Source organism: Cryptomeria japonica, chromosome 9 (genome assembly GCF_030272615.1).
Source record: "Cryptomeria japonica chromosome 9, Sugi_1.0, whole genome shotgun sequence".
Lineage (NCBI taxonomy): Eukaryota > Viridiplantae > Streptophyta > Pinopsida > Cupressales > Cupressaceae > Cryptomeria > Cryptomeria japonica.
The window spans coordinates 73,759,394-73,903,572 of record NC_081413.1 but is presented as its reverse complement, the minus strand read 5'-3'; positions in this window follow the sequence as shown (position 1 = coordinate 73,903,572).

Here is a 144,179-nt window from a genome sequence, read left to right as displayed (position 1 = left end):
CCTAGAGGCGCACATGTCATATTTTCTCCCCTTATGACCCTCAAATGCATAAACAGAACTATGCAGCAAGGGTCACATGCACAAACCCTTGGGATCAATCTCATGATGAGAGCCTCTCACTCTAAGGTTGTCAAACTCCTTCCACCCCCAAGACCATATTTCCCTCCCAAGGGTAAGATGGCCTTGGATACTCCCAAAGCACAATAAAATGAATAACAAAGTAAAGGAAGAAAAACACATAAAAACTTTCACAAATACAATACAAGGAAAAATTACAATATTTTCATTCAAGCATGCTACAAATAGATTTTAACATATAAGCAAGATAATGCACCTACCTTGAATCTACCAAGGGTATTCTAGGGAAAGCTTGGAGAAGAGCAGCCCAATCTACAAAACATTTCTGTGACACTTAGCCAAATCCCTATTCCAAACTAGTTTTTCCTTCACATTATGTAAGATCTCCAAAAATGGAGAGTGGGTGATTAGCTCACTAAGCTTCAATCTCTAGCCTAAGAAGGCTTCTCTCACTCCTTCCAGCCTCTTAGATAGAGTGAGGGACTCCCACTCATTGGGCTTCCCTACGTCTTATAGACTTCCTAACCAAGGCACCTCAAGAAGAGGAATGAAATGGGGAAAAGGAGATACACAAAACATTTCTGTAACACTTAGCCAACTCCCTATTCCAAACTAATTTTTCCTTCACATTTTGTAAGATCTCCAAAAATGGAGAGTGGGTGATTAGCTCACTAAGCTTCAATCTCTAGCCTAAGAAGGCTTCTCTCACTCCTTCCAACCTCTTAGATAGAGTGAGGGACTCCCACTGGTTGGGCTTCCCTAGGTCTTATAGACTCCCTAACCAAGGCACCTCAAGAAGAGGAATCAAATGGGGAAAAGGAATTACACCTATCAAGAAGGTTATCTAACCAAGGATGACACTCCTATAGATGGAATTCGTCCATCTTGGGAAAACCACTTTTTTGGGTGGTTAAACAAGCCCTAGGGGAAAGACACATGGTCAAACTTGGCCTTCACCCATAGGTACCCCATGAGGCCTAATAAAAATTCTCTAAAACTAACTCTAGGAGTTGATTTAACCCTGAGAAAGTCCACCTAAAGTTAACCTACGGGTCAACTCTGAGTTGACCCTCCTTGTGGCTCACTATCCTAGATTTCTTGGTTCCTTCAAGGATAATAAGGTAATATAACAAATAAACAAAAAGAAATCTCTCCAAAAAGGTGACATGACAATTGCCAACACCTCATACAACATAGGTGTCAAGTGACACTACAAAATAATTCCACATCATAAATACACACATGGTAATTATCCCTTGAATGATTTAAACAATTCAATAAATACAATTTACACTCATGCAACATTTTACATTTACAAATAAAATACAATACATATGGGGTGTTGTCTCTCCAAATAGACAACCCCTGGTTTTACGAACGTACATAGGCATAGGCTTGATTCTCCATAATATTTCCATGGTCACATGGATAATTTCCTACGCAATTCAATTTAAACATTAGTACTTTCCAATAGCCTCATATAATATTAAACATGTAATCAAGAATACAATTGAATCACTCTGCATAGAATTGACATTATACAATATAATTTGCCACATATCAAAGCAATTCACGTAAGCAATTCATCATAATCCTCATAATTTAATCCATTCATAAGATATGCAAACATATTTCTATCATCATAATAAAGTCCTGTAAATCAAATAATGACATACATCATCTAAAGGTTATCCTATTCTAGAATCATATAAAATTCTATACCCATAATGCATAGAAATGAAGCATCAATATACCAATGTTATCCAATTCCTGGGATCATATAAAGTTTTATATCCGTAATGCATAAAAATAAAGCATCCATAATAGTTCCAATCATGAAAACACTAAAATGCTAGGATGGGTCGGGGTAGGGCCTCACAATGTGTGAATGTAACCTTTCATACAATGTTCTTGGTGCTTGCTTCAAACCATATAGTTCCGTTTGCAATTTACACAACATATCTTTTGCATCATTCAAAGCATAACCATCTGGCTGCTCAATGTATACTTCTTCTTCCAGTATTCCATTTAGAAATATTGACTTCACATCCATCTGATATACTTTGAATCCTTTATATGTTACAAATGCAAGTAGAGTCCTAACACCTTCAATCTAGCAACTGGTGCAAATATCTCACTATATTCTTCTCCTTCTTCATAACATTTGCATACTAATCTAGCTTTGTTTCAGACTACTACTCCATATTCATTCAGTTTATTCGTAAATACCCATGTAGTACCTAACTCACTTTTATTCACCGGTCTAGGTACTAGGGTCCATGTGTTGTTCTTCTCAATCTGGTCAAGCTCCTCCTCCATATATTTAATCTAGTGATCATCTCCAAATGCTTCCTTAGTAGTTATAGGCTCAATAGTGGAGATCATGCAATAATTCTCTTTTATTCTTCTTTTGGTTAACACTCCAACATCTTTATCTCCAATAATCTAGTCACGATTATGATTGTGTCTCACATACCTTGGAATGACATGATCATTATCATCCCATTCTTCTTCTTCATTATCATCATCTTCTTCTGGATCTACCTATTTTGGTTGAACTGGTATAACAAGATTCACTTCATCAACTTTTGGCTTCATTGGTTCTAGATCCAAAATCAGAATGCAAGGTTCTTCATCCTTTTGCTCCCTATAGGTTTCTCCTAATACTTCAAGAAACTCATCCACTCGAACATCAACACTCTCAATGATTCTTTGTGTCTGATTGTTGTAATAGTTGTAAGCCTTACTCTTGGTGGAGTAACCAAGAATTATGTCTTCATCACTTTTAGCCTCATACTTACTAACATAGTCACCTCTCTTAATAAAACATTTACTGCTAGAAATCTGAAAATAACTGACATTAGGTGATCTACTATACCAGTATTCATAAGGAGTTTTATCCTTACCTCTTTTTACCAATATCTTGTTCATAGTGTAGACAGTTGTGCTGACATCTTCTCTCTAGAAAGTGTTCGCTACTCCTCCTTGTATGAGCATCATTCTAGCAATTTCAACAACTGACTGGTTGTTCCCCTCTACAATATCCTTCTAATGTGGTTTTTGGCATTCTGATACAGTCTTGTATGACTAGTAAATGGTATGGTTATAATTGTTGGCAACATTATCTCCTTAATCTTCATAGTTTATCAGAAATGAGTAGACTAACAAACAGTAAGAAGATCAGGTAATGGTGAATAGATCGACATAGAAGAGGTTCACTGGCTAAGAAAAGAATAGACCAGTATACAAGAGGAAATCAGCTAGACAGGTATTGATTAGTACACCAGAAGAGACGGTAATTGACAGACTAGTAACGTTCAGTTACATCCAGCTAATTCAGGAGTCTTCTCCAGTTAACCAGTGAACTTATCAACATGTTCAACTATATTGATAGAGATTCTTGCATGATTTCAGAGGCATAATTCAAGGCATGAAAGTGGAATTTTGAAAGGTACGTCTTGGAGGGAAAGTTGGCGATAGACCAAAGGGTCTATAAATATCTTATATCATTCTTGCTTTGGTTTTTGTCAAGGTGAATGAAGATAATGTTAAAGTGGACACATGGGGGAGTTTAAGAGACTGTAGAGCTGAATCATAGAAGACTGATAGAGTTGAGTTTCATAGAGTGGTAACTCAAGTGACAGAGGACCGACGGTGTGATATTCAAGGATCAGCAAATCGATAGAAGGCAGAGTTGATCATGCATCAGGAAATCAGAGTTGTGTATAACAGAAATAACCGATGCAGATCTAGTGTGATTCTTCAGTTTGATCTGACCAGGATAATGAATAGGAGTTTTAGCAAATCATTTATCTATTTTTTTCTAACAACTGCAACGCAAATCCCTTAACTAGGTGGACTTTAACAGGTCCCATTGTAAAAATCCCTTAACTGGGTGATATCTTGGTTGATGTTCTAAGTCCTTTAACCAGGCTACCTTTAAAAGGGTAAAGGCACTAACCAACCTTGTTCAAAATCCCTTAACCAGGTGGCACCTAATAGTGCCTTTGTAATCTCCTAATAGGGATAGCTCTTAACTGAGCATACTCTAGAAGAGTACAAATTTTTTGAGTTTTGACTCACACTATGGCTTTCTCCCTATTGGTTTTCCACGAGAGAAATTTGTGTGCCTTTGTACATCTTTTCATTTATGCTTAATCCTCTGCAGTAAATGTTTACATTGGTGAAAGGTAAATTAGTTCAAACTTAAAGTAAAATTTTCAATTGGATAAAACTAGTAATGTATTGATTCACCCCTCCCCTCTCAGTACTGGTTGGGACTAACAATTGTTATCACAGAATAGTTACTCTGAAGTGAATATTGAAAATGTGAGGATAAAGTTCATGGGAGTACCGATATCAGAAGAAGATTGATGAAGCCAATGAAATCATTGCTCAGATGAAAGAGAAACTGAGAAAACCTCTTGCAAAAAGGAAGGAATTAGCTCAACAACTAAATGAGAATCAGGATATCATAGATCAACTCTCTGAACAGACTGGATCTAAAGAAGTTGAAGAAGCAGTCTTAGAACTCATGGAAAAGAAAAAGAAGCCGACCAAAGAAATTACGCATCTCAAAAGAGAAAAAGAAGGCTGACTGAGATATTGGAAGCCAACAGAAGTGTTGATGAAAGAAAAAGGGAGGTAGAAGAAGAACTGTCAAAAGATGAAAGAGCTACGAGGCTTGCTAAAGATGCTTTGAGAGAAAATGATGCAATCATGATTGAGAAAGATGAATAAATATGAGTTCTAACTTAGGAGAATGAATATATACACAAACTTCTGAATGACAATGCAAAAGAAAAGGAGAAGTTGATGAAAGAGGTTGAACAAATTAAGAGTGAGTTAAAAACTGAGAATGAGAGAAAAGAGAAGCTGAGAAAGTTTAATGAAAGCTCTGAGAAGGTAGATAAACAACTGAAAGCTCAAAGAAGAACAAAAGATACAACCGGCCTTGGTTACCCCAGTTCAGGTCCTATGGAAACTAGAGAATCATCTAAATCCAAAAAGATGAAGGATGATAAAAGAAACCATCCAGAAGCAAAAGGTACGAAGTCTTCCAAATTCTCTTGTAATCATTGTGGTAAGTTGGGTCATAAAACCAATGACTGTAAAAACAAACTGGTTAGTCAAAAGAAGACTTTCACCTTTGATGGTTACTGCCATAAATGTCATAAGTGTGGCCACACTGCTTATGAGTGCAAATTTCAATCCAATAGTATGTCAAATGGAAGAAGATTTACTGGACATTGCTTCACATGCAATAAGTTTGGTCACAGGCCTGAAGAATGTAGGTTGAAGACAAATGTATCAAGATCAACATTCAAACCGACTAGTCCTAACAAAAGGAGCAATCAATTGAATGCCACATGTTTCACATGTGGTAATCTTGGTCATTTTGTAGGAAGCTACAGAATGAGAATGGGTCAGAGAAACTATTCAAGACCATGGAGGACAAGTAGTATGGCATGCTTTAACTACCATAAGATTGACCACTTAGCCAGAGAATGCAAGAGCCAATCCTACAACTGGTATGTAGACAAGAACCGGTTTAGCAAGAAGAAAGAGCAAAATGACCTGAAAGGAAAGAAGACAAACGAAGAAATAAGAGATAAAATGAAAAGGACATGGATCAATAAGGATGAAGGAAAAGAAGGACAAGGATGTTCTAATACCAAGTCATCATCCATCAGTGATGACAGTTCCTCTTCTAACTAGGCATATTGATGACTAGGGGAGCACATATGGTAAGATTATTCTTGAATCCCCTCAACAAATAGATGGAAGTGTTTATCTGCATAGTTGTGATGCATAAAATCGGGTCTAAAATTTCTTAATTGAAGTTTGTCCTATGAGTTATTTATTTATGTATCAATATCGGCAACATATAATCGGTAAAGTCAAATCGATGTACATTAAGTTGTGAGTTTCAAATCTAGTCATTGGATCATAGTGTCAATAAATCTCCATGGATAAATAAGGAAATGTTAGCACATTTTCATTTACACTAACTTCTTGTGAACTTTCTTGATCTCCTGTGTGATCAAAGGCGATTTCAAATTTGCCAAGCTTTGTTTGTGCGGAAAATTCAAGCAAACCGATAGTGGTGTTTGGTATTCCCTAGGAAAGGGTTTTCAACTTTATTTGAGAAAAGATTGTTTGAAGGTCATCGTGGCAGCACCAATATATACTCCTATGTTGGTTGAAGCTATAAAGGAACCCTAACCCAAATTCAAGCTACACTCGATGAAAGCCAGTGAAATCGACAAGACCGGTGCTTTATCATCTATGCCCTCCACTGTATTGTTGGTAGAAGATATTCACTCCTACATTCATTGCAAGCTTAAAGAACCTGGAGATAATTTCATTCTAAATGATTTTGATGGGTTGTATGACAATGATAAATTGAAAGAAGAATTTATACCTCTAAAGACAAAGGGTTTGGCTAATGCTATTGACTTTCGTGATCAGTTTCATGGTGACTGGGTTAGATATGTACTGAGTAGGGTTCATGATCGATTTCTATGATTGGAAGGTCATGCACTAATCAATATCACAAGGGAGGTGATTCGAAGAGTGACAGGGTTCATTACAACTAGTGAATCACTAACCCTAAGAACGATTTCATCAACTAAAGTTACTCGGTTAACCAAATCCCTGTGTGGCAGTAGAGCAATGAAAATCATGCATATCAAGGATGCCGAAGTAAGATTTGCCTCTGCAGTGTTGGGATACAAGGTTTATCAATCAAGCCAGATGAATAGTGTGTTGAGTGGTGCCATCCATGTTGGTTACCAAATTATCAAAGAAGATGCAGCATATGATATATGTGAGATTATTCAAAGTCAATTCATGGTGAACATGGAAAGAATAAAAAAGGACAAGAAGCAGTCTTTCAAGTATGGCTCACTACTGGTATGTATATTTTTCTATGTTCAAAAATATTTTCCCGGCAAGGTGGTGTAGTATGGTCACAAGAGAAGCCTATCATGGTTCAGATAGGTGAAATGATTAGGGATCTTGGAAATAAATTTTGGGAAGCAATGTGGGGATATTTTAAGGAATTCCAAATTAGGATGCACAAGAGAGAAATAATTCCAACTGGAATAGTGCAGAAATAAACAGACAACATTTGTTTTCTTGTAGACATAGATTATTGTATTATTCAAGCAGTTCAACCCAGAACATTTTGAGTTCCACCTATTGGTTATGGGGTTGGAGTAGACCTTGTTAAAATTCATATCAATATGCTTCTATCAAAACCGGTAGACTCGAAGGCAAAGAGGTTTGGAACATATGAGGAGGCAAGCTCTAAAATTAAACAGGAACTTCAGGTGCCTATCAAAAAAAGAAAAGTAAGGAAAATGATTGATACCCTTGATAAGAAATATGGAGGTGAAGCATCCAGTGCCACTACCTCCACTGGTGTGAGTGTGCAAACAGGGGTCACACCTACTAAAGATGAAGAACCAACGGGTGGAAAGAGGAAAGTGACAAGGACAAAACCTAAGGGGATTGTAGCAACCAAGCCTACAACATACTCAAAGGAAAAGGATCTAAGTACTTTGGTATCTTCACCAAGAAAAGATAGACTAGTACGAGTGACTTACACCAAAAACAAAAAGAGTGATCCAAAGCTTAAAAAGGATGAGAAATAAAGTGATATCACTGACACCTTATCAGATGTGGAAATAAAGGAGGTTAGAAGAAATGGGAGGAACAAAGCTCCAAGAATTGATGAGTTCGTACATGGGATCAAAGAGTTTGGAGGTCTAGGCGGTGTTGGAAGGAGATATTTCATTAGTAACAAAGAAGACAAAAGGAAAATTGAGGATGCTCTGATCTGGAACTTGCACCATTTTTGTAAGACATCACTAGCTACTAAAAAGGAACTCAGAATAAAATCACTCATGGAAGTGCAACATGACTTAGACCTTGATCAAGCTTCACTGGTGGCTGAAGAATGCATTCAGCATGAGTGGTAATAGAAGAAGTGGGAGAAGTACATGCTAAAGATGTTACCTTGTGGAAGGAAATTATGAAAAAGCAAAAGAAAGGTGAAGAAGAAATTGAAAACGATACAAAACAAGACAAAGGTACAACTATCCTTGACACTTTCATAGCTGAGGACATAATAGGAAATGTTATGTCAGACATCCCCAATCTAACAAAGGGTATCGAACAACCGGTTCATACTTCATTGGTGAAGGATGCTGATAAAACTAAGATTTTTGGTCAAGATGAAGTGTTAGTTGAAGACATTCCTTATGAGGATACACCTCATAGAACCTTATTGACACCAAATCCTACTCTCTCTCAAGAAGGAAAATAGGAAGAAAAGAAGATAAAGGAAGAGAAGAGAACTGAGGAAGGAAAAGAGGAAGAGAAGAAAGCAGAAGAAGGAAAAGAGGAAGAGAAGATAGTAGAGGAAGGAAAAGAGGAAGAAAAGATAGTAGAGGAAGGAAAAAAGGAAGAGAAGAAAATAAAGGATAACACAGTAGTGATGAATACCCCTCCGACAAAGAGGAAGTTAGACTTAGACAATGAAAATGAAAAGAAAAAGTTAAGAATCATTACAATAACTAGCTTAGAAGTTGAGACTGGAGAAAAGGAAGAAGGAACATAGGTGGAAGAAGAAGGTGAATCAGTCATTGATATAAAGAAAATTAACCCCAAGTAGTTGATGAAAGTCTCAAAAAAACTGAGAATCCAAGATGGAAAGGTAAAATAGAGAGAAAAGAAAAGGAAGGCAAAAATCCTCACTTTTGCCAAAACAATTCTCTCTGATCTCATCTGGGACATTGCACTTGATGATACTGCACCCATTATTGATCAATCAGATACTCTAGTTAAAGAAATCAGTTTGGAGGTAACTGATCTATAGAAGGTTGCAGTAAGGCAATATGAAACAAAGCGAGGAGATAACCTAATAGAGCAGATAGCAGTTGGAAAAGTTGCGCTTTCAACTAGAACAAAAGAAGTTAAAACCCTACTACAGCAAGTTGGTCAACTACTAATGAAATCTTCAAATTTTCCTAGTTTAATCAAAGACTTAGAAGATAAAAGAGATCAGATTCAAAAAGATTGAAGATCTGGTAAGCTCATTTGATCCTCTTAGAAGTTCAACATCAACCTTTACTGGAAAAGTCAAAATGATCAATCATAAAATCAGAAGGTTGAAAGATGAAGAAGACAAAAGAAGTCTTAGTTTGTTAGAGCTCCAGTGCTATTTAGCACCAATTATTGAATTCATGCAAGTGACCATTAATGAAGCAGACTACTTAATACATGCACCTGACTGTAAGACAATTGATGATATGGAGATCTTCATTGCAGTCTTACATGGCCACTTCACCACCATGAAACAAATTCAATCTTCATGGGAATCTTCCTTGAAAGTGGCTCAAGAAAAATTTAAAGAGATTTTTTCTTTATTTTGACAAAACAATTTATTGGATAGTCTTTTCCATTGATGGCAAAAGGGAGAATTTTGGAATCTTCTTAGGAATAGGGGCCAAAGATGGCACAATTTTGTAGCGGTTTATAGTATTTGCCACCAATTGCAAAAGGGGGAGTTTGTTGGCATTCTATAATTATTTTGTATGACTGGTAAATGGTATGGTTGTCATTGTTGGCAACATCATCTCCTTAGTCTTCCTAGTTCATCGGTAGTGAGTAGACCGACAAATAGTAAGAAGATCGGGTAGCGGTGAATAGATCAACAAATAGTAAGAAGATCGAGTAGCGGTGAATAGATCAACAAATAGTAAGAAGATCGGGTAGCGGTGAATAGATCAACAAATAGTAAGAAGATCGGGTAGCGGTGAATAGATCAACACAGAAGAGGCTCACCGACTAAGCAAAGAATAGACCGTTATACAAGAGGAAATCAACTAGATAGGTATTGATTGATACATTGGAAGAGTCAGTAACTGATAGACTCGGTAACCGATAGACTAGTAATGTTTAGTTACATCCAACTAATTTGAGAGTCTTCTCCAGTCAACTGGCTGACTTATCAGCATGTTCGACTATATTGACAGAGATTCTCGCATGATTTCAGAGGCGTAATTCAAGTCCTAACAATGGAAGTTTGAAAGGTATGTTTTGGAGGCAAAGTTGGCGATAGATTAAAGGGTCTATAAATACACATATATCATTCTTGAGGTGGTTTTTGTCAATGTGAATGAAGATAATGTGAAAGTGGACATAGGGGGAGTTTAAGATACTGCAGAGCTAAATGATAGAAGACCAATAGAGTGGAGTTTCACAGAGTGGTGACTCAAGTGGTAGAGGACTGGCAATGTGATATTTAAGGATCAGAAAATGGACAAAAGGAAGAGTTGATAGTGCATTCAGGAAATCACAGTTGTGTAGAACAGACACAACTGATGTAGATCTAGTATGATTCTTCAGTGTGATGTGACCAGGATAATGAATAGGAGTTTTAGCAGATCATTTATCTATTTTTTTCTAACAACTGCAACATAAATCCCCTAACTAGGTGGACTTTAACAAGTCCCATTGTAAAAATCCCTTAACTGGGTGATATCTTGGTTGATGTTCTAAGTCCTTTAATCTCAAAGCTGACTACTCCCCCTGAGTAGTAGCACCACTCATCAGTGCCAGAATGAATAATGTCTCTGATATTAGATGTCGGATTGATGACAAACTGCATCTATTAAGTCTTTGTCGGAGGGGCAAAAACCCCTAGCCTATCTCTCAAATAGTCAAATGATTCCTTTGACAATGGTTTAGTGAATATGTCTGTAATCTATTCTTTAGTGTTCACATAAACCAATTTTACTTCCTTTGCTTCGAACTTGTCCTCAAGAAAGTTATCTTTATTGAAATATGCTTAATCTTAGAGTGAAATACTAGATTATTAGACATGTCCATAGTTGTAGAGTTGTCATAGTAGATAACTACTGGTTCACTACAATTTACTTTGATATCCTTCAACAGTTTCTTCATCCACAACACTTGAGTGCAATTAGTTGTTGCTGCAACATACTCAGCTTTTGCATTAGATAAACAAATGCATGACTATTTTTTGCTCATCCATGAAACCAGTTTCTTTCTAAGAAAGAAATATCCACCAGAAGTGCTCTTCCTATCATCAGTATCACCTACCCAATCTGAGTCAGTATATGCACATAAAGTGAAATCATCATCTCTGGAATACCATAAACCATATTCTGTTGTTCCTTGCAAATACCAAAATATCCTCTTTACTACACATTCATGATTTTCTTTAGGATTAATTTGATATCTTAAAACAATACTTACTACATTCATAATATCAGGTCTATTCTGAGTTAGATGTAATAGACCACCAATCATAGACTTATACCTTGTCAGATTTACCTATGTAGAAGTATCTTCGATAGATAATTTCTCACTTGTCACCATAGAAGTACTTACCGGTCTGGAATTATCCATACCAAAATTCTTCAATAATTCCCTCAGATACTTAGTTTGATAGAGAAAAATGCCTTTGTTAGTTTGATTAATCTACAAACCTAAGAAAAATTTCATCTCACCAATCATGGACATTTCAAATTCATTTTTTACGTTGTTAGCGAATTCCATGCATAGTTTATCTTCTCCTCCAAAAATGATATCATCAACAAAAACTTCAATAATTAGAATATGATTATTAATGATCTTATAGTATAGATTACTATCGGTACTTCCTTTAGTAAAACTAAGCTTCAAAAGATATTTATCCAACTTTGCATACCAAGTTCTAAGAGCCTGTTTCAAACCATATAAAGATTTCTTCAATCGACAAACCATATCTTTGTCATCTGTTAGTGAAAATACATTAGGTTTCTCAAAGTAAACTTCTTCCTCAAGCTCACCATTCAGAAATGCACATTTTATATCCATTTGGTAAACCATATAGTTCTTATAAGCTGCATAGGCAAGAAATGGTCTAACAGCTTCAATTCGAGATACAGGTGCAAATGTCTCACCATAATCAATTCCTTCCATTTGAGAATATCTTTTACAAACTAATCTAGCTTTGTTTCTTATAACTTGACCATCCTCATTTAGTTTATTTCTAAAAACCCATTTAGTTCTAATAACATTCTTATTTTTAGGTCGAGAAACTAAAGACCAAGTTTCAATCTTCTCTATCTAATCTAATTCATCTTCCATAGCCTTTAACCAATGTTTATCCTTACAAGCTTCAAAAACAGTTGTTGGTTCAACTTGAGAAATAAGACATACCTCTTCATTTGTCATTTTTCTACTTTTCATAACTCCCTTGTTTCTATCTCTAATAATTTGATCTTCAAAATGATTTAATCTTACATACCTTGGTGTTTTTTGAACATCAAGTTCACTACTCTAATCATCAGTCATAGTTGAATTTTCTGATTGCGCTAGTGTAACCTTCATTGATGATGAAAATATTTCTCCAGATCTCTTTCTAGATCTCCTTAGGTCTCTTCCAGAGTAATATACAAAATTTAGCAGTGACTTTTCCAACCCCTAAGGCTTATGCCTCAGTTACTGGTGGAATTTCCAGCCAATGGAGGAATACCCTGTTCTACTGGTGGATTTGTCAGTATAGATCCATCTCCACTTTGTTCTTCAGATTTTCTAATCCATCTCTTGGTGTGATCTTGTTGTATTTCATCTACCTTCTTCTTTCCTTTCTCATTATTAACCGGTTGAGTCTTGCTTCTCCAATACTTAGCAATGTGACCTATTTTGTTGCATGCATAGCATGTAACATTGTTCTTCTAAATTGATTTGACATATCCGGTATTATTATTTCTTGACCTGCAATGATTAGAAAAATGTCCAAATTTTCCACATGCATGACATTTAACATTCATTCTACAATCTTATGATCTATGACCATATTTCTTGCAGTTTGTGCATTGACTGGGAACAAAATTGTAGTTTTGATTTGCCTTAATTTTACATTGTTTAGCATATGCCCAAATTTATTTCAAACAAAACATCTACCATTGAATTTATAAGCATTAGATTTCCTTACTGATTTCCTTGGTTTGGATGAGTTTTGCATACCGGTTGTCTGATCTTCATTAGCAGTACCAGAGCTTTCACCTTCTACAAATCCAAGTCCTCTAGAATCATCAATCTGTCTTTGTCTTTTCAATAAGTTATCCAGCTTTGCAACACTATTCCTAAACTTATCTTTATACTCACTTGCAGTAGTTAGATCATTTATTAGAGTAGTTACTTGTCTTTCAAGTTCTTGTTCATTGTTCTAGGAGTGTGCCAAATCAGTTCTCAATAGATTATTCTCATGATTCAATCTTCCACATTCATCAAACTTTTTCTTCAGAGATTAAACATGATTATCTTCCTTTTTCTTTCTATCCTCAATATCTTTTGATAACCTCATGATCAGATCTTGCATTTCATTCTTCATGAGCATGTTTGCTTGACTTAGTTTCTGCCATTGTTCCTTAAGAGCATTCTTCTCCTCATCATCGGGTTGTTGCATAAGTTATTTTCTCTTGGCTTGAGTAGATGATAACCTTTCTTCTAGGATAAGAATGAATTCATGTGTAGAATTCAATTCTTCTTGCAATTTCAAGTTCTTCATCCTTTCAACATCATAATCCTCAAGAGCCATCTCTAGTTGCTTCTCCATAGCCATGTTCAAAGATTCTAGTTTCAGGATCTTCCTCAAGCTGTTAAACTTCTTCTGAGGTACCAGGCCTTAATACTAATTGTTAGGATAACCGATGATCAAATGAGAGGGGGGGTGAATCAATTGTTAACAGATTATAACTTTTAATCCACAATACAACCTTAAACAAATCAAGTATCAGTAAAGGATAGACATATGTCAGTAGGAACAGATACCAGTAAACAATAGAACTTAACTTTCAACCAGATAATCAATATAAAGAAACCATACCACATAACACCATGATTTTTTCGTGGAAAACCTAGAAAGGGAAAAACCACGGTGGAAAGTCTACCCACAGTTAGATGATACTTAGGCAAAAAGTATGTATTACAATGACGGGCCTGCACTTGCAAGAAGCCACACTGCCTAGAGCGTACTGCTTATTACAAAAGAGTCTCACTGACTATAGAGAGGCTACAACCTTCTCAAGATAAATGGACAATAATCCAATAGAGTGAACTGCTAGAAATAGCATCTACTGTGCCTAATTATAGTTCCAGTTAAGCTCAATGTCGGAGAACTAAATCCTATTCTGAATCCAATTCAATCACCAATGATAGATCAACTCCTCTGCCTAAATGATATTACAATATTCACATATTACATTCCTTGATCATGACCTTTCCAATAACCATGATACTTTACAAAGAGTTTCTACCTCTTATTTATACAAACCCTAAGGCCTAAACCAGTTAGGTTGGCCACCTAAAGATATTACAATAATATCATTACATAATTCTATTTATAATGATATGCCATGTCGTCTTAAGACCAAAACAATAATAACAAATCCATAAATCATCTCGATACCGGTCCATAACCTAGATAGGTATCGGACCTATTCTGGGTCCACCACGCCAAAGAAATGTCTTCAAGCATTTGAAGCATGATCAACGAACATCTTCAGCATCCTGAAATCCTCAAAGAAGTTGCACCAACACCAATTGTGCATCTTGTCATGATTCCTTAATGAACACTCTGTCGGTAAAGCCTTAAACCAGTGTTGGTAAGGGTTTACCAAAGTGTATGATAACATTCAATTACCAAGCCAATACCAGCTGACCAAAACATGCTCATGGATCATATAGCACATGAAATCTAATATACTTTACTTATCCGAACATGTCGGAAGTGTAAAATAGGTAGTCTCTTCTACTAGTAACCAAAACTTGTCCACCGTTAACCAACCATATCACCTAGTGTTGACATAAATGACAAAACATCAATGCAACACATAATCAATTCATCCACAATGCCAACACTTACCGGTACCTCTGGGCAACCCCTTGGCCAACAATGCTTCAAAGTCAATCAAACTATCTTCATCATCAAATTCTCTGTTGGATCTAGATTTATAACTGTGACTAACATCTCTGGTTTTACTCTTAGGAGGGTTAGAAACTAAAGCTCTAAATGCAGATTCAAATTTCTGAACACTACTATCATAAACATTTAATTCAAATGTAGTAAGCTTACCAATGATGGAGTCAAGGGTTACCTTAGTTTTATCAATAGATTTTAGCTCCTGAATGGCTGCAACTTGGATAGCATAGATTGGTAGAAAGGTTCTCAACACATTACTAGCCACTATGGCATCCTCCACTTTACCACCAACACTCTTGATATCACCAAATATCTCATTGATTCTCTGACCATATTGTTGTATATTCTCACCTTCAACCATCCGCATGTCATCAAATTTTCCTCTCAAACTCTCTTATTTCACAATCTTCGCATGCTCATCACCATAATATATTTCCTCAAGTTTCTTCCATAGCTCATAAGAAGTCTCCAGACCATGGACATCAACATAATCTAAATCAGACAAATAACTGATCATGGTCTCTAATGCTTGGTTGTTTTCTTGTTGCTCTTTCTTCAGATCATCAGTCATAGTCCCACTAGGTGCAACATATTGAGAACCAACATGTTCCCCGTATTGACTTCCTTATCTATTTGAAATAGATTTTGATTCTATCACTCTATATTTTGTATTTTTCCCTATTAAACTTCAGACCTTCTTTTTTCATCATGTTCTACAAGATCTTTACCTAAAGTTGTTAGGCTTAGGCCTTAGAGGACTTGAAATGTTGTGATACCAATTGATGGTATGATGAATCAATATAAATCTGGACAACTATTGAGAGGGGGCTGAGTGAATAAATAGATAGAAAACTAACATAAACTTTTCACCAAACAAAAACAACCTCTAAAGACAAACTCAGAACTGATTGGTTCAAACACTGAACTACAAATTGCAATATCACTGTCAAGTAAACCGGCTGACAATCATAATAGAATAACATTAAAACAACTCTAAAACTCACAAACCATTTAACCAAAACATTCAAATACTTTGCTAACAAAACTAAAAGCTCATTTCAAATTGTTGTCGGTCATGATATCATAACTAAGTGGATTTAGCAGTTAAGAAAATTAACCATATCAAACATAACCACAAAAACATTCACCACTTTACACAATGATTTTGATATGGAAACCCAAATGGGAAAAATCATGATAGGGATGAATACCAACAAGTATTTTGAACTCTTCTGATGTTCACCCTATTAGGAGCCAAGCCTATTAAAGTTTTACAATAAGTCATGTTAAGAACATATCCTCTTAGGGACCACTCAGTTAAGGGATTGACTATAATTCCCTATTAGAAGTAATACTCTGTTAAGAGTAACCTCGGTAGAGGATTTAAAATCCAAGCTAATGGACCACCTAGTTCAAGGATTTAGATAACACTAGGCTTGTTAGAGCTTACCTGGTTAAGTGATTTGACTATTGTAATTGTTAGAGAACAACAGGGGTTTGTTGATCTATTTGAATAGAACTACACTTTCTTGTTTAGATCATTTTCATGCTCCTATCTTCCTTTACACATACAATAGATACATCATTTGGTTTGACAGCCAATCACTTTTACATTCAACCAAAATTGCAAACACTACAAAAAAACAACTCATCAACTTTATAAGCAAAATAATAGGTCAGTAACACATCACAAACCTAAGATCTCATAGAGATTAAAAAAAAAGTGGTTCAAGTCCGACTATTGGATTACATAGTAATTACTGCATATCATTCAAGACAACCTCGACCGCTCCTTGATCACCACTTCATTGAACATTGTAACTCATCACACAGTTTCCATTACATGCAATGGGCTTGCTTATTCCAAAAATAAAACCGATATCTCTACGCGCCAAAACTATTTGAAACTCTTCTCATACAACATGCATACATGGCATAATCATTACCGTTCATCATTTCATCATAAGCCAATACAACTGATTCACCAAGATCCATCAATTGGGGTTTAGCATATCAATAGGTAGGGTTTATAGGTTGATCTCACTACTTCTCTAGTAATACCAATTTCCTTCACAAGCTCAATTACCGTTTGTAAAACAACATTATTACAACATCATTACCAATTATAATTGACATCAATGACAATATAAAAGTTCATCAATGCAATCTTCATGCAAATGAAAACATGCCTTATGGTTTTTATCTTCATTAGCAGTAGCAGAACTTTGTCCTCGCTCAAATGCAAGTCCACGGGAATCTCCAATCTACATTTGTCTCTTCAATAACTCATCAAGATATGCTGAGCTGATCTTGAATTTTTATTTGTACTCACTTGCAGCAGTTAAATCTTCTCTTAGTATAATTATTTGTCTCTCAAACTCTTACTCATTACTCTAGGATTGTACCAAATTAGTTCTCAACATATCATTTAGACAAACCAATTTACCACATTCTTAAAATTTGTTCTTCGGGGATACAACAAGATTTTCTTTCTTTATCTTTCTATCCTCAATTTCCTTAGACATCCTCATAGTTAGAACTTGTATTCCAGTCTTCATAACCATGTTCTCCTGACTCAATTTATGACATTGTTCCTTAAGTGCATTTTTCTCTTTATCATCCTGATTTTGCAAAAGTTCCTTCCTTCTAGCTTGAACAGATGATATCCTCTCTTGTAGGACAAGAATGAATTCCTTAGCAGAATTCAATTCATCTTGTAGCTTTAAGCTCTTCAACCTTTCAACATCATAATCTTCAAGTGCCCTTTCAAGCTGTTTCTCCAAAGCCATATTCAATGATTCTAGTTTCAAGATCTTCCTCAAGCTGTTAAAATTCCTCTAAGACATAAGGCTCTGATACAAATTGTTGGAAACCAATAAAATGAGGAGGGGGGGGGGGGGGGGGGGGGTGAATCAGTTTTATACTAGAATAGTAGATTTTAGCCTTAACAAGACATTCATACACCAACCTATATACCAGTATAAACAAAATTGAAAGAAGTAAAGCAACCAATAAGACAAACACATAAATGAGAATTATTACACACAAATTTATATGTGGAAAACCTCAAAGAGAAAAAACCATGGTGGGATTCGTGATCCACAATATCAATCTAGTGGCCATATGAAGAGATATTACAAAATATGAGGGGAATGCACTTGGAGGAAGGCTTACAACCTAGAACACACTACTCAATCACAATAGAAGGCTCACTGACTACGTAAAATTCTAGACAACAATCCAAATAAGTGTGAATTGGTAAGATAGCATCTTTTATGCCAGAATAGAGTTATGGTTTAAGCTTTGTCTGTTCCGGTTTAAAACCCTAAACCCCTTTATAGGAATAACCCTTATAATAAATTCCTCACATACATAATCTCTCTGAGTAATTTTGCATCATATTACATTCACATCATGATGCATTACATTTATTCATAATGATCTAATCAAACTGACCTATATACCCTATACAAATTTTATGCCTTATGTCGACTTACAAAGATATATACAATATCAGATTATATGTCAGCTAGATAACATAAATGTATAAACATTAAAATAAATTGCCGATGTTGGATCCAAGATATGTCGGCCTCCAATACCAATGACCTTCATTATACCATGTCGGCCTACATTGTCAATGACGAAAGAAATCCTTCTGTCCTGTCGGTGTCAGTGTCGGTGTAGAATCTATGAAGTGCCTGTCGGTACACCATGGAAGACGAAACACAAAATCATGTTGCCATCAATGACAACATAGTGAAACCAACCAATAGAGTGTCAATCACCAACAACAATGGTATTGCTCCTTGTGTTCTTATTCCATCACTTGTTTTCAACAACTAGACAATACTTTCATCAAACAATTTCAAAATAACATTGGTCCTAATATCACTTTAACTGATTTAATGCATTGTAAACAAGGTTTTAAAGAAAAACTGGTTGATTTCATTGGTAGATATCATAATTTGTATTCTCAATTTTCTTTTCATGTACCTAATAATGATATTCAACAAATTTTCATTTCTAATTTGCAAAAATATTTCAGGGAAAATATTCTTTTGTCTGAGTTTACTTCCTTTCCACAGTTGTGCGCAAAACTCCATAATTATCAACTGGCTGTGATTCAAATGGAGCAATCCACTCCTATGGCTCTGAGTGATATAGGGGAGAGTATTCAACAACCATTTGCAAAGTTCTAACCAACAAAAAGCTTCATCAAGTTTAATGATACAATCAACACCAACAATGTGAATGCTACAACAAGTGTGCCTTCTATTTCTAAATTTTTCAAAAGAGAAAGACAATTTACTCCTTTGAATGAATCTTTACATTGTATTATGTCTCAGATGTTGCACATAAATGTTATCAAACTTCCTCCTATAAAACAAGTTGATCCAGCTAAACTTGCATCCCCTTATTTTGAACAATTCCTTTTGTCAATTTCATCATCAGCTTGGTCATGATACTGAGAAATGTTTTGAATTGCAAAATAAGATTCAAGATTTGATTGATAACAATACTATATTTGTGGTAGGTGTGAATGATAAAGGGAATACATCAGTAGCTCCTCCTAATCAAAATCTTAAATTTTTTACTAATCCTTTTCCTTCTCATACCTCTAACGTGTTTGAGAGTGAGTATACTTCTTTCTCCTCTAAAGAATTCACTTCTATGGCTTTTAACTTAGTAAATATGGTAGAAAAACAAGACACACCTAAATATTCTTGTGTTACATTTGACCCTAGCGAGACCATTAGAGCAACCGATGGCCCTTTATACATAGTTGCAAAGGTTAAGGATATCCCTTGTCATGGTGCTCTTGTGATCCCTCTTGCATGGTTAACATCATCACTAAGGAGTATATTTTTACTTATGATTGCATAAACAACGATATGATGCTTCTAATGTAGTTGTGAATTTATTTGATTGCTTCTCTTGTCCTACTATTGTCTCTATCACCTTTCATGTTTAATTTCACACTAAATCCATGGATGTTGACTTTGTTATCATACCCTCTTTTGATAAATTCCATGTGAAATTGGACTATCCTTGGCTATCTTTCATGAAGGCTATTGCTTCTCCAATCCATAAGTGTTTGAAATTTCCTCATAGTGAAGAAATCATAATCATGAACCATAGCTTATTTCATCTATTCAAAACAAGCCATAGTGTTCCTATTGATCTCTTTTGTCCTAAATAATTTCAATCTCTTCCATCAAGAAGTGATACTCTTTTTCAATCTTATCAAAAATAGAAGAAAGATATGATCTTATCCTTAAGTCAACCTTGATCCCCAACAATTGGCATTCCTCTCATACTTGAAGATGAATTTCTTCCCCTCACAAATAGAACTAATCTTCGTCCTAAGGAAGATATTTAATCTATTCCTATGGATGTGACTATTCCTTCTCCTAAGAAGAACAACAATATTCTTCCTAAGGTTAGAATTGTACCTCCTCCTCATGATGGACCTCGTCTTCTTCCTATACCTAACATTCCTCCTTTATATGGCACAGTTCAACCTCCTTCCTCTTATAGCAAGAAGAGGTCTACTTCTCCTCTTGTCCAACCTACAAGACCTCAACCTAAACCTTGAACTATGAAAGAGAGAACCATTCCTACTTTTTCAAGTGTTCCTCCTCATTCTCAACATTCCACTAAGACTCGACAGAATCATTGTGTGATCAAACACCAATGAAGACATCGTGTTCAAGCACATGAATTTATCCATCAAAATACTCACTCTCCTAAGACTCCAATAGTTGACATAATTCCTTTTTCTCCTAAGAAATATGTTCAAACTACTTCTCCAAATCATAAGTTGCATAAAACATGTGATGGTTTTACTCCTATTAGTGTTCTTTCTCCTCTTTCTCTAAACTTTGATGAAGAAATAGATGAAAATTTATTCATGATGGCAATACAACTCATAATTATTCTGATAGTGATTATGAATATGTTGATGTGGAAAAACATTTATCAATTGAATTTTCACAAACCCTAATCTTAGCTCCTAGAATCGAACAAAGTGACTTACAACATGAGCATAGTCCTTGTTTGGATCTTGTGATAGCTCCATCTAATGTGCTTTATTTCACTCCTCTTGAATTTTACTCACCTTACCAAAATAGTGATCAACAAGATTGGGAGGTGGATGTTGTGCTAAATTAGCAATATTAGCACTGTAGATCTTGTCTCTCTCTCCTTTCTTGCTCTTTTTGTGACCATTCTTCTATGTGCATCCCTAATCTTCTATTTTTCCCTCAATGTCTACTTGGGGATGATCCAAAGCATTGAGATCCCTTTTTGTCTCTTTCATGTTGACTCGAAATACATCATCTCTTCCCTTTCTTCTAAGGTAGTGTCCTTTCTTTGGGGAATGGCGGTTATTATATGCACATATACATATATGATATACATGAGTTATCATACAATATAATGACCCTGAGGAAAGTGAAACTACCTCATTATTTATGTTTTGTGTTCATTGTTGGCATTTCTCATAACTGATGTAGATGAGATGATGTAGGTGATGTATTTGAATGTGGATGACTGAACTGGTAGAGGATAGAAGACTGAGATTTTGTGGTTAGATGGTATGATCAGTTATTTGTGTTGTCAATGCTTGAAACTGATGTAAACTAATGTTAGATGATTATTTTTTATGTTTCTCATGTTTTGGTTTATCATCTAGGTGATTTAGTTTACTGGAGATGGGGTTTACCAACAGAGAACTAAAGTTTGTGAATTGGGACTTTAATCGGTAAAGAGAAGATATTTTGATTGAATTGGGCAATCAGTAATGTTTGATATTTTGTGGTTTGGAATTTAAGATTGTAATATGAAAAGGAGTATATGACAGGAACCACATCTTGTGATGATTACCAAAAGGCATGTTCCAAATATCTAATGAAGGTTTGCTAAGGTTTTAGTGGGGTTTAAGGACCGGTGAAGAAATCATTAAACTGGTAATGATTTTGATATGATGGTGATTGACGACAAGTCTACATGAAGGTGGTAACACAACATAACCCACATGAATTATTTACATTGTGTTTTTGGTGTGCATGATAGAGGAATTTATTGGGAATGTGCAAAGTGCTTAGTGGAGTGAGCTAAGGGTTTACTTTGGTGCAGATCGGATTTCTGTGATGAGTTACAATCAACCAATGATTGATATTGTATTGTAACTTGATGAAATTATCTGTTTAGATGGCTATTTATGATGTAATTTAGGTTTTAAGGCCAATCTAATTGAGATGTCTATTTAGGATGACACAGTTGATGTTCATTGTGTTGGTGGTCTTAGAGAATGAGTTGAGATGTCCAAGTGAAGTGTAAGATCTTCTTGAGAGTTGTAGAGTGTTGTGCATAATTGTATCTGATCAAGCAGAGAAGTGCAAGTAACAAATCATTTTTCTTATTGTTGTTCCCTAATAGTTGTAGCAGGTTAAAACTCTTAATTGAGTAGGTCCTAACAAGCCTAAAACATTTAAGTCCCCTAACAAGGAACCTCTTCAAAAGAGTAGTAAATCCTCTCACGAGGTTGATCATAATAGGTCATCAAACTCCTAACTGGGCTTCTAGGAAAATCCCTTAACCAGGTGACTCCTAATAGGGTTTGCTCCTAATCGGGCATATTGTAAGCTCCTAATAGGGCGTACTTCAAAATAGAAAAAATTATTCTGAGTACCAACACCCACCGTGGATTTTCCTTTTTTTAGTTTCCACATCAACAACTATGGTGTTCATGCGTGGAGTGCTTTTCTTGTGATGTTCATGTTTTATTTTTGATTACCAGTTAAGAAAGTTTATGTTTGTTTATCAGAGATCTTAAATTGGCTATTGGTATTGATGGTTAAATGGTTGATGAAGCATTATGATTAGTTAATAAGTTAGTTATAGTGTTTGTTGATCTGATATTGAGTTGATGACTAATCAAATTAATAAGTTTGCATAAGAGGAAATGATTGTCTAGATCTGATAAGCAAAGTGAGATATTTGCTATTAAGAATTGGTTTAAGTGTTAAATGGTTTCAGATCTGATATAAGTTAGATTTTGAGTTGTTAGCTTCAGTTGGTGTTAATTTTTATTCACCCTCCTCTCAATATTAGCCAACCCCTCATATGATTAACAATTGATATCAGAGCTTCGGAAGCCGGTCCATAACCTAGATAGTACCAGATCCAATTTAGGTCCACAAATGCTAAAGCAATGATTCTAATAATTCAAGTCTCCAACCTAATCACCATCAGCATCCTGAATCCCTTCTAGAAGCTACACCAACACCACTTGTGCATAATATCAAGAGATCTTCAACAAAGCTCCGTCGGTGAAATCCTTACCAAATCAATAAAATAGGCTTACCAGGATATAAGATAGCATCCAATCACCAAATCAATACCAACTGACTGAACATATATCTGAATATCATGAATAGGAGATCTAATCCAATTCCATAAGCCAAAGAATATTGGAGTATACCACATCAATATGATCTTTTCAAATGGGAAACCAATCATTCGATCGGGACCAACAAGATACCAGTAAACAACCAAAGCAACTAGTTTTGACATCAATAACAAAATATCATTAACAATTCCAACAAATTGCCAACAATCTCCCCCTTTGGCATTGATGGCAATCCTATATGTAAAAAATATCCAAGTTCCAAGAAATGCCAAACAAATCTCCCACACAAGAATATAGAAGTGAAGTTGTGATTCATACTCTCCCTGTAGATGATATCTTAGTTAACTTCGGCAAACTTTTCCCCTAATTTATATAATCCTTTAAGTTTGTCACATGAATATCTCTCCCCCTATTGTTCTCAAAAATGAGCAAACCAAGTTCACCTACAATTGATCTATGAAATAGAAAATTTCAATCTATGAAACATTTCAGGACTTGGACAACATAACAAGGATCTAAATCCTTCTACTCTTCAGGCTCTACAAAACCTAGGTGGGTGTAGCTTTGATGCATAAAATTAGACCAATGACACACAAGACAACATCAAAAGAAGCAGATAGATCTCATTAAAGGTTCAAAAACAAGGAGGGTACTGTAGATAGGATAAATCTACATTGACAACTCAACAGGTTTGAACATGAGATAAGTCGAACCAATTCCATAAAACAGAAAAGAAAGATATTATGATTTGACTATTTTAAAACGTTGCAAGTAACCTCTAACTGTAATAGATCAGTGCCTCAATCTGAGCATAGAGTCAATACAAATAGCTACAAATGAAATCCAAGCTGCAAATCAGATCTACTGAAAAATATCCCTATATTAATGCCTGACATTAATACATTCTAAATTCAATCAGAGTATCATACGTATGCAAATATTAATTGACAATTCACAATTTCTACTCATTGAATTTAAATCCTTTATGTAAAGGATACCTAAGAACAAGAATTACACTCTCTCGTAGGAGGATAAATCCAAACTCCCTTGAAGACTGGATTTATTGAATTTGAAAAAATGCCTAAAGACAATCCAATGGAATTGTATATATGCCTTACATATAGGAGACCTACAACTAAGAATTTACAACTAAATGCATCTGTTCAATGACAGAAGAATGAGGACATTCAATAATTCCAACTCAGAAAATTAAATGCATAGGACTGGAACCCCTCTTGGAAATCTCGCTTCGAGAATTTCTCAAAAATTGGAACCCTTACAAATGAGAAGAATTCAGAATAAGAAGGAAGAGAAGAATTCTAGATTCCATCTATGAGTGACAAGTGTCCCACTCCTTCTGAAAATATTCTTTCCATCACTCCCATGGAAACCGTTCTCCAAATATTTGACAAGTTTAAAAACTGATAGCAAAAGAAAACTTCTCGTTTTGTGAGCTTTCTAAAAGTATATCACACTTGTATATTTGGGTAAAAATAACCCGTCCATTGAATTAATCTCGGATGCCTTTCTACACAACTAGCCATTTGAATTTTTTGAATTTTCACATGGTTGGAACTATATATTTAACCTTGATTTATTCCCTTTCTGTGCCCTACCACATGTCACCTCTGGATTGGCTCTGGAGTCCCTATCCTACCACCTTAGCATGACCTCACCAATCACCGGAATGAAGCTCTTCTTTATTGCTGGGTCGCGATGGGTATTCATCATGCAACTTCGGATTCCGGATCAGCAACCATCATCGATCTTCCTCAGACTTTCTTGCCCGTTATCTAACTTGCGCCACTCACCCCTTTTCTACATGAGCCTACCATGTGTCAGCCTCTGGTTCACCTTTGGATCCATTTGGGTGCCACCCTCTAACCGTCACGTGTTTTTGGTTTTGTTGGTTTGTTCGATATTATTCTTTTGGGCAAACTTCCTCCCTTGGAGAGTTGTACGCATGTCTCATCAATATTGTAGTTTCATCAATACTTTTTATTTTATCAGTAGGACCAATTCTGATTTCTTTGATGTACTTTATGTCGATGGAATTGATGCTTTTGGTGAATCCTTTTAGAGATCCATTGTGGCCAAGGTCTATTCGATAAGTCACTCTTTGGTTTGTCTATGCATCTAGCTAGCTACCTCGCCAGTCACTATGTCATGAGGGTATTCATTTTGAGCACTTCAAAACCACGGTACAACAACATCCGCTGATAGTCCCATAATTTTACTCCACCATTGATCTTCCTCGGATTTGTTGTTGGATCATATCGATTTACATGACCCTTATCTCAGCTGGGCTGCTCACCCCTTCTGTCGAGCCCACCATGTGTCACTTCTTGGTTTGCCTTTGGATCCACCTACTCACCACTTGGACCTGCCACTGGACTTGGGCCCGCTTCATTCTTCTTCTATGCTCTGCCATGTGTCACCATGCATCTTTCCACTTCATCCACCATTGGATGTCATCACATTAGTCACTGATTTGCGATGGGTAATAGGCAATCATCTTCGCATAGTGGATCAGTGACCACCATTGATCCATCTCAAATCTACATGCCCTTTAACCACCCATTTTTGGCACGTGCTTTGTCACCAAGTCACGATGAGTATTCGGCAGACATCTTTCTATCATGGTATCACGACCACCATCGATCATCTACGATCACCATTGATCTGCCCGAGTTGCTCACTAGTTAATTTGCCCTTCTGTTGTAAAATTTGGGCGCTTTGAGATGCACACGCACGCGGGGGCCCACCAACTCTAAGCTAGCCTTGTCAAAATCCTTTAAGCTTGGCAACTTGATATGCATGGGGATTTTTATTTAAATATTAAAACTCTCATCACCACCACCAATGGGGGATAAATGGTTCTTCATGCTTGGTGACTGAAATTGCTTGGAAAGTTTTAATTGTCTGCTCAAGCACCAAATTGGGGGGAAAATAGACTTTCTACCTGCCATTGCATTTGGTTGAAAATTTGAAATGCCTTTACTTTTCATAGGCATGCAAGGAGAAGATGTTGGCTTCATTTTACCCTTCTTTAAAATGGGCCTCTCAAATTGACTCAAATTTTTATGAGTCCCAATAGTGGCTCTGACTGGGGATGGTTGGATGCAAGACCAACACAAGAACTTAGAATGTTTGGTAAGTAGAACACCCAAAAAAAAAATCATTTTTCTTCTTAAATTCTTCAATGAGCTTCACTCTCCAAAATAGGGGTTCCTTATTCTAACTAAACAACAGGGCATTTTATTGAAAATAAACCTACAACTAATTATAACTTGCCCCAAACAATCTCAAGATTTACCCCTTTCAAAAATTTGATTCTCATCACCTGATATTGTGATCAAAACAAAGGCACCCTTTAACAACAACTGAGCATAATCCTTATGATTAACCCCTTCCATCATATTACTATAATAACTGGTGTGCATGCCTTTTGCCTGATTTGGAAGTTTATACCCACATACCATTTCAACAAAGGTAAAACCATGAGACCAATCACTACAGAGGTCTTCCCACAAGCAACCATACATTTCACTATCCCCATCAACTCTATCCTTTGCAAGGGTATCATCATGCTGAATTTAAAAAATAAAACATTCATTTTCAACATAGTAGTTCTCATCAGCATATGCCTTATTATCATTTATATTCATAGAATGAGGGACATTAATAACTAATTTATATAAACAAGGAACATAAACATTTTGGTCCAAATATGGCACTTCACTATGTTGACCACACTTTATATTATCCTTGTTTATCAAACTCAATACATCAACATTCTCAATATCCCAATCATGAAAAAGAATGCATACTTCTAGCTAAAGCAAATCCTCAGCTAAGTCTTTCTCATTCAGACTTACATCCACCTAAAAAACTTCCATTTGTAGTCTAAAATAATCATCACACAACCCATGCCTCTTATCTTCATCATGAAATAAATTTTCACAACACATGTTATTGCTATTGGCAACTTTATCAGCATCAAAAAAATTTTCAGCACAAGGGAAAACTTCAACATTTTCATTAATGACATCAGCATTATGAACATTTATATCAAAGGAAAAGAACTCCATATCCAATTCAAACATGCCATCAACATTCACATCCTCTTCATAGTATGTCCCACTTTGAAAACCTTCAAATGTAGGTTCATCCAGATCTGAAAATGAATTATAATCAATATTCTTATTTTCATTGGAATTATCTTTGCGAGGAATATCAACCTATATATCAGGGTAACAATGAACTTCCACAGTTTTATCATTGTTGCTAGCATATGAGTAATTATCCACATCTTCACAAGCAAGAAGCTCTTCATCAGCATATGCTGAAATATTTTCAAGATTATGTAAATCAATATTTATGTCAACAAAAGATTGACTGTTGTGTTTAGCTGTATCTTTATGACTATGGTTCTCACATTCTTTTGTTGATAATTCCTTGTCATAAGACTTCTCTTCAGCCTCTACTGAAACATGGTGAGTATTTGCAATTTACTTCATGCTATCATTAATTGATGCATTCGGTTGTTCAATCATTTCAAGAAGAGTTGCACGCTACCATTCAACACTTTCATGTTTACCATGATATACATTAGTAACATGTAAAGACCAATTCTCCTCACCATCATTGTTTTCATCATCATCATCCTTATGAGATGCATGATTCACTTCATCAGATGAATTCCCAGCATGTTCACTTAAATTTTCACATTGCAGAAGGTCTTCATTCATAACTCTCAGGCTCTCCAATATTTGAACTTTATTGTCCAGAACTTCAAGAGCTTCTCTAAGTTCTGCAGTCGTCTGCAATTTCCCTGCACTTTGTTGTTCAATGTGACATTGTTCATAAATCTATTCATCAATGTGGGTTATATTTTCATTGCAATCATGTGTACTATTAAAAAAATTTGAATTAATTTTGTGCTCAACTTTCATATCAGAAAGATCATCAACATGATTACAAGAAGTGAAATCTGAAAAATACTCTCATTTCATCTTTAGTAGAATTGGCATTATCAATATCTATATGAGGATCAACCATTTTTTGCACCAAACAACTTTGATTTTCATTTGGAATTAAATTATCAGTGTTGCCAACACAAGTATGAACACCAAAGGTCTGAACATTACTTCTCACTTAACACTTAATTGCTGCATTAAAAACATTATGACAGTGGACACCGACAGATAAAAATCCTTTAGGAATACCATATTTTAAGTTTTTCTTTATGTCCATGGCTATCACAAAAGCCTGATGTAATGTCTTTGGCTCTTTATCCCTCAACTTGTAACTCATCTTACTTCCAAAGGCATCCAAAAAAATCACTAAAGACACTTTGTCATTTAGTATATACCCTTGTGGGATCTTAGCCAGTGCTTTGGAAAATTTGATATTGAAGGTTGGCACTAATTCACCTTCCTCAACTCTAATCTCCATCAACTTCCTCAACATATCATTAAAGTTTGTTCTCTCAGCAAACTGCTTGAGAAAAGATGCAACTAATTCTTCCCATGAGGAAATAGAAGCTTCCTACAAAAACGTGAACCAAATCTTGGCATCCCCTTTCAATCTCTGCACAAACAACTTCATGCAAATATCCTCATGATAGATATCATAATCATTCATTAAATCAACAAATTTTTGCACATGCATTCTTGCTTATTGTTTTTGTTCCCCTTAAACAATAGTAAGTGCTTCCTAATGTCACTTATAATCTGATTTGGGTAACCGGGTATGCCTTCAAAATAGAATGACACATAACCTTTAATAGAAAATTTCTACAATAATCCATTACTAGCTGCAACCTTGCTTAAATTTACTCACTATTTTCAATCAATAAGAATTATTGTAGCTAGAGTCTACTTTCTCTATTATTCAGAATACTTCACCCATGCTTTTAAGCTAACAAGAGCATTCAACCTAGCTTATTCCTTTTCTTTCTTAGTGCTGAAACTCACTTGGTAAGGAACAAAATTTTGTACAATCTTTAATACCAATTTTGGCAAATACTTGGATATTGCAGTTGCTACTCTGATACTTGGTGAGATCTTTCTTAGATCTTCTAACATTGTACACTGATCTTCATATAGAGTCTCCACCTCCTTCATAGAGAAAAATATCTTAAATAAATTTCAGGGATCTTCAATCTTAAAACCCCAAGCATCTGCTAAATCTTTGTTGTAAGTTCACCAAATCTCTTAAAACTTTCACAATAATGCACACTAGAGAAAAGATCTTTCAGAGTCGCCACTCACTACTGTGAGAATTTTTAAAATCATTTATAGAACATGAATAGATCTAGACTTACACAAAGATAAGAGGATAACAAATTTTCTACACTTGGCACACAACATTTCTAGGAAAATAACTATAGATCTGAAAATACTTTAAGATTTACAACACTTTTATGACTCTTTCCTCAAATGGACATGGCTGGACTAACTAGCTTTAATTGTTGATAGAAAAAGAGTGTCTCAATTTGAATCCAATCAACACAAGTTGTAGCATATTCCCCAGCAGAGTCACCATTTTTGTTGTTCTCAAAAATGAGAAAACCAAGTTCATCTGCAATTGATCTATGAAATAGCCAATTTCAATCTATGAAACATTTCAGGACTTGGACAACATAACAAGGATCTAAATCCTTCTACTCTTCAAGCTCTGCAAAACCTAGGTGGGTGTATCTTTGATGCATATAATTAGACCAATGACACACAAGACAACATCAACAGAAGCAGATAGATCTCATTAAAGGTTCAAAAACAAGGAGGGTACTGTATATAGGCTAAATCTATATTGACAACTCGACAGGTTTGAACATGAGATAAGTGGAACCAATTCCACAAAATAGAAAAGCAAGATATTATTATTTGATTCTTTTAAAATGTTGCAAGCAACCTCTAACTGTAATAGATCAATGCCTCAATCTGGGCATAGAGTCAATACAAATAGCTACAAATGAAATCCAAGCTGCAAATCAGATCTACTGAAAAAATATCCCTGTATTAGTGCCTGACATTAATACATTCTAAACTCAAATAGAGGATCATACATATCCAAATATTAATTCAAAATTCACAATTTTTGCTCATCGAATTTAAACCCTTTCTGTAAAGGATACCTGAGAACAAGAATTACACTCTCTCATGGGAGGATAAATCCAAACTCCCTTGAAGAATGGATTTATTGAATTTGAAAAAATGCTTGAAGACAATCCAATGGAACTGCATATATGTCTTACATATAGGCGACCCACAACTAAGAATTTACAACTAAATGCATATGTTTAATGAGAGAAGACCGAGGATATTCAACAATTACAACACAAAAAATTAAATGCATAGGACTAGAAAACCTCTTGGAAATCTCGCTTTGAGAATTTCTCAAAAATTGGAACCCTTACAAATGAGAAGAATTTAGAATAAGAAGGAAGAGAATAATTCTAGATTCCATCTATCAATGACAAGTGTCCCACTCCTTCTGAAAATATTCTTTCCATCACTCCTGTTGAAACTGTTCTCCAAATATTTGACAAGCTTTAAAATTGATAGCAAAAATGAACTTCTCCTTTTGCGAGCCTTCTAACAGTATATCACACTTGTATATTCGGATAAAAATAACCCGTCTAGTGAATTAATCTTGGATGCCTTTATACACAACCAATCATTTGAATTTTTTGGAATTTTTGCATGGTTGGAAGTCTATATTTAACCTTGATTTATTCCCTTTCTCCACCCTGCCACATGTGACCTTTGGATTGGCTTTGGAGTCCCTATCCTGCCACCTTAGCACGACTTCAATAACCACCGGAATGAAGCTCTTCTTTGTCGCTAGTTTGCAATGGATATTCATCATGCAACTTTGAACTGCAGATCAAAGACCAGCATTGATCTTTCTTGGACTTGATCACCGGTTATCTCACCTAGGTTGCTCACCCCTTTTTTGCAAGGGCCCGCCATGTGTCAGTCTCTGGTTTGCCTTTGGATCCATTTTGGCCCCACCCTCTAACCACCACATGTCTTTGGTTCTGTTGGTTTGTTTGATATTATTCTTTCGGCCAAACTTCCTCCATCTATGAGTTGTACACATGTCTCATCGATACTATAGTTTCAACCATACATTTTATTTTATCGGCAGGACCAGTTTTGATTTCTTCGATGTACTTTATGTCGATGGAACTGATGCTTTTGGTGAATCCTTGTAAAGATCCATCATGACCAAGGTCTATTTGATAAGTCACTCTTTGGTTTATCTGTGCATCCAATTGGCCACCTTGCCAATCGCTATGTCATGAGGGTATTCATTTTGGGCACTTCACAACCATGGTACAGCGACAACTGCTGATAGTCCTAGAATTTTACTCCATTGTTGATCTTCCTAGGATCTACCATTGGATCATCTCGATTTGCACAACCCTTATCTCACCTAGGCTGCTCACCCCTTCTATCAGGCCCTCCACATGTCACTTCCTTGTTCGCCTTTGGATCCACCTACTCGCCACTTGGACCTGCCTCTAGACTTGCGCATGCCTTGGTTCTTCTTCTACGCTTTGCCACATGTCACCACATGTCTTACCACTTCATCTGTCACTAGATGCTATCACATCAGTCACTGATTCATGATGCGTAACAGGTTATCATCTTCACATAGCGAATTAGCAACCACCATTGATCCATCTCGAACCTGCATGCCCTTTAATGACCCCTTTTCGGCACGTTCTTTGTTGCCAAGTCACGGTGAGTATTCGGTGGGCATCTTTCTAACATGGTATACAGACCACCATTAGATCATCTGTGATCACCATTGATCTACTCGACTTGCTCGCTGGTTAAGTTACCCTTCTGCTATAAAATTTGGGCACTTTGAGATGCGCGTGCACGTGGGCGCCCACCAACGCTGAGCTAGCCTTGTCAAAAGCCTTTAAGATTTGACACTTGATATTCATGGGGCTTTGTATTTAAATATTAAAACTCTCATCCCCACCACCAATGTGGGATAAATGGTTCTTTGTTACCGCGTCATTTATTCTTCATGCCAAGAATGGGTCATAATTTCCTTTTTTTTTTATGTTGGAGTCCTAGTTCATACCATATTACCTTGGTTCAAGTCTTTAAATGTGGCCTCAAGTCCTTTCTCTAGTCAATCTCATTCAAGTTCGGACAATTCATTGTACTTCTTGAATGCGTCGAACCGTTCTGAACTAGGTTCAAGATGTTCATTTAGGTTCAATAGGTTCCGAAGTGTTCAGAAAAGGTTCTTCATACTAACTTTTTCTCTAAGTTTTTGCAGCAGCTCTTTAATAAAGTTTTTCTTGTTCGGTGATATAACATTTGTGTTGAACTTGTTGAACTAAGTTCAAAGGGTTCAAATATGTTCAACATGTTCAACACGGCAAAGTGGTCAATAGTTTGACACGGCGTACATCTTGAACTACATGAACACTCAAGAAGTTGGTTCAAGATGTTCACATGGGTTCAATGCTGCTGGGTCCCGCAGTTTCTAATGTTTCGAGAAGTGCATTTATTGCTAAATACAGAGAGGCAGAACCATATTGTAAAGTGATGTCATTCTTTGGTTTTTTCGAAGTAAGTGAACATTTCAAGAACTGGCAGTTTCTTAAAGTACGCTGCCATGCATTCAATGCATGTGTGCGGGGGTCTAATCTATCAATTTGCTGTGTTCGAAATGAAATTGTGAAATCGTTGCATTTAATGTGTCTATATTATTAGCTTTCTTTATAAGGTATGAAAATCATTTTTGTTCTGTGTTTGCTCTTGCTGTTGGATTTGTGTTTATATTGTCCCTGGATAGGAGTTTTTCTTAGTGCTAGCCGTCATCTGATTATACAGCTGTGAAGGTGAGTCTTTCCTTATGCTCTGCAGTGTTTTCCCTTGCATTTTCTCTCATACAGAGGTTCGGTTTCACTGCAATCAAGTTTGGGTTTCTTGTTTTGAAATCATGAAGTCCACCTTGCACTTGTTTGGAAACGTCTTTAGCATGGTGTCCACAGAAGCCATAGTTAGTGATACTGACCTGAAGGGTGAGAACCTTGAAGATTTGAAAGAAAGGGTGTTCAGGGGTGTTGATAAGTCTTTTTGTATAGAGATTTTGAGTAGTGGACTTTTAGAAGCTCCAGCCTTTCCTCCAGCAATTCCTTGTCCAGAGCTTGTTCGGGAGTGTATTGCCAGATATGACCCTGTATCTGAAACTATTAAAAGAGATAACGATGAAACCCTTCTCGCCATTAACCACGAAGTGATTGCTTCGGTGTTCAAAATACCAGATTATCAGTTTTCTAATTTCTCCCCTGCTCAGTCAGTTAGTGAGTTCAATGCAGATAGAGCTGGACACAGGAATAATATGGCGAAGTACTGGTTGAAAGTCCCTTAGAGAGTTGGTTCTAGACTGCCTAAAAATCCTAACAAGAACCACATGTTGCCACATGTCCACGATGTAATGCTTTTGTTGCATCAAGCCAGAGGTTCTATCGAAGCTTATGGCTTTGATGATTGGATATATTCTTATGTACAATTAGTTTTGGAAGGAAAACAATATCTAGATTGGGCGGAGTTAATTGTTGATTCGATGATAGAGCAGTTGAGTCTAGCCAAGCAATTTCAACAAAACTTCTTCATGTCCTCGTATCTTTTGTATTGTCTGGCCTGTGTTAAGGAGTTAACCGGCATACCCAAGTAGCCCACTGAGGAAGATGTTTCGGTGTATGAGTTTTATCCAATGCTACAAAAAGACAATGCCCTACAAGATTTTAGAAGGGTACATAATGCATTCCTAGGTGATATGTGTCATGAACTGAAAGGTACAAAAGCCAAATGGATTTCAGATGATGTACAGTCCTTGATTAAGAAGTTCGGAAGCTTTTACATCCAGTTCCCACGCTTTTGCTATATACGAGTGGGAGGCTTTGAAGAGGAACCTTCAAGCTTCCACATTTCTATTTTGATTTTTTTCTCCTAGCAAAAGTATGCAGACAACTGACTTCCATGGTCAAGAAGGCACAACCTAAGGACAAGTGGGAAGGTCATTTTCCAATACATTTGGGAATGTTATCCTATAATTCAATGTCTGATGGACTAAGTATAGGAGCAGACCCTAGAAATTTTAATTTCTCTCTATATGCTGAAAGAAAAGGGTCTGACAACAAGGGATTTTCTTAGAGCCTTGGTTTAATGCCTTATCTTCCCACGCCATAGTTAGAAGATTTCTAGGAAGACTGTTCAGATGAACTTGAAGTCTTCAAAAGAGAAAATATGAGACTGGTGCTGGAACAGGTTATTTCTTTGCAAATAAAGATAGATATTAAAGGGCTTGAAGAAGATTATCTTGAACTGTTTGAACTAGGGTATTTAGCCCATGCAGAGACTGAAATGCCACCAATTAATTGGGATAAAGAGGAAAATGATGACATTCAATCAAGAACCGAATGAGTTCTAGATAGAACAGTGGCATGGGTGGTCAAGAAGAAAGAAATGAAGCCAGACGCCACCCCCAAAGATGATTGAAGGAACTTCTCATTCTGCTGTGACTCCTAAATGGTTAACAACCTCAGTGAACAAGAAAAGGAGCTCTCTTCCTGTGACCATTCCAATTCAGGAGATGGTTGCCAAGTACTCTGAGAAGAATCCAAAGCCAAAGAGGTTCAAAACCACCGCGCACCTAAACAATGATGAAGAAACTGGTAAATGGATGGTGGAAATTGCTTCTTATAAACCAAAGGATGAGAACAAAGAGGCCGGTTCTAATGATTTCAAAATAAAAAAAGTAGAGTTGGGAAAGATGAGCAGGGATACAGATAACCATTTTTTTCAAGTGTCAGCGAAGAAGATGCTTACCCGGTCAGAGAAGGATGGATGGGAGAAAAGAGAACTTAAAAGACATATAAGTGTTCTGGCTTAGTTCATTGATAGCATCAGTTACCTTGGAGCAATGCCAATATCCCATGCCACTGAGAATTTTGACCCAACTTCTCCGGAAAACAAGAAGTTGTTGGATCAGGTTCAACGGGCTAAGAGCATTGCTGAAGCGGTTGAAAAATGGATTGAACAAGTAATCAAAGATGGTGAAAAATACATTATCGACTCCCGAAAGTTGTGTGATGAGGTACAGGGCTTGATTTCCAAAATCCAAAATCAGCTTGTACCATGGGAGAAAGAAGAGCACAGATGGCAAAATGTCCTGCCCCTGTTTACCAAAATCAAAGAGTACAGAACTACCAGATTTGTGACAGAACATTCAATTAAGCTGGTATCTGATGAATGCCAACTTTTTGTGCTTAAGAAAACTATCATGTGGTGGGTGCTCACCTTTCAGTCGGTAATTACGGATGCAAAAACCTCTGTCTATGAACTCCAGGATTTGTAGAGTAGTATTGTCAAAGATAATAAAGTGGTTAATCCCGATCATGACTGGGAACTAGGAATCTGCGGGGCAAGTACACAAGAAGTAGTCAAGTCATTCAGGTTGAACATGAAGAAGATCAGAGTTAGGAGTAGTTTCATGCTAGAGGATATAACCAAAGTGGCTAGGATCAAATCTATGGTTGTCACTGGAAATGATCAGCTACCGAAGCACTCAGAGAAAATGGTGCAACACAGGTGGAATAAAGAGGTGGCAAAGGCGAAGCTTAATGCAATGAAAGTCCCCAGCCAATCAATGATCCAAGAACTCACGGCTGCTCATGATGCTCATGAAGAGGGAGAAGAGGGTGATGATGAGATATAACATAATGCATCCGCTTTGAGCTTGTTTTCTTTATTTTTAAAAAAACAAATCATTTTTCATAGTTATGCAAAAACTTCGAGACAACTGTCCCAAAATAATTTCTATTGGTTTCGTAACTATTTTATCGGGGAGTGGTCAAGTTTTTAGGGAGACCCCCCCCGTTTAGACTATAAATTAAGTAGAACCGATGGTAGATGGGGGTGGATTTTTAGTAACTGATTTTTAAAAAAAACTGGAACGTGTGTTTTTTTTTTTTCTTATTCCTAATCAAAGGCGGAATCAGATGGTTGAAATCTATGGTGGAAAAAGATTAGCAGATGTATCATTATGTCTTTAATTACATAAAGATATATATATGAAATCTGGTGATATTGTTTTTGGGGAGAAGAAAGATCTGTGTATTTTGAATCTGAATAGATAACATGTCTTTGCATATGTTCATCCGATCAAGAAATAGTATTTGATTATTTCATTGCTGTTTTTCATTATTCCTTTGATGTTCTTTCCTTTGAATGTGTTGTTTACTCTGGAAAAGATTCATGTTTGTGGGTGCATTCATTTTCTCTGAATCTATTTGTCTTTATTTGGAAGAAGTATATTGAACTTTGTTTCAGTTACTGTAATTACATACTTTGAAAATTAAGAAGATAGTTTCTGTTATTTATGAGATATGAGGAAAATTATAGCCTTTCATCCAAGAATGATATAGGCGGCCTTATACACATTCTGGTTAAAAGCTTTCATTTGGATATAAATATAAAAAAACAAATACATACTTTATGAAAAATCTAGATAGGGAGCTGTACCTAGGCAAAAATTCGGAGGGAGGTGATTGAACAAACGCCGACCCAAGTGTTCAGTGAACCATTTGTTCTTAAAAGAAGGTAATAGAGTCCTAAAATTAATCATTTAAATGCAAAGAGCAATTCCAAGGGAACAAAATAGTAGGGAAAATTCATTGGCCATGTCTGCCTCACTTTTATTACCACTTGATGCCTTCTCGATTGAGGCAATTCCAAGGGAACAAAATAGTAGGGCAGATTCATTGGTCGTGTCTGCCTCACTTTTATTACCACATCTGGATTTTAAAGATAACTCATATAGGATCGAAATGATCATTGGCAGGTTTTTGATGCAAATGCACAGATCAAAGATTTCCTAGAATGTGCTCAATCATTTTCTTAGTCATATTTTGAAGGCTCTGAGAGTGTTTGCAAAGAGTTCAGTCCAGAACCAGAGGTAGATCCTACAAATAGCTTTATTCAGCTCAAAGGTAACAAAATTCCTAGGGAGTTACTGACTCTGGAGAGATTTTTCACCAGAGATGACGCATTCATAGGTAATAAAGTTCCCAAGGATGATGGGAAAGGAAAATGTGAGAAAATAAACTTGGGAGATGAAGCTAATCCAAAAGAAGTGACAATAGGCCGGTCTTGTTCTACAGAGGAAAAGAGAACACTTGGTACACTGCTTAAGGAGTATATTGATGTTTTTGCTTGGTCTTATGATGATTTGAAGGAGTTTAGAAATGGACATTTTCAACATCAAATTCCGCTGAAGCCAGGCGTCTCTCCTTTTAGGCAAAAATTAAGGAAGTTTAATCCCATCATGGCGGATGCAATTTCTAAGTTGAGAAAATGCTTAAGGCCCGAATCATATATCCAATTCACCATTCCACTTGGGTAGCTAACATTGTACCCGTAAGAAAGAAAAATGGGGAAATTTGTATTTGTGTTGATTTTTGAAATTTGAATCAAGAAAGCCTGAAGGACAACTACGCCTTACCAAATATGGATCACATATTACAGACAGTGTCTAGGTCAGAGATGATGTTGATGTTGGATGGTTTTTTTGGTTATAACCAGATATCTGTAGCAGAACATGAGTAGCACAAGACAACATTCATCACTCCATGGGGAACATTCGCATACAACTGCATGCTTTTTGGTTTAATAAATGCTGGAGCCACTTTTCAAAGGGCTATGGATTCCTCCTTCAAGGATTTTTGAGATAGAATAATTGTAGTTTATCTAGATGACCTCACGGTGTTTTCAAAAAAAAGGACAGATCATTTCTAGGATTTGAGTGCAGTATTACAGCATTGTCGTGAACACGAGATTTCTCTGAATCCTAAGAAATCAGTTTTTTGCATCACTAAGGGCAAATTGTTAGGACATATTGTCTCAAAAGAGGGAGTCAAGATTGATCTCGACAGGGTTAATGCAATTCAATGTCTCAGTTTACCCTCTAGCTAGCCTGGAGTAAGATCGTTCTTTGGTCAAGTGAATTTCCTGAGGAGATCTGTTCCAGAATTTGCTGAGACCACAAAACAAATTGTTGGTTTGCTAAGTGAGCAACATCCTTTCAAGTGGACCGAAGAAGCCAAAAATGCTTTCCAGAAAATTAAAGGATCAATTGCAAATGCACCCAATCTTGTTAACCCAGATTTCATGAAGGATTTTATTCTGTATTGTTATGCATCAGACCATACTATGTCTGGAATTCTGTTGCAGTTGGATGAACATGGGGCTGAAATGCCTATACCATTCATGAGTACTCCACTCAAGAAGCATGAGCTCAAATATTCACCAATGGAGAAATAGGTATATGCTGTTGTAAAAGCCGTGAAACAGTTTCGATATTATATCTTGCATTCTCACTCTGTGGTTTTTGTTCCAAATTCAGCCGTGAAAAGCATTTTGACTCAACAGGAGGTTGGACTAAATAAGCGAGCAACATGGGTGATGAAAATTCAAGAGTATGACTTAGATATTCGCCCTACGAAGACAATTAAAGGGCAGGGCTTATGTAAGTTGATAGTGGAAAATGAGGTGGAAACTGAAGCGGAGTTACCATTAACTCTTTTTGTTGGATTGTAGGATACTTGGTTCTCTGATGTGGCCTATTATTTAACTTATGGTAGTTGCCCAAATCATCTATCGGGTAAAGAACAGAGGAATTTAAAATTAAAAGCTGCAAAGTATGTAATTTGGCAAGATGTTCTATACAAAAAGGGGTTAGATGGAACATACCTAAGGTGTGTAGATAAACCTCAATAGCAAAAGCTCCTAGAAGCTTATCATGGAGAGGTTTGTGGTGGACACTTTTCATCATCTGTTACTGCATTCAAAATTCTAAGAAATTGTTTTTATTGGCCTGACATGTTTCGGGATGCCTATATTCACGTAAAAGAATGCGAAAAATGTCAATTGTTTTCTGGGAAGCCACATTTAGCAACACTGCCTCTAAGGCCTATAGTGATGGATGAACCTTTCACACAATGGGGCATTGATTTCATAGGCCCACTAAACCCTCATTCTAGTGCGGGTCACATGTATATTTTGACAGCTACTGACTACTTTACAAAGTGGGTAAAAGCCATTCCCACCAAAAAGGCCAACTCAGAGATTGTGTGTAGTTTTCTCATGGATTACATCCTAGCTCATTTTGGGGTACCCCAGAAAATTATGACAGATAATGCGTCATATTTCTCCTCTAAAGAGTTGACCGTGTTTTTCTATAATCATCAAATTTCACTCTCACATTCTTCTAATTATTTTCCACAGGGCAATGGTTTGGCCGAATCTAGCAACAAGAATTTGATAGTCATCATGAAGAAGCTAGTTGACGAGAATGCTAGGAATTGGCATAAGAAGTTATATGAGGCTTTATGGGCGGATAGGACCACACCCAAGAGGGCTATTGGGATGGCACCTTTTGAACTTGTGTATGGTGTAGGAGCGAAACTTTCTTTGCCACTGGAGTTATCAGCAACCAAGCTGCAAACAGTAGTGGATGATTCCTTCTTTCAAAATGCTTTGGAGAAAAGAATCATGTATCTGACAAAGTTAGAAGAAGAGAGAGAATTGCTGGTGGATAAGATATCAGAATATCAGAGCCGAGTAAAGAGGATTTTTGACATGCGAGCTCGACCAAGAGGTTTCCTAGTAGGAGATGAGGTGCTACTATGGAACAAAAGGAAAGAGTCCAAAGGTGCTCACAGCAAGTTTGATTCATTGTGGAAAGGTCCTTTCAGAATTTGTGAAGCAGTAGGACAAAATGCATTCAAACTCAGCTATGCTGATGGAATGATCATGCATTATACCTACAATGGGCAAGATCTCAAGCTCAATAAATTGTAAGTCCAGTGTTTGAGTTACTTGTACATAGTAGTCTAGGTATTTTTGGTTGTTCTCTTAACCCTTTCCCCGTTGTTTTATGTTTTGCGAAACCAGAGTCTGTGAGTTCTTTGCATTTTCCTTTGAAAAATACAATCCCCAGGTAGAGCCAATTTTACCGTGTCATTTATTCTTCATGCCGAGAATGGGTCATAATTTCCTTTTTTTTTATGTTGGAGTCCTAGTTCATACCATATTACCTTGGTTCAAGTCTTTAAATGCGGCCACAAGTCCTTTCTCTAGTCATTTTCGTTCAAGTTCAGACAATTCATTGTACTTCTTGAATGCGTCGAACCATTCTGAAATAGGTTCAAGATGTTCATTTAGGTTCAATAGGTTCCGAAGTGTTCAGAAAAGGTTCTTCGTACTAACTTTTTCTCTAAGTTTTTGCAGCAGCTCTTTAATAAAGTTTTTCTTGTTCGGTGATATAACATTTCTGTTGAACTTGTTGAACTAAGTTCAAAGGGTTCAAATATGTTCAACATGTTCAACATGGCAAAGTGGTCCATAGTTTGACATGGCGTACATCTTGAACTACTTGAACACTCAAGAAGTTGGTTCAAGATGTTCACACGGGTTCAATGCTGGTGGGTCCTGCAGTTTCTAATGTTTTGAGAAGTGCATTTATTGCTAAATATGGAGAGGAAGAACCATATTGTAAAGTGATGTCATTCTTTGGTTTTTTCGAAGTAAGTGAACATTTCGGGAACTGGCAGTTTCTTAAAGTATGCCGCCATGCATTCAATGCATGCATGCGGGGGTCTAATCTATCAATTTGCGCGTTCAGAATGAAATTGTGAAATCATTGCATTTAATGTGTCTGTATTATTACCTTTCTTTATAAGGTATGAAAATCATTTGTGTTCTGGATTTGCTCTTGCTGCTGGATTTGTGTTTATATTGTCCCTGGATAGGAGTTTTTCTTGGTGCTAGCCGTCGTCCGATTATACAGCTGTGAAGGTGAGTCTTTCCTTATGTTCTCCAGTGTTTTCCCTTGCATTTTCTCTCATACAGAGGTTTGGTTTCACTACAATCAAGTTTGGGTTTCTTGTTTTGAAATCATGAAGTCCACCCTACACTTGTTTGGAAACGTCTTTAGCATGGCGTCCATAGAAGCCATAGTTAGTGATACTGGCCTGAAGGGTGAGAACCTTGAAGATTTGAAAGAAAGGGTGTTTAGGGGTGTTGATAAGTCTTTTTGTATAGATATTTTGAGTAGTGGAATTTTAGAAGCTGCAGCCTTTCCTCCAACAATTCGTTGTCCAGAGCTTGTTTGGGAGTGTATTGCCAGATATGACCCTGTATCTGAAACTATTAAAAGAGATAACAATGAAACCCTTCTCGCCATTAACCGCGAAGTGATTGCTTCGGTGTTCAAAATACTAGATTATCAGTTTTCTAATTTCTCCCCTACTTAGTCAATTAGTGAGTTCAATGCAGATAGAGCTGGACATAGGAATAATGTGGCGAAGTACTGGTTGAAAGTCCCTCAGAAAGGTGGTTCTAGACTGCCTAAAAATCCTAACAAGTACCACATGTTGCCACATATCCACGATGTAATTATTTTGTTGCATCAAGCCAAAGATTCTATCGAAGCTTATAGCTTTGATGATTGGATATATTGCTATGTACAATTAGTTCCGGAAGGAAAACAATATCTGGATTGGGCGGAGTTAATTGCTGATTCGATGAAAGAATAGTTGAGTCTAGCCAAGCAATTTCAACAAAACTTCTTCATGTCCTCGTATCTTTTGTATTGTCTGGCCTATGTTAAGGAGTTAACCGACATAGCCAAGCAGCCCACTAAGGAAGATGTTCCGCTGTATGAGTTTTATCCAATGCTACAAAAAGACAATGCCCTACAAGATTTCAGAAGGGTACATAATGCATTCTTGGGCGATATGTGTCATAAACTGAAAGGTACAAAAGCCAAATGGATTTTAGATGATGCACAGTCCTTGATTAAGAAGTTCAGAAGCTTTTACATCCAGTTCCCAAGCTTTTGCTATATACGAGTGGGAGGCTTTGAAGAGGAACCCTTCAAGCTTCTGCATTTCTATTTTGATTGTTTTGTCCTAGCAGAAGTATGCAGACAACTGACTTTCATGGTCAAGAAGGCACAACTTAAGGACAAGTGGGAAGGTTATTTTCCAATACATTTGGGAGTGTTATCCTGTAATTCAATGTCTGATGCACTAAGTATAGGAGAAGACCTTAGAAATTTTAATTTCTCTCTATATGCTGAAAGAAAAGGGTTTGACAACAAAGGATTTTCTTGGAGCCTTGGTTTAATGCCTTATCTTCCCACACCATAGTTAGAATATTTTTGGGAAGACTGTTCAGATGAACTTGAAGTCTTCAAAAGAGAAAATATGAGTCCGGTGCTGGAACAGGTTATTTCTCTGCAAATAAAGATAGATATTAAAGGGCTTGAAGAAGATTATCTTGAACTATTTGAACTAGGGTATTTAGCCCACACAGAGACTGAAATTCCCCCAATTAATTGGGATAAAGAGGAAAATGATGAGATTCAATCGAGAATCGAATGAGTTCTAGACAGAACAGTGGCATGGGTGGTCAAGAAGAAAGAAATGAAGCCAGACGCCACCCCCAAAGATGATTGAAGGAACATCTCATTCTACAATGTCTCCTAAATGGTTAACAACCTCAGTGAACAAGAAAAGGATCTCTCTTTCTATGACCATTCCAATTCAGGAGATGGTTGCCAAGTACTCTGAGAAGAATCCAAAGCCAAAGAGGTTCAAAACCACTGCGCACCTAAACAATGACAAGGAAACTGGTAAATGGATGGTAGAAATTGCTTCTTATAAACCAAAGGATGAGAACAAAGAGGCCGGTTCTGATGATTTCAAAATAACAAAAGTAGAGTTGGGAAAGATGAGCAGGGATACAGATAACCATTTTTTTCAAGTATCAGCGAAGAAGACGCTTACCCGGTCAGAGAAGGATGGACGGGAGAAAAGAGAACTTAAAAGACATATAAGTGTTTTGGCTTAGTTCATCGATAGCATCGGTTGCCTTGGAGCAATGCCAATATCCCATGCCACTGAGAATTTTGACCCAACTTCTCCAGAAAACAAGAAGTTGATGGATCAAGTTCAACGGGCTAAGAGCATCGCTGAAGCGGTTGAAAAATGGATTGAACAAGTAATCAAAGATGGTGAAAAACACATTATCAACTCACGAAAGTTGTGTAATGAGGTACAGGGCCTGATTTCCGAAATCCCAAATTAGCTTGTACCATGGGAGAAAGAAGAGCACAGATGGCAAAATGTCCTGCCTCTATTTACCAAAATTGAAGAGTACAAAACTACCAGATTTTTGACAGAACATTCAATTAAGCTGGTACTTGATGAATGCCAACTTTTCATGCTTAAGAAAACTATCATGTGGCAGGTGCTCACCTTTCAGTCGATAATTACGGATGCGAAAACCTCTGTCTATGAACTCCACGATTTCCAGAGTAGTATTGTCAAAGATAATAAAGTGGTTAATCTTGATCATGACTAGGAACTAGGAATCTGTGGGGCAAATACATAGGAAGCAGTCAAGTCGTTCCAGGTGAACATGGAGAAGATCAAAGTTAGGAGTAGTTTCATGCTGGAGGATATAACCAAAGTGGCTAGGATTGAACCTATGGTTTTCATTGGAAATGATCAGCTGCCGAAGCACTCAGAGAAAATGGTGCAACACAGGTGGAATAAAGAGGTGGCAAAGGTGAAGCTTAATGTAATGAAAGTCCCCAGCCAATGAATGATCCAAGAACTCACGGCTGCTCATGACGCTCATGAAGACGGAGAAGAGGGTGATGATGAGATATAACATAATGCATCCTCTTTGAGCTTGTTTTCTTTATTTTAAAAAAAACAAAACATTTTTCATAGTTATGCAAAAACTTCAAGACAACTGTCCCAAAATACTTTCTGTTGGTTTCATAACTGTTTTATCGGGGAGTGGTCGAGTTTTTCAGGGAGACCCCCCCCCCGTTTAGACTATAAATTAAGTAGAACCGATGGTAGATGGGGGGGGATTTTTAGTAACTGATTTAAAAAAAAAACTCGAACGTGTGTTTATTTATTTTTCTTATTCCTAATCAAAGGGGGAATCAGATGGTTGAAATCTGTGGTGGAAAAAGATTAGCAGATGTATCATTATGTCTTTGATTACATAAAGATATATATATGAAATCTGGTGATATTGTTTTTGGGGAGAAGAAAGATCTGTGTATTTTGAATCGGAATAGATAACATGTCTTTGCATATGTTCATCCGATCAATAAACAGTATTTGATTATTTCATTGCAGTTTTTCATTATTCCTCTGATGTTCTTTCCTTTGAATGTGTTGTTTACTCTAGAAAAGATTCATGTTTGTGGGTGCATTCATTTTCTCTGAATCTATTCGTCTTTATTTGGAAGAAGTATATTGAACTTTGTTTCAGTTACTGTAATTACATACTTTGAAAATTAAGAAGATAGTTTCCGTTATTTATGAGATATGAGGAAAATTATAGCCTTTCATCCAAGAATGATTTAGGCGGCCTTATACACATTCTGGTTAAAAGCTTTCATTTGGATATAAATATAAAAAAACAAAAACATACTTTATGAAAAATCTAGATAGGGAGCTGTACCTAGACAAAAATTTAGAGGGAGGTGATTGAACAAATGCCGACCCAACTGTTCAGTGAACCATTTGTTCTTAAAAGAAGGTAATAGAGTCCTAAAATTAATCATTTAAATGCAAAGAGCAAAATCTATTCACTAACAGATTTTTCATGCCTGGCAACTGAAATTGCTTGGAAAGTTTTGTTAGGGTTCCCACAGATATTGAGAGGGGGGGGTGAATCAGTATCTGACCGGTTATGATATTTTCTAAAAACTGAATATGTAGAATATAAAGTAATAGTATACTGGTATGCAAGAATTAATGCAAATAACAAAATCAAAAGCATCCACATGAAAAGAACACCATAACACAAGATGTTTAATGAGGAAACCCGATGTGGGAAAAACCTCTATGGGATTTGTGACGCACAATATTCACTTACTGGCCAATAAGAGAATATTACTTACAATAGGGGCCTGCACATGCAGGAAGGCCAACTGCCTAGAGCTCACTACTTAACAAGAAGTCACACTGACTTACAAAGAGGATTTACACAAATCCAATATTCTGTACTGCTTTACAATAGCATCTTCAATGCCAGATTCAGTACCGGTTCTTGCTCTATTCTTTACATATACCCTTGACCTACAATTCGTACATTAGGTCTGCCTTATATTTTATTTATTACATGCTCTCTATATCCTACAAATGCCTACAATGATCTCTTTTATATACAAGAGTCATTTTACAATTTGCCAAGTCGACTTACAATGATAAACAAAATATTACATATCAAAAATCCTGTCGGCCTCTGTGCCGGTATACATATTTCCTTCTGTGTCGGTGTACATCTTCTATGTCGGTGTTGGCGTACATTGATTTGTTGATGCCAGTGTACTGTTCTGTTTGAGTAATGCTTTGCTGGTATAATGTCTTCGCTGGTGCCATAGGATTGCAAGGTTGCCTGTGTAATGCTTTGCCGGTATAATGTCTTTGCCGGTGCCATAGGATTGCAAGGTTGCCATCAATGACAAAACCTTCAATCACACACAATGTCTTATTGGAGTGTCCATATGCCAACAATCTCCCCCTTTGGCATTGATGGCAACACTCATGAGAAATTTCAAAAAGATATGCAAAAATGTGTATACCAAAAAAAATGTTACCAAAAATATGAGGGCTCCCCTTGAGCATGTGAACCCTGTGTGTTGAACTTTCTCATCTATTACTCCCCCTATGGCATCAATGACAAAGGTTAGTAGATTTGTAGTTGTACCAATACATAACTTCAACCTTGTAGTTGGGTAGTTATTAGCTGAAGAATATCTCCCAAAATTAAGTTTATACCATCCATAAACTTCTTGCTCACCTTTATTGCTATCTCAGTTTTGTGTACTGTACCGGTGAGATGCTGCAAGTACTCTGTCGGTGTTTTGCTACCCTATTTTAGTGCCTCTGAGATTTCCTTATGCAGAGATGCTAAATAGTCCAATCTTGGACTTAGTTTAGATCTCAAAAATTTTGCCTTGTTTATTATTGTCTCTTTTTCTCTTTCTAATTTAAGAAATTCTTCCTCAAAATTTGTTATCTTTTTCTCAAAAACTGATAATGTATCAGGTGAGTTAACAAAATTATCAGCAAGTTTATTGATCTCTTCCTGTACCTTGCTCATCTTTTTATCTACATCCATGGTCAAAAAGCTTATCTTACAGGTGTCTTTATACAGAGTTTTGTGCTCTTTCAATATATTGCACAGTTCCGATAGAAGTGTGTCAAATTCCCTGATATACTTCTTTATTCCTTCCTCAAAGAATTTCTTTTTTTCTTTTTCTACACTTTCCTTTACAGTTTCTACCTTTGATTGCTCAAAATTTCTAGAAATATATTTACAAAGTGTATCCAACTGGCCTAGAATCTTTGTTGGCTATATTACAGTTTGGAGCTATTAATTTCAAAACTGGAATTGAATCATCTATTGCTTTATATGCTTGTGAGCTATAATCGGTTATTTTCTTGATAGAATGAGCAATACCTCTATTACATTTGATGATGACCCAGTAAACTGAGAGTCGGTGGAAGGGACCATGCTGGTATTGACCTCTGGTAGGTCTGTTTGTGTCTCCACAGTTTTTCTTGCATCATTTCTTACCGGTGGCATCTGTTCTTGAGCCTTTAGCTCTGTTGGTTGCTCTGTTTGTGTTCTAGATTCCTTCTTTTTCTCTGAATCTGCTGCCGGTTGCTCTTGGTTTCCTGTTGCCGGTTGCTCCTTATTATTAGATTTCTCTGTGGTATCCTTATCTACCACTATGTTGATTTCTTGAGTATCAACATTCACAATATATAGGACTTCAGGATTAGGATTGTTATCCTCTGTGTCCATTCTCTCAGCTGCCAGTTGATCTTCTGCAGTTGTTTTTACTGGTGGAGTATTTAAAGGAGGTGGGGGTAAGTTGTCTCTAATCTTGATACTTGGCGGTGCACCAACTTTACCTTTCCCTTTGTCCTTTTGATATACCAGAATGGGCTTGGGATTCATATATTCTTCTTGTTTTTCTTTTTCAACCAAGAATCTATCCCAACCATCTTATATTTCAGTTGAGACTTCAGTAACTCTACCTGCCATTAATGATATTTGCCGGTGTGCAGTGGAAAAGACTGTCCGGTTGGCCTGAGCTATCAAATCATCAATTTCCTTAGGTGAGTTGGCCGGGTATACTGCAAGTAATTTTTCTATTTTTATTTTCTTATCCAACTCAATTATTCCTTGCCTTTTGGCCTCAAGTCTCTTATATAATTCATCAGGAATTTTATTTAGGACTTGCATCAAAAACTTTTTATACATGTCCATGTGTAGTATAACACTTTCCTCAATTTGTCCTTTCTCATCTTTTGATAGGGTGTCATAGATTTTCCCTATGTTTTTCAATTTTCCTTCCACTGTGATTTCATCCAGTAATATGTCAAAAGGGGCCAAGTCAGTGTCTGTCTTCTTCTTCCTTTTAGGGGTCAGCTTTTTCTTAGGTGTGGCTTTCTTGACTGGAGACCTCACAACTTGTTTCTTCTATCTTGTCCTTCTAGGTGAAGGAGTGGATACCGGTGAGGGGTCTCTTTTCCTCACAACTCTTTTGAAAGTTGCTGGCATATCTCCTTCTGAGGAGGTATCTACCGATGATAGATGAGTTTCAGGCTATTGGGCTGCCAACTCATCTTCTGTTATGCCAGTTTTCTTTAGTACATCATCTTTTAAGGCTTTTGCTTGCCTGCTTCCTTTCCTCACAGATGCCTCAACTTTATTTACTCTCTTCTTGGACTGAATTTGACTTTCAATGTGCTCAGCACTACCAAATACTTCTTCCTTTGGTTCAGGGGGGGCTTCCAGAAGTGCTTTGGCATAAGTTTCCACTATGTGGTCATCTATTTTATACCCCATTTTTGTAACCCAGATTGTTCTTGGGATGACTACTTCCATCCAGATCTCATCCTTTTTTATTACAAAACAAATGTCATCCTTGTATTTATTGACAATTTCCTATGATAGTCTAATCCTCTTATTCATTTTGACCTTTAGTGCTTGAAAATACTCATGGATATTCTTTTCTTTGTTTTCACCCATGTTGTTGAATAAGTCAGACAATTGTTTTCCTACCGGTATGTCAAATCCAAAATCCTTGTTGCCTATACCGGGAGCCTATTTGGTTATATGTAGCATTAAGCATACAAGCAAATTTCCAAATCTAAAGGTTCCTTTCTTATCCTTCTTGATTTTTGCTAAGTTATCAATTAACTCATCTTTTAACCATTCACAGATGTCAATTTTTACATTGTTCTTAACCATGTCATAAGCACTTTTTATGCATAAACTGGAAACAGAATTAAGCCTATTTGCATGAGTAGCTTTGTAACCTAGAATCATGCTAATGAATCTTACATTTGTATCGGTTACATCATTAATAGTCAATGATCTTTTGTCTGATGTTGCACCAGTTAGTTTTGTTACTAGGTCATTGGAGACCTTCTTGGTTTTGTCGGGTCTAGTATCGATGGAAGGTAACCCTATTACTGCTTTCACAGCTACCTTTGTAATTTTATGTACTGAGTCAAGCCAAAAGAATGAGCCATGTACCCTAATGAGAACTATCCTAATCACTTCCTTGGGAAATTTAGGAATGCAGAGGATTTCAGTGAATCCTAGGGTTTCAACAATTTGGTGTTCAGGTTTCACATTTCTGGCATTGTCACATATAACAGATTTGTACATGTCTTTGATTTCTTCATCACCTAATTCCTCTATGTTGCAATGAATGTACATTCTAGGGTCTTCTGCATAAACAACACCCTTTGGAATTTGGGAAAAAGCACTTGTGTTGTCATCTTTCTTAGCTACCTCGGGAACTAGCTCAAACACGGGCCTAGGTCATTTTATAACCTCGACTACTATAGGGTTTGCTATGAATTCAGGTGCAGAGAAGGATGCCATGATGATAAATACCTTTTTTCTTCCTTTGGATGGATTGATTGCTGAAATGCTTTGCCTCTTTGCTCGGAATGCCTTAGCTCAGAAATCTTCGCGCTCTCTGAAAGTTTGAATTCACAGTGAAATGAAATGGAGCCAAAAACTTAATTTATAAAGCCTTTTCTGCCACCTACCACATAATAGTCTGTCGGTGATGTATTAACTCAACTTTGTTTGCCGGTAATGAAGGATTTTCAACTTCTTTTCTCTAACCGAGGGAATAATAGCACATGTGTCATTAAATTGCCAAACCCTCAAGATAATTTTCTTCAATTTGATGAAGCACATCCTGCCGGTGGAGCATTGCTCTGTCCTGCCAGTGGAGCATCATATTGTCTTGTTGGTGAAGCATTTATTGGTTCTACAGGTGGAAGAGTAACCCCAATATTTATATTACCTTTTCTAATCCATTGCTTTGAAAATTCTTGCTTAACCTCTTCAACCTTTTCTTTGCCTTTCAAGCTAGTACTTTTGTTATCTACCGGTGTACCTTTGCTTCTACAGAATTTTGCAATATGACCAATTTTGTTACATGCATAACAAGTTACATTATTTTTCTGAATAGCTTTCCCATAACCTATGCCGGTTTACATTCTGCATCTATTTGATAAATGACCAAATCTTCCACAAACATAACATCTTACATTCATTCTACAATTTTCAGAGTTATGACCAATTTTGTTGCATTTGGTGCATTGACCGGTGGGAGGATTTATGTTCTGATAATTTCTAGATCTACATTCATTTGCCCTGTGACCATATTTATTACAGTTAAAGCATTTTTCATTGAATTTGTAAGTCTTAGAGGGTCTTACCGATTTGCTTTGATCCTGGGTATTTGCAGTACCGGAGCTTTCTCCAACTTCAAATCCAACTCCAGAAGTATCACCTTTGGGTTTTTGATTCTTTAATAAGGTACCAAGTTCTTCTGAGCTTTTCTTGAATTTTTCTTTGTGTTGCTTTGCAGTTTCCAATTCCCTTTCCAAGATCTCTTTTTGTCTCATTAGTTCATTCAAGTCATTTTGAGTATGCATCAGATTTGTCTTCAACATATCATTTTCATAGCTAAGTCTTGTGTTCTCATTTCCTACATCACTTAGTCTTCTGGTCAATTCTTCTTCATTCCTCTTTCTGTCCTCAATCTCATAGTCATATCCTGCATTTCATTATTTGTTGTCATGATCTCTTGTTTCAATTTTCTCATCATATCATTTAATGATTCCTTTTCATCATTTTCATTTTGCAACTTTTCACAAAGTTCTCTTCTCTTGTTTCTTGTAACAGTAAGATTTTCTTGAAGTGCCTGAATAATGTCCTGAGCTGCTTTTAAATCATCTTCTAATTTGATATTTTTCAATTTCTCTGCATCATAGTCAGTAAGAGCTCCTTCAAGTTGCTTCATCAGATTTTCCATCTTTACCGGTGTCAAGATCTTCCTCAAGCTATTAGGCTTCTAAAAGTAGAGGACCAAGCTCTGATACCAATTGTTAGGGTTCCCACAGATACTGAGAGGGGGGGGCTGAATCAGTATCTAACCAGTTATGAGATTTTCTAAAAACTGAATATGCAGAATATAAAGTAATAGTATACCGGTATGCAAGAATTAATGCAAATAACAAAATCAAAAGCATCCACATGAAAAGAACACCATAACACAAGATGTTTAACGAGGAAACCCGATGTGGAAAAAACCTCGGTGGGATTTGTGGCCCACAATATTCACTTACTGGCCAATAAGAGAATATTACTTACAATAGGGGCCTACACATGTAGGAAGGCCAACTGCCTATAACTCACTGATCAACAAGAAGTCACACTGACTTACAAAGAGGATTTACACAAATCCAATATTCTATACTGCTTTACAATAGCATCTTCAATGCTAGATTCAGTACCGGTTCTTGCTCTGTTCTTTACATATACCCTTGACCTACAATTCGTACATTAGGTCTACCTTATATTTTATTTATTACATACTCTCTATATCCTACAAATGCCTACAATGATCTCTTTTATATACAAGAGTCATTTTACAATTTTCCAAGTCGGCTTACAATGATAAACAAAATATTACATATCAAAAATCCCGTCAGCCTCTATGCCGGTATACATATTTCCTTCTGTGTCGGTGTACATCTTCTGTGCCAGTGCCGGTGTACATTGATTTGTTGATGTCGGTGCACTGTTCTATTTGAGTAATGCTTTGCCTATATAATATCTTTGTCGGTGCCATAGGATTGCAAGGTTGCCTGTGTAATGCTTTGCTAGTATAATGTCTTTGCCGATGCCATAGGATTGCAAGGTTGCCATCAATGACAAAACCTTCAATCACACACAATGTCTCATTGGAGTGTCCATATGCCAACAAGTTTTAATTGTTTGCTCAAATGTCGAATTGGGGGGAAAACATACTTTCTACCTGCCATTGCATTTGGTTAAAAATTTGAAATGCCTTTACTTTTCACAGGCATGCGAGGAGAAGATGTTGGCTTCATTTTACCCTTCTTTGAAATGGGCCTCTCAAATTGACTCAAATTTTTATGATTCCCAACACCCCCTTTGACATCAATGCCAATATGACATAAATATCAAATAAAAATCATAGACCACTGAATCACAATACTAACTACTCCCACTGAGTAGTAGCATCACCACATCAATTTGGAATGAATAATAGATCTTACAATGCATATCGGATTGATAACAAATAGCATCAATCAAGTTTCTACTGGAGGGGCGGAAACCCCTAATCTGTCTCTGAAGTACTCAAATGATTCTTTAGGCAAAGGTTTAGTGAAGATGTCTTTAATCTTCTCTTTAGTGTTCACATAAACCAATCTAACTCCATTTTCTTCCACCTTTTCTTTCAAGAAGTTGTATTTGATAGATATGTGCTTTGTCTTAGAGTGGAATACCACATTCTTTTATATATCTATAGTAGGAGAGTTATCACAGTGAATAACTATTGGTTCATTGCAATTTACTTTCATGTCCTTTAATATTTTCTTCATCCATAGAACTTCTGTATAGTTAGTAGCAACAACAAAATACTCAGCTTCAACACTAGATAATGAAGTACATGACTATTTCTTGTTGATCCATGAAATAAGTTTCTTTCCAAGAAAGAAAGCTCTACCAAAAGTGCTCTTTCGGTCATCAACATCACCTACCCAATCTGCATCTGTATATGCACATAAAGTAAAGTCATCATCTTTAGGACACCACAAACCATATTCAGATGTTCCTTGTAAGTACCTGAAAATCATTTTCATCACACTCTCATGATTTTCTCTAGGATCACTTTGATAAATTGATGCAATGGAAACTGCATTCATTATATGCAATCTAGTCCGAGTCAAATATAGCAGACCTCCAATCATAGACTTGTATCTTGTAGGATTTACCAATGTTGATTCATCTTTCTTTGTCAATTTCTCACTTTTAACCATAGGATAATTTTCAAGACCAAATTTCTTCAACAACTCCCTGGCATACTTAGTTTGATAGATGAGAATACCTTTAATAGTTTGAGTAATCTGCAAACCTAAGAAAAAATTAATTTCCCCAATCATAGACATGTAAAATTCATTCTTCATATTGTTAGAAAATTTCATGCATAATTTATCCTCACCTCCAAAAATGATGTCATCAACAAAGACCTCAATAATCAGTATATCATCATCAGTGACTTTATTATATAGATTACTATCAGCATTACCTTTAGTGAAACCAAATTTTAAAATATATTTGTCCAAACTTCAATGCCAAGCTCTAGGTGCCTATTTCAATCCATATAAGGCTTTGTTTAACCTGCAAACCATGTTTTTATCATCTGAAAGTGGAAAGCCATTAGGTTGCTCAATATAAACTTCCTCATAAAGATCCCCATCAAAAAAAGCACACATAACATCCATCTGATAAACCTTGTAGTTTTTATGTGCAACATAGGCAAGAAATAATCTTACAACTTCAATCTTAGCTACTGGTACAAAGGTTTCATCATAATCAATTCCTTCCTTCTGAGAATATCCTTTACAAACCAATCTAGCTTTATTCCTCACAACTTGTCCAAATTTATTTATTTTATTCCTAAAGTCTATTTAGTTCCAATAACATTCTTATTTTTAGGATGGGGAGCTAAACTCCATGTGTTATTCTTTTCTATCTGATCTAATTCTACTTCCATAGCTTTCATCCAACTTTCCTCTTTACATGCTTCAGTTACTGATATTGGTTCAACTTGAGAGATTAAACATACCTCATCAGCTACCAATTTTCTTCCTGTCATCACTCCTTTGTTCTTATCCATAATGATTTGATCATTTGAATGATTCAACCTTACATACCTAGGAGTCCTTTGATTCTTTGTTCTTCTTCCCTGACCTTTAGTTACTATTGAATTTTTGATACTGCTAGATTAACTGGTTCAATATTATGTTCCGGTATAGGTGTTACTGGTTCAAATATGATCATTTCTCCTACTAGTTTTTTCTCATAATTTATGATGTGACTTCTATTCTGCTCATCCACCTTAACATTAGTGCTCTCCACAATTCTTTGCAATCTTTTATTATAACATCTATATGCTTTTCTTTCATTAGAATAACCAAGAAATATTTGTTCATCACATCTAGGATCAAACATGTCAATGAAATTATCTCTCTTTATATAACCTTTACTACCAAAGATTTTGAAGTACTTGACTATAGGTGTATTGCCAAACCATAACTCATAAGGTATCTTACCGATTTCTCCTTTGATATGAATTTTGTTGAATGTATAAACTGTTGTGCTCATTGCTTCTCACTAGTAGATATGAGGTAGATTATCTTCCATCATCATGGTTCTAGCAATGTCAAAGATAGTTTTGTTCTTTCTTTCCACAACACCATTCTGTTGAGGTGTCTGGGGAGTAGAAAATTGTCTCCTTATGTGATGCTTCTTACGAAAGTTATTAAACTCACCGGATGTGATTCTCCACCATGATCTTGGGTGAACTCACAATACTAGTTCCCTATTTTTGACCAACTTTGACACTTAGATGAACATTTTGAAAAAAACCTTCACTTTTCGACACCTATAATTCTTAAACTATTAAGAATTTGAAGGTGATATAAACTAGTGATTTGTAACATCTTGTTTGTATATTCTAAATATTATTTTTTTGAAATTTTTTGAATAAAATTTAATTAATTTTTAATCTCCCTCGAAAAGTAGCTTTTTACAAAATCAACATTTTTTAACAGTGATGTGCATCCTGAAACGCATAACTTTTTTTCTATAAATGATAAAAAATTAATTCTTGTGAATTTTAGTTTTTTACATCAATACCTAGGGCATGCAGTTGGTTTGATAGTGATATGTTGAATATTTTTTATTTTATTTAGTTTTGAAGTCCGACTAATTATAATTTAGGTATAGGTGTACATTTGAACACATAACTTGTTCTATATATATCAAAATTCAATTTTTTTTTTTGTTAGAAAGAAGACATCAATACCTGTTGGTATTTTGGTATGGTTTTGTCATTGATGTCAACACCTACTGAAACATTAGCACTTTGGAGATCCAGCAACATTCACCGGCAAACAAGTAACTATTGCATAGTTACTGGTATATGGTTCATCAGCAGGATATAATGATCACCGACACTTGGAATGATATGGAAGACACTTGGTAATGTCGAAGACATCATGTGGACACTTTGTTTTGAAGAATTAATCATTGGTATATTCATATTTGTGTTGGCATATGGACACTCCAATGAGACATTGTGTGTGATTGAAGGTTTTGTCATTGATGGCAACCTTGCAATCCTATGGCACTGGCAAGACATTATACCGGCAAAGCATTACACAGGCAACCTTACAATCCTATGGCACCAGCAAGACATTATACCAGTAAAGCATTACACAGGCAACCTTGCAATCCTATGGCACCGGCAAGACATTATACCGGCAAAGCATTATTCAAACAAGATAGTGCACTAGTTTCAGCAAGATCAATCTACACCACCACCGGCATAGAAGATGTACACCAACACAGAAGGAAATATGTATACCGGCACTGAGGCCGACAAAATTTTTGATATGTAATATTTTGTTTATTATTGTAAGCCGACTTGGTAAATTGTAAAATGACTCTTGTATATAAAAGAGATCATTGTAGTCATTTGTGTGATATGGATAGGAAGCATAAATAAATTATAAGGCAGACCTAATGTGCGAATTGTAGGTCAAGGGTATATGTAAAGAACAGAGCAAGAACCGGTACTGAATCTGGCATTGAAGATGCTATTGTAAAGCAGTACAGAATATTGGATTTGTGTAAATCCTCATTGTAAGTCAGTGTGACTTCTTATTGAGTAGTGTGCTCTAGGCAGTTGGCCTTCCTGTATGTGCAGGCCCCTATTGTAAGTAATATTCTCTTATTGGCCAGTAAGTGAATATTGTGGGTCACAAATCCCACTGAGGTTTTTCCCACATCGGGTTTCCTCGTTAAACATCTTGTGTTATGGTGTTCTTTTCATGTGGATGTTTTTTATTCTATTATTTGCATTAATTCTTGCATATCGGTATACTGTTAGTTTATGTTCTACATATTCAGTTTTAAGAAAATTTCATTACCGGTCAGATACTGATTCACCCCCCCCCCCTCTCAGTATCTGTGGGAACCCTAACAATTGGTATCAGAGCTTGGTCCTCTATTTTTAGAATCCTAACAACTTGAGGAAGATCTTGACACTGGTAAAGATGGAAAATCTGATGAAGCAACTTGAAGGAGCTCTTACTGACTATGATGCAGAGAAGTTAAAAAATATCAAATTAGAAGATGATTGAAAAGCAGCTCAGGACATTATTCAGGCACTTCAAGAAAATCTTACTGTTACAAGAAATAAGAGAAGAGAACTTTGTGAAAAATTGCAAAATGAGAATGATGAAAAGGAATCACTAAATGATATGATAAGCAAATTGAAACAAGAGATCATGACAACAAAAAATGAAATGTAGGATATGACTATGAGATTTTGTGAAGAGATTGAAGATAGAAAGAAGAATGAAGAAGAATTGACCAGAAGACTAAGTGATGCAGCAAATGAGAACACAAGACTTAGCTATGAAAATGGCATGTTGAAGATAGATCTGATGCATACTTAGAATGACTCGAATGAATTAATGAGACAAAAAGAAATCTTGGAAAGGGAATTGGAAACTGCAAATCAACACAAAGAAAAATTCAAGAAAAGCTCAGAAGAACTTGGTACCTTATTGAAGAATCAAAAACCCAAAGGTGACACTTCTGGAATTGGATTTGAAGTTGGAGAAAGCTCTGGTACTGCAAATACCTAGGATCATACAAAACCGGTAAGACCTTCTAATACTTACAAATTCAATGGAAAATGCTTTAACTGCAATAAATTTGGTCCTAGCGAAAATGAATGTAGATCTAGGAATTACCAAAATATCAATCCTCCCACCGGTCAATACTCCAAATGCAACAAAATTGGTCATAACTCTAAAAACTGTAGAATGAATGTAAGATGTTATATATGTGGAAGATTTGGTCTTTTATCAAATAAATGTAGAACACAAACCGGCATAGGTTATGGGAAAGCTATTCAAAAAAATAATGTAACTTGTTATGCATGTAACAAGATTGGTCATATTGCTAAATTTTGTAGAAGTAAAGATACACCGGTAGACATCAAAAGTGCTAGCTTGAAAGGTAAAGAAAAGGTTGAAGAGGTTAAGCAAGAATTTTCAAAGCAATAGATTAGAAAAGGTGATCTAAATATTGGGGTTACTCCTCCACTGGTAGAACCAACAAATGCTCCATAGGCAGGACAAAATAATGCTCCACCGACAGGACAGGACAATGCTCCACTGACAGGATGTTCTTCATCAAATTGAAGAAAAGTATCTTGAGGGTTTGGCAATATAATGACACATGTGCTATTATTCCCTTGGTTAAAGAAAAGAAGTTGAAAAACATTCATTACCAGCAAATAAAGTTGAGCTAATACATTACCGGCAAGCAATTAATGTGGTAGGTAGCAGAAAAGACTTTATAAAATAAGGTTTTTGGCTCCATTTCATTTCATCGTGAATTCAAACTTTCAGAGAGCGCGAAGATTTCCGAGCTAAGGCATTCCAAGGAAAGAGGCAAAGCACTTCAACAATCAATCCATCCAAAGGCAGAAAAAGGTATTTATTATCATGGCATCCTCCTCTGCACCTGAATTCATAGCAAACCCTATAGTAGTTGAAGTTATAAAATGACCTAGGCTCGTGTTTCAGCTAGTTCCTAAGGTAGCTAAGAAAGATGACAACACAGGTGCTTTTTTAAAAATTCCAAAAGGTGTTGTTTATGCAGAAGACCCTAGAATGTATATTCATTGCAACATAGAGGAATTAGGTGATGAAGAAATCAAAAACATGTATAAATCTGTTATATGTGACAACTCTGGGAATGTGAAACCTTAACATAAAATTGTTGAAACCCTAGGATTCACTGAAATCCTCTGCATTCCTAAATTTCCCAAGAAAGTGGTTAGGATAGTTTTAAGCAGGGTACATGGTTCATTCTATTGGCTTGACTCAGTGCATACAATTACAAAGGAAGCTGTGAAAGCAGTAATAGGGTTACCCTCCATCGGTAGCAGACCGGACAAAACCAAGAAGGTTTCCAATGACTTAGTAAAAAACTTAACTGGTTTAACATCCGAAAAGAGATCATTGAGGGTTAATGATGTGACCAATACAAATGTTAGATTTGTTAGCATGATTTTAGGTTACAAAGCAACTCATGCTAATAGGCTTAACTCTATTTCCAGTTTATGCATAAAGAGTGCTTATGACATGGTTAAGGACAATGTGAAAATTGATATCTGTGAATGGTTAAAGGATGAGTTAATTGACAATTTAGCAAAAATCAAGAAGGATAAGAAAGGAACCTTTAGATTTGGAAATCTACTTGTATGCTTAATGCTACACATAACCAAACAAGCTCCCGGTATAGGCAACAAGGACTTTGGTTTTGACCTACCGGTAGGAAAACAATTGTCTGACTTATTCAACATGGGTGAAAATAGAGAAAAGAATATCAATGAGTATTTTCAATCACTAAAGGTCAGAATGAATAAAAGAATTAGACTATCACAAGAAATTGTCAACAAATACAAGGATGATATATGTTTTGTAATAAAAAAGGATGAGATCTAGATGGAAGCAGTCATCCCAAGGACTATCTAGGTAACAGAGATGGGGTATGAAATAGATGACCACATAGTGGAAACTTATGCCAAAGCACTTCTGGAAGCCCCCAATGAACCAAAGGAAGAAGTATTTGGTAGTGCTGAGACCATCGAAAGTCAAATTCAATCTAAAAAGAGAGTGAAAAAGGTTGAGGCATTTGTGAGAAAATGAACCAGACAAGCAAAATCCATAAAGGAAGATGTATTAAAGAAAACTGGCATAACAAAAGATGAGTTGGCAGCCCAACAACCTGAAACTCATCTATCACCGGTAGATACTTCCTCAGAAGGAGATATGCCAACAACTTTCAAAAGAGTTGTTAGGAAAAGAGACCCCTCACCAGTAACCACTCCTTCACATAGAAGGACAAGTTAGAAGCAACAAGCTGTGAGGTCTCCGGTCAAGAAAACCACACCTAAGAAAAAGCTGACCCCCAAAAGGAAGAAGAAGAAAAACACTGACTTTGCCCCTCTTGACATATTACTGAATGAGATCACAGAGGAAGGTAAATTGAAAAACATAGGGAAAATCTATGACACCCTATCAGATAGTGAGAAAGGACAAGTTGAGGAGAGTGTTATATTACACATGGACATGTATAAAAAGTTTTTGATGCAAGTCCTAAATGAAATTCCTGATGAATTATATAAAAGACTTGAGGCTAGAAGGCAAGGAATAGTTGAGTTGGATAAGAAAATTAAAATAGAAAAATTACTTGCAGTATACCCGATCAACTCACCTAAGGAAATTGATGATCTGATAGCTCAGGCCAACTAGACAGTTTTTTCCATTGCACACCGGCAAATATCACTAATGGCAGGTAGAGTTGCTGAAGTTTAAAAGGAAATAGAAGATGGTTGGGATACATTCTTTGTTGAAAAAGAAAAACAAGAAGAATATAGGAATCCCAAGCCCATTCTGATATATCAAAAGGACAAAGGGAAAGGTAAAGTTGGTGGACCACCAAGTATCAAGATTAGAGACAACTTACCCCCACCTCCTTTAAATAATCCACTAGTAAAAACAACAACTGCAGAAGATCAACCGACAGCTGAGAGTATGGACAGAAAGGATAATAATTCTAATCCTGAAGTCCTATATACTGTGAATGTTGATACTCAGAAGATCAACATAGTGGTAGATAAGGATACAATAGATAAATCAAGAAACAAAGACCAACCAGCAACAGGAAACAAAGAGCAACCGATAGTAGATTCAGAGAAAAAGATGGAATCTAGAACACCAACAGAGAAACCAATAGAGCTAAAGGCTCTAGAACAGATGCCACCGGTAAAAAATGATGTAGGAAAACCAGTGCTTAAAGAGATGGAGACACAAACAGACCTACCAGAGGTCAATACTAGCATGGTCACTTCCACCGGCACTCAGTTTGTTGGGTCACCATCAAATGTAACAGAGGTATTACTTGAATCTATCAAGAAAATAACTGGTTATAGCTCACAAGCTTATAAAGTGATAGATGATTCAATTCCAATTTTGAAATCAATAGCTCCCAATTGTAATATAGCCAACAAAGATTCTTTAGGCCATTTGGATACATTTTGTAAATATATTTCTAGAAATTTTGAGCAAACAAAGGTAGAAACTGTAAAGGAAAGTGTAGAAAAAGAGAAACAAAAATTCTTTGAGGAAGGAATAAAGAAGTGTAATAGGGAATTTGACACACTTCTACTGGAATTGTGCAATTTATTGAAAGAGCACAAAACTCTATACAAAGACACCTGTAAGATAAACTTTCTGACCAGAGATGTAGACAAAAAGATGGGCAAGGTACAGGAAGAGATCAATAAACTTGCAGATAATTTTGTTAACTCACCCGATACATTATCAATTTTTGAGGAAAAGATAACAAATTTTGAGGAAGAATTGCTCAAATTAGAAAGAGAGAAAGAGAAAATAATAAACAAGGAAAAATTCTTGAGATCTAAACTAAGTCCAAGATTGGACTATTTAGCATCTCTGTGGAAGGAAATCTCAAAGGCACTAACACAGGGTAGCAAAACACCAGCAGAGCACTTGCAGCATCTCATCGGTACAATATACAGAACTAAGATAGCAATAAAGGAGAGCAAGAAGTTTATGGATGGTATAAATTTAATTTTGGGAGATATTCTTCAGATAATAACTACCCAACTACAAGGTTGAGGTTATCAATTGGTACAACTACAAAATCTACTAACCTTTATCATTCATGCCAAAGGGGCAGTAGTAGATGAGAAAATTCAAAACACAGGGATCACATGCTCAGGGGGAGCTCTCACATTTTTGGTAACATTTTTGGTCTACACATTTTTGGATATCCTTTTGAAATTTCTCATGAGTGTTGCCATCAATGCCAAAGGGGGAGATTGTTGGCATATGGACACTCCAATGAGACATTGTGTGTGATTGAAGGTTTTGTCATTGATGGCAACCTTGCAATCCTATGGCACCGACAAGACATTATACTGGCAAAGCATTACACAAGCAACCTTGCAATCCTATGGCACTGGCAAGACATTATACCAACATAGCATTACACAGGCAACCTTGCAATCCTATGGCACCGGCAAGACATTATACCGGCAAAGCATTAAACAGGCAACCTTGCAATCCTATGGCATCGGCAAGACATTATACTGGCAAAGCATTATTCAAACAAGACAGTGCACCGGTTTCAGCAAGATCAATCTACACTAGCACCGACATAGAAGATGTACACCAGCACAGAAGGAAATATGTATACCGACACTAAGGCCGACAAGATTTTTGATATGTAATATTTTGTTTATTATTGTAAGCCGACTTGGCACATTGTAAAATGACTCTTGTATATAAAAGAGATCATTGTAGTCATTTGTGTGATATGGATAGGAAGCATAAATAAATTATGAGGCAGACCTAATGCGCGAATTGTAGGTCAAGGGTATATGTAAAGAACAAAGCAAGAACCGGTACTAAATCTGGCATTGAAGATGCTATTGTAAAGCAGTACAAAATATTGGATTTATGTAAATCCTCATTGTAAGTTAGTGTGACTTATTGAGTAGTGTGCTCTAGGCAGTTGGCCTTCCTGCATGTGCAGGCCCCTATTGTAAGTAATATTCTCTTATTGGCCAGTAGGTGAATATTGTGGGTCACAAATCCCACCGAGGTTTTTCCCACACCGGGTTTCCTTGTTAAACATCTTGTGTTATGGTGTTCTTTTCATGTGGATGTTTTTTATTCTATTGTTTGCATTAATTCTTGCATACTCGTATAATGTTAGTTTATGTTCTGCATATTCAGTTTTAAGAAAATTTCATTACTGGTCAGATACTGATTCACCCCCCCCTCTCAGTATCTGTGGGAACCCTAACAATTTGCATATTTGCTTTTACCAACAAATAGGTCTAGGGTTATCTAGGGTTACACCGATAGGTTTATCTTTTCCAGATCAGCATGGCACGCTATGGAGATGATTTATTATTGTTGTAAATGCATTAAGCCGATATGTTCAATCAGTTATTGCATTGGATATTATATTTTTTGTAAAATGTTTTTATTATAATATCTTGTAGAGCCGACCTACTAAAATTGGTCTTAGGTTATGGTATAAATCTAAGATCTTATTTGTAAGATCAAATGTCAAAGGTGAAGAAGAGTTGTGAGAAGGTATATGCGAGATTAAGCAGAGGTATACACAAAGACATCATTCGAAGGTGAAGCTAGGTTTTTGTAGAAGCATATCAGCATTACATTGGTACTGAATCCAACATATGAAGATGCTATTTTGTATAGTACATTCTTATTGGATTTAACCATCCAACTGTAGTCAGTGTGACTCCCATTTTGTGATTGAGCAGTGAGCTCTAGGCTGTTGGCCTTTTTGCATGTCCAGACCCCATTTATGTACACTTACTATCTGCAATAGTATCATCTGATTGTGGGTAAGGTTTCCTACCATGGTTTTTCACATTACAGGGTTTCCACATACAAATATTGGTATTATGTGTTGTGGATGAATTTATGTTTATGTTTCATGCATTAATCTTTACTGGTATAGCAATTTACTGTTAACACTATCTACCAACATACTTAACTAGTTTACTGGTATTAAGCATTAAGTTGGTTAAATGGTTTTTGGTTTGAATTTATTAGACAACTGATTCACCCCCCCCCCCCCCCCCTCTCAGTTGTCTCTAGGACCTAACAATTGGTATCAAACCTTACTCCTCTTTTACAGAAGTTCAACAACTTGAGGAGATCCAATGTCTACTAATTATTTTAGGAAGGACAGTTCTAAACTTGATGGAACCAACTATGGGATATGAAAGACCAGGATGGAGACACATCTGAATTGCATTGGTAAAGACATCTAGGAAGTTACAAAGAATGGTTATACTGCTACTATAGCTAGTCAGACTGCTCCAACTACCTTAGCTAAAGATGAGGAGAATGATTGCAAAGCAAGAGAAGCACTTTTGAGCACAATATCAAATCAACAAATCATGGGATTATTAGATAGGTCTACTGCTAAAGCTATTTGGGATCATTTGGAAACACTAAATGAAGTAGATTCCATAGTCAAGATTTCAAAACTTCAAAGCTTTCGAGTCAGGTATGAATATTTGAAAATGGAAGAAGATGAAAGAATTTATGCTTTTATGGAAAGAGTAAATGAAATTGTTTTGGGTATTAAATGTTGCGGAGGAACCCTGAGTGAGGATGAAATTGTTTCAAAAATATTAAGAGGATTGCCACTAGCATATAAAATGAAGGTTACTGCTATAAATGAGTTGAGAAAAATGCCTAATACATCAGTAATTAGGGATACATTGATTGGAAAACTTTCAGCCTTTGAAATTGAGGAATTTGGTCTTGTTACTACTGTAAAGACAGATTTGGCCTTTAAATCATCAACATCATCTGCTCCATCATTTGACAAATCTGATTGGAAAGTCTTTTATGCAAGAGAACTTGAAGAAACTAGGAAGGAGAATGAAGAGCTTGAAGAACTTGAAGCACTATTTGCAAGGAAAATGCCAAAAGGTCCAATTGGAAGTAAGTATGAAGGTAAAGCACCCTTTAAATGTTTCAACTACAATAAAATTGGTCATATGGCTTCAAGATTCCCTGATAGACATGCTAGACTAAGAGAAGAAGCTAGAAGAACATACAAGCCTAATCCTAAATATCAGAGATACAGATTTAAGAAGAACAAAGACAAATCTTGTTACATTGCTGATGAAGGTGTGATTGATGTTTTTGATGATGATCCAGCAGATATTGGATGGGTTTTTGTTGCTATAAAAGAAGATCAACTAGCACCTACTGCTCAATTGGTAGAACAAACCCTAGCAGCTAAAGTTGAAGTAAAGGATGAATGGATCATTGACTTAGGATGCTCACATCATATGACAGGAGACAAAGGTAAATTCTTGAACTTTCAAGAATACAATGGAGGTTTAGTAAGATTTGGAGATGACAAATCCTGTTCAATCAAAGGTAAGGGTTCAATATCTCTTGGTGGTAAGCATAACACTGACAATGTCTACTATGTTGAAGGATTAAAGTATAATATTTTAAGTGTTGGTCAATTAGTTGAGAAGGGATTTCAGTTACAATTTAAAAATGGAAAATTCAAAGTCATGAATAGAACTGGTTTGGAAATTGCAACCGGTAATCAGACTAGAGGTAATATCTTTCATTTGAATAATAGTGAAAAGGCATGCTTGATTGCACATATAGATAAAAGTTGGTTATGGCATAAGAGACTATGTCATGTAAACTTTGATTGCATGGTAAAAAACAGTACTTCTAAGGTAGTTAGAGATCTATCTAAAATTGTGAAACCTCAAAATACAATTTGTAAGGAATGTTAATTTGGAAAACAAGTTAGAGCTAGTTTCAAAAGTATTCCAAACAAATCCAATAATGCTCTTGATTTGATTCACACTGATTTATGTGGTCTAGCTAGAACTAAAAGCTTACAAGGTGATAGATATTTCATTCTAATTATTGATGATTATTCTAGAATATGTTGGGTTACTTTTCTCAAAGAAAAATTAGAAGCACTTGGAAAGTTCAAACTGTTCAAAGCAATGGTTGAGAATGAAACCGGTAAGAAAATCAAATGTTTAAGATCAAATCAGGGAGGAGAATACACATCTAAGGACTTTAATACATTCTGTGAAGTGAATGGAATTAGAAGACAGTTATCAGCACCTCAGACACCACAACAGAATGGAGTTGTTGAAAGGAAAAATAGAACTATCTTGGATGCAGCAAGAAGTATGTTATCTAAAGCAAATCTACCACATGTGTATTAGAGAGAAGCAGTTAGCACTATTGTCTATACATTCAACAAAGTTCACATCAAAGGTGAAACCGATAAGACCCCTCATGAACTATGGTTTGGTAATACTCCTATTCTTAAGTATTTCAGAATTTTTGGAAGTAAATGTTATATTAGAAGAGATGAGTATATTGGCAAATTTGATCCTAGAAGTGATGAAGGAATATTTCTTGGTTATTCATCTAAGAGCACGGCATATAGATGTTTTAATAAGAGATTGCAGAAAATTATTGAGAGTACAAATGTAAAGCTTGATGAACAATTCAAAGGAACTTCAAGGTATATAGACTCTGAACCAGCAACAAAAATTGTGACAAATGAACCTACACTAAATCCACCGATATAGAATGAAGATCTAGTTACCCTGGTACCATCAGAGGATTCCACAGTAATTGAAGAACAACAACAAACTAAGACACCTCGATATGTAAGATTGAATCATTCTGAAGATCAGATAATTGGAAACAAATTTAAAGGAGTTATGACAAGAGGAAGATTGGCAAATGAAGAGGTATGTCTTATTTCTCAAATTGAACAATCATCTATCAATGACTCATGTGAAGATAAATTTTGGATTAAAGCTATGGAAGAAGAATTAGGACAAATTGAGAAAAATAATACTTGGACATTAGTTCCCTGGCCTAAAGATAAAAATGTAATTGGAACCAAATGGGTATTTAGAAACAAACTTAATGAAGATGGTAAGGTTGTCAGAAATAAAGCAAGACTAGTGTGTAAGGGATATTTTGAGAAAGAAGGAGTTGATTACAATGAAACCTTTGCACCGGTAGCTAGAACTGAGGCAGTTAGATTATTCTTGGCTTTTGCAGCTCACAAGGACAACAAGTTTATCAAATGGATATTAAATGTGCATTTTTGAATGGAGATCTTGAAGAGGAAGTATATATTGAACAACGTGATGGATTTTCTTTGACAGATGACAATGATATGGTTTGCAGGTTAAGAAAAGCTCTGCATGGATTGAAACAAGCCCCAAGAGCTTGGTATGCAAGGCTGGATAAGTATCTTTTAAAGATTGGTTTTACTAAAGGAAATGCAGACAACAATTTATATTAAAAAATAACTAATGATGACATCTTGATTATAGAAGTATTCGGTGATGATATAATCTTTGGAGGAGAAGATGGATTATGTAAGGAATTTTCTATTAAAATGCAGCAAGAATTTGAAATGTCTATGATTGGAGAAATAAAATTCTTTTTAGGATTGCAGATTTCACAAACTGATAAAGGTATATTTTTGAGTCAATCCAAGTACTTGAAAGAATTACTAAAGAAATTTGGGATGGAGAACTCTAAACCGGTAAGCACACCTATGACTACAAATGACAAATTATCTCAAAGGGATGAATCTACACTTGTTAATCCAACTAGATACAAATCCATGATAGGAGGTTTACTATATTTGACACAAACCAGGCCTAATATTATGAATGAAGTATGTATTATTTCTAGATTTCAAAGTAATCCTAGGAAAAATCATGAATCAGCAGTAAAAAGGATTTTCTGGTACTTACAAGGCACAACAAATCTTGGATTATGGTATCCTAGAGATGAAAATTTTGATCTATGTGCATACACAGATGCAAATTGGGCAGGAGATGTGGATGATAGAAAAAGCACCACTAGAGGAGCATTCTTTCTTGGAAAAAGATTAGTTTCTTGGTTAAGTAAGAAACAGAGTTGTACATCTTTATCAACAGTAGAATCAGAATATGTTGCAGTAGCAACTAACTGTACACAGGTACTATTGTTTAAGGAAATGTTGAAAGACATAAAGGTAAAATGCAAAGAACCTATTACTATATATTGTGATAACACTACAACAATTGATATATCTAAGAGTCATACCACCACCGGTAGAGACTTAGACAATTGATGATTATCATCAACCGGCAAAATTGAAAGACAAATCTTTTACTCTGGTCTTTGATGAGGAAGCTACTTCTTAGGGGGAGTAGTTGGTCTATTGAATTGATTGGTATTTTGTATATGAATTTGATTTTTGTAACTTTGGCATTTGATGTCAAAGGGGGAGAGATATCTATGGAAAAACACATTATCTTTTGAGGAGAGATTGGTATGGAAAATAAATCTTTGGATAAACACATGTTGCTCCCAAGGGGAGAAATTGTTGTTTGAAGGAGATTGTTCATTTTTGGTATTTGGCATTTCTGTTCTAGCACTTTGATGGTTTTTCCATCTTGTGTTGCCATCAATGCCAAATGGGGAGATTGTTAGTATTTTGGTATGGTTTTGTCATTAATGTCAACACCTACTGAAACATTAGCAATTTGGAGATCCAGAAACATTCACCAACAAACAAGTAACTATTGCACAGTTACTGGTGTAGGTCCCAGAGACAACTGAGAGGGGGGGGGTGAATCAGTTGTCTAATAAATTCAAACCAAAAACTTATTAACCAACTTAATGCTTAATACTAGTAAATCAGTTAAGTATGCCGGTAGATAGTGTTAATAGTAAATTGCTATACCAGTAAGAACTAATGCATGAAACATAAGCACAAAGTCATCCACAACACATGACACCAATATTTGTACGTGGAAACCCTGTAAGGGAAAAACCACGATGGGAAACCTTACCCATAATCAGATGATACTACTGCAGATAGTAAGTGTACAAGAGGGGTCTGCACATGCAGAAAGGCCAATAGCCTAGAGCTCACTGCTCAAATGGGAGTCACACTGACTACAGTTGGATGGTTAAATCCAATAAGATTGTACTACACAAAATTGCATCTTCATATGCTGAATTCAGTACCGGTGTAATGCTTATATGCTTCTACAAAAACCTAACTTCACCTTCAAATGATTCCTTCATGTATGCCTCTGCTTTATCTCGCATATACTTTCACTTGAATCTTTTTCGCATTTCCACACTTGATCTTACAAATAAGATCTTACATTTATACCATACCCTAAGACCAATTTTAGTAGGTCGGCTCTACAAGATATTACAATAAAAACATTTTACAAACAATACAATATCCGATGCAATAACCAATTGAACATGTCAGCTTAATGCATTTACAACAATAATAAATCATCTCCATAGCGTGCCATGCTGATTTGGAAAAGATAAACCTGCCGGTGTAACCCTAGATAACCTGGACCTATTTGTCGGTAAAAGAAAATATGCAAATAAGAATATACCAATGATTATTACTTCAAAATAAAGTGTCCACATGATGTCTTCAACATTACCAAGTGTCTTCCATGTCATTCCAAGTACCGGTGAATCATTATATCCTACCGGTTAATCATATACCAGTAATTGTTGCATAGTTTACTGTTTGCTGGTGAATGTTGCTAGATCTCCAGAGTAGGTGTATTTAGTAGGTGTTGACATCAATGACAAAACCATACCAAAATACCAACAATCTCCCCCTTTGGCATTGATGGCAACACAAGATGGAAAAACCATCAAAGTGCCAAAACAGAAATGCCAAGTGTAAAACCAACAATCTCCTCAAGGTGACAATCTCTCCCTTGGAAGCAACATGAGTTATTTAAGTCCATATATCTCTCCCCCTTTGACATCAAATGCCAAAGCTACAAAATTTAAGTCCATACAAAAATACCAACTACTCCCCCTGAGAAGTAGCTTCCTCATCAAATACCGGAATAAAAGATTTGTCCATTTAATTCTGCCGATTGATGACAATCATCAACTATCTAAGTCTCTACCAGTGGAGGTATGAATCCGAGCTGATCTCTGAGATACTCAAAAGTTTTTTTAGGCAAAGGTTTTGTGAAAATATCTACAAGTTGTTCTTTAGTATTCACATAAACTAGTTTTATCTCCTTTTCTTCAACTTTTTCCCTTAGAAAATTTAGTTTGATAGAAACATGTTTTGTTTTAGAATGTAATACTGGATTCTTAGATATATCAATTTCTACAGTGTTATCACAATATATAGTAATAGGTTCCTTGCATTTTACCTTTATGTCTTTCAACATTTGCTTAAGCCAAAGTACCTGTGTACAGTTTGTTACTGCTGCAACATATTCTGATTCTGTTGTTGATAAAGATGTACAATTTTGTTTCTTACTTAACCAAGAAACTAATCTCTTTCCAAGAAAGAATGCTCCTCCAGTGGTGCTTTTTCTATCATCCACATCTCCTGCCCAATTTGCATTTGTGTATGCATATAGATCAAAATTTTCATCTTTAGGATACCATAATCTAAGATTTGTTGTGCCTTCTAAGTACCGAAAAATCCTTTTTACTGTTGATTCATGATTTTCCTTAGGATTACTCTGAAATCTAGAAACTATACATACTGCATTCATAATATTAGGTCTGGTTTGTGTCAAATATAGTAAACCTCCTATCATAGATTTGTATCTAGTTGGATTAACAGGTGTAGATTCATCCCTTTGAGATAATTTGTCATTTGTAGTCATAGGTATGCTTACCGGTTTAGAGTTCTCCATCCCAAATTTCTTAAGTAGTTATTTCAAGTACTTAGATTGACTCAAAAATATGCCTTTATCAGTCTATAAAATCTGCAATCCTAAAATGAATTTTATTTCTCCGATCATAGACATTTCAGATTCTTGCTGCATTTCAATAGAAAATTCTTTGCATAATTCGTCTTCTCCTCCAAAGATTATATCATCAAAAAATACTTCAATAATCAAGATGTCATCATTAGTTACTTTGTAATATAAATTGATATCTACATTTCCTTTAGTAAAACCAATCTTTAAAAGATACTTATCCAATCTTGCATACCAAGCTCTTCGAGCTTGTTTTAATCCATACAGAGCTTTTCTTAATTTGCAAACCATATCATTATCATCTGTCAAGGAAAATCCATCAGGTTGTTCAATATAGACTTCCTCTTCAAGATCTCCATTCAAAAAAGCACATTTAATATCCATTTGATAAACTTTGTAATCCTTGTGAGCTACAAAAGCCAAGAATAATCTAACTGCCTCAATTCTGGCTACCAGTGCAAAGGTTTCATTGTAATCAACTCCTTCTTTATGAGAATATCCCTTACACACTATTCTTGCTTTATTTCTGACAACCTTACCATCTTCATTGAGTTTGTTTCTAAATACCCATTTGGTTCCAATTACATTTTTATTTTTAGGCCGGGGAACTAATGTCCAAGTATTATTTTTCTCAATTTGTCCTAATTCTTCTTCCATAGCTTTAATCCAAAATTTATCTTCACATGCCTCATTGATAGATAATGGTTCAATTTGAGAAATAAGACATACCTCTTCATTTGCCAATCTTCCTCTTGTCATGACTCCTTTCAATTTGCTTCCAATTATTTGATCTTCAGAATGATTCAGTCTTACATACCAGGGTGTCTTAGTCTATTGTTGTTCTTCAATTACTGTGGAATCCTCCGATGATACTGGAGTAACTGGATCATCATTCTGTACCAGTGGATTTATTGTAGGTTCATTTGTTATAATTTCTGTTCCCGGTTCAGAGTCTATATACCTTGAAGTTCCTCTAAATTGTTCACCAATCTTTACATTTGTACTCTCAACAATTTTCTATAATATTTTATTAAAACATCTATATGCTTTACTCTTAGATGAATAACCAAGAAATATTCCTTCATCACTTCTAGGATCAAACTTGCCAATATACTCATCTCTTCTAATATAACATTTACTTCCAAAAATTCTGAAATACTTAAGAGTAGGAGTATTACCAAACCATAGTTCATGAGGGGTCTTACCGGTTTCACCTTTGATGTGAACTTTGTTGAATGTATAGACAACAGTGCTTACTGCCTCTCCCCAGTATACATGTGGTAGATTTGCTTCTGATAACGTACTTCTTGCTGCATCGAAAATAGTTTTGTTTTTTCTTTCAACAACTCCATTCTGTTGTGGTGTCTGAGGTGCTGATAACTGTCTTTTGATTCCATTTACTTCACAGAATGTATTAAAATCTTTAGATGTGAATTCTCCTCCTTGATCTGATCTTAAACATTTAATTTTCTTACCGGTTTCATTTTCAACCATTGCTTTGAATAGTTTGAACTTCCCAAGAGCTTTTGATTTTTCTCTGAGAAAAGTAACCCAACACATTCTAGAATAATCATCAATAATTAGCATGAAATATCTATCACCTTGTAAGCTTTTAGTTCTAGCAGGACCACATAAATCAGTGTGATTTAAATCAAGGGCATTATTGGATTTTTCTGGAATACTTTTGAAACTAGCTCTAACTTGTTTTCCAAATTGACATTCCTTGCAAATTGTATTATGAGGTTTCACAATTTTAGCTAGATCTCTAACTACCTTAGAAGTACTGATTTTTACCATGCAATCAAAATTTATATGACATAGTTTTTTAAGCCATAGCCAACTTTCATCTATATGTGCAATTAAGCATGCCTTTTCACTGTTATTCAAATGAAAGATATTACCTCTAGTCTTATTACCGGTTGCAATTTCCAAACCAGTTCTATTCATGATTTTGCATTTTCCATTTTTAAATTGTAACTGAAAACCTTTCTCAACTAATTGACCAACACTTAAAAGATTATGTTTTAATCCTTCAACATAGTAGACATTGTCAGTGTTATGTTTACCATCAAGAGATATTGAACCCTTACCTTTGATTGAATAGGCTTTGTCATCTCCGAATCTTACTAAACCTCCATTGTATTCTTGAAAGTTCAAGAATTTACCTTTGTCTCCAGTCATGTGATGTGAGCATCCTGAGTCAATAATCCATTCATCCTTTGATTCAACTTTAGCTACTAGGGCTTGTTCTACCAGTTGAGCAATAGGTACTAGTTGATCTTCTATTATAGCAACAAAGACCCATCCATTGTCTATTGGATCCTCATCAGAATCATCAGTTACACCTTCATCAGCAATATAACAAGATTTGTCTTTGTTTTTCTTAAATCTATATCTCTGATATTCAGGATTAGGTTTGTATGTTATTCTAGCTTCTTCTCTTAGTCTAGCATGTCTATCAGGGCATCTTGAAGCCATATGACCAATCTTATTGCAGTTAAAACATTTAAAGGGTGCTTTACCTTCATACTTACTTCCAATTGGGTGTTTTGGCATTTTTCTTGCAAATAGTGCTTCAAGTTCTTCAAGCTCTTCATTCTCCTTCCTGGTTTCTTCAAGTTCTCTTGCATAAAAGGCTCTCCAGTCTGATTTGTCAAAGGATGGAGCAGATGATGTTGATGCTTTGAAGGCCAAATCAGTTTTTATAGTAGTAACAGGACCAAATTCCTCAATTTCAAAAGCTGAAAGTTTTCCAATCAATGTATCCCTAGTTATTGATGTATTAGGAATTGTTCTCAGCTCATTTATAGTAGTAACCTTCATTTTATATGCCAGTGGCAAACCTCTTAAGATTTTTGAAACAATCTCATCTTCACTCAAGGTTCCTCCACAACAGTTGATACCCAAAACAATTTCATTTACTCTTTCCATAAAAGCAGAAATCTTTCGATCTTCTTCCATTTTCAGATGTTCATACCTGACTCAGAAGCTTTCAAGTTTTGCAATTTTGACTGTGGAATCCCCTTCATTCAGTGTTTCCCAATGATCCAAAATAGATTTTGTAGTGGACCTATCTAATAATCCCATGATTTGTTGATCTGATAATGCACTCAAGAGTGCTTCTCTTGCTTTGCAATCATTTTCTTCATCTTTAGCTAAAGTAGTGGGAGCAGTCTGACCAACTACAACAGTAGTATAACCATTCTTAGTAACTTCCCAGATGTCTTTACCAATTCAATTCAGATGTGTCTCCATTCTGATTTTCCATATCCCATAGTTGGTTCCATCAAGTTTAGGACTATCCTTTCTGAAATAATTAGTAGACATTGGATCTCCTCAAGTTGTTAAACTTCTGTAAAAAGAGGACTAGGCTTTGATACCAATTGTAGGTCCCGGAGACAACTGAGAGGGGGGGGGGGTGAATCAATTGTCTAATAAATTCAAACCAAAAACTTATTAACCAACTTAATGCTTAATACCAGTAAATCAGTTAAGTATGCCGGTAGACAATGTTAATAGTAAATTGCTATACCAGTAAGAATTAATGCATGAAACATAAGCACAAAGTCATCCACAACACATGACACCAATATTTGTACGTGGAAACTCTGTAAGGGAAAAACCACGATGGGAAACCTTACCCACAATCAGATGATACTACTACAGATAGTAAGTGTACAAGAAGGGTCTGCACATGCAGAAAGGCCAACAGCCTAGAGCTCACTGCTCAAATGGGAGTCACACTGACTAAAGTTGGATGGTTAAATCCAATAAGAATGTACTCCACAAAATTGCATCTACATATGTTGAATTCAGTACCCGTGTAATGCTGATATGCTTCTATAAAAATCTAACTTCACCTTCAAATGATGTCTTCGTGTATGCCTCTTCTTTATCTCGCATGTACTTTCACTTGAATCTTTTTCACATTTCCACACTTGATCTTACAAATAAGATCTTACATTTATACCATACCCTAAGACCAATTTTAGTAGGTTGGCTCTACAAGATATTACAATAAAAACATTTTACAAATAATACAATATCTGATGCAATAATCGATTGAACATGTTGGCTTAATGCATTTACAACAATAATAAATCATCTCCATAGTGTGCCATGCTGATCTGGAAAAGATAAACCTGCCAGTGTAACCCTAGATAACCTGGACCTATTTGCAGGTAAAAGAAAATATGCAAATAAGAATATACCAATGATTATTACTTCAAAATAAAGTATCCACATGATGTCTTTGACATTACCAAGTGTCTTCCATGTCATTCTAGGTACCGGTGAATCATTATATCCTGCCGGTTAATCATATATCGGTAACTATTGCACAGTTTACTATTTGCCGGTGAATGTTGCGGGATCTCCAGAGTAGGTGTATTTAGTAGGTGTTGACATCAATGACAAAACCATACCAAAATACCAACAACTGGTATATGGTTCACCGACAAGATATAATGATCATCGGCACTTGGAATGATATGGAAGACACTTGGTAATGTCGAAGACATCATGTGGACACTTTGTTTTGAAGAATTAATCATTGGTATATTCATATTTGCATATTTTCTTTTACCGGCAAATAGGTCCAGGGTTATCTAGGGTTACACCGGTAGGTTTATCTTTTCCAGATCAGCATGGCACACTATGGAGATGATTTATTGTTGTTGTAAATGCATTATGCCGACATGTTCAATCAATTATTGCATCGGATATTATATTTTTTGTAAAATGTTTTTATTATAATATCTTGTAGAGCCGACCTACTAAAATTAGTCTTAGGTTATGGTATAAATGTAAGATCTTATTTGTAAGATCGAATGTCAAAGGTGAAGAAGACTTGTGAGAAGGTATATGCGAGATTAAGCAAAGGTATACACGAAGACATCATTTGAAGGTGAAGCTAGGTTTTTGTAGAAGCATATCAACATTACACCGATACTGAATCCAGCATATGAAGATGCTATTTGGTATAGTACATTCTTATTGGATTTAACCATCCAACTGTAGTCAGTGTGACTCCCATTTTGTGATTGAGAAGTGAGCTCTAGGCTGTTGGCCTTTCTGCATGTGCAAACCCCATTTATGTACACTTACTATCTGCAGTAGTATCATCTGATTGTGGGTAAGGTTTCCCACCGTGGTTTTTCCCCTTATAGGGTTTCCACATACAAATATTGGTCTTATGTGTTGTGGATGACTTTATGTTTATGTTTTATGCATTAATCTTTACCGGTATAGCAATTTACTGTTGACACTGTCTACTGGCATACTTAACTGGTTTACTGGTATTAAGCATTAAGTTAGTTAAATGGTTTTTGGTTTGAATTTATTAGACAACTGATTCACCTCCCCCCCCTCTCAGTTGTCTCTGGGACCTAACATTACCTAGGGCATAGATATCTTTTAGAATTTGTTTGAATTATTTTACTATTTTTCCCAGGGCATTGAACAACGAAATTCATGTTCAGTGAAAAACCTATATTCATAATAAATAAAAAACAAATATATTAATGAAATTAAATATATTAAAAATGATACTATTTGGAAAGCTTATAATAAGGACTAAATACTTTAAAAAATAAAACTTCTAAATGAATTCATTTGGACCCCCAAAAGCTAATGTAAAATTGTTTTCTTATCACCATTTGTTAGATGCAAAGGAGACTCCATTGCAAGTATGATTTAGAAGTAGAGAGGTTCTATCCAAGAAATTTTGATCTAAGAGCCTTTGATATAAATGTTTTCAATTAATTCAAATGGGACCTCTTAAAGATTAAATTATTATATTTTCTAAAAAATGTATGATTTCAACAAAAAACATGATGTACCAAAAAGTGGGAAACCTTAAGCACTTAATCTTCAATCCTATCTTAGTTTCAACCTTAGCTTTAAATATTTTAAACTTTTCAAAAGCCTCATATTTCTCCCTTATAAAAGTAACCTACATCATTATATAATAATCATTAATGATTAGCATATAATATCTATAACCTTGAAACTTTTGATTCTAGTGGGACCACACAAATCGGTATGAATAAGATCAAGAACATAATTAGATTTGTCTTGTATACTCTTAAAAGAGGTTCTGACCTATTTTCCCATTTGACATTCTTTACATACCAGATTATAGGGCTTCGCAATCTTACGCATATCTCTAACTGCCTTAGTTCAGCTAATCTTTACCATGCAATGAAAATTCACATGACATAGACTATTATGCCAAAGCCAACTCTCATGAACTTGTGCAATCAAACATACCTTCTCACTAGAATTCAAATGAAATATGTTACCTTTTTTCTGAGTGCCGGTAGAAATCTCCAGTCCAAATCTATTAATGATCTTGCATTTTCCATCCTTGAATTGTAATTGAAATCCCTTATCCACCAACTGTCCTACACTCAAAATATTATGCCTTAAACCTTCAACATAATAAACATTATTAGTATTGTTCTTACCATCTAATGATATATTTCCTCTTCCTTTGATCGTGCAAGCTTTATAATCTCCAAATCTAACCAGACTGCCATTAAATTCTTGCAAAGATAGAAAATTCCTTATATTTCTAGTCATATGATGTGAACATCCACTATCAATTACCCATTTATCCTTATCTTCAAGTTTAACAACAAGGGCCTTTTCTTTAGGTACATTCCCTTCCAGTAATATATCATCTTCCTTGATAGATAGGAACACCCATTCCTTTCCATTGTTGGAACCACTAGGAGAGGCTTAAAATTTCTTGAGGGTTAGGCTTAAAAGATCTTCTAGCGCTTTCTTCAAATCTTGAATTCCTTTCAAGACATCTAGATACAAAATGACCTATCTTATTACATGCAAAACATTTAAAGGGTTATTTTCCTTCATACTTACTTCCTACTAGTCCTTTAGGTACTCTTCTAACAAATAGGGGTTCAATTGCTCAAATTCTTCATCTTCCTTCTTCATATCTTCCAATTCCTTTGCATATAAAACTTTCCAATCTTTCTTCCCGATTGATGATGTAAATGCATGAAAAGAAGGTTTAGACTTCACAACTCCAGAAGTTCCAAATTCTTCAAGCTCAAAAGCATATAATTTCCCAGCCAATGTATCCTTATTTAAAAAAATATTTACCATTTTTCTCAATTCATTAATTGCAGTAGCCTTCATGTAATGCCCCGCTAGGAAACCCCGAATGGATTAAGCCATAACACAAGAATAGAGTGCAATAAATTTTTTTTTAAAGTTAAACACAACATTAAGATACAATGAGATATCAAAATTTAAATTACATAGCAAAAGACATCAACTAACACCTAAAGAGTTTCCCAACATGATTAATTAATTACACATTTCACTTAACTCACACTAATAAATCCAATAGGATGATTATCTTATAGTGAGATAATTCTTAAACAAGGATAATTTCTTTTTGAAGATGAAAATATATGGATTACAGGATAAGGTTCATCCAATAAGATTTATTCATATCTTCCGTTCAATCTTTTCATTAAACTATAAGTCATGCATCTAATTTAACAACACACAACAATTTCATCATAAACTTATGAGATCTTTTTCATGCATACTTAATTTCCTTAACAATAACTGAATGTAATCCATTATACTAAGCTACATTCATTCATGATCCAATTTACTACATCCAAGAGAGGACTGCATACATGCATTTAAAATTAATTCCATCTTATCCACTTATACATTCTATCAAAATGTCAATTCATACATGCTAACACTTAAACATGAAACATAAGAATAAAAGCATCACATAACACCAAGATGATCTCGGAGTTCACCCCTAAAGGGCTGCATCTCTGGGTCTGCTCAACTGCAAGACCCCTCTGATAATTAATAAAGGTAAGAATATATGAGGTTCTCATTATTTACAATCCTGCCATCAAGGTGAAACATAACCAATATACAAATAACCACATCATTCAGTACATACATAAACGATCCTTAAAAAAGGATAGGATCTAGCTGAACATAATCGAAGCTAATACAGAGGTCCATTAGGACATCCACAAAACTGTGTCATCACCACCCAAGGTCTAACATGAAACTAGGTTCTCACAAGGGCATAGATAAAAGGACAACCCACAAAAGTGCTCCTATCAAACAATACAACAACACACTAGCATACGTAGGGACAAGTGTTATCACACAAACTGTTATGGCTACCATGGCAGGTCTTCATAGGTCTCGACCCCATACATTTGGTTACCCTGGCAACCAAATCCGAACCTCTGACCTAGCCAAGCCTCATGTGGACCCACACATCCTTTCGCGAAGACAAGGATGATGGTTTGCCATTTCAGGCCTTCTCACAACATTTCAAGTCTATGTTAGCACTCGTCCCATGTGTGAGGCATAATTATTTTACTTAGAGATTAACATTCTAATCTACTGTTAGGTTATCACTTATTAGAGTCACTTTCGATGGGTTACCCAGTAGCCACTATGGGCGCAGCCCCCAATCGAAAGCCACTTTCCCATATGACACTAGACTATACTCTAGCGAACTCAAAAACCAAGGAATACACATGGTTAAACAAATGGAGTTCAAAAATGAGGAAACAACCATTTTGTCAAACATGACTCAAAAAATGTACACTTACTGACGGTACTCTAACCAAAGACCTGACCAACTATGGTCAACCACGAATCATCATTCGACACCCACATAAAGGATATGACCAACTATGACACCACCACAATACAATAGTCAACTCAGAACCAAGGACTGAAATAGGTACCCAAATCAACCATACGACCGGGTCCAATCAAACAAAGCAAGGCTTGCCATTACTTAAGCAAAAGCGAATACAAAAATTAAACTCGCATAGGCAATAACCGGAAAAGACAATCTTCTTTTCTATTGATTTAAACAATAAAATCGATCCAATTTTCTAATTTATCTAAGTTAGATTGTAGTTATCTACTTCATTTAGATACAGGTTGTTCTTGGTTTTCTAACTCTCTAAGGTTCATTGTATCGAACATACATAAATGCGTCATTATGAGTTCTTAAACCAATTTCACATAAATATAATTAAAAAACCATTAACCAACTAAATGTGATATTTAATCCTCAATTTAAACATCATTGTCATACTGGTTCAAGAATAATTCCTTTAAATTCATCTTTTCAGAACCAAGTTAAACTATATGGATCAAGGAAACATAAACATATAAGGAATCCAATTAAAGGTAGTTCATTCCTACTTAACAATTATTTCCTTGTGCATATATAGAAAATTACCAAAATTAAATATTAATTAATGTATATATTTATTAATCCGTGATTAATTAAATATAACAAATTAATAATTAATATGAAGTTAAAAAATTAAGCCTTTAGTTACAAAAATATGCATTAATATTAAAATAAGATTTGAATATTAATTATTATGTATTTAACATTATACAATTAATTAATAACAAATTTATCCATGAAATATTAATTAATGTCATTATTTATTCATAATTAAAAAAAATAACTTAATTAACAATTAATATTAAATTATATTAAAATATTATATTTTTTTTTAAATAAAAAAAATATATAAAAAAAAACTTTAAAAAAAAAAATGCAAAAATTGGGGAAGGCTACCCACGTGGAACCCCACATGGCCCCCCCCCTTGGGAGCTCACGCTATGCCTTGGGGAAGCACTGCTTCCTAATGGGAGCACGCAACACCCTGACGAGGAGCGCTGCTGCCCCCAAAGGGAGCACACAGTATCCCTTGGGGAGCACTGCTGCCCCCAAAGGGGTTACGTAGTACCACCTCCTTCCACGTGGTGGGGAAACTCATCCACGCGTAGGGAGGGGGGGTATAATAGTTTAATTTATTTTATTTTATTTAATTTTTATTTATTTTTGCAAATTTACTATTAAACACAACAAATAAAAAAAATACAATCCTAGTGACTTAAAATAATTTTTATTTTTTTTATTTTCCAAATACCCAGATTTGGGAAGGGAAACATTTCCAACACAATACCATACTAGCGAAATGAGATGGATTTACACAATTTTAACATCAAAACTACCAAACCCAATCTAAATTTCATTTTTAAACTTATATAAGAGAGATTCATTGGAGGAAATTGTTGAATAACCTTCCAAAATAAATAATCATTTTGGGCATAAGGAAGCTCATTTTTCATACAAAAATTGAAGCAATCAGTCAATCATTACTAATTTCCAATATAATCCTTAATCTTGAGGCAAACAATGGAGAATTTGAAACCAAAATTGCATGAAGAACATCCAAGTCCATTTTTTGTTTTTTTTTAAACAAATAACCAAATTGATAAACAAATTCCTACCTCAATAAGCATTCTTGGAAAGGATCTGATGGAGAGCCCCAACCTGTAGCTCAAGAAATCCTTCTCCTTCCAAAACCACCAAATTTTCCATCCAGAAATATTTTTCCAAAAATATTCTTCCAACAAAATTTCCAATCCCTCATATTTTCCAAAAGTCTAGGTTAAATGTGAAAGATTTGACCAAAATTTATTTTTGGAATTAAAATTTTTATTTAAAATAATTCACAAAAATCATTCTTTTAAACTATATCAATAAATTAAATTTGCTTCTCAATTAAAAAATTGATTTTTCCAAATAACTGAATTTAACCTTTCTATTTCCAAAATGCCAAGAAGATTAAATTAATTCTATTTCAATTAAAATTAAATCTTTTTTTCATAGGCATAAACATAATACATTTAATATTTAAATTTAACAATTTAATTGAACTTGCTCCCAATTTAAATTGAGCAATTCAAATTAATGATAAATCACATAAAGAAATCATGTTTAATTTAGTCCATTAATCTTTAATGCACAAACACATATGTAATCTATTTAAAATACTAAGGACTAATTACTCAATTTAACCATACACAGAAAGCATGCAACCCAAGAAGCCAAACAGACAAATGACCCACAAACCCAACCAAAGGGAATACCGATGACGACTAATGATGCTCACTTGAGCACGACTATGGTCAAACAAGGGTCTTACGACCACCTAATCCAAATCTAAGGATTAAAGAGGTACACTTAAACCTACAAATTCAGGTGGAGACGAACCTCACACCCATGTGGCACTGTACCTGAAATCTCCTGAAACCAAGAGTCAAACATGCATACATATAGGAACTTAATGAAAGCGTTAGCTCGAGATAATAACACGAAATAGGAAAACTAAAAAGCTTGCATAAAAACTGGTGCGAAAACCACTTCAACAGCTATGCACTAAATCAAAACATCTGACTATAATCATTATTTTATGATAAACTAACCAAGATTAAACTGAGATTAGAAATTGATTAGGGTAGGGGTACTACATTCCTCCCCCCTAGGTTCCGACTTACTCCTGGAAGTCGTAAGGCTAGATGGAGAATATGTCGTATGCATCAGCCCTGAAACTCATTCAACAAAGATCAAATTGCACATAGAAATCTTTCCATAATTAACTGAAATATTATTGCTAAATCCTTTACAAATGCCATTACCCATTGGCAAGATACACCTAGATCCATACATTTCTTATAACATTCTAGGAATTATCTATAATCATAGCAGAGAGACAATAATTTTCTCCCTTTCATTACACCAAGTTAATGCATTACAAAGAGGTAAACAACAATTAACCTACTCATCTACCAAATATGACAAGAAAACATGTCATTATGATCAATTTCTTTACCAATACATCTTTATCATAAAATTTTACCGCATAGACCCAGATTCAAAATTCAAATTCTACAATCAAGTTAACTTCCATGAAATAAGAGCAACATAAATAACTCAATTGTTTACACTTGCCAGGCACACAAAAACCTTTCCAATGACTATGTCCCATAATTAGTGACAAGTTAACACAATTTACTCCATGATACACATAATAATCATCCACATAACTGGAATGCACAACTCAAAAGGCCACATGTGAGCATGTCTAATGCTCGGTCAAAGATAACATGTGCGATCAACATCTCTATGCCTGATCTCATAACAACAATATGATCATAAATATCCAATATCTCACTTAAGGCTCCATGGTGCTAGGGCACACCATAGCAGAGCTACCTTCCATACAAGACCTTCATGAACATCCCTTGTTGAGTAAGGTGGTTAGCCTCCAAGAGATAGTCACCACACATAGGTAGGTAGTGGATCCTAGTTGCATCACAACCTCACATACTCCCATCCTCAAGGTTCCTTACGTCCACTTCCTCGTACACACTCTACAAAGTTTGTATCATACGTCCTTGGAGAGGAATTTCACATTTCAACACAAGACCAACATACGAAAACAATAAGGATAAACCAGTTTAGCCACCCAGGTACAAATGAATAAAGATAATAAATCATCAATTCCAACAGTAAGGAAAGAAAATAATTCAGAATTTGCAACACCAAATCAAGAGTGCAAAAGATCACAAGATCATGGCTAAACCTTCAAAGTCAAAGTAAAATAAATTGCTGGTCCCCAAATAAATATAAAGAATATCACAACTGCACATAACATCACTATGTGACTAGCATCTAGCCACCAACGAGGAAGGAAGGAACAATCGCTTAGCTATTGCAGTAGATCTTCATGTGGTACGACATAGTCACACTACCCACATGGCATGACGGTGTGCACCTCGACATCACCCCATATCACATCATCATGCGGCATGACAATACCCCAAGTGGAGAAAACACGCAATGGATGTATCCTGCATGGTAGTGTCCCTCACGGAAAAAGCACGTGCAGGTCACATCCTGCATAGCGACGTATCTAGAAGGATACTCACCATAAGTCAGAGGTATACCTAACTAAGGTCCACCCACATGCCCACCAACACATACTAACTAGCAACTCATGTGGATAAACCTACCTTTCATGAAGACAAGGCAAAGGATCCTCCAAAATACACCATCACTATAATCAAGAAATGCCATCAAAATGCTCAAATAAAGGAAGGAATAGGCTGACACACATAAACCTATAAATAGATTCATCAAAAAGGGAAAGTATTGAGTACACCTTTGATACATTTTTATAGTATAACTATATCATTCCTTGAAATAGAGAAGCTAAATTTGCTTCGCACCAACATTACTCATACGCCAATCCATACTATTCAAGGAATGGTGACTTCGAATACTACCCCTAATATACTGAATTACCCACAACCCGAGTTTGGTACTCAGTAGGGAAACAAATAAGCAACATCACATAAACAGTATGGTTTCCCATACTCATAAGTAACATATCCTCCATGGTCAATTACTTCACCAATCCATGGGCACATATAATAAGCACCGATTTCTTACAATACACACAAATACACTAGTACTGGTTTAGTCACATTTACGGGGAGTACTTTTCAGTACGCTATTATCTACACAAGGAAGATTTTAATTGTGCTTCCCACATGAATAACTGAATCAAGTTTACTCTAGATTTAGGTACTGAAATTATTAACAGTTCAAAATTACATAAGGGAATACATCATTCCTATATCTTTCTTGAATTTCACTAAGCATTCGTAACTAAATTACTAACTATGCAAATTTATTTCTGAAACTAAAGACTTTCATCTTTCCATAAGAAGTCCAAAAGCAAACATACAATTTCATATGCGTTATAAACATTCTATTTAAATCAATGCATTCTTTGTAGCATTTCTAAAAATCTTAAAGTCTAGGCAAAGAGAAGGAAAAGAGAGATTGATAATCCAACTATTTCCTACAAAGACATAGGATCAACAAGTTCACACTATAATATAAAATTTCTCACTATAAGCCTATCATTTCAATTGCACGGTTTTCATTTCACTACCATTTTAGAAGGATGCCAAACAACCTAACATGACATTTCCAATAATTATGGTTGCAACAGAATGTTCTAGTTTTCCAAACAACAAAGATCAAAACAGGCAATCTTTTCGATGATGCAAGGTCTCTTGAGAACACTCAGTACTCTAATACAATACAGACACATATCATAATTTGCAACCTATTATAGAAAATCAATTTACGATCAGAAGGTAAGCAAGGAGCTATCAACAAAATAATAAATCTTAATGCATGCACATCAAACAAGCTTTTCATTCGAACTTTCTAACCATAATAAGGTAATTACATATACCCAAAACCGAATTCAATGGAGCATTGTAAAAAAGATCCTCAATCAAACTGGTTTAATGAAACACATAAAACAATCTTTCGTGGAACACATTAATACCCTCACAAAGCTACTATAACATGTTCCCTCTTTATACATATTTTACAAACAAGTAGTTTCACATAATTCAACTATTCGCATATTAATGTACCTTACTAAGATAGAATTTAATTATGTTACTCCTACAAAACACGTGGAGAATTCTTTAATGAAAACATACGATTTTCTCCCAATAAACAAAGTGAACTTTTAAACCCGTAGCCCTTTTATAATCTAAAAACATAGAAGAATCATAGGGTTCACACAAGGGTTCAAGAAGTCACAACATTTCTCTTGCAAAAAGAAACCTCATATAAGAGATAATTACACATATCCCAAATATTTTAATTTCCTGAAAGAGAGAGAGAGAGGAGGAAGGGTTATAATCATTCAATTTGCTACAAAATAAACATTCAACATTTACCATACTAGTCCTTCAAGTGGACAACACTAAGCTAGATCCTAATCTTAAACAAGCACATTTCGCACTTTCAGATTCCAAACAAGCGCTGACCAACCCAAAAGGATTATTCTAAAGAGTACAACACTCAATAAAGAGGGTACATATGACTCTCTTTCATAATCTAAGTAAACGTAGACCAAGACATCGATAAGCACATAAAGCACATATAATCACTCAAAACACCAACATCAAGAAGGTGAAAACAAGGTGTGAACACACACATTACACAAAAGTTAAGGTCTGCTCAATCACTCACATATAAAAGGGAGGACAAGCATACACATAAGGTTGATACACCTCACATCAAATAAGGGCACACGTGACACCAGAGATCCCAGTGTTTGCAACATGGGCTCTGATACCAAATGTAATGCCTCGCTAGGAAACCTCGAAGGGATTAAGCCATAACACAAGAATAGAGTGCAATAATTTTTTTTTTAAAGTTAAACACAACATAAAGATACAACGAGATATCAAAATTCAGATTACATAGTGGAAGACATCAACTAACACCTAAAGAGTTTCCGAATGTGATTACTTAATTACACATTTCACTTAACTCACACTAATAAATCCAATAAGCTGATTATCTTATAATGAGATAATTCTTAAACAAGGATAATTTCTTTCCGAAGATGAAAATATATGGATTACAGGATAAGGTTCATCCATTAAGATCTATTCATATCTTCCGTTCAATCTTTTCATTAAAATATAAGTCATGCATCTAATTTAACAACACACAAGAATTTCATCATAAACTTATGAGATCTTTTCATGCATACTTAATTTCCTTAACAATAACTGAATGTAATCCATTATAATAAGCTACATTCATTCATGATCCAATTTACTGCATCCAAGAGAGGACTGCATACATGCATTTAAAATTAATTCCATCTTATCCACTTATACATTCTATCAAAATGTCAATTCATACATGCTAACACTTAAACATGAAACATAAGAATAAAAGCATCACATAACACCAAGATGATCTCGCAGTTCACCCCTAAAGGGCTACATCTTTGGGTCTAATCAACTGCAAGACCCCTCTGATAATTAATAAAGTTAATAATACATGAGGTTCTCATTATTTACAATCCTACCATTAAGGCGAAACATAACCAATATACAAATGACCACATCGGTCAGTACATACATAAACGATCCCTAAAAAGGAAAGGATCCAGCTAAACATAATCGAAGCTAATACAAAGGTCCATTAGGACATCCACAAAACTGAGTCATCACCACCCAAGGTCTAACATGAAACCAGGTGCTCACAAGGGCATATACAAAAGGATGACCCACAAAAGTGCTCCTATTAGATAGTACAACAACACACTAGCGTACGTAGGGACAAGTGTCATCACACAAACTGGTATGGTTACCATCATAGGTCTTCATAGGTCCTCACCCCATACATTGGGTTACCCTAGCAACCTAATCTAGACCTCTGGCCCATCCAAGCCTCATGTGGACCCACACATCCTTTCACGAAGACAAGGATGATGGTTTGCCATTTTAGGCCTTCTCATAGCATGTCGAGTCTGTGTTAGCACTCGTCCCATGTGTGAGGCACAATTATTTTACTTAGAGATTAACATTCTAATCTACTGTTAGGTTATCATTTATTAGAGTCGCTTTCGATGGGTTACCCAGTAGCCACTTTGGGTGCGACCCCCAATCGAAAGCCACTTTCCCATATGACACTAGACTATACTCAAGCGACCTCAGAAACCAAGGAATACACATGGTTAAACAAATAGAGTTCAAAAATGAGGAAACAACCATTTGGTCAAACATGACTCAAAAGACGTACACTTACTGACGGTACTCTAAGCAGAGACCTGACCAACTATAGTCAACCACGAATCATCATTCGACACCCACATAAAGGATATGACCAACTACGACACCACCACAATACAACAGTCAACTCAGAGCCGACGACTGAAATAGGTACCCAAATCAACCATATGACTGGGTCCAATCAAACAAAGCAAGGCTCGCCATTACTTAAGCAAAAGTGAATACATAAATTAAACTCACATAGGTAATAACTGGAAAAGACAATCTTCTTTCCTATTGATTTAAACAATAAAATCGATCCAATTTTCTAATTGATCTAAGTTAGATTGCAGTTATCTACTTCATTTAGATACAAGTTGTTCTTGGTTTTCTAACTCTCTAAGGTTCATTGTATCGAACATACATAAATGCGTCATTATGAGTTCTTAAACCAATTTCACATAAATATAATTAAACAACCATTAACCAACTAAATATGATATTTAATCCTCAATTAAAACATCATTGTCATACTAGTTCAAGAATAATTCCTTTAAATTCGTCTTTTCAGCACCAAGTTAAACTATATGGATCAAGGATACATAAACATATAAGGAATCCAATTAAAGGTAGTTCATTCATACTTAACAATTATTTCCTTGTGCATATATAGAAAATTACCAAAATTAAATATTAATTAATGTATATATTTATTAATCCATGATTAATTAAATATAACAAAATAATAATTAATATGAAGTTAACAAATTAAGCATTTAATTACAAAAATATGCATTAATATTAAAATAAGATTTGAATATTAATTATTGTATATTTAACATTATACAATTAATTAATAACAAATTTATCCATGAAATATTAATTAATGCCATTATTTATTCATAATTAAAAAAAAAAGAACTTAATTAACAATTAATATTAAATTATATTAAAATATTATATAAAAAAAACTTTTAAAAAAAAATAGAACAAAAATGCAAAAATTGGGGAAGGGTACCCACGTGGAACCCCAGGTGGGCCCCCCCCTTGGGAGCTTACACTGCCTCTTGGGGAAGCGCTGCTTCCCAATGGGAGCATGCAACACCCCCATGGGGAGCACTACTGTCCCCAAAGGGAGCACGTAGCACCCCTTGGGGAGCGTTGCTGCCCCCAAAGGGAGCACACAGCACCCCTTGGGGAGCACTGCTGCCCCCAAAGGGGCTACGCAGCACCCCCTCCTTCCACCTAGTGGGGAAAATCATCCATGTTGGGGGGGGGCTATAATAGTTTAATTTATTTTTGCAAATTTACTATTAAACACAACAAATAAAAAAATACAGTCCCAATGACTTTCAATATATATATTTTTTTAAAATTTTCAAAATACCCAAATTTGGGAAGGGAAAACTTTCCAACACAATACCATACTGGCAAAATGAGATGGATTTACACAATTTTAACATCAAAACTGCCCAACCCAATCTAAATTTCATTTTTAAACTTATATAAGTGAGATTCATTGGAGGAAATTGTTGAATAACCTTCCAAAATAAACAATCTTTTTGGGCCTAAGGAAGCTCATTTTTCATACAAAAATTGAAGCAATCAGTCAATCATTACTAATTTCCAATATAATCCTTAATCTTGAGGCAAACAATGGAGAATTTGAAACCAAAATTGCATGAAGAACATCCAAGTCCTTTTTTTTTTAATTTTTTAAACAAATAACCAAATTGATAAACAAATTCCTACCTCAATAAGCATTCTTGGAAAGGATCCGATGGAGAGCCCCAACCTGTAGCTCAAGAAATCCTTCTCCTTCCAAAATCCCCAAATTTTCCATCCAGAAATATTTTTCCAACAAAATTTTCAATCCCTCATATTTTCAAAAATCTAGGTTAAATGGAAAAGATTTGACCAAAATTTATTTTTGGAATTAAAATTTATATTTAAAATAATTCACAAAAATCATTCTTTTAAACTATATCAATAAATTAAATTTGCTTCTCAATTAAAAAATTGATTTTTCCAAATAACTGAATTTAACCTTTCTATTTCCAAAATGCCAAGAAGATTAAATTAATTCTATTTCAATTAAAATTAAATCTTTCTTTTCGTAGGCATAAACATAATACATTTAATATTTAAATTTAACCATTTAATTGAACTTGCTTCCAATTTAAATCGAGCAATTCAAATTAATGATAAATCACATAAAGAAATCCTGTTTAATTTAGTCCATTAATCTTTAATGCACAAACACATATGTAATCAAATTAAAATACTAAGGACTAATTACTCAATTTAACCATACACACAAAGCATGCAACCCAAGAAGCCAAACAAACAGACGACCCGCAAACCCAACCAAAGGGAATACCAACGATGACTGACGATGCTCACTTGAGAACAACTATGGTCAAATGAGGGTCTTACGACCACCTAATCCAACTGTAAGGATTAAAGAGGTACACTCAAACCTGCAAATATAGGTGGAGACAAACCTCGCACCCATGTGGCACTGTACCTGAAATCTCCTGCAACCAAGAGTCAAATATGCATACATATATAAACTTAATGAAAGCGTTAGCTTGAGATAATAACACGAAATAGGAAAACTAATCAGCTTGCATAAAAACTGGTGCGAAAACCACTTCAACAGCTATGCACTAAATCAAAACATCTGACTATAATCATTATTTTATGATAAAGTAACCAAGATTAAACTGAGATTAGAAATTGATTAGGGCAGGGGTACTACACTTCATCTTATAAGCCGGTGGTAAAGTTCTCAGAACTGTAGAAACTATTTCATCTTCACTCAGAAATCTGCCACAACATTGAATTCCCATGACAATTTCATTTACCCTTTCCATAAATGTAGCAATCCTTTTATCTTCTTCCATCTTCAAATTTTCATATCTCACGTGGTAACCATCAAGTTTAGCAATCTTAACAGTAGGGTCACCTTCATTTAGAGTCTCCAACTTGTCCCATATAGCTTTTGTTGTTTATTTGTCAATCGATCCCATTATTGTTTATCAGTAAGTGCACACAAGAGGTCTTCTCTAGCTCTATAATCATTCTCAAGCTCCTTATCCAAGTTTTCAAGAGGAGGAATTCTAGATGTTGGATTAAAAGGGTTTACACCATTTTTTAGTGATCTCACAGATTTCATTACCAAGTCATCTCATATGAGTCTCCATCTGAATCTTCCATACTCTATAATTTGTTCCATCAAGCTTGGGAATTTATTTCAAAAGGATAGCTATAGATGAGCTAGGTAAACTTGAACTATTAGATGCCATAGGATCTTCCTCAAGTGGTTAATCTTTTGCACAAAGTACCAATGCTCTGATACCCATTGCTAGATAGTTCAAATAACTGGTGTAAAACTAAGATGAGGAGGTGAATCAATTGTCACTAGATTACTGGAACCTTAAGAGTTTAAAACTTTATTATTAGAACACATAAGATCAAAACCAATTATGTAAAAACTAGATATACCATTTAAGCACAAACAACAATTAGAGAATAGTTACCATCCACATGATACCAAGATTTGTACATGGAAAACCCAGTAAAGGGAAAAACCTGCCCACAATTAAATAATAATTTTGTAGTAAGTATGTGATTACAAATTGAGGAGCTTGCACTTGCAGGAAGGACAACAGCCTAGAGAACACTACTTATGACAAAAAGGAGTCTCATTGACTACATAATAAATAGAGACTACAATCCGAAAGGAATAATTAACTACAATAATAGCATCTCATATGCCTAAGTATAGTTCTAGTTAAGCTCAATACTAAAGTTCTTAAACCTCTTTCATAAAACCAATTTGATTATCTATGATTGACCAAATCCTCTGCATGAATGATTATTACATTATTCGCTTGCATACCATGATATAAAATGAGATCATACACATATATATACAAACCCTAGACCTTAAACAATTAGGTCTAGCACTCAGACAATAAAACCTATTACATAATTACAAATTATGTTTTGCCCAAGGCCAAAAAAACATCATCCAACCCATTAGTCATCCTAGAAACACATCGAGGAGTTCCAATAACATGTTACATTAAGTCGGTCCATAAACTAGATAGTACCCAACCCAATTTAGGTCCACACATGCAAAAGAAATGATTCCAATTAGTCAAGGATTGAACATGATCACCATCAACATCCTGAATCCCTTCTAGAAGCAGCACCAACACCACTTATGCATAATATCAAAAGATCTTCAACAAAGCTCTGTCACTGAAACCTTTCCCAGATCAATCAACCAAGCTTACCAGCATATAAGATAGTATCTGATCACCAAATCAATACCAATTGATTGAACATATATCTGAATAGCATGAATAGCATATCTAGGCCAATTCCATAAGAAAAAACATACCAGAGTATACCAAATCAACATGATCTTATCAACTGGAAACCAATCATCCTACCAGGACCAACCGGATACCAGTAAACTAGCAAAGCAACTAGTGTTGCCATCAATGACAAAACATCATAATTGATTCCATTAAATTGCCAAGAACTACTTGAGGAATTAATCTTTCAACTCCAATCATCCTCCAATTGATGAGAGAAGAAGGTGCAATTTGATAAAATGGGATGTTAAAGATTTTGCCTCTCTCACCAATTGATCATGAAAATGGGTCGTTATATCTTCTTTCTACAAAACCTCCTCTTCCAGGGATTTCCAAATCACTTTGTCCCTTTTCTATTTTAAGTAGATCTAAACTAATTTCCCACATCTCCTTATCAAAATCAGTTTGAATTTCCTAAATTGAGGTAATTCTGATAGGGCATTGTCATTAATCTACACATCAATCCAAAAATAGGTTCTTTCTCCATTCCCTATTATCATTTTCCCACCCTTTCTTAGGATTGCTTTAGTTTATGCTACATTATTCTAGATGAAAGATCCTAAGGGTAATTTAATCTTGTTTATTAATCGATATCTATCATTACCAAGGTATTTAGCTCAAAGAATATCTATCCAGTCCTTTTTTCCCTTCAGTCAACTGCCAACCTACTCTAGATATTATAGCCAATAAAGATTTTACCAATGTCTTAAAATTATTGTAGGAACATGGGTTAAAGTATTGTAGCCTTGAGTGTTACCCATAGCTTCACATGAATTTTTTTAACTTATATAAAAATATTATGGATGTACAAAGAGTAAAATATGTTTTCTTTGCATCCTTGCATGGTGTTTCTAGTGAGCTAAAAAATGTTGCAAGCATGTAGGATTTCCCTGTTAGATAGTTCAAATAACCAGAGAATAGTTGAGAGGGGGGGGTGAATCATTTGTCACCAGATTATTGAAACCTTAAGTATTTAAAACTATATTACCAGAACACATAAGATCAATATGGGAATACATAAACCAATTGCCAGAATAGTAGATATACCAATTAAGCACAACCAACAATTAGAGAATAGTTACCATCTGCATGACACCTAGATTTGTACATGGAAAACCTGATAAAGGGAAAAACTATGGTGCAAATCCTACCCATAGTAAGATAATACTGAACTATAGTAAGTATGTGATTACAAATTGAGGAGCTTGCACTTGCAAGAAGGCCAATAGCCTAGATCACACTGCTCATCACAAAATAATCCTCACTTACTACATAAAAATTCTAGACTACAATCTGAAATGAAGAATGAACTGCAATAATAACATCTCCTACACCTGAGTAGACTTCTAGTTAAGCTCAATGTGGTGCAGGATCACCTCATCAAAAATATATTCATGACCCTAAGGATGAAGACTAGGACCTTTAGGATGTGTTAGACTATCTTGTGTTTCATGTATGCAGATAAACCACACCATGTAAGCCCATGTTACCAATGAGGCAATTTGAGAAGTCAATTGGGACAATATGGTAAAAATGGGTAGTAGATGGTTTAGATTCATGTTTATTAGGTTTTAGACATGTTTTGTGTGTGTTTGGTTGGTCCATGTGTGTGGATCCCAACCTTAGGAAGTATGACAAGGTTTTGTGCAAAATTACACAAAATGCAACTTTTAGTAATTCAGTTGGGGAATCCTTTCAATGGCTCCAAAATAATCCAAATTAGGTGGGAAACCATTGGAGGTTTGTATAAGCCTTGTGGGATTTAATCCCAAGGGGGGTGTTGTTGGAGTTGGAATTTATGAAGCAATAATACTCAAAACAATTCAATTTTCCTAGAAATTCAGAGTTTGCAGGTGTTGTACTTGATTGTACAAATTGATTAGAAGCCCACCATCCTTGAAGTAGATAGGAGTATGAACTATTTTTATTTTGGTGGTGTTTTGAGGTCTTAATTTTTTGGGAGTAGAGAGAAACCTTCATTCTACTGACTGTAACCCAAAATTTAGGGTTTGGAGAGGGTTTTGAACCAAAATGGATTTCTTGCACTTCGGTCCATTAGAAGACCCTTCCTTTGGAGGGATGAAGGATAAGACTTTGTATTTTATTCTTTTCATGTTTTGTTGTAGGGAAGATTTTGTTGTGTGGATAAATGAACAGATTTAGGTAGACATCTCTGTGTGACTACCTAGGACAAGTTTTAGGACAGTCATCATAAATTGTCTTAGCAATGGATTCCAGACATGTAACCCTAGAAATAGAAGTTTCTCATTAACCCCCACATGCCTATTAAGTTTATTTTTCATTTGGTCAACCAAAAAGGTAGTTGCTTTGGAAAAAAAGGGCTAATTGCTAATTGCCCCTATTAGGTCTCTTAGCCTCTGAAGGAGAAGACCTTACATTTGTATATTTGACCAAACTATTTTGGGGATCTGTATATCATCCAAAAGGGTATCCAAAATGCTTAGTTTTTTATATGGGTGTGTGGAATATTTTTGAGTTGAGGCCAAAACACCAGTTTAGAAGGACTACTAGTCAGAGGGGTAGGTTTACAAAGGAGGTATAAGGATTTGATGCCCACGATCAAAACTAGTGCTTGAAAGAGGTCTTAGATGTTGTGTGTTGACCAAATCCCAAATCCCAAGGAGTTGGGATCACTGGTAAAGGTTGTTTGAAGAGTTGAAGCCTTGTACTCATCTTGAGTAGGCCCATGACTAGGGAATGTGTTTGTAGTTTCATCTAAGGTGTAGAGTCCTTCCTTACATGGACCTTGTGAGTAGTTGAAGGGTCACTAGACTAACATTATTTGAGATTTATATTAGGAGTTTTGGGTAGGCCTCTGCATCACAATGCCAGAGATCTTAAACCTCTTGCATAAACCCAACTCAATCACCTATGATGGACCAAATCATCTGCATGAATGATTATTACATTATTCACTTGCATACTATGATCTAAAATGAGATCATATACATATAAGGATAACTGGTGAACAACTTAGAGGGGGGGGGTGAATCAATTGTTAACAAATTATATCAATCAAACCACTTAATAACCTTTAACTGGAGCACATAAACATTGAATACCAAAATAGCAAAAGCAGATACCGGTAAGCAATAAAAATTAAGAATGAAACAAATAATTAACACAATGAAAGAATACCACATAACACCATGATTTGTACATAGAAATCCTGATAAAAGGAAATGATGGGAAGCCTACCCACAGTCAAATGATACTTCTATAGAAAGTATGTGATACAATAAGGGGCCTGCAAATGCAGGAAGGCACACTGCCTAGAGTGTACTGCACATTACAAAAGAGTCTCACTGACTATAGAGAGGTTATGACCACCTCAAGATAAATGGACAATAATCCAGAAGAATGAACTACCAGAGATAGAATCTACCATACCTGATTACAGTCCAGGTTAAGCTCAATACCAGAGTCCTTTGACCTCTTACATAAACCTAATTCAATCACCTATGATCAAACAAATCTCCTTCACATATGATATTGCATTCCATAACCATGAGATACTTATTTCATTCCTATACCATACCATGATCTACAATGAGATCTTACATCATTTTTTACAAATCCTAAGTCCTAAACCAATTAGGTCAGCCACCTAAAATATATTATAATAAGATCATTACATAGATCCATATTACAATGATATGCCATGTCGACTTAAAACCAAAACAACAATAACCAATCCATAAATTATCCTGATAATGTGTAGAGAACACATTAACATGATACCTATCCATAACCTAGATAGGTGATGGACCTAATCTAGGTCCATCACGCCAAAGTGATGTCTTCAATCAGTTAAGGCATGATCAAGGATCACCTTCTGCATCTTGAATTCCATCTACAAGCCACACCAACACCACTTATGCAGTCTATCAAGGTTTCTCAATGAAGGCTCTGCCAGTTAAACCTTAAACCCATGTCGGTAAGGGTTTAGAAGAGTGTATGATAGCATCTTATTACTAAGGCAATTCCAAATGACCAAAACATGCTCCAGAAGCATGTAACATATAAAACCAAACATACTCCATTGATCCAAACTTGTCGGAAGTGTCTAACAGATAGTCCCTTCTGTTGGTAACCAAAACTTGTCTTTCGATAACCAACCATAATAGTTAGTGTTGACATCAATGACAAAACATCAATGCAACACATAATCAATTATTTAATAATGACAACAATCTCCCCCTTTGGCATTAATGCCAACACTAGATGTGAAAAACATCTAATTACCAAGAAATGCCAAAGAAGTCTCCCGCTATGGAAGAGAACCAATCAATCTCCTAAATATCAATAAATCTCCCCCTGTGAGTAATATTTCTGTAAAGTTCTCAAATTATTTTTCACATCACTATCTCTCCCCCTTTGACATCAATGCCATAAATCTAACAAAAATATCAAAGAAAGAATATACGCCTCTATTGGCATATGCACACTCCAATGAGACATTGTATGTGATTGAAGGTTTTGTCATTGATGGCAACCTTGCAATCCTATGGCACTAGCAAAGATATTATACCGGCATCAGTAGATCACACTTAGGACACTGACACCGGCACAGAAGAAAGGAAGTATACCGACACAGAGGCCGACAAGATTTTGTTATATAATAGTTTTGTTTATTATTGTAAGCCGACTTGGAAAATTGTAAAATGACTCTTATATATAAAATAGATCATTGTAGACATTTTGTAATGTGATGTAGAAGAATTAAGGAAAATATTAGGCAGACCTAATGTGCAAAATATAGGTCAAGGGGTATATGTAAAGAACAAAGCAGGAACCGGTACTGAATCTAGCATTGAAGATGCTATTGTAAAGCAATACAAGATATTGGATTTGTATAATCCATATTGTAAGTCAGTGAGACTTCCCTTTGAGCAGTGAGCTCTAGGCAGTTGGCCTTCCTGCATGTGTAGGCCCTTATTGTAAGTAATATTCTCTTATTGGCCAGTGAGTGAATATTGTGGGTCACAAATCCCACTGAGGTTTTTCGTGATTAATACTAACAGGGGGGGTGATATAGTATGCCAAAAATTACTGCACAAAAACACTTACATAGTCTAAAGATAAACCAGTAAAGTAGTCTGACAGTCAAACCGATTACCACACATGCAAACCAAAATGCAAATAAAGCATTCACCCACAAAAGCAATACAACAATAACATAGGATATTTGACGTGGAAACCCAACTAGGAAAAACCACGATGAGATGGAACTCTCAAGTCACTATCTGCAGAATAGAAACTAGACCCGTTAAGGTCAGACCGATTAAGGTCTTACAATGTTCTTCACTAGAATAGATCCTATTAGGAATCTCAATCTTTGTTAGGAGATAAGTTCGATTAAAGACTACCTTGTTAGAGGATTTTAGATTCACATGAGTGAACCACCTTGTTAGAGGATTTTACAAAGGCTTTGAGGCCTACCCGGTTAAGGGCTACAAACTTTTCAAAGATGTTTGTAATCAACAAGTGTTTGATCTATCTAATAGCATAGACTGCTTGGTTAGATCCAGTATTGCTCATAGCTAATGCATTCCAGCATTACTTCAGTCTTCTCTCTCTTTCTCTCACATTTACAACTTGATCTTCTCAAATAAGATCGTCCTCTTAACAACTCAACTTTCGCCTCAAACCCTAGCTCAACATTAACCCTTTTAGCAACAACTTAAAACCCTAGACATGATGTCCTTTTAAAGGAATCTTATTTCATGTCGGTCCAATAGGATTACATTACAATTTTCTAGGTTCAATGAATCTAGACATACTTAGTAACATGACACAAGAATCACCATCAAACAATCGGTGGATTGGTAACTCATCACAAAATGTTGGTTGGTAACTCATCACAGAGTATTACCAGTTCATACAAAATACCAGTTGCCAGTTCGTCACAAATGAAGACTGGTAAGAATGTGTTGTGCTACTTTGCTCCCTCATACTGCTTGTGATCTGTGAACCGCTTGGGGTCGACATGCCGCTTCAGACCGAGAAACACATTCTACAAAATCACTAGTCTTAGAGACTAGTATACAACATACCGGTTGCAACAAATACTGGTTGAGCACAAGCTCATAGATATAAAGGGGATCTCAATACAAGTGTGTGTCCATCAATGACAATCACAAGATAATCATAAAAGATGCCAATAATCTCCCCCTTTGGCATTGATGGCAACACTTAGGAAAATAAAATTTTGACATCTAAGTGTTTTACAACAAAAACTGGCCATTAACAAAATTGCTCCCCCTAAGCATATACACTATCCCTTAATCAATAGAGTGTATAGTAATTTTGCATTCAGAGCATAATCATCAGAGCATATAACATATAGCACAACATATATCAAGATTTCAAAATAGATACTTCTCCCTCTGATATACTTCTCCCCTGATATATCAAAATTTCAAAATTTTAAAACCAAAAACCAGATATACTTCTCCCCCTTTGCCAACAATGACAAAGTACCACTGAAAAACCTATTCCCATATATATATAAAAGAGTTTATGACAATAATGAATGATACTTGTCAAAAACTACTTTATAGTCCTGCAAAAATTGTTTCATGGAAAGGGACCAGGACTCAAGTAGGGAGGTTGCCACTTCCTTCTTTGTCTGCATCTATAATACATGTTCCTCCATGGCATCTATGTGCTCAGTTCTTGTGTGACTATCAGGGCATCTAGGTTCAGATAACACTTCTGAAGAATTTGCAGTCATGGAAGTAATACCAGTTGAAGCTCCTACAAATCCCTAGACCTTGTGCTGATCTCTTGCTCCATCTTGGCTGACTGGATTTGGAACCGGTGAACGGTTTGCCCATATGCTACAAAGGAGTTGTAAGGAGTCTTGAATGTGCCCAAGTACGACTGTAAGTCCATTTGAAGTTGTTGCTTCTTGGCTAGCACATCATCACAGAATAGATGAGGTTGACAGAATTTGCTGAGTAGCAAGTTTCCCTCATCCAAGGCATTCCTTATGTCCTTTTGATCCTTTAGTAGTTCAGTCCTAAGCTCATTCAACTTCTTCACTAGAGCAACATTAAGAGCCTTTTGGTGCTCTTTCTTTCCATTGGCCTCTGCTGCTTCTTCTAGACTCTACACCTGATCATCTACTACAGTACACAGAAGTTTGAGTTGTGCTAGTGATGAATCAGTGTTAGGAAGATTAGTACCAGGGATTAAACCAGTAAGTGTGTCTACAGTCGCCTGAATAATATCTTGTTCTCTTTTCCTTTGAATGCCTTCAAGGTGCTCTTGGGCAACCTTGATGCTCTGCATAAGCTCAGACTCACTTACAGATTGGAGATCAATGGGGCTCGAGATAGCAGCCAGTTTGGCTTGGCTACCGGTTGCCTTAGGAGTTTCCATTTGTGTGGTCTTCATTGCTTCAATGGTCTTGTCTGCTTCTTCCTTCTTTTTCTTCTCCTTCTCTTCCTTTTCTTTCTCCTCTCTCTATTTCTTCTCTTCCTCTTCCATCTTCTTCTTGTCTTCTTCTTCTTTCTGCTTCTGCTCTACTTCTACCTTCTTCTTTTGTTCCTCCTCTTCCTTCTTCTTCTTCTCTTCTGCTTCCATCTTCTTTTGTTCTTCCTCTTCCATCTTCTTCTTCTCCTCTGCTTCCTTCTTCTTCTTCTCTTCTACTTCCTTCTTTTTCTTCTCCTCTTCTTCCTTCTTTCTCTTTTCTTCCTTATCTTCTTCTTCTTTCTTTTTCCTATCATCTTCTTGCTTCTTCTTTTCTTCATCTTTCCATTTCTCCTCTTCCTCTTTTCTCTTGTCTTCCTCTTTCGTCTATTTCTCATCTTCATCCTTCTTCCTTTTCTCTTCCTATTCTTTAGCTGCTTGCTATGTGTCCATAGCTTGTTCACCACCCTGATCGGCCTGTTGCCCCTGTTCAGTTCCCTCAGAAGGTATGTCCTGAGTGACATCTTCTACATCCAGGGCATCGACATCTATGGTGTCGATTGGTTCTTCGACCAGGTTTCCTCCCTCATCAAAAACCTCATCCGGTTTGGAAATAACCAGTTCCTTTTCTGCTTGGAGGTTGGTCATTTGTGCTTTGTGAGAGCTAATAGCATGGGCCATGTGATAATGTGTATCTTTTTCTACATCATCAACTCTCCCCTCCAACAACTAGAGTCTTCTTCTCCTTGTGAAGAAGAGACCTTTATTTTGATCCAGGGCATCAAACAATTCTGAATTTGAGAGTTAGGGGAAGTACTATGCAAAAACTTTCTCCCTAATCTCTTGTTCCTTTTCAATGGCAATGCACCATTTATTATCCAATGCTTTAAATAATGAATCTAGTTTCTGAGATTTAATCTCTGATGGTGACCAATCATTTTTACATAAATAAAGAATGATTTCCTGCAGTACTTCATCTTTTTCCTCACTATTGAATTCATCATAATAATCTATTAAATCATGAAGTAACTTTCTCCTAATATTCTTTATTGTTCTTTGACAATGTGTCAAAGGTTTGTAAGAGGAGATATCTATATTTATCGGTGCGGATGCTGCCAGTTCATTCTTCTTCATCTTCTTGGTCTATCTAGCCTTCTTTGGCTATTCATCAGACTCGGTTTCTTCGGAGTCCGGTTCATTTGCCTTAGACTTCCTCTTTCTTTTGAAGACTTTTTCCAGTGTTACCTCTGGTTTCCTCTTTACCGGTGACCGCTTGGTCACTCTTGGAGTCACAGTGGTAGCCGGTGTTGATGCTGCAGGCACTGCCTTAGCTTTCTTAGTTGCCAGTTCTTTTCCCTTCTTCACCAATGGTTCTTCAACCAGTGCGATCCTCTCCAAGTAGGTTCCGGTCCTCTTAGCCTTTGGATCAAGAGGCGAGGCAATAAGGGTTGAAGCATACCCTTCCAGCATGTCAAACATGACCTCATATCCCATAGGCTCCACTTCCTCCATTCTAGGCTCAACAACCTCCATTAGGCATTTGTCCACCTAAATAGTGAAATAGATGTCATCTTCATATTTCTTCACTATGTCACCTAAGATTCTTACCCTCTGACTCATCTTTCTTCTGAACTCATCAAAGTATTTGTTTAGTACCTCAGGGTACCCCATTCCAATGGCTTGCATGCTTTCCTTTATCTGCTTGGTTACTGGTTGGTTAGGTGACCATTGGACATCTCCTACACCTAGAAAGTAGCCTTGGAAATAAAAAAACAACCCTACTAGTAGTTGTCAAAACTTAAACCTCAGTGAGTTTTCCTACTTGATTGCCTTGAGATTTAGCAAGAGTTGCCTCTGCATGTTGGTGCATAAGTCAAAAGATGCATCCTCTTTTATCATTTAGTGAGCGGCATTTACCACTGCAACATATAGAAAATTAATCCTACTAGCTGAGAATGTTCTGTATCCAATCACCATGCATGTGTATTTCACCAGATCATCCTTGATAGGATTGACTATCATGCCCTGTGAATCACTTATTGAACCGGTGAGCTTGGTCATTTCCATTTTGCTCACTTTTCTCAGGGCTGGCACTTCCCCTGTGTTGCAGAAACTGGTGACTACATGAATTGCCTGAGGCGTGATATCATGTGTCCTCTCTAGGTACATCTTGTCACCGTGGACTCTGCTCAAGATGATCCTGATGTGATCCTCTGTGAAGTCTTCTAAGAAATATACAGCGTTGTGGAATTTCTTCTTCTCTATGACACTAAATTTTGGTTTGATCCTTGTTTCCTTTTTGCAAAATAGACCTAATTGAGTATGAATGGCTAAAGACCCTAGGTCTTCTATTTTGCAATCAATATAATCTGAAATTCCTTCTTCGACTATGACTCTAGCTAGAACTTGTGATAAAGCATTATACTTGGACTTCCTCTGAATGAAACTTTCTGACTCAATAGATGTACTTGAACTGGTATGAGATGCAGAAGCCATTGAAGAGTATTTCAAGAACATGAAAAATACCTTTCAAACGCGAATTTAGGGCTTCCTGATTCTGCTTCACTTCGCCCTCTGTCGGATGCCAAATCACTGCTTTGAGTTCTCCACTACCGCTTGCAAACTAGATTTGAATCTCTTTCAAGGTTATCCAATTTCTTGAAATCTAAGCTCAAATCACCTTTTCTTTGCTCTGCACTTGAAAACTTTTCTTCACTCGAAAACAGATAGTGAGAAATGATTTGAAAATTGCATTTATACATGTCTCTCACCTACCATCATTAATGCTCCTCTATTAGGGCGTAAGCCCTAATTTACCTTTTTACTATTTTCGGTCTTCTGCCAAGTGACAGGTATAACATACCGGTTAAGGTCTTTTACCAGTGTCAACCAGGGGTTTGAGAGCATTTTGCCATTTGCTCCCCCTAAGCCTTTGAGGCTTAGTTTGTTGGTTCTAATATTTCCACACTAGGTGCAGAAACCGGTTCCTCTTCTGACAATATTTCTTCTTACATGTTTTCTTCATGTCTCTTTGAACTTTTTCAACATCTATTTCTCCTTCCTGAGTGACCGATATATCATCAGATATACTTTTTCTGCTTCTGCAGAATCTTGCAATGTGACCCAGTTTGTTGCAGTGATAGCAAACAAGTCCAGGTGCTCTCCAAGGTCCATTGTACATGTTTCAATTCTTCCTCTACATGTTGCAGTAGTGTGACCATGACCATGACAGATCATACAACTTCCTCTCCATCCGGTTGCTACTTGATGACCACCGCTTCTTGATTGATGATTGAAGACATTAAAAAGGTTATGGTTCCAGTTCATAAAAGGTTCAAGACCAGTTCCTTGGGTCCTCTGAGGATATCTTCCAGTGTTATCCATTATAGACCTACATTCAAATGCTCTATACCCAAACTTGTTGCATGCATAACAATGACCATTGAACTTATTGGATCTAGGTACAGTGTTGAAAAAATAAGGAAAATTATTGTAGGCTTTGCTCCTACATACATTGGCAGTGTGTCCTTCTTTAAGACAGTAAAAGCAAATAGGTTTGAATTTTTGCTTACCTTTTCCTTTGAGTGCTGGTTGCTTCTTTGATGCTTCAACATTTGTTCCTAAGGATTCTCCTTCCTCATGTCTAGAAAAACCAAGACCATTGGTATTCTTTGCCGGTCCAGATGACTCAAGCTTTTGCTCTAGCTTGACTGTACTTTTGCCAAACTTAGCAAGTATTTCCTTTGACTAAAAGAGTTCTTTGGAAATAGTAGTGTTTGTCTCCATAATACTTGCATTTTTAGAGATGGCAATGTTCAGTTCTCCTTGCATGTCTTCTTTTTCCATTCTGCTCTCATGAAGATGAGCAGTTAGTGCACTAATCTCATGTTTCAACTTGGATATCTCATGATCTTTGTCCTTTACCAGATCTTTCGCTTTTCTTTGGTTCTTAAGCTCTTGACTAAACCAAATAGTCAGTCCTTCCAACTCCTTTCTCAGATTTGAGTTTGAATCATTCAACTTATTCACTTTAGCAATCATGGCTTCCATGTTAGCTTCATCTTCAGAACTACTTTCAGATAGTTCCATCAGCCTCTCTGCATGTTCTCTTCTTTTTGCTTGAGATGCCTTGTATTTGACCATAAGATCATCATAGGCTTGCTCAAACTTAGAGAGCCATTGAGTAAGTTCCCTCAAGGTGTATTCCCCCATATCTCTTTCCAAGTGGTTAAACTTATAGAAAGAGGGGGGGTGAATTAGTATGCCAAAAATTACTGCACAAAAACACTTACGCAATCTGACAGTCAAACTGGTTACCACACATGCAAACCAAAATGCAAATAAAGAATTCACCCACAAAAGAAATACAACCATAACACAGGATATTTGACATGGAAACCCAACTAGGAAAAACCACGGTGAGATGGAACTCACAAGTCACTATCTTCAGAATAGAAACTAGACCAGTTAAGGTCAGACCGGTTAGGGTCTTACAATGTTCTTCACCAAAATAGATCCTATTAGGAATCTCAATCTGTGTTAGGAGATAAGTTCGATTAAAGACTACCTTTTTAGAGGATTTTAGATTCACATGAGTGAACCACCTTGTTAGAGGATTTTACAAAGGCTTTAAGGCCTACCCAGTTAAGGGCTACAGACTTGTCAAAGATGTGAGTAATCAACAAGTGTTTGATCTATCTAATAGCACAAACTGCTTGGTTAGATCCAGTATTGCTCACAGCTAATGTATTCCAGCATTACTTCAGTCTTCTCTCTCTTTCTCTCATAGTTACAACTTGATCTTCTCAAATAAGATTGTCCTCTTAAAAACTCAACTTCCACCTCAAACCCTAGCTCAACATTAACCCTTTCAGCAACAACTTAAAACCCTAAACATGATGTCCTTTTAAAGGAATCTGATTTCATGTCAGTCTAATAGGATTACATTACAATTTTCTAGGTTCAATGAATCTAGACATACTTAGTAACACGACACAAGAATCACCGTCAATGTGTCAGCACCGTCAAACAATCAGTGGATTGGTAACTCATCACAAAATGCCGGTTGGTAACTCATCATAGAGTATTACCAGTTCATACAAAATACCAGTTGTCGGTTCATCACAAATGAAGACTGGTAAGATTGTGTTGTGCCGCTTCACTCCCTCGTACCGCTTGTGATCTGTGAACCGCTTGGGGTCGACATGTCGCTTCAGACCAGGAAACACATTCTACAAAATCACTAGTCGTAGAGATTAGTATACAACATACTGGTTGCAACAAATACTAGTTGAGGACAAGCTCATACATATAAAGGGGATCTCAATACAAGTGTGTGTCCATCAATGACAATCACAACATAATCATAAAAAATTCCAACATTTCCCACACTGGGTTTCCTTGTTAACATCTTGTGTTATGGTGTACTTTTCATGTGGATGTACTTGATTCTGTTTATTGCATTATTTCTTGCATACGAGTACACTGTTATATTATGTTCTACATGTTTTAAGTTAGGAAATTCTAATCACCAATTAGATACTAATTCACCCCCACCTCTCAGTATTTGTGGGACCCCTAACAGCCTATAAATCTCAAAGCTGACTACTCCCACTAAGTAGTAGCACCACTCATCAGTTCTAGAATGAATAGTATCTCTGATAATGCATATCAGACTGATGCCAAACAACATCAATCAAGTCTCTACCAGAGGGGCAAAAACCCCTAACCTATCTCTCAAATACTCAAATGATTCCTTAGATAGTGGTTTAGTGAATATATCTTGAATCTTCTCTTTAGTGTTCACAAAAACCAATTTGACTTCCTTTTCTTCCACCTTGTCCTTCAAAAAGTTATATTTTATTGACATGTTATTAGTCTTAGAGTGAAATATTAGATTCTTAGACATGTCAATAGCTACAGAGTTATCATAGTAGATAACTACCGGTTCACTACAATTTACCTTTATATCCTTCAATATTTTCTTCATCCACAAGACTTGAGTGCAATTAGTTGTTGCTGCAACATATTCAGCTTCTGCAATAGATAAAGAGATGCATGACATTTTTTTGTTGATCAATGAAACCAATTTCTTTCCAAGAAAGAAAGCTCCACTGGAAGTTCTCTTCCTATTATCAATATCTCATGCCCAATCTGAATCTATATATGCACATAAAGTGAATTTATCATCTCTAGAATACCATAAGCCATATTTTGTTGTTCCTTGCAAATACTGGAATATCCTCTTTACTGCACATTCATGATTTTCTTTAGGATTACTTTGATATCTTGAAACAATACTTACTGCATTCATAATATCTGGTCTAGTTTGAGTTAGATATAATAGACCACCAATCATAGACTTATACCTTGTCGGATTTATAGATGTAGATGTATCTTTGATAGATAATATCTCACTAGTCACCATAGGAGTACTTACTGGTTTGGAATTATCCATACCAAACTTCTTCAGCAATTTCCTTAGATACTTAGTTTGATAGATAAATATGCCTTTGTTAGTTTGAGTAATCTAAAAACCTAAGAAAAATATCATTTCGCCAATCATGGACATTTCAAATTCATTCTTCATATTATTAGAGAATTCCATGCATAGTTTATCTTCACCTCCAAAAATGATATCATCAACAAATACTTCAATTATCAGAATATCATCATCAGTGATCTTATAATATAAATTACTACCAGCACTGCCTTTAGTAAAATTAAGCTTCAAAAGATATTTATCCAACCTTTCATACCAAGCTCAAAGAGCTTCTTTCAATCCATATAAAGCTTTCCTTAACTTGCAAACCATATCTTTATCATCTATCAATGAAAATCCACCAGGCTGCTCAATGTATGCCTCTTCATCAAGTTCACCATTCAAAAATGGATATTTAACATCCATTTGATAGATCTTATAGTTCTTATAAAAGGCATAGGCAAGAATTAGTCTAACAGCTTCAATTCTAGCTACAGGTGCAAATATCTCACCATAATCAATTCCTTCCATTTGAGAATATCCTTTACAAACCAATCTAGCCTTGTTTCTTACAAGTTGACCATCCTCATTTAGGTTATTCCTAAAAACCCATTCAGTTCTAATAACATTCTCATTCTTAGGCCGGGGAACTAAAGTCCAAGTCTCATCCTTCTCTATCTGATCTAATTCATCTTCCATTGCCTTTAATCAATGTTTATCTTTACAAGCTTCAATAAAAAATGTCGGTTGAATTTGAGAAATAAGAAATACCTCTTCATTTGTTAGTCTTCTTCTTGTCATAACTCCTTTGTTCCTATCTCCAATGATTTGATCTTCAGAATGATTTAACCTTACATGCCTTGGTGTCTTCTAAACTTCACATTCACTAATCTCATCATCAGTCACAGTTGAATTTTTTTTATTGTGTCGGAGTAACTATCTTAGTTTCTTGTACCGGTTGAGGCATTGCTAGTTCAGTTATGATCATTTCCACTATCGGCTCCCTATCATATGATATAGATTGATTTCTATATTGCTCATCCACTTTCACACTTACGCTCTCCACAATTTTCTGCAATATTTTGTTATAACATCTATATGATTTTCTTTGAATTGAATATCCAATAAATATCCCTTCATCACATCGAGGATCAAACTTCCTAATTGAATCATCCCTTTTGATATAACATTTACTTCCAAACATTCTAAAATATATAATAGTAGGTGTATGTCCAAACCATAATTCATAAGGGGTCTTACCGGTTTCACCTTTGATGTGAACTCTTTTGAATGTGTAGATCGATGTGCTCGCTCCTCTCCAGTAGATGTGAGACAATTTGGCTTCCATCATCATCATTCTTGTTGCATCCAAAATGGTTATGTTCTTCCTTTCCACTACTCTATTTTGCTGAGGAGTCCAAGGTGCCGATAATTGTCTCCTAATTCCATTTGTCTCACAATAACTTTCAAATTCAGTAGAAGTGAACTCACCACCTTGATCTGATCTCAAACATTTTATTTTCAATTCAATTTTTGTTTCTACCTTTTCTTTAAAGATCTTCAATTTCTCAAATGCTTCAGACTTCTCCCTAAGAAAAGTCACCCACATCATCCTATAATAGTCATCAATTATCAACATAAAATACCTATCACCTTGAAAGCTTCTAGTCCTTGCTGGACCACATAAGTCAGTGTGAATCAAATCAATTACATCATTAGATTTATCATGTATGCTCTTAAAATAAGTTCTAACTTTCTTTCCCAATTGACATTCCTTACATGTCGGATTATGAGGCTTTATAATCTTAGGTATATCTCTAATTGGCTTTGTTGAACTGATCTTGATAATACAATCAAAATTAACATGACACAACCTCTTATTCCATAACCAACTCTTATCAATATGAGAAATCAAGCATGTCTTATTAATAGTGTTTAAGTGAAAGATATTAACTCCAGTTTGAGTACTGGTTGCAATCTCCAAACCAGTTTTGTTAATGATTTTGTATTTTCTATCTTTAAACTGAAGTTTGAAACCCTTGTCCACCAATTGACCAACACTTAAAATATTATTCTTTAAACATTCTACATAATAGACATTATCACTATTATGCCTTCCATCTAGGGAAATAATACCTCTACCTTTGATCATACATGCTTTGTCATCTCAAAATCTGACTTGACCACCATTGTATTCTTGCAGGGGAAAAAAAATTCTTTTATCTCCAGTCATATGATGTGAGAATCCACTATCAATTACCCATTTATCCTTGTCTTCAACTTTTTTTGCTAGGGCCTTTCATTCATTCTTGATAGCCGGTTCTAGTTCATCTTCCTTTAAAGCATAGAACACCCATTCATTTCCATTGTCAGATCCACTAGCAGAGTCTACTGTTGGTTCATCCTTAGAGTCATCACTTACTCCTCCCTCATGCACTATGTAACATTGTTTACTTTTCTTGAATCTATATCTTTTCTTGATTAGGCTTAAATGATTTCTTAACTCTTTCCTCAAATATTACATTCCTTTCAGTACATCTAGATGTAAAATGACCAATCTTATTACATGCAAAACATTTAAAAGGTGCTTTTCATTCATACTTAGTTCCCGTCGGTCCTTTAGGTACTCTTATAGCAAATAATGCTTCAAGTTGCTCAAATTCTTCATCCTCTTTCCTCATATCTTCCAATTCATTTGCATATAAGGCTTTCCAATCACTTTTGTCATTAGATGGTGATGCATGAAAAGTAGGTTCAGACTTTGCAGCTCTAGAAGGTCCAAATTCTTCAAGCTCAAAAGCAGATAATTTTGCAATCAGAATGTCACTGTTAACTGAAGTGTTTTCCATTGTTCCTTGTTCATTAATTGTAGTTGCCTTCATCTTATATGCCGGTGGAAGGGCCCTCAAGACTTTGGAACTATTTCATCTTCACTTAGAGATCCTCCACAACATTGAATAGCTATGACAATCTCATTTACTCTTTCCATAAATGTAGCAATTCTTTCATTATCTTCCATCTTCATGTTTTCATACCTTACTCGGTAACCATCAAGTTTAGCGATTTTGATAGTAGTATCACCTTCATTCAGAGTTTGCAATTTATTCGACATAACCTTTGTCAATGATTAATCAGTTAATCCCATGATTTTCTAATCAGTAAGTGCACACAAGAGGGCTTCTGTAGCTCTGCAATTATTTTCATTATTCTTGTCCAGGTTTGTAGGAGAAGGATTACCAGATGTTGGATCATAAGGTGTTGAACACAGAGTACCATTGAGAGGAGGGGTGAATTAGTGGCTCCTAGGTCTATTCTTTTGCTAATCTAACTTGAGAATATTGATTATTTACTTATTCACATAGGTAGTCAAACCGGTAGTATAAGAAAGAAGGGCAAAGTGATCATGCATACACAACCAACTCACAACACCAGATTTACGAGGAAACCCCAATATGGGAAAAACCTTGGTGAGAAAAGTTGTTGAAGACTACTACTCCAATCTAGCCTCAAAGTTACAACGTTTAGGGCACCAACCCCTACACTTTTAGGGCACCAACCCAAGGAGCACCAACCCCTACACCAAGCTCCAACTTGGCTATGTATATTGAAATACTATTTAAGTACAATTTAGGCTTCTTACTATAAATGAATTCTATAGCTCTTGAATCAATTAACTTATTGTTATCTTTCTCTCCTTCTCACACACAGTCTCTCAGTACACTATATCACAGTGGGATGTTGCCTTCTCTACCACACCTTACTGATAAGACTCAACTGCTCGACTATGAAACTACCGGTAGGATCCTCTAATCGGTCTGCCTACTTGCTCACACTGTAACTTGATCAAAATCCCTTCTCAAGTTTTCTTCTCCCAACACCTCTCCACACTTTGTTCTTCACTACAGCATCATCTTTTGTGTTCGTTGCTCCAATTTCTTATAAGATGATTTCCCGCCAAAAACAATTCAAAATCCAGGTAGTTAGGGTTCCTTCACCATCTTCTACGTAAATCAAATCTAGCCAAATCTTGCAAGATCTGATCTTCTTGAAGTCCATCGGTTCATCTTTGTCATTTCCGTGATTTTTAAGACACATTTTGTAGATAGGGGAAACATGATCCTTTATATATATTTACATCTATCAAATTGATATTAATGCCTCTGTTGTTTCCTTCTCGAGGTATTCTTTCAATCTGATCTTCTTACTTTGATCCAGGTGCCAACAACTCCCCTAATCTTCCTCTGTCATTCCTTCTTCCTTGAGCCACAATCAAATTGATGCAATCCCTTGATTTGCAGTTCCTTCATTAATGGTGAATATCAGTTTCATCAAACTTGTGGATGAGGCTTCAGCAACCACACCCTACTTGCCACCTCAGCTTCACACAAATCAAGACATGACTTTCCAATGTTGAGTTGGTCTGACAAACACATACCGGTGAAAGCCTTTGTCAGTAGAGTGTTCTTCACTTGTTGACTGATATAGAATCCTATACCAGTTGTACATCTTAACATTCTATCCCTTTATCATTATCCAAGCAGCCATCTACCATGCTCAAACTCCACTGGTTGACATCAATGACAGCTAAGTGCCAAAATGCCAACAATCTCCCCCTTTGGCATTGATGTCAACTTCTCATAGTCCACTCCATACCGGTACATCTGTCCCCCTTTGAAACAATGACAGAGGGTACTTGCGCACTCCCCCTTTGAACCACACAATGCTCCCCCTAAGCCACACAAACCTTCCTAGGTAAATGATACAACTCCCAACTAGTGTTGGAGATACTCAAACATACTTACTGGTAGTGGTAAGGTGAAAATGTATTCTACTTGTTCACTAGTAGGAACATAATCCATTAATACCTCTTGTCCTTCAACCTTCTCTCTGAGGAAGTGGTATTTGATGGCAATGTGCTTTGTTCTAGAGTGCATGACTAGATTATTTGCTATGTTGATTGCACTTGAATTGTCACACTAGATGAGGATAGGATTAGTGATGTCCACTTGGATATCTTTGAGAGTCTGCTTCATCCAAAGCACCTGAGAGCAACATATAGTAGTAACAATGTATTCAGCTTCAGCAGTAGATAGGGAGACTGAGTCTTGCTTCTTGCTATGCCATGAGACCAACCAGTTGCCCAAAAAGAATGTACCACCACTTGTGCTCTTTCTATCATCAATACACCCCGCCCAATCGGCATCAGTGTATGCTTCCAAAATAAAATTTCCCTATTTAGGATACCACAAAGCATAGTTGAGCATTCCTTGTAGATACTTAAAACTTCTGCTAACAACATTCATGTGTGACTGCTTTGGTGCAGCTTGAAATCTGGCCACCATACATACTACCTAAACAATATCTAGTCTTGAAGTAGTTAGATATAATAAAATGCCTATCATGGATCTATAAAAAGTCTGATCCACTACTAGTGATTCATCATTCTTACTTAATTTGTTGTCAGTCACCATGGGAGTACTTACTGGTTTGCAATATTCCAGTTGGAATTTCTTTGGTGTGTCCATTGCATACTTGACCTATGAGATAAATATTCCTTCATCTTTCTGTAGTATCTAAAAGCCAAGGAAGTAAGTCAATTCACCAAGCATTGACATCTCAAATTTTGTCTGCATCTGATCAGCAAACTCTTTGCAGAGAGTATCGTTGTTGCCTCCAAAGCTGATGTCATCTACATACACAACCACAATAATCATGTAAGTCCTATCTTTTCTTATGTACAAATTGTTGTCAGCACTTCCCTTTTTGAATCCCCGATCCTTTAGATACAGATCTAACCAAGAGTACCATGCTCTGGGGGCTTGCTTTAGACCCATACAGAGCTTTCTTTAATCGACATATAAATGTCTCATCATCATGCAACAAAAATTCTTCTGGTTGCTCCATGTATACATCTTCTTCCAAGTTTCCATTTAGAAAAGCAGATTTTACATCCATTTGGTACACTTTGTAGCCCTTGTAGGCACAATAAGCTTGAAACATCCTAATTGCTTCTAATCTAGCCACCGGTGCAAATGTTTCTTCAAACTCAATCCCTTCTACTTGAAAGTATCCTTTGTACACTAGTCTAGCTTTGTGCCTCACAACCTTACCTTCTTCATTCATTTTATTTTGGTAGACCCACTTTGTGCCAATGATGTTCTTATCTTCCGGTCTAGGGACTAATTCCCAAGTCTTGTTCTTCCCAATCTGGTGCATTTCTTCTTCCATGGCATCCATCCATTATTGTCTCTTCTTAGCCTCAATGAAGGTTTTGGGTTCAACTTCAGTCATGCGACATAGGTTGACATGTTCATCATTTTGGGCAAGTCTTCTTCTAGTCTGTACACCATCACTCTTATTTCCTAGAATTTGCTCTTTCAAATGATTCAACTATACATACCAGTTGGGAGCCTTCTGACGTGCTTCCTTTGGTTTAGTGTCAAACTCAGCACCAATATTTTTATCATCGGAGTCATCATACTGGTTAATGTGTGGTTGACATCCTTTGTGCATATCCTCATCAACTCTTACATGCACGCTTTCAACAATTCTTCTCAGTCTTTTATTGTAGCATTTGTAGGTCTTGTTGTTTGATGAGTAACCAAGGAAGATCCCTTCATCCCTCCTAGAGTCAAAGCTTCCCAAACCATCCATATCTTTCTTAATGTAGCAATTGCTTCCAAAAACTTTAAAATATTTGACTGATGGCTTCCTGTTATATCATAATTCATAAGGTGTCATCTTGTTGTTTGTTCTCAACTAAACCCGATTCAAGGTGTATGCAGCAGTATGCATCGCTTCTTTCCAATAGGTATCTAGTAGATTGGCCTCATTCAACATAGTTCTGGCCATCTCCTTGACTGACCTATTCTTCCATTCTACCACACCATTTTTCTGTGGTGTTCTACGAGCAGAGTATTGTCTTCTAATTCCATGTTTTTCACAATAATCTTCAAATTCATTTGATGTGAACTCTTCACCCCCGTCTGATCTTAGATATTTTAATTTGTACCCACTTTCCTTTTCCACCATCTTCCAAAAGATCTTGAATCTTTCGAATTCTTGTGATTTATCTTATAGAAAGGTGACCCATGTCATCCTTGAGTAGTCATCAATGAAAAGCATGAAGTATCTTTCACTGGCAAGTGCTCTTGTTCTAGTTGGACCACATAGATCTGTATGCACAATTTCAAGTAGAGATGTTGTGCTCCTTTGTTCTGAAACTTACTCTTATTTGTTTTCCTTTTACACATTCATCATATAATTTGTTTAGTGGCTTGATGATGGGTGGAATATTCCTCACACACCCCTATTTTCTTACTACAACCAAGTTTTCAAAATTTATGTGGCCTAATCTTCTATGCCATAACCAACTTTCATCTACTTGTCCTAACATACATTGGAACTCATAGCATTCCTTCAGATTATAAACATTTCCATTGCTTCTCTTTCCTTCTTCAACCACTTTACCAGTACTGTCTTTCTTTATTTGACAACTGGTTGAGTCAAAGGTCAATTTGTAACCTTTATCGCACATTTGACTCAAACTTAGCAGATTATGTTTGAGGCCCTCCACATAATAAACATCATATGCCTTCAGCTTTCCATCAATGCTTAGTATTCCTTTTCCTTTAATTTTGATGGAGGAATTGTCTCCAAACCTTACCGATCCACCATTCCAATCTTCAAGATTAATGAATTTTCTTGTCACCAGTCATATGGTTTGAGAAACCACTATGTACTACCCATAGAATTTTCCTCTCAACATGCAAGGCAGTCTACACTATGAGACTTGATTCTACCTTTTCCTTTTCTTTCTCAACCAAAACCGGTTTGATTTCCTTCTTATTGTCAGCTCCTGGATTTTGCTCAGGTTCAGATACCGATCTTTGATTAGGATTTTCCTTCACTTGCTTGATCTTCTTGCTTCTGCATAATTTGGCTATGCATCCAAATTCTCAATAGTTATAGCATTTTATGTTTTCAATAAAAGAAGCATCTTTAATACTATTGTAGGATATTGGTTGGTTCTTCCTAAGATCAAAGCTCTTATGTCCATATTCATTGCACTGATCGAAAAAAAAATTCATATCTTAGAGTGTATTAAATGAATTTCTACTTTCAAAATTTATAGAAGGTTTATTGTTTAACCTATAGTCAGTTGTTTTGTGCCCAAATTTATTACACCGGTAACAGTAACCATGAAAATTTGATACATACTGGTCATGCTGTCTTGGTCCAGAATGGAACTGCCTCATTGGGGGTCTTCCATTCATTTTGTTGAATTTGGTGAATCCTTCTCGATCAATCCTAGCATTCCTTCTCGGAGCTGCAAATTTGTGCAGGAAATGTGACCTCTGATTCATTTCTGTATGCCCATTTGGATACCGATTTCTAACAGTATGAGCATATGTCTTTTTATTGGTTTCCTTCCCTATAGTGAATGTATTATTTTCTTCTCCTTCAATTGAAGAAGTGAACATTATCTCTTTGTCATATTTTCCTTTGTGGGTTGATCCTTGACCAGCTTCAAAGCCTAAACCACCAGTGTCTTTGGATTGTTTTTGTTTGCTCAACATCTTACCCAAAGATTCAGTGTTTCTTTCATACTTGCTTCTTATCTTTATTTCTTCCTTGCTTTCCTCAAGCTCCTTTCTGAGCTTTATTATTTATGGTTCCATCTCTTGATGTTCCTTTTCTTTCTTTGTCAAGTCAAGCACTGTAGCTTCATCGATCCTCTTAGTTTCTTCCAGCTGCAACTTTAGGTTAGATATGATTTGACCAAATTCTTCTAGAGACTGCTTCAAGAGATCTTGTTCATCTACTGCAATAAGCCTAACTCTCTTGACTTCTCTTCTTCTTTTACTTAGTTCTTTAAGTGCACTGATAAGTTCATTTTCCAAATCCACTTCAACCTCAACATCCTCTTCTTCCTCATCTTTAGTAGTAGGTCTGTCAAGTAACATAAAAAGATTTACTCTTCTGTGGTTCTCATGGTCATCATCTTCTAATGCATCCTCATCATCTATTGTGTCATCCTCAATGGTATATAAACTATTTTGGTTCTGGTAATCTCTTCTTCCCTACCAATGGTCATTTCTTTCTCTATCCTTGCTGATAGATCTTCTGAACTCTCTTGAGTCATCTTCACTAGTTTCTTTGTGAGGAGAGCTTGCAACAAATTTTCCTACCTCCCCACAGTTGAAACACTTAAGTACAACTTTCCTTTGTACCTGCTTGATCCTCTTTTGAGCTTCCTTCCCCTTTTTGTTGGTATTGAAAGCAGCTTCTTTTCTTGAGGAAGTCTCACCGGTAGTTCTCATCTCATAAGCTGTCAAGGAACCAAATAGTTCATCCATAGTAAAAATCTTTAGATCCTTGGCTTCTTCTATGGCTGACACTTTGATATTTGGGAGTGAGAGATCTAAGTATCTCTCTGACAGGAATTTCATTTGCAATCTCTTCACCAAGTCATCTAATAGAATTCATAGTTTCATCAAATTTGTGAAGGTATTCTACAATTTTTTCATCATCTTTCATTTTGATGCTTTCAAGTTGGCTCCTTAGATTTTTTAGTTTGGTCTCTTTGACCTTTCTATCTCCCTCAAATAATCTCTACAACTTGTCCCATGTTTCTTTTGTTGCAACACAATGCATAACCTTGACAAATTTATTATCGGATAGTCCACTCAATATGGCATGTTTAGCCTTTGCGTTATTTTCATACTCATTTGCATTTGGATCAGTGGGAGGAGTATTAGGAACAACATACCCATTCTTGATAGACATCCATAGATCAAAGCCAAGAGATGAAATATATGTCTCCATTCTTCTGCTCCAGAAAGAATAGTTAGATCCATCAAACAAAGGGGATTTTGAGGAAGCAGACTCACTTCTTTCCATTGTGCTCAAAGTCCATAATCTATCCAAGGTTTAAAAATAATCGGGAACCTGGGCTCTGATACCAATTGTACCACTGAGAGGGGGGGTAAATCAGTGATTCCTAGGTCTATTCTTTTTCTGATCTAACTTGATAATATTGATTATTTACTTAATCACATAGACAGTCAAACTAGTAGTATAAGAAAGAAGGGAAAAGTGATCATGCATACACAACCAACTCAAAATGCTAGATTTATGAGGAAAACCCAATATGGGAAAAACCTCGGTGAGAAAAGTTGTTGCAGACTACTGCTCCAATCCAGCATCACAGTAAAACACAGTTACAAAGTTTAGGGCACCAACCCAAGGAGCACCAACCCTTACAATTTTAGGGCACCAACCCAAGGAGTACCAACCCCTACACCAAACTCCAACTTGGCTATGTATATTGAAATACTATTTGAGTACAATTTAGGCTTCTTACTACAAATGAATTTTGCAACTCTTGAATCAATTAACTTTCTATTATCTTTCTCTCCTTCTCACACACACTCTCTCAATACACTATATCACTGTGGGATGCTACCGGCTCTTCCACGCCTTACTAATAAGACTCAACTGCTCAACTATGAAACTACTGGTAGGATCCTCTAACCAGTCTGCCTGCTTGCTCACACTGTAACTTGATCGAAATCCCTTTTCAAGTTTTCTTCTCCCAACTCCTCTCCACACTTCATTCTTCACTGCAACATCATCTTTTCTGTTCATTGCTCCAATTTCTTATAAGATGATTTCCTACCAAAAACATATCAAAATCTAGGCTATTAGGGTTCCTTCCTTATCTTCTAGGCAGATCAAATCTAGCCAGATCTTGCAAGATCTGATCTCCTTGAATTTCATCGATTCATCTTCATCATTTTCATGCTTTTTAAGACATGTTTTATAGATAGGGGAAACACGATCCTTTATATAGATTTACATCTGTCAAATTTCTATTAATGCCTATGATGTTTGCTTCTTGAGGTATTCTTTCAATCCGATCTTCCTACTTCGATCCAGGTGCCAACAACTCCCTTGATCTTCCTCTATCATTCCTTCTTCCTTGAGCCGCAATCAAATTGATGCAATCCCTTGATTTGTGGTTCCTTCATTAATGGTGAATATCTATTTCATCGACCCTATGGATTAAGCTTCACCAACCACACCCTACTTGCCACCTCAGCTTCACACAAATTAAGAAATGACTTTCCAATATTCAGTCATTCTGACAAACACATACCGGTGAAACCCTTTGTTAGTAGAGTGTTCTTCACTTGTTGACCGGTATAGCATCCTGTACCGGTAGTACATCTTAAAATTCTGCCTCTTTATCATTATGCAGACAACCATCTACCATGCTCAAACTCCATCGGTTGACATCAATGACAACTAAGTGCCAAAATGCCAACCTAAGGTGTATATCCTTTCTCAGTGATCTCCCAATATCCTTGCCAAGAGATCTAAGATGAGTCTCCATTAGGATTTTCCCTATCCCATAATTTGTTCCATCAAGCTTAGGGATTTCTCTTGCAAAAATAGTTGTTGGTGGATATACCTTAATAGGTTAAGCCTCTACAAAAGAGGACCAAAGCTCTGATACCAATTGTTAGGATACCTAGTGAACAAATGAGAGGGGGGGTGAATCAGTTGTTAACTAATTATATCAATCAAACCACTTAATAATTTTTAACCAGAGCACATAAACATTGAACACCATAATAAAAAAATAGATACTGATAAGCAATAAAACTTAAGAATGAAACATAGAATTAACACATTACAACCATACCACATAACACCATGATTTGTACATGGAAAACCTAGTAAAGGGAAAAACATGGTGGGAAGCCTACCCAAAATCAGATGATACTTCTACAGAAAGTATGTGATACAATAAGGGGCCTGCACATGTAGGAAGGAACACTATACTTCTTATTACAAAAGAGTCTCGCTGACTATAGAGAGGTTATGACCACCTCAAGATAAATGGACAACAATCTAGAAGAATGAACTGCCAGAGATAGCATCTACCATGCCTGATTATAGTTCAGGTTAAGCTCAATACCATAGGCCATTGACCTCTTATATAAAACCAATTTGATCACCTATGATGAACCAAATATCCTTCACATATGACATTGCATTCCCATACCATACAATGATCTACAATGAGATCTTACATCAATTTATACAAACCCTAAGGCCTAAACCAATTAGGTTGGCCACCTAAAACATATTCCAATAAGATCATTACATACATCCATATTACAATGATATGTCATGTCGGCTTAAGACCAAAACAAAAATAACCAATCCATAAATTATCCCAGTAATATGTAGAGAACATGTTAATATGTTAACATGATACCGATCCATAACATAGATAGGTACCAGACCTAATCTGGGTCCATCACACCAAAGATATATCTTCAATCAGTTGAGGAACAATCAAGGATCACCTTTTGTATCATGAATTTCATATAGAAGCCACACCAACACCACTTATGTATTCTCTCAAGGTTTCTCAGTGAAAGCTCTACTGGTTAAACCTTAAACCCATGCTGGTAAGGGTTTACAAGAGTGTATGAGAGCATTAGATCACCAAGTCAATACCAACTGACCATAACATGCTCCAGAAGCATGTAACACATAAAACCAAACATACTCTATTGATCCAAACATGCTAGAAGTGTCCAATAGACAATGTCTTCTGTCGATAACCAAAACCTATCTTTCGGTAACCAACCATAACAACTAGTGTTGACATCAATGACAAAACATTAATGCAACACATAATCAATTCTTCCATAATGCCAACAACACATATATAAACAAACCCTAGACCTTAAACAATTAGGTCAACCACACAGACAATAAACCTATTACATAATTATAAAACATGTTGGCTTGCAGGCAAACAAATATCATCCAGCCCATAAATCATCCCAAAAATACATCAAGGAGTTCCAACAACACATTAAATTAAGGCAGTCCATAAAATAGATAGTACCAGACCCAATTTATGTCCACACATGCTAAAGAAATGATTTCAATCAGTCAAGGATCGAACACGATCACCATCAGCATCTTGAATCCCTTCCAGAAGCTATACCAACACCACTTATGCATAATATCAAAAGATCTTCAACAAAGCTCTATTGGTGAAACCCTTACCAAATCAATAAAATAGGCTTACCATCATATAAGATATCATTTTATCACCAAATCAATACAAACTGACTAAACATGTATCTGAATAGCATGAATATCATATATAAGCTATTTCCATAAGCCAAAGCATTCTAAAGTATACAGGATCAACATGATCTTATCAACCGAAAACCAATCTGATGCAGAGCCCTTCACACACCTAAGGATAGGTCCAAAATGTTTAGTTTGATCATCTTCAAATGATAACAAGGATCCTACATAAATGACTCCACACATTAAGGCTTGAACTACTCACACTTCTCTCAACTAGCACCTACTCAAGATGAGTAAATGGCTTCAACACTGCTAACATGCCTCACCATGACTCTTTCTCTTGGAGGCCTTGGATTTGGTCACTTCATGACACCTAGGACCTATTCTAAACATTGATTTTGGAGTTAGGAATCAATGCCCTATACTTCCTTTGGAAATCTACCCCTTAGGCTAGTAGCCCTACTTAGTGGGTATTTTGCGATTAACTCCAAAATATTGCACATAACCTAAGAAAATACTTACCATTATAGATACCCTTTATGTATTTACACTCATCTGCAAAAGGGATTTGCAAGATCTGCAACCTAAGGGTTTGAACCCTTTAGAAGCCTAGAGACCTAATTAGGGCTATTAGGCCTAATTTACAAAGTAACTCTAGTTTCTAGATCCACAACCAAAAAAATAACTTCATGAGCATGTGGGGTATCATTAATAACCTCTAATTATATGGTTTCACACATTGATTCCACTGCTATGAGATTTTAGGGTGACTTTCCTAATTTTGTCTAAAGTAGTCACATGGAGATACCTACCTAGATTTGCTTCATGCTCCTCATAGTCAAGACTTCACTACAAGAACCCATGAAAATATTAGAATAAACTGGCCAATATTCCATTCCACCAAAGAAAATAACTTCTAGATGAGTGGCATGCAAGATATGGCCATTTTCAGGCGAAACCCTAGCCAAACCCTTACTTTCCTGGTTACAGTTAGTAAAACAAGGGGTTGACATTGCTCCTAGAAGATAAAGACCTCAAACAACCACCAAAATAGAGATAACTCAATCATCTACCTACTCCATGAATTCTTTTGTTAGAACAAATCTGCACAATAAGATACAACAACAACAAGTTCAAAATTTCAGGAAAAAACTCAGTTTATTTATTTATTATGCTTTCAAAAGTCAATCACGTGTCACACCAACCTTGGGAATCATGCCCACAAGTTATATAGACCTTATCCAAATGGTTTCCAACCAAATTCTAAAGAGGTTGGAGCCATTGAGAGGCTTACAACAAAAGTTGCACTTTTGCTTGCAAAAGTTGCATTTTTTAAATGTTACATTTTTTATAAAAGTTGTCAACCAGACCAAACCAAATTTGGGATCCACACAACCTGGATCAACCAAAAACCACCTACACACCCTAAAATCCTATAAAACATAAAAAAAAACATCATTCTACCCCTATCTACCAAATTGTCCAAATTGGCTTATCAAGATGCCCAATTTGGGACATTGGTTTACATGGTGGGGTCCTTATTGAAAACATGAAAATTCTCAAACAAAAGACACTCAAAATGATCCTAAGATCCCAATCCTCATCCTCTAATCCTTGAATGGATTGTTGAAGAGGTGCCCCTGCACCATACTCCTCAAGAGAAGAGATCTCAACCCCACTTGAGATCAGAGTTTGGAGGTTTGCACCATGGTTGGAGATTTGGTTTTCTATCATCCAAACTACTTCAGAGTCATGTTTTCCTTGCCAAGCCACCAAATATTCTATGTATTGCTTGTTCCTGGTTCTCTTTGTGACTCTAGTGTGAAGAACCTTGCTCAATTTTGGTGGATCATGCTTTGGAATATCATCATCTGCTACAACGTGCATTGATTCCTCCTCTTCATTACCATTGCCTTTGTAGGGTGTTAGATCACAAACATTGAAAATGAGTGACAATCCAAGATCAGGAGGAAGTTGGATTTCATAAGCATTATGCCCATACTTCTTCATAATCTTACATGGTCCAATTTCATAATCTTACATGGTCCAATCTTCCTCTGCATGAGCTTTGTGTGTTTTCCTTTTGGAGTCTCTCCTTCTTCAAATGCACCCATACTAAGTCCCCAACACAAAATTGCGCATCCCTCTTTCTCTTGTCAGCATGAGCCTTGTACTTCTCTATAGATTGCTGGAGATGAGACTTCACTTGATCATGTACCTTCTTGATGGCTGATGCAAAAGCTTCACCACTTACGCTAATGGATTCTTCTTTAGGTAAATCCCTCAACTCTTACACACTTCTATGATATATTCCATACACAATTTGAAAAGGAGATTTCCTAGTGCTCCTATTTATGGTGTCATTGTATGAGAACTCTACCTATGATAGTTTGTTTTTCCATTTTTCTCCATGTTGTCTTGTCAAGCATCTTAATAGATTCCCCAAGGGCCTATTGACAACTTCATTTTGTCCATCTTCTTAGGGATGGTAGGCTGATGAGAAAGCTAATTTGGTTCCCAACTCCTTCCATAGGGTCCTCCAAAAATGCCCTATGAACTTCACATCCATGTCTGAAACTATGTTTAGGGGTAACCCATGTATCCTGACTATCTCTTTGAAAAAAAAGTCTGCAACATATGACGCATCACAAGAGGTTTTGAATGGCAAGAAGTATGCCATTTTGTTAAATATGTCCATCACTACAAAAACACTGTCAAACCCCATCCTTGTCCTAGGTAGACCCAAAACAAAATCCATGCTTATCCTTTCCCATGGCCTAGAATGAATGGGTAAAGGTTGGTACAAGCCTGCATTGGTGAATTTCCCTTTGGCTTTTTGATAGATCACACATGTTACTACAAACCTCCTAACATATGCCTGTAACCTAGGCCAATAGTAATGTCTTTTTACAAGGTCAAGGGTCTTGTCAAGGCCAAAATGACCTGCCATTGCTCCACAAATCTTCTCCCTAATAATATTCAGTCTCATTGAAAACTTAGGTATACATAATTGTCCACCCTTGAATAGAAATCCCTCTTGGATCAAAAACTCTAAAAATTCAACATGAGACTTCTCACCAAAAGACTCATATACCTTGTAGACCTCTCCAAAATCTTCATCAGCATCATACATGTTCTACAAGGAGTTAATGCCAACACTGTCCATCTTGATTTTGTTGATGGTTAAGACCCTCCTTCTCAAGGCATCTACAACTTTTTTCTTGACCCCCTTTTTTATGCTTGAGGTTAAAGGTGAAGGCTTGTAAGGTCTCTACCCACTTCATATGCCTTTGGTTTAACTTCTCTTGAGTGTTTATGAAACTGAGTGCCTAATTATCAATGAAAACTATGAACTCCTTTGGCAATAAATAGTGCCTCCACTTCTTCAATGACTTGACTAAAGCATACATCTCTAAATCATAGGATGAGTATCTCTTCTTGGCATCATTTAGTTTCTCACTAAAAAAGGCAATTGGCCTTCCCTCCTGACTGAGTACTGCCCCAATAGCCATGTGGCTTGCATCACCTTCCACCTTAAATATCTTGTTGAAGTCTAGTAGGGAAAGGACTGGTTGTTTTTCAACTTTCTTCTTCAAGGTCTCAAATGAGTCATCTGCCTCCTTGGTCCAACTGAACCTGCACTTTTGTCCTCCTTTTATGGTGTCAAGCATTGGTGCACAAACATGACTAAATCCCCTTATTAAATTCCTATAAAAGGTAACTAAGCCATGGAAACTTTGGACATCATTCATAGTTTTAGGTGTTGGCCAAGATAGTATAGCACTTACTTTCTCCTAGTCCATTTTAAACTCACCTTGTGAGATTACAAATCCCAAGTAAATGCTCTCCTCCTGCATGAACAAAAAATTGTCCAAATTTATTATTAGCTTCTCTTCATGTAACCTTTTTAGGACCATATCTACATGTTTGAGGTGCTCTTCCCTTTTGTGACTAAAGATCAAGATATCATCTAGGTATACTATTACAAATTCGCCTATGAACTCCACCAAGACCTCATTCATCAACCTCATAAAGGTACTAGGGGCATTGGAAAACCCAAATGACATGACCTTCCACTCATATAACCCCTCATTGGTTTTAAAAGTTGTTTTCCATTCATCCCCTGGCCTTATTCTAATATGATGGTATCCACTTTTAAGATCTATTTTGGTGACATATTTTGCACTTCCCAAGCAATCAAGTAAATCCCCTATCCTAGGGATTGAAATCCTATACCTTATAGTTATCTTGTTGATGGCCCTTGAGTCTATGCATAGCCTCCAAGTGCCTTCTTTCTTGGGTACAAGGACAACAGGTAATACACATGGGCTTAGAATTTTGGCAATTAGCCCTGATTCTAGCAACTCCTCAATTTGTCTTTCCATCTCTGCATTTTGTTCTAGAATAAGCTTGTATGCTACTTTATTTGGTAGGGTAGATCTAGGGATCAGATCTATACAATGACTTATGTCTCTTACCGGTGGTAGGGATCTTGGCATTCCAGCTAAGATGATGTCATTGTACTTGTCAAGGAACTGCTTAACTGTAGGTTCTATGTGCCTCTGTCATTCTTCTTTCCTCTTTACAAACTACTCCTTCTTTGTCACCTTGGACTTGGGAATGAGGGCATATCAAACTGCATCCTTCTCTGCAATCTCCTTCATGAACTTATTTCCTTCTACGAACAACCCTTTGGCATCCTTCTCCTTTGGTTCCATCTCATTCTCCATTATGGGTAAAAGTTATATCACCTTACCATCCTTGGTGATTGAATAGGTGTTTCTAACTCCATCATGATGAGCCTTCAAATCAAATTGCCATGGTCTCCCAAATAGGAGATGGCATGCATCCATCTTGGCTACATCAAATAGCAACCTATCCTTGTAGGATCCAATCTAAAACTCTACCCAAGCCTGCTCTACTACTACTATTTGTTGACCTTGGATGAGCCATGAGACCTTGTAGGGGTAAGGATGTGGCAACCTTCTCAACTTAAGCTTCTCTACCATTTCAAGTGACAAAAAATTTTCAATAGACCCGGAGTCTATCAAGACCTTGCATACTTTTCCTTCTACCCTACAGGTAGTTTTATAAAGAGACTTTCTTTGTGGGGGCTATTTATTAGGTACCTTCATGGTTGTCACTACTCTCCTCATCATCAGAGCCTCTCCTCTTTTAGGGTAGCCATAGCTATCAGGCGAATTGACACTTTGATAGGTGTTTGCACTTGCCAAACTTTGGCAACCAGATTCCTGCACCAAGTTTCTCCTCCTTTCTCTCATGGAGCTCGTAGCCTTCTCTAGACACCTATTGTCCATGTGCCCCTCTTGGTTGTAGTTGTAACATCTAGGAGGTCCTCTACCTTGGGATCTTCCTCTAGAGAATGGTCTTTTGTCCTTGAAGTTCCCTCTTTGATTGTAGCCTCCTCCTTGGTTGTAACTGCTCTATCCTTTGGTGCCTTCTTGACTAGACTCACCTTGGTATCTAAAACCACTCCCTTTTCCTCTGAAAGGGATTATTCCCCCTCTTTGTTGTCTCCCTTTGCCTCTTCTATTTTGTTCCTGCCTCCTCTTTAGCTTCTCCTCCACTTTAAGTGCCAACTGGAAACATTTTTGGAGTATCTCCAGGGTGTGGAGATTCAAATATTCTTGAATGGAAAATCTCAGTCCATTGCGATATCACACCACTTTTTCATCCTCACTCTCCTTTACCTTGGTCTTCACACAAAATTTCATGAATTCCTCTGTGTAGGAACTCATATCCATCTCCTTCTGCTTCAAGTTTTGTCTCGTCTTGTGCAATTGGACATTATAGTCCACTGGAACATAGGCTTCCTTCACCAAAGCCATCATCTTCTTCCAAGTAGAAAATCTCCCCTTCCCTTCTTTCACCCTCTCATCTTGGATGAAAGTCCACCAAGTTAGTGCAGCCCCATTCATTTTGGATTGGGCCATTTTCACCCTTTGGGGCTCTGGTATGTCTTCACTCTCAAAGAAATTGTCTAAGGAGTATCCACTCCATCACTATATTAGGTTCCATCTTACCTACAAACAATGGTAGATCCAACTTCACATCCATTCTTCTCCTTTCCATGGACTTGAGGATCCTCATCAGGGGTTTCTAGTCTACAAGAACCACTAGTTCTTCCTACCTAGGGATATCCTCTTCATCCCATTCTTCATCTCCTCCAGAGTCTCTCTCCCCTCTCCACTTTTCTCTTCAATTGGTACATTTAATTTCTCAAGGCCTGATTCTCAACCCTAAATGCTCTTCTCTCTGCCATCTACTTCCTCACCAAGACAACCAATTCAACATTAGTCATCCTTGATGGGAGATCTTGGGATCCCTCTTCCTCTGACATCTTGTCTTCTTCTCTGGTCCAAAGTACACTCCTAAGATTTGATACCACTTGATGCAGAGCCCTTGAAACACCTAAGGATATGTCCAAAAGGTTTACTTTGACCCCTTTCAAATGATAACAAGGATCCTACAAAAAGGACTCCACACCTTAAGGCTTGAATGACTCACACTCCTCTCGACTAGCACCTACTCAAGATGAGTAAATGCCTTCAACACCCCTAACATGCCTCACCATGACTCTTTCTCTTGAGGGCCTTGGATTTGGTAACTTCATGACACCTAGGATTTATTCCAAACATTTATTTTGGACTTAGGCATCAATGCCCTATACTTCCTTTGGAAATCTACCCACTAGGATAGTAGCCCTACTTAGCGGGTATTTTTCCCTTAACTCCAAAATATTGCACATAACCTAACAAAATACTTACCATTATAGATACCCTTTATGGAGTTACACTCATCCCCAAAATGGATTGGCAAGATCTGCAACCTAAGGGTCTGAACCCTTTAGAAGCCTAGAGACCTAATTATGGCTATTAGGCCTAATTTACAAAGAAAATCTAGTTTCTAGATCCACAACCCCCAAAAAAAATTCATGAGAATGTGGGGGATCATTAATAACCTCTAATTTTAGGATTGCATGCCTAGAATCCACCACTATGAGATTTTAGTGTGACTGTCCTAATTTTGTCTAAGGTAGTCACACAGAGATGCCTATTTAGATTTGCTTCAAGCTCCTCACAACCAAGTCTTCCCTACAAGAACCCATGAAAATATTAAAATATACTGACCAATCTTGTATTCCAACAATGGAAAGAACTTCTAGATGAGTGGGATGCAAGATATGGCCATTTTTAGGTGAAACCCTAGCCAAACCCTTGTTTTTTGAGTTACAGTCAGTAAAACAAGGGGTTCACACTGCTCCTGAAAGATCAAGACCTCAAAAAACCACCAAAAAAAGAGGGAACTCAATCTTATACCTACTCCATGAATTATTTTGTCAGAACCAATCTCTAGAATAGCGTACAACAATAACAAGTTCCAAATTTCAGGGAAAAACTGAGTTTTCTGATTTATTATGCTTTCAAAATTCAATCACCAGTCACACCAACCTTAAGAATAGTGTCCAAAAGATATATAGACCTTCTCCAAATGGTTTCCAACTAAATTTTTAATAGGTTGGAGCCATTGAGAGGCTTACATCAAAAGTTGCACTTTTGCTTGCAGCAGTTGCATTTTTCAAATGTTGCATTTTTGACAAAAGTTGTCAACCAAACCAAACCAAATTTGGGATACACACAACTTGGATCAACCAAACACCACCTACACACCCTAAAATCCTATAAAATATCAAAACAAACATCATTCTACCCCTATCTACCAAATTGTCCAAATTGGCTTATCAAGATGCCTAATTTGGGACATTGGTTTATATGGTGGGGTCCTTATTGAAAACATGAAAATGCCCAAACAAAAGACACTCAAAATGATCCTAAGATCCTATTCCTCATCCTTTGATCCATGAATGGGTTGTTGAAGAGGTAACCCTATACCACAATAATCCTATTGGGACCAACCGCATGCCGGTAAGCAACGAAAGCAGTTAATGTTGACGTCAATGACAAAACATCATAATAAACAATATCCCCCTTTGGCATTGATGGAAACACTAGAGGTGAGAAACGTCCAAGTGCCAAGAAATTCCAAACAAATCTCCTACACAAGAATATATAAATAAATTTTTGATTCATACTCTCCCTGTAGATGATATCTCAGTTAAGTTCTGCAAATTTCTCCCCCTAGTGTATATAACTCCTCAAGTTTTTCACATGACTATCTCTCCTCCTTTGACATCAATGCCAAAGATCTAACATAAATATCAAAGAAAAATCATAAACCACTGAATCAAGATACTAACTAGTCTCCTTGAGTAGTAGCATCACCACATCAATCTAGAATGAATAATAGCTTTGATAATGCATACCGAAATGATGCCAAATAGCATCAATCAGGTTTGTATCAGAGGGACAGAAACCCCTAATTATCTCTAAGGTGCTCAAAATATTCTTTAGGCAAATGTTTAGTTAAGATGTCTCTAATTTTCTCTTTAGTATTTGATAGTTCTAATACTTAATGTAAGTACAAATCCAATAGCCAACAAGATGAGAGGGGGGGGTGAATCATACAAACTTAATCTTCCATAAAAACATCAGATTCAACCTCGGTAACATATACTTCAGTAATATAACTGAAACTGCTAAACATGCAAACTCAAAAGCATATAAACATCATAAACCTCATAACACCAGATTTAACGTGGAAACCCAAATAGGGAAAAACCACTGTGGGATTTTGGACCCACTAAGAAATATACTCTTCTAGAGTATGCTTGGTTAAAAGCAAATCCTATTAAAGATTACAAACACATTGCTAGATGTGACCCAGTTAAGGGATTTCCCTTAGATCTGTTAGGATCTTCACCTTGTTAGAAGTGACCTTGTTAAAGGATTTCGAACACTCAATCAGAATGTCACCTTGCTAGAGGATTTTACAAATAAGACTGTTAAGTCCACTTGGTTAAGAGATTTTCTATCACTTTCACAAAATAACAGTAATAAAAATCTATCTACAACTTCACATCTAAAATGCTAAAGCAGATTCTTATTTGCTCAATACAATCTAGACATAGAACTTATTTTGTCCCTCTGCTGGGCTTCTATACTCTATTATTCAAATAGGTCTTCAAGCTTCTATGCTCGGTAATCACTATGTAGCATCCCTGTGCATACATTTGTCCGCATACATTGTTTATCAACAGCTCCCTATTTATAAACAATTAGCTAATCACTTAATCTCCTTGATCACATTTCCCATGATCAATCATAGCCATCAGATCTTCAATCTTGTCTAGGTTCAATGTATCCTTTGATCTGAAAAACATTTTACCCCACCTAGGAACTTGCATACATTTCTTGGAACTTGTGCTAGGGTAATGCGGTTCAATCTGCACTGTAGATCTTCATGCCAATTTTCCTTTTCCATAGATTCATTAACAAACTTCATGCATGACATACCAGTCATTTAATCAGTTCTAGCTCATCAGCTTCCTTCATTAAATAAGACATGTAACCATTTAATGTATTCTGTTACAGCTCGGTTACAACTTGGTAACAACTTGGTAAATACTAAACTTCACTCGGTAGACATTCTACCTTCATTAACTGATAGTGATAACCTTAGGGTTTACCAACTAGGCTCTTTGCTCGGTAACATAGTATAGTATTAACCTTACAATTTAGAACATATGTATGATGTTAAAACAATCAAAACATCATGATCTCATCATTGTCTGACTCAGTAATAGTTGCCCATTGAATACCTTATTCATCCCCTTATTCGTCATATTCTTTCTATGTCTTTTACCGACATCTTTATACTCATCAAATCATACTTCTCAAGATATGGCAACATCATACTGAATTAGAAAATCAATTTCTTGACATCAATGACAAAATAATAATATTAAGATAGTAAATCATCCTTAATCAGTTATATCCATAATCATCAACAACCTTCTCAATATTCTTATTGAAATGCCAACAATCTCCCATTGTCTGTTATAATGCCAAATGCCAATAGTATTCACATAAACCAATCTAACTTCATTTGCTTCCACCTTTTCTTTCAAGAAGTTGTATTTGATAGATATGTGCTTTGTCTTAGAGTAGAATACTAGGTTCTTTGATATGTCTATAGTTGCAGAGTTATCCTTGTGAATAACTACCAGTTAATTGAAATGCACTTTATGTCCTTTAACATTTGCTTCATCCACAGAACTTGTGTACAATTAGGAGCAGCAACAACATACTCAGCTTCAGTAGTAGGTAGGGAAGTACATGTCTGCTTCTTGCTGATCCATGAAGTAAGTTTCTTTTTGAAAAAGAAGGCTCCACTGAAAGTCCTTTTTCGGTCATCAACATCACCTGCCCAATCTACATCTTTATATGCACATAAAGTAAATTCATCATCTTTAGGATAACACAAACCATATTCAAATGTTCCTTGTAAGTACCTAAAAATCCTTCACCACACTCTCATGTTTTTCTCTAGGATCATTTTGATAGCTTGATGAAATGCAAACTGCATTCATTATATCCAGTCTATTCTGAGTCAAATATAGTAGACTTCCAATCATAGACTTGTATCTTGTAGGATTTACTGATTATGATTCAGTTGTCTTTGTCAAATTTTCACTTGTAACCATAGGAGTAGCAACCAGTTTGGAATTTTCAAGACAAAATTTCTTCAACAACTCCCTAGCATACTTAGTTTGACAGATGAAAATACCTTTATTAGTCTAAGTAATATGCAAACCTAAGAAAAAATTTATTTCTCTAATTATAGACATCTCAAATTCATTTTTCATATTGTTAGAAAATTCCATGCACAACTTATCCTCACCTCCAAAAATGATGTCATCAACAAAGACCTCAATAATCAATATATCATCAATAGTGACTTTATAATTTAGATTAGTGTCAGCATTACCTTTAGTGAAATGAATTTGTAAAATATATTTGTCCAGCCTTGTATACTAAGCTCTAGGTGCCCGTTTCAATACATATAAGGCTTTCTTTATCATCCGAAAGTGAAAAGACACCAAGTTTCTCAATAAAAACTTCCTCATCAAGATCCCCATTCAAAAAAGAACGCTTAACATCCATGTGATAAACCTTGTAGTTTTTATGTACAACATAGGCAAGAAATAATCTCACATCTTCAATCCTAGCTACTGGTGCAAAAGTTTCATCATAATAAATTCCTTCCTTTTGAGAATATCCTTTACAAACCAATCTAGATTTATTCCTCACAACTTGTCCAACTTCATTTAATTTATTCCTAGAAACCCATTTAGTTCCAATAACATTCTTATTTTATGGCTGGGGAACTAAATTCCATGTCTTATTCTTTTCTATCTAATCTAATTCTTCTTCCATAGCTTTCATCCAACATTAATCTTTACATGCTTTTGTTACTGATACCGGTTCAACTTGAGAGATTAAAGATACCTCATCAGCTACCAATCTTCTACTTGTCATCACTCCTTTGTTCATATCCCCAATGATCTGATATTCTGAATGATTCAACCTTACATTCCTAGGAGTCTTTTGATTCTATATTCCTCTTCCCTGATCTTCAGTTACTATTGAATTTTTTCATACTGTTGGAGTAACTAGTTCAAAATTTTGTTCCACTATAGGTGTTACCAGTTTAGTTATGATAATTTCCATTGCTAGTTCTTGCTCATAAATTCTAATTTGACTTGTATTCTTCTCATCCACCTTGACATTAGTGCTCTATACAATTCTTTGAAATCTTTTGTATAACATCTACATGCTTTGCTTTCATTAGAATAACCAAGAAATATTCCTTCATCACATCTAGGATTAAAATTACCAATGAAATCATCTCACTTGATATAAAATTTACTACCAAAGATTCTGAAGTACTTAACTGTAGGTGTATTGCTAAACCATATTTCATAAGGTGTCTTATCGATTTCTCCTTTGATATGAACTCTGTTGAATGTATAAATTGTTCTTCTCACTGCTTCTCTCTAGTACATATGAAGTAAATTAGCTTCCATCATCATGGTTCTATCAACATCCAAGATTTGTCTTGTATACTATTAGAAGAGGTTCTGACCTGTTTCCCTATTTGACATTCCTTACATACCGGATTATAGGGCTTCACAATCTTAGGTATATCTCTAATTGCCTTAGTTGAACTGATCTTTACGAAGAAATCCAAATTCACATCACATAGCCTTTTATGTCAAAGCCATCTCTCATCAATTTGTGTAATCAAACATTCCTTGTCATGAGAATTCAAATGAAATATATTACCTTTTGTTTGAGTATCAGTAGCAATCTCCAATCCAGATCTATTAATGATCTTGCATTTTCCATCCTTGAATTATAATTGAAATTCCTTATCCACCAACTGTCCGACACTCAAAAGATTATTCCTCAAACCTTCAACATAATAAACATTATCAGTATTGTGCTTACCATCTAGTGATATAGTTCCTCTTCATTTGATCATGCATGCTTTTTCGTCTTCAAATCTAACCAGAACGCCATCAAATTGTTGCAAAGATAGAAAATTCCTTTTTTCTCCTATCATTTGATGTGAATATCCACTGTCAATTACCTATTCATCCTTATCTTCAATTTTAGCAGCAAGGTCCTTTTCTTTAGGTACATTCTCTTCTAGTACCAGATCATCTTCCTTCATAGCCAGGAACACCCATTCCTTTCCATTATCTAAACCACTAGCAGAGTCTTGTGCCAGTTCATCATCAAAATCAATCACACCTTCTTCATTATAAAAGTAACATGATTTGTCTTTGTTTCTCCTATACTTATGCTTGTTCTGATATTGAGGGTTAGGCATAAAATATCTTCTATCTCTTTCTTCAAATCTTGAAATCCATTCAGGACATCTAGATGTAAAATGACCTATTCTATTACATGCAAAACATTTAAAGGGTGATTTTCATTCATACTTACTTCCTACAAGTCCTTTAGGTAATCTTCTATCAAATAGGGCTTCAAGTTGCTCAAATTATCCATCTTGCCTCTTCTTATCTTCTGATTCCTTTGCATAAAATACTTTCCAATCTTGCTTGCCGGTTGATAATGTAAATGGATGAAAAGCAAGTTCAGACTTCATAGCTCCAGAAGGTCAAAAATTTTCAAGCTCAAAAGCAGATAATTTCCCAACCAAGGTATCCCTATTGTTAAGAATTATTTGCCTTTGTTCTCAATTCATTAATTCCACTAGCCTTCATCTTATAAGTTGGTGGTAAATCTCTAAGAGATCCACCACAACATTGAATGCCCATGACAATTTAATTTACCCTTTCCATAAATGCAGTAATCCTTTCATCTTCTTCCATCTTAAAATTTTCATATCTCACCCAATAACCATCAATTTTAGCAATCATAATAGTAGGGTCACCTTCATTTAGAGTCTCCAACTTGTCCCATATAGCTTTTGTTATTCATATGTCAGTCAATCCCATTATTTGATGATCAAAAAGTTTAGACAAGAGGGATTCTCTAGCTGTACAATCATTCTCAAGTTCCTTATCCAGGTTTACCGAAGGAGGATTTCCATATGTCAGATTAAAAAGAGCTACACAATTCTCAGTGATCTCCCAAATTTCTTTACCAAGACATCTGAGATGAGTCTCCATCTGAATCTTCCATACACTATAATTTGTTCCATTAAGCCTAGGAATTTATCTCCAGAAGATAGTTGTAGAGGAACTAGATGAACTTGAACTATTATATGTCATAGGATCTTCATATTGGGATTTGAACCATGCATGTATGTACCGGTAAACAAAGAAGCATATAACAAGAAGCAAATAAATCATCCACATAAATGAACACCATAACACATAGAATTTATCATGGAAAACCTTAATGAGGAAAACCAACAGTGGGATTTGTGACCCATAATATTAGTTCACTTGCCATACGAAAAGATATTACATAAATAGGGGCCTGCACTTCTAGGAAGGCATACTTCTCATCACTAAAGAGCCTCATTGACTACAAGCTTTCTACCAAAGTAAACTCCTGAAAATGAACTCAAGAATGCATCTGCTATGCCAGAGAGAGTTCTCATTCTAGTTCTTCTCTGTACTGGTTCACAATTTCTAACTACTATTGGTATTTCTTCTCTTGCAAGAGATTTGTCCTAGCTATCTATAAATCATTGCATGATACAATGTTTTTATACAAAAATGATCTCCATACACATATTTTGCATCTCACGGTTCTACTATATATCTATTTCTATACCATCATAATACCATCATCACTATATCTAAATTGACCTAGCAGACTGACCTATATACCTGTTACATATGATATGCCCTATATCGTCTTATAATGCATTTACAAAAGATATTTAATGTCAGCCTTGATGATAATTATAAAATTATTTACAAAATAAATCTTCCTTGATGTCGGTGTCAGTGTCGGTGTAGCCCTAAATGCTTCCAATGTCGATATTTGCTGGTATATGCCTCCTAGTGCTAGTTTTTGACTTCCATAAAATCTTGTAGCCTTCTATCCAATCTTGTTGCCATCAATGACAATAAAATGATTCCAATGAGTGTTAATTGCCAACAATCTCCCCCTTTGGCATTGATGGCAACACTCATGTGAAAAATGGATTCCCTACCCGTGTGCTCCCACTGAGAAACACACTTCAACTAATAATGTATTCCCTAATATTTTTCACAAATGTACATACTCCCCCTTTGACATTAATGCCGAAGACTGGTGAAAGAATAAAAAATGAAAGAATATTGTTATAGTCATTCGAGCTTAGTCATCTTCAGAATTTCTGGGTATGCCTTTTGCAGCAACTGAAGATATGTGTCCCATCTTGATTTCAAAGTGTCTGATACTAATGCAAGTCCACTGAGTAAGTGGGCAAGTGATTCCTTCTCCTGGGTATCTACCCATGTGGGCATTGCTAGCATATCCATGCATTCTCTCTTGTGAACACCCAAAGAGTCAAGTCTTGGACTCACCAGTCTTCTTAAATTTCTTGCTCTCCTAGTATTTTATCTTTTTCTTTCTCAAATGAAAGAACTTGTTTCTCCAAGGACAAAATTTTCTCCGTCAACAGATGTAGTTAGTGTAGTTAGCCCATCAAAAGAATTAGCAATAGTAGCCATTTTGTCATATAATTCTTTCAATCTACCATCCACATTAGTTGTTAGACTTCATATATTACAACATACTCTTTAAGTATTGGTGCATTATTTCAAACAAACCTCAATAGAGATAATTTTATCTTCTATCTTCTTCTTACTAGTTATTATAAATTGATCAAAAGCTGCTCTTTTTGCATCAGAGAAACCACCCAAATCTTGTTGGCCTACAATCTGTCTTGAGGATTGATAATTAATTGATATGTGTTATGTTAAAGCTTTGAGCTTACTAGAAGGACTTGCTCCATCATCTATCTGATAGTCAGGCATTATAATATGTAGTACAGAGACCGATTTATCAATTAACCCTTTTTCTACAGTTCCTTCCTTCAACAATTTCTGAGTGGCCATCATCATTAGTTATGTTGCACTTACCTCAGAAACTGATTTATTCTTGACTTGAGAGGTGTGAATTGCCAAAACTCTTTCTGGTGAATCTATTTCTCCTACCAGTATGGACTCAATTGATTTGACCTTGTCCATCTCAACCTCTTTTGCACCGATGGCTTTGCCACTTGGTGAAGTGTCAGTTATTGCCGGTGGAGTATTATCCACAATGTTACCAATGACATGTACACTCTCTTGCTCAAAATTGGTTTGTGTAAGTATAAACTATACACTCTCTATGACTATTGGTTGTGGTTGTGTGCCTGTAGCTACAGCCGGTTGTGATTGTGTCAAAATTGGAGTAGAACTGCCTAAAATACCCTTTCCTTTTAATTTGTTAGGAATTGTAAGGGATGATGCCTTTGCAAATTCTTCCTAAGATGTGGGAAAGTCTGGGTTTTTCTAAAAGAATTTTGTCCATCCCTTATGTGTCTCACTTACCACCTCAATTACTCTACCCAACATAAGACTTAGCAGCTGGTTTTTACTACTAGAAATTATCATATTAGTAGTATTTATACATCTTTTCATCTCTTCATTATTTATAGTGCCACGTTGTTCCAAAAGTGCAACTTCCTTGATTTCCTTATCCCTCTTGATATCATCGAGTCTCCTAGCTTCAAGTTTATTGTATAGAGATAAAGGTATCTCTTTCAAAATTTCAAATAATGCCTTCTTATAGATATCGATATACAGTAGAATAGCTTTCTCTAATTCACTTGGCTCACTCTCTTCAAAATCTTATGTAACTTCATCAATTATTTCATTATAGGTCATTGTTGTCTTACAACATCCGGTATCATCACCCTTCTGCTTTTTGCTTGTTGTTGCCAGTGTGATTGGTTTCCTCTTCTGCATAGGCTTCCTTAGTGGTGGAGGAGGTGTAGTAGGCTGAGATTCCTTTCTAACAAGTCTCCTCCTTAGTTCTACCTTTTGTTGCTCTACCGGTGGTTTTACCACATCCTTCCTTTGCACCCTCTTGAAAGCTAGAGGCTCATTATCCTCAGGATCAGAGTGAGAAGTGATTGGGAAATGTGAACTTGTGGCTTCTTCACTTCTTCAGTAGAAACCTCTACCGGTTTGACTACTTGTTTAGATTAGGAACCTAGCTGAGTGTCTATCTTGTAAATCACATTCTACACATATGAAAACATTTTATCAATTTTCTTCTCTCTCCTTTTTCTATTGAAACCTATTTTCACTTCAAGATCCTTTTCTCCTACTATATTGAAGTGGTATGTTTTGAAATCCAATGGGGCATCTAACAACATCTTTGCATAAAGCTCAAAAATACTATCATCTCCCTCATATCCAAGCTCAGTGATCCAGATTTGCATGGGTTCAACTACTTCCATGAGTGTTTCGTTAGTTTTCACCATGAAACATATGTCAGTGGAGTACTTCTCCACAATGTTCTTAGAGATTCTTTCCCTTTACATCATATTTTTTTGAAATGTCTTGAAGTAATCCCAAAGCTTCTCATCCCTACTAGTACCAGTCAACAGGTGAAGAACACTCTACTAACAAAGGGTTTCACCGGTATGTGTTTGTCGGACTGACTAAACATTGGAAAGCCGTGTCTATTTGTCTGAAGCTGAGGTGGCAAGTAGGGTGTGGTTGGTGAAGCTTCATCCATAGGGTTGATGAAATAGATATTCCCCATTAATGAAGGAACCACAAATCAAGGGATTGCATCAGTTTGATTGTAGCTTGAGGAAGAAGGAATGATAGAGGAAGATTAGGGGAGTTCTTGGTGCCTAGATCGAAGTAAGAAGATCGAACTGAAAGAATACCTCGAGAAAGAAATAACAGAGGCATTAATAGCAATTTGATAGATGTAAATCTATATAAAGGATTGTGTTTCCCCTATTTGGAAAACGTTTCTTAAAAAGAACAGAAATGACAGAGATGAACCGATGGACTTCAAGGAGATTAGATCTTACAAGATTTGGCTAGATTTGATTTGGCTAGAAGATGGTGAAGGAACCCTAACTGCCTAGATTTTCAATTGTTTTTGGTAGGAAATTATCTTATAAGAAATTGGAGCAATTAACAGAAAAGATGATGTTGTAGTGAAGAACGAAGTGTGGAGAGGAGTTGGGAGAATAAATGTTGAGAAGGGATTTCGATCAAGTTATAGTGTGAGCAAGCAGGAAGACCAGTTAGAGGATCCTACCAATAGTTTCATAGTCAAGCAGTTGAGTCTTATCACTAAGGTGTGGTAGAGTAGGCAACATCCCACTGTGACATAGTGTACTAAGAGACTGTGTGTGAGAAGGAGAGAAAGATAATAGAAAGTTAATTGATTCAAGAGCTGTAGAATTCATTTGTAGTAAGAAGCCTAAATTGTACTCAAATAGTATTTCAATATACATAGCCAAGTTGGAGCTTGGTGCATGGGTTGTGCTCCTTGGCTTAGTGCTCTAAAAGTGTAGGGGTTGGTTCTCCTTGGGTTGGTGCCCTAAAATTTGTAACTATGTTTTACTATGAGGCTAGATTGGAGTAGTAGTCTTTAGCAGCTTTTCTCATTGAGGTTTTTCCCATATTGGGTTTTCCTCGTAAGTCTGGTGTTGTGAGTTGGTTGTGTATGCATGATCACTTTTCCCTTCTTTCTTATACTACCAGTTTGACTGTCTATGTGATTAAGTAAATAATAAATATTCTCAAGTTAGATCAGAAAAAGAATAGACCTAGGAACCACTGATTCACCCCCCCTCACAGTGGTACTCTATGTTCAACAATTGGCATCAGAGCCTAGGTTTCTGGTTATTTTTAAACCTTGGGTAGATTCTGGACTTTGAGCACAATGGAAAGAAGTGAGTTTGCTTCCTCAAAAGCCCCTTTGTTTGATGGATCTAATTATGCTTTCTCGAGAAGAAGAATGGAGACATATATTTCATCTCTTGGCTTTTATGTATGGATGTCTGTCAAGAATGGGTATGCTATTCCTAATACTCCTCCAATTGATCCAGATGCAAATAAGGAGTATAAAAATAATGCAAAGGCTAAACATGCCATATTGAGTGGACTGTCTGATAATGAATTTGTCCAGGTTATGCATTGTATTTCAGCAAAGGAAACATGGGACAAGTTGTAGAGATTATTTGAGGGAGTTGCAAAGGTCAAGGAGGCCAAACTACAAACTCTAAGGAGCCAGCTTGAAAGCATCAGAATGAAAGATGATGAAAAAATTACAAAATACCTTCACAAATTTGATGAAGTTGTAAATGCTATTAGAGGACTTGGTGAAGAAATTGCAGATGAAATTCTTCTCAAAAAGATACTTAGGTCTCTCACTCCCAAATATGATACCAAAGTGTCAGCCATAGAAGAAGCCAAGGATTTGAAGATTTTCACTATGGATGAACTATTTGGTTCCTTGACAACCTATGAGATTAAAACTATCGGTGAGACTTCCTCAAGAAAAGAAGATGCTTTCAATACCACCAAAAAGGGAAAGGAAGTTGTTACCCTTAAAGAATCTAGTGAAGATTCTGATGCTGAAGTAGCAAACTTTGTTAGGAAGCTCAAAAGAGGATCAGGAAGGTACAAAGGAAAGTTGTACTTAAGTGTTTCAATTGTGGGGAGGTAGGACACTTTGTTGCAAGCTCTCCTCACAAAGAAACCAGTGGAGATGAGTCAAGAGAGTTTAGAAGATCTATCGACAAGGATAGAGAAAGAAATGACCATTAGCAGGGAAGAAGAGATTATCCAAACCAAAACAGTTTATATACTATTGAGGATGACACAACAGATGATGAGGATGCATCAGAAGATGATGACCATGAGAACCATAGAAGAGTAAATCTTTTTATGGCACTTGGTAGACTTGCTACTAAAGATGAGGAAGAAGAGGATGTTGAGGCTGAAGTGGATTTGGAAAGTGAACTTATCAGTGCACTTGAAGAACTAAGTAAAATAAGAAGAGAACTCAAGAGAGTTAGGCTTATTGCAGTAGATGAACAAGATCTCTTGAATCAGTCTCTAGAAGAATCCACTCAAATCATATTTGACCTAAAGTTGTAGCTAGAAGAAACTAAGAGGATCGATGAAGCTACAACCCTTGACTTGACAAAGAAAGAAAAGGAGCATCAAGAGCTAGAAGCAGAAATAATAAAGTTCAGAAAGGAGCTTGAGGAAAGCAAGGAAGAAATAAAGATAATATGCAAGTATGAAGGCAACACTGAAGCTTTGGATAAGATGTTGAGCAAACAAAAACAATCCAAAGACACTGGTGGTTTAGGCTTTGAAGTTGGTCAAGGATCAGCCCACAAAGGACATCTAACAAAGAGATAATGTTCACTTCTTCAATTGAAGGAAAAGAAAAGAAGACATTCATTGTAGGCAAGGAAACCGGTAAAAAGACATATGCTGATATTGTTAGAAATTGACATCCAAACCAGCATACAAAAATGAACCGGAGGTCACATTTCATGCACAAATTTGTAGATCAAAGAAGGAATGACAAGATTGACTAAGAAGGATTCATCAGATTCAACAACATGAATGGAAGACCCCCAATGAGGCAGTTCCATTTTGGATGAAGATAGCGCGACTGGTATGTATGAAATTTTCATGGTTAATGTTATCGGTGTAATAAATTTGGGCACAAAATAGCTGACTGTAGGTTAAACAATAAACCTTCTATGTATTTTGAAAGTAGAAATTCATTTAATACACTTTGAGATATGAATATTGTTTGCTATCAGTGCAATGAATATGGACATAAGAGCTTTGATTGTAGGAAGAACCAACCGATATCCTATTAAAGATGCTTCTTTTATTGAAAACATAAAATGCTATAACTGTCAAGAATTTGGATACATAGCCAAATTATGCAGAAATAAGAAGATCAAGCAAGTGAAGGAAAATCCTGATCAAAGACCGGTATCTAAACCTGAGTAGAATCCAAGAGCTGACAATAAGAAGGAAATCAAATCGGTTCTGGTTGAGAAAGAAAAGGAAAAGGCAGAATCAAGTCTCATAGTGTAGACTGCCTTGCATGTTGAGAGGAAAAATCTATGGGTAGTAGATAGTGGTTGCTCAAACCATATGACTAGTGACAAAAGAAAATTCATTAATCTTGAAGATTGGAATGGTAGATCGGTAAGGTTTGGAGACAATTCCTCCATCAAAATTAAGGGAAAAGGAACACTCAGCATTTATGGAAAGTTGAAGGCACGTGATGTTTATTATATGGAGGGCCTCAAACATAATCGGCCAAGTGTGAGTCAAATGTGTGATAAAGGTTACAAATTCACCTTTGACTCAACTAGTTGTCAGATAAAGATAGACAGTACTGGTAAAGTTGTGGTAGAAGGAAAGAGAACCGATGGAAATGTGTATAATATAAAGGAAAGCTATGAGTCCCAATGTATGTTAGGACAAGTAGATGAAAGTTGGTTATGGCACAGAAGATTAGGCCACATAAATTTTGAAAACTTGGTTGTAGTAAGCAAAAAGGGGTGTGTGAGGAACATTCCACCCATCATCAAGCTAGTAAACACATTTTGCGATGAATGTGTAAAAGCCAAACAAACAAGAGTAAGTTTTAGAACAAAGGAGCACAACACCTCCAAGCCACTTGAAATTGTGTATATAGATCTGTGTGGTCCAACTAAAACAAGAGAACTTTCCGGTGAAAGATATTTTCATTGATGACTACTCAAGGATGAGATGGGTCACCTTGCTGCAAGATAAATCACAAGCATTTGAAAGATTCGAGATCTTTCAGAAGATGGTGGAAAAGGAAAGTGGGTACAAATTAAAATGTCTAAGATCAGATAGGGGTGGAGAGTTCACATCAGATGAATTTGAGGATTATTATGAAATAATGGAATTAGAAGACAATACTCTGCTCCTAGAACACCACAGCAAAATGGTGTGGTAGAAAGGAAGAATAGGACAGTCAAGGAGATGGCCAGACCTATGTTGAATGAGGCCAGTCTACTGAATACCTGCTAGAAAGAAGTGATGCATACTACTGCATACACCTTCAACCATGTTCAGTTGAGAAAAAACAACAAGATGACACCTTATGAATTATGGTATGATCGGAAGCCATCAGTCAAATATTTAAAAGTTTGTGGAAGCAAATGCTTCATTAAAAAAGGTATGGATGGTTTGGGAAGCTTTGAATCTAGGAGTGATGAAGGGATCTTCCTTGGTTACTCATCAAACAACAAGACCTACAAATTCTACAATAAAAGACTAAGAAGAATTGTTGAAAGCGTGCATGTAAGAGTTGATGAGGATATGCACAAAGGATGTCAACAACACACTAACTAGCATGATGACTCCAATGATGAAAATATTTGTGTTGAGTATAACACTGAACAAGAGGTAGTACCTTAGAAGGATCCCAACCTTAGAAGAATCCCAACCAGTGATGGTGTGCAGACTAGAAGAAGACTTGCCCAAAATGATGAACATGTCAACCTATGTCTCATGACTGAAGTTGAACCCAAAACCTTCATTAAGGCTAGCAAGACACAAGAATGGATGGATGCCATGGAAAAAGAAATGCACCAGTTTGAGAAGAACAAATCTTGGGAATTAGTCCCCAGACCGAAAGATAAGAGCATCATTGGCACAAATTGGGTCTACCATAACAAAATGAATGAAGAAGGTAAGGTTGTGAGGAATAAAGCTAGACTATTGTGCAAAGGATACTCTCAGGTAGAAGGGATTGACTTTGAAGAAACATTTGCACCGGCGGCTAGATTAGAAGCATTTAGGATGTTTCTAGCTTACTCTGCCTACAAGGGCTACAAAGTCTGCTTTTCTAAATGGAAACTTGGAAGAAGTATACATGGAGCAACCAGAAGGATTTCTGTTGCATAATGATGTGATATTTGTATGCCGGTTAAAGAAAGCTCTGTATGGTCTAAAGCAAGCCCCCAGAGCATGGTACTCATGGTTAGATTTGTATCTAAATGATTAAGGATTCAAAAAGGGAAGTGCTGACAACAATTTGTACATAAGAAAAGATAGGACTTACATGATTATTATCGTTGTGTATGTAGATGACATCATCTTTGGAGGCAACAAGGATACTCACTGCAAAGAGTTTGCTGATCAGATGTAGACAAAATTTGAGATGTCAATGCTTGGTGAATTGACTTACTTCCTTGGCTTTAAAATACTATAGAAAGATGAAGGAATATTTATCTCATAGGTCAAGTATGCAAAGGAGATGCTGAAGAAATTCCAATTGGAATATTGCAAACCAGCAAGTACTCCCATGGTGACTAACAAAAAATTAAGTAAGAATGGTGAATCACTGGTAGTGGATCAGACTTTGTATAGATCCATGATAGGAAGTCTATTATATCTAACTACTTCAACAACAGATATTGTTCAAGTAGTATGTATGGTGATCATATTTCAAGTTGCACCAAAGCAGTCACTCATGAATGTTGTTAGTAGAAATTTTAGGTATCTACAAGGAACGCTCAACTATGGTTTGTGGTATCCTAAATAGGGAAATTTTATTTTGGAAGCATACATTGATGCCGATTGGGCAGGGTGTATTAATGATAGAAAGAGCACAAGCAGTGGTGCATTCTTTCTGGGTGACCGGATGGTCTCATGGAATAGCAAGAAGCAAGACTCAGTCTCCCTATCTACTACTGAAGTTGAATACATTGTTGCTGCTATATGTTGCTCTCACGTGGTTTGGATGATGCAGACTCTCAAAGATATCCAAGTGGATATCACTGATCCCATCCTCATCTAGTATGACAATTCAAGTGCAATCAACATAGCAAAGAATCCGGTCATGTACTCTAGAACAAATCACATTGCCATCAAATACCACTTCCTCAAAGAGAAGGTTGAAGGACTAGAGGTAAGAATGGATTATGTTCCTACTGGTGAACAAGTAGCAGACGTTTCACCAAACCACTACTGGTAGGTATGTTTGAGTACCTCTGACACAAGTTGGGAGTTGTATCATTTACGTAGGAAGGTTTATGTGGCTCAGGGGGAGCATTATGTGGTTCAAAGGGAGAGTGCGCAAGTACATTATGTCAAAGGGGGAGAAATGTACTGGTATGGAGTGGACTATGAGAAGTTGACATCAATGCCAAAGGGGAAGATTGTTGGCATTTTGGCACTTAGTTGTCATTGATGTCAACTAGTGGATTTTGAGCATGGTAGATGGCTGCTCAGATAATGATAAAGAGGTAGAATGTTACGATGTACAACTGGTATAGGATGCTATACCGGTCAACGGGTGAAGAACACTCTAATGAAAAATGGTTTCATCGGTATGTGTTTGTCAGACCGACTGAACATTAGAAAGCCATGTCTTGATTTGTATGAAGCGAAGGTGACAAGTAGGGTGTGGTTGGTGAAGCTTCATCCATAGGGTCAATGAAATAGATATTCACCATTAATGAAGGAACTACAAATCAAGGGATTGCATTAGTTTGATTGTGGCTCGAGGAAGAAGGAATGACAGAGGAAGATCAGGGGAATTGTTGGTGCCTGGATCAAAGTAAGAAGATCAGATTGAAAGAATACCTTGAGAAGGAAATCACAGAGTCATTAATAGCAATTTGACAGATGTAAATCTATATAAAGGATCGTGTTTCCCCTATCTACAAAATGTGTCTTAAAAAGCATGAAAATGACAGAGATGAACCAATGGACTTCAAGGAGATTAGATCTTGCAAGATCTGGCTGGATTTGATTTGCCTAGATGATGGTGAAGGAACACTCACCACCTGGATTTTGAATTGTTTTTGGCAGGAAATCATCTTATAAGAAATTGGAGCAATGAATAGAAAAGATGATATTGTAGTGAAGAATGAAGTGTGGAGTGTAGTGATGATGATTTTGAACAAGTTATAGTGTGAGCAAGTAGGCAAACCAGTTAGAGGATCCTACTGGTAGTTTTATAGTCGAGCAGTTGAGTCTTATCGGTAAGGCATTATAGAGCAGGCAACATCCCACTGTGACACACTGTACTAAGAGACTATGTGTGAGAAGGAGAGAAAGATAACAGAAAGTTATTCTATTCAAGAGCTATAGAATTCATTTGTAGTAAGAAGCCTAAATTATATTCAAATAGTATTTCAATATACATAGCCAAGTTGGAGCTTGGTGCAGGGATTGGTGCTCCTTGGGTTGGTTCCCTAAAAGTGTAGGGGTTGGTTCTCCTTGGGTTGGTGCCCTAAACTTTGTAACTGTGTTTTACTGTGAGGCTAGATTGGAGCAGTAGTCTTCACCAACTTTTCTCATCAAGGTTTTTCCCATATTGGGTTTTTCTCGTAAATTTGGTGTTGTGAGTTGGTTGTGTATGCATGATCACTTTGATAACTAAATGATGAACAATGAATACCAAACCAGTACTAAGAGGAGGGGATGAATCAGTACAGACACAAAAACTTTTCCCTGAACTGGTTTGACTGCAAACAGTGAACTTGACTAGCAATCACTAACACTGGTCAGAACTAGATTACTATCGGTTAAGCATAATGAGACTGTGAAAGATATAAACCAAAAACACTTATCTTTCCACACAATCTACACCCTCATTTCCACATTATCCTTGTGCATAAACATGTAATCTATCATCAAGAATATAATAACTTGCTAGATCAACATGATTCACCGCTTGATAGAAAACAACAAAACATCACATGAAAAGGACATCATATATGACACATTTTTTTCATGTGGAAACCCAACTGGGAAAAACCAAGGTAGGGAGAAATACCGACAAGCTATTTTTGAACTCTTTAAAAGTCTGCTTTATTAGGAGCCTAGTTTGGTTAAAGACTATTACAACAGGTTCTATTAGGAACTAATCCTGTTAGAGATCACCTGATTAAGGGATGGCTAGAATACCTGGTTAAGGGTTAAACCCTGTTAAAGGTTACCTTATTAGAGGATTTTATGAACTCAATGGCTTTGAGTCACCCTATTAAAGGATTTATAGCAAGCTAGTTAAAACTACTCTTTTAAGGGATTTTCCAACTATTGAAGTGATTAGAGGTCAATAGGTATTACAATGATCTGGTAATAGCACTCAATGCCAATGCAGATCCATTTTAGTTCCTTGCTTCTGCACACACACTTTGTAGGTATCAATTCTCTTATTTGGTCTCACAAGAAACACGTATCTCTGCACTTAGATACACACACAATATTTTCCAATAACTTCAACATGAAAAATGATATCGACCTTATAGGAAAAAGATAGGTCGGTAGCATAAACCCTAAACCCTAGACATTTAGGCTGAGCAAACTAGTTGGTTCAATCCTGACCATTGAACACTTTTGCATTTGAATACAATGGTCTTGAATAGATCTCAAGACAATCTCCTTCATTCATTCTTTAGTGCTTCTTGGAGGTGAGAACCCATCACGCATTCTTCACCATTTGCAGGGACTTCGCACATTTCCAAGGTAGACAGGATCAATCCCCTTCATGCAAGATCCTTCACGCGCACGAGGCTGATGTGGAAACATGATCTAATCTCCATTAAAATGCTAACTCATCACACAATACCATCAGTTGAATCACACAGGCTCAAAACACTTCAACCAGAAACCCTGAGGCTGGGACTACCAACCGGTAGTCATACCATATTAAACCTTGATAGAAAACATTCCATATAATGGTTCACTTGAACAAATGCACCGCTTCACCTTTTGCACCTATACTGATTCATAACATTATATCGATTCACTTTGCCAGTTGCTTAACTTCAATAAACTGGTTCACTCTTCAGCATATTACCGGTTCTCTCTTCAACATATTGACATCAATGACAACACAATATCATCATGTCAACGTACTCTGCACATATGCCAACAATCTCCCCCTTTGTCATTGATGGCATTATACAAAGATATCTCTCTTTTTGCATCACATCTCCTTAATATTGTAGATATCTTCTCCACTTACCTCTTCTCCCCCTTTGACAACAATGCCAAAGTGGAGGCACGAGCTTCCCTATTCCACTATGCTACTCCCCCGAAGGAGC